We start from the raw sequence: 144,179 nt of genomic DNA on the forward strand, positions 1-144,179 counted from the left end.
ACAGCAGTTCAAATCAAACATTAGATTTGTTATCCTAAGTCAATAGTAGAATAAAATAAATGGGTCAAATGAATTTCATGGTATTCTAAGCCACGCCACCTTTCACCCATATGCTCAACTCTCTCTCTCCCTCTCTCTCTGGGATGCATGTGCGTTGATGCACATGCTTCTTTGGTGCTGATTTACTTGGTAGCATTTCACCCATATGCTCAAACAAATCATGTTAAGAAGGCTCCATCTTCTTGGCTGGGGGCAATCATTGTATGTCATCTAACAAGGGACGACCATGGTTTGAAACCCATGGAGGGCCGAAGTTGGGTGCATTTTTTGGTGGACAGGGATGACCATAGTTAACAGAAGCGCCTCCTTAAGAGGGGAAGTGAGTTTCCCTGGAATCGCATTTCAAAAATTGGGAAGCACCACATCTTTCACAAAAGGGTGGAACTCACTTTCCATTTGCGCGAAGCATGCTTCTCACTGGCTTCTCATATCACATCCTTATTGTATCTTTTTTGTTTCTCTCCCTTTCTCATTTTCCCTTGATTTTTCCTTTTTTTTTATGTTTTTTTTTTTTTTTTTGCTTTTCACTCGTTTCTCCTCATTTTCTTCATGTTTTCTGTTTTGCTTATCACATGCTTCTACAATTGCTTTTAAAACGAATCCTGCTTCACGCTTCATACTACTTTTTAACACTTGCTTCCTCACTTTTGTTTCACTCATTGCCTCCTTATCCATTTCGCCTCAGGTAACTATGGTGGGGACTTCAAGGGTTTCTACCAGTCCAAGGTCTATTAATGTGCAATAGGTGATTGGTTGGCCAAAACCAAGAACAATTTTTCTGGGTTTGCTTAATAAGTGCGCGTTTGCTTTTCTGCCTGGACATAGTTGTGATAAAGTATTCCACGACTAGTTGCCATATTTTATGTTGATCTTGAATTTAAGAACCAAACGTAAATGGTTTCATTCATCACAAGGCCAGTGAGTTACTAAACAGACTTCGATCAAACCAAAATCTACTAATTAGCAGAATGTGAGTTCACACAATTAAATTAGTAGATTCCAACTAAGGTTCAAAACTTTTTTGTATACTACCTCAAAATTTTGTTCTTAGTCTGTTTGGATCTGATTTACGGAATAAAATTATAATGCAATTCTTGCAAAACCTCATTAAAGCAGATTCAGGTTGGTCGAGTATTCTGCCCAAACAAGTGTGAGCCATACTCTCAAATATCACGAAGACACTGAATTTTTCATGGGGAATTCAAAGGCTGCGAAAATATACACAAACTTGCCCAGTTGGAACATATTTCATTTTCATAACGTTTTTAATGATATTAATATTTTGATATTGTATATTTCTAACTTATTTTTTAATTATACATATTTTGAGAATTTCTTGATATTTTCCTAGAAGCAAATTACTTGTCTACCTGTCAAAACAAAAGCACTTTTGTCTGTGGCAAGACTTTCTCTTGGTGAAGGGGTGATCATGAGAGTCCTTTACGGTGTGTTTGGATTCAAGGAATTTAGTGGAATTGGAATCCAGTATCTACAAAATCCATTGGCCATTTTTCCATCACGGAGGAACTTTGTGAAATTAGATTCAATTGCACCAAATTCCCTGAATCCATACACACCTTTAGGAGGTGTTTGACAGCATTGAGAAATAGTTAACAGAAGACTTATCGAGGCGAATAGTCAGACCCCTTGGGTTGAAGATTCCACAGTAAGAAAATTAAGGAGTAGGGTAATCCATTATCGGCCCATTTGGCTTGTCATTAGGATTTATCGGCCTAGTTGTCTTAGTCCTAAGAAATCAGGTAGCCCTTTGGCATAGCCAATGAGAACAGTGGAGTCCCCCGCCAGTGAATGGCTCATTAGAGTTTCTAAAAGCAATACGTGATCTTTATCCCAATTGGATATTCAATGAGTGGTGGAGCCTGCCACTGCTAGTGTTGTCGACCCATTTGAAGTATAGAGGAGATTTTATCAGCCCAAATAAAATTGAGACTTATGGGCCCTTCGGATCTTCGGTGGGAATGTGAATCAGACATATTTTACCCATAAATTATTTAATATTTTTTAACCTATATCCCTAAAATATGGATTTAAATTAATATCTAGATCTATTAAAAATATCTACTTGGATAATGTTCATATATGCTTAAAGGATCCAATCACTATTTGAGCATGACTCTAGATCAATATCCAAAACCAACAAAAGATTTAGATCGAGCTTTTGAACCTCGAATTTTATACCGATTTGACTCAAATTCAATGGGGTTCAAGCTTACTTCAAAAATCACACATCGGAATAAAAGAATTTATTAAACCTTTAAAGATTTCAAGTATTATAAAAGGGTTTGGCATAGTGAGCAGACAGTTTAGGTTCAAATCCCATGCGCGGCATCCCTTGCTCAAGCTGAAGTGTGGCGACGACTTGGGGGCAAGAGGTAAGCACTGCCAGGACACTGACCGTAAGTACGACAGGGCGGAGCGAACACGGCTAGGCCTCTGATCTTGAGAGTGATTTTTTTTTTTAAATATAAAAAAATGTATTCAAATGGATTTCAAGGGTTTTACCAACCAAGGCTTGACAATGTGCAATTTGAAAATTATTTTCTAGCTGATATTTACGTTTTTATCAACTGGGTAATATCTTATTTTTTTCACAATTTTCTTGAAAAAAAGGACGATATTTGTCACACTGCACTATACTAATACAATGCGTCGGAGTCAGATCCAAGCCCGAACCCGATCCCTTTTTCATCTTTTTTTTTTCCGTCGGGACTCTAGACTGGTTCAGTTCCGATTCCACCCGATCCGAATAAACTAAAAAAAACCCTCATATTTCCCACCGTTGGGACGCGATTCAAAATCTTGAAAAGGGAAGAGTAAGAAGAAAGAAGAAGAAATCCGAAGCCCCACGATTTCGTCCTCTCTATCGCTCCATGCAGCGAAGGAATGCTCCGTCAGAAACGAGAATGGTGGAGGACGACTCAAACCCTAACCCTAACTGCGTATTTGACCCGTTCGCTTCCCTTCCGCTTCTCTACTTCCTACCACTATCCGTCAAAACCCTACCGGCAGCGGCGTCTGGGTCGAACGGCGACGATCTCGAAGCGATTCACGAATTCTTGAAATCTAGGGTAACGATCTCTCTCTCTCTGTATAATTTTTCTTTAGATCGGCAGTTTTTTGCAGTGTGTGTATGAGCTTATGAATGCTGATGGTTTTGATGCCAAACTTGGGAAGAAATGGAAGAGTTTTGAGGTTTTTTAGGGTGAACATCTGAAATTTGTTTCGGATCTTTTGATCTTTTTTCTGATCAGTTTTCTCCTTTTCTTCTGATGAATCTATTCTCCGTGATTTCATAGAAAAAGGCTATTTTTGGTGATCGGGAACTAGAAAAAGTGAGTTTATTAGCATTGTTATCTCTCTCCCGATTCTTGTTCTCTCAGTGCTTTTTTCTTTGTTTATTATCTGCTTTTCTTGCCTTCATCCGTCTCTAAATATATATATCCCTTGATTGATTTTTGATTGGTTTTGGTAATGTTCTAAATATCCTTTGTGAATTTCCTGTCAATAAACCGCTTGCTCTGTCGTGGGGAAATTGTCAAATCAGGGATCAGAGCCCATACTCAAGCATTTTTGTTTACGGTGTTTTATTGCCAATTGTCATTTCAGGAATTTCACGGATGAGGGATCTTATGACCTCTAGGTCGAATGATAGATGTTTGTTCATACTCCTGCATGTGCTTCTTTGAGTAAATTTTAAATTTTCTTCGAGATTTTTAGTGGTTAGCTTGTAATAAGGTAGGATTGTTAGTCACAATTTGCTGTCCAAAAGAGGTTCATAAGCGCTATAAAATACTCTCTAAGAAAAAAAACGCTATAAAATGATCAGTGATGACAGCTTGGACAATGATTATTTCATCAGGAAGGGAGAGAAAACGGGAGAGAACTTAGACCTACACGTTTAGTTGCAAAAAAGAAGAAAAAGTTAAAAGGGAGGACAGATTAAGAAGCCCCCATTTCTACAAAGGAGGAACCTGTTGCCGCTTCTTCGAATTGCAGCAACAAGTTGCCCCCACCAAGCTCCCCGAAGGGCCCAACGAGAGCCCCTTGCACCAAGCGTTCGTGCACAGGAGTGCACAGGGACATGTTTGAGCGCCACACTGTGAGGTCAGCCAATGCCCACACACACAAAAGCAAGTGCTGGCAGTGAGACGCGGGCCACTCCGCTGCTGGTGTTGCTGTGGTTCTAAAAGTCAGAATTATATCGGACCTGATTCATGCATAACTATAACCATTATCAACCTCTTGCACACAGGCAACCTATTTTTAGCATGTTTTGATTTTCTTTATTCATCATTGTCTTTCTTTCTGATGTTGTCATTGTCCTGCACTGCGCTAAAACTGTGGAATCATTCAGAAAATGTATTCCAGGTCTCTGCCTCTCGTTTGATGCATATGAAAGTTGAGGCTTCAGAATCTGCCGCACTAAGGATCATTTTTATTTAGACTTATTACACAAAATTACCATGGGATCCATTATTTTGTAGTCACCTATAGTACCTGAAGCAGATTTGTTTGCCTTTTTTCTTGATGACTTTGATATGGAGTTTCATGACACCATGGCTTTAATTATGTGGGGTGAGCATCAGGTTTAGATACATTGAGGCCACTTTTGTTGTATGAGGTTATGTTTGTAACCCTGGTCAACAAATCTAGTGGCATGTGGAAGACCCATGAAGTGTTGAATATCAATAACTTCTTCATGCAAAGTTGTGCAAGAAACCAAAGCGGTATCGCTAGAGGCTCCCAACAAGCACGTGGTTAGGCCTCTGATACTTTTGGTGAACTTCGGCTTCCATCCGTTCTGCATTTTAGGGCCAATCAGCCTCCATTCTACTTGTACTATATGATTGAAGGCTATGTCACACGGACTCTTCTAACAGGGCACCACACCCGCGTCGCACTCGCACCCAGGCGGGTGCGACCCTTGGACACAACTTCCTTTGTGTTAGGTAAAGTCGATCACATTGAGGTCCATTTCTATCCAAAAGTAGATTCAGTTAACCCTAATTAAGTCCATTTTTATCTATATATTATATCTATCTATATATATATTATCTCTCTCTCTCTCTATATATATATACAGTGTTAACTTAAAACTGTTATATATATATATATATATACACACACACACACACTCCCTGCACCCAAGTTTTTTTAAAGTGCCGCATCCGCATCTGCACCCGCACCTATGTGACATTGATTGAAGGTCATTGGGTAATTATTGAAAGATCTTGATTCTAGGATGTTGAGGACATTTTTGGCTTGTCTCTTGTGAGTTTGAAGCTCTACTCGTTATTGTTCCTTAGAGTCCAATTCTTAAGGATAGGAGGGCATTATTCAACTGCCAGTGTGTAGCTGCTAGGGAAGGTATTCATATGTTACTCTATTTACCACTACCAGTTTTAGTGGTCTCATTCTAGTCATTTCTGGGATTTGAATATTTCCTATAAAACTTCTATGAACTTATGATCCTTTTATTGTTTTTATGGAAGCCTACTAGAGCATATATGTGTAATTCTTTATAACCAAAGTTTATTGGCATCATTTGTTGTAATCAAGAAAAGGGCTCCTGTTTCTGGTCAGCTAGTGCTAAAGTCAGCTTAATAGGCAGTTTTTTTTTGAACTAGGAGTTTGGCTGTTGTTTTACATTTTGGTCTTGTAGATTACTGTTGTTTGTTGAGATAATGGATTGACTGCCAAAGGTTTAGGATCTTTAGTACTTGCTTGTCACAACTGGTTGACTTGCACTCTCTTTTTCTTGTTTAGTTGGTAGATATTGTAAAGAAGCGGCTTTGAATATATTGGGTTCAATAATGAACCAATACACATGCACATGAAGTGCGAATATACCCACTAAAAGGAAAACACAAGCACATAATGTGCTAACACATAAACCCACAAAGGGGCAAAAATGCCTATAAGGCATAAGTTAATATCATTGAAGAAAATAAAGGTGTAACACCCATTACATGGAGCAAAAGCTCCTTATTGGAGTGAAGAATACAAAGGGGAAAGCCCCTATTTATAAGCACAAAAAGGGACCACCTTGGGGGCTCCCAAAGGAGACGTTGGAGAGCCCCCAACAGTCACATTTGTGACCGTTGGGGGCTTCCAAAGTCTCTATTGGGAGGCCCCCAATATGGTACGAATACGAAAAACAAAAATAAAAAAAACAGAAAATAAAAGAAATATTACAATGCATATTCCAATTGGAATATGCGTAAAATGACAAATTACAAGAATACCCTTGAGGGTATTTTAGGAATAGAAAAAAAATATATATATATATATATATATATATATATATATATATATATAAATAGAGATATGTATACATATGTATACGTATCTTTATATATATATATAAATATATATATATATGTACATTTAAGGATTATATTTCAACATACATATATGTGTACGAGTACACATATTTTAACACCCCCTGTCAATCTTTGCGGGGAAACGAAAAGATTGAAAAAAGGGCAAGACTCCAAGAGGCTTTGGTAAGGATGCTATTGAAACTTGAAAATGCCTTCCTCCAATTATCTTCTAATGGTGAACACATTTCCCGATCCATCCAGGGTACTTCTTTTTATCATATCTCCAAGATCCTGTGGAATAACAACAAAGAACAAGTAAAAAATATCTCTGCACTTTATTAAATGGAACATTCCTAACAAGGTGCAAAATTATAACTTATGCATAGAAATTTGAAGCACAAGATAGGATAATTACTTTAGCATGAAAAGAAAATTTAGAAAACCAAGGTTTCAAAATCATATATCATGTTAAATAGTGGGCGGAAACAAATTGCAAAAATGCATAACGCATTCATAAGGTCCAACATTGGACAAACACAACCCCATAATGGGGAATAACACAATGGTCCACTAAGGGACACCACAAGAAGCCTACGAAGAGGCATACGTTATATAAACTTCATTGAATGAGGGCCTAAAAAGCCAAAATGAGCATATGCATATACTATCATGAAATTAAACAACACTTAAAAGAAACATTAATGAACATGCTCCAAAGTTCCAAACATATAGAAAGATAAGGGTTATTGATTTTAGCAATTCCTTTGAAAGCGATTTCAAGAGGGAAATGCTTCAAGAGCATAAAAAGAGTGTATGAAGCACAAGATTTCAAAAAGATTTTAAATCCATTTAAGAGGCAAAATAATGAGTGTTATTTGAGTAGAGAACCTCACACTTTTAGGAAAATCTCACTCAAATGACAAAAAAACTCATTTTGCATATCAAAAAGTGGCCAAAAAACCATAAGCACTTAATATATAGATTAAATGCCAAAATATTGATTTGATTTTAAAATATGCATATCAAAGATATGATTCACTTGTAAAAAGAAAGCAAAAAATGAATGTAATTTCATAACTTTCAACAATAGTTCATCCACTACAAGCAACTACCTCATTAGTCCTCCAAACCCCATAAATCAAGTGTATAAGCTACTAGATCAAGAATATAAATATAATGCCATTAAAGGCCAAATGCCACACACAAAGGTGTGCAAAAGAACCTCTTGTCTACATGTAATAATACTTGAAATGAGTGCATCAACGATAAGAACAAGAGAATACACACCAACATGGACCAAAAGCATCTCTTGTCTACGTAAAAATACACTCAAGACCAAGTATGTTCAGCTACTAGAACAAGAGTATCAAGCCAACCATGGGCTAAAAACACAATACATCTCTTGTCTACATAAAATGACACTTGAATTGAGTGAAAGAAGCCAACCATGGGTATACATCTCAACGACTAGAACAAGGACACAAATGCCAACATAGACTAAAATCACACACCATGGTGTGAATCAACGTGCCTTGTCTACATATAATAACACTCAAGACAAGTGTGTTCAACTACTAGACCAAGAGAACAAAAGCCAACAAAGGGCTACCAACACAAAAAGGTGTAATAAAATTCTTGTCTATATATGATGACACTTAGATATGAGTTATAAAAGGAGAAGACTTTTGAGGCAATAAAACTTGTAATGACAAACATATAAATAAAACCTTGAATCAATAGAACAATATTTTTCAAAAAAGAATACCCATATTTTGGAATAAACTATGTAAAAGTATCTTCAACAAGATACTACAACCGATAGAACAATATTCTTGAGAATAAATGTGTGAACATACGCACACCAAGAACACTTGTGCACAAAAGCACGAAATCACAAATGTGCAAATGCACTCATAAGTTTCATAAACAATAAAAGGTTGGGCAATAATCCCTAAAACCTTGATTTTAATATACCTTAAAACATTTAAGGTTTCAAAACATCATATTTCCATCACATATATAAATAAGAGCATCCATAATATCAATGGCCAAAATCAAACGAGTGACACACTCATAATTAGAGATCATATACCAAATCATTCTAGAGTCCTAAGGTGCCCATAACTCACCTCAACCACCATCTATAATATGGCAAGTGGATAATCTAAAATGACATAACACAAGGTGCCCATAACTCACCTTAACAATTATCTCTAATATAACAATAGGGCCATAAAAAAGGATTGATGCATCATATACCTTGTGATGGATAGAAGATAAATGCCATAAAAGGGCAATAAACTCTTAGGAAAAACATTTTCCAAATATGTGATTTTACAAAGAGGGCCGACTCAAAGGTCCAACATAATTAATCACGACAATATGCCATATACCAATAATGTTGCATATATACGAAATTATGTTCAATCATGATCATTATAAAAAGACTTAGTAAACACAACATGAAATATTTAAGCTATGTCATGTGTGAGAAAGGAATTGGAATAATCCAAGAAACAAATCAAGCCTTTATAATTTGCAATTATATGTATACCAAGATGTAAAATGACAATAATCTTAAATGTGCAAATTTAGGACATGTACCAAGATATTGCAGAAGCATTTATAATGATAAAAGAAACAATCTTACAAGTCCATTAAGGGATAAAAACAAACACAAGCCCTAAAGAAGGCAATAAAAACATCTCTTTATTGAAAAGAGAGTACCATGTGTAAATGTCTATGAATAGACAATACGCATATAAGCATAAATATTTTATAAAAGAAGTGTACGAAGACACTCTCGCAATCACTTGAACAAAATACGCAAAAAGCATAATAAAGGCAAACATGCAATAATGCATGTATTTCATAAAAAGGAACAAATGCTTGAGTCTCTCAAGCTTTAATTATGCAATTATATGCTTGATAAATGCAATTTAAGACAAAGAAGACCATATTATGGCCAATGTAGGCATCCTTAGAGATACAATCAAGAGGTTTTGAAACCTTATGTGAAAAATACAAACAAACATGTTTATAAAGTTCCATCATTAGAAGAAAAATAAAAAATTAATGAAATCTTTTATACCAAAGGATGCAATAGATACACTATGCATTTTATATAGTGTGAGAAGATTTTTAAAAGATCTTTCCTAATGAACACAATGGTTCATACAACATATTTATCACAAAGAATTTTTCAAAATTCTTTAAATAAACCAAAACCATTGAGAGACTTTTAGGAGTTCATAAATATTTATCATTAACAAGAACTACTTAGGGTTCATAAAAAAGTAAACTACAAAGATTTAGATGTGAGAAATTCTCATACAAGAATTATATAAAAAATTTAGCAAAGATCATTAACTTATACAAGAATTATATAAGTTATCACAAAAAAATGCACTAAAAACCATACACAAGAGTTTTTAAGCAAAGATCATTAATTTAGCAAGAAATTATATAAAAAGTTAACTTATAGGTTAATCACGAAATTTTTATGAAAAAATCATAAATCTCACATAATTGAAAAACAATTTTGCAAAACATAAATTACTATTATATGTGATGAGGAATCGATAAATATATAACCAAGAATTATAATAAACAAATTTACCAAATTTAAAAAGAGATATTTTAAAATATACGAACACGCGAAATGTGAAAGGAAATGATTCAACTATCAAAAACACTAAATGTGCAAGAAAAATAGTTTCATAATGCATAATATGTTAAGAAAAGAGATACATACCGAAAACTTCTAAAAAGGAGAGGAATAATGAATACTTCACCATTTCTTGAGCACCACGCTTTCCGTTGCACCAAGAGACAACCCCATCGTAACCTTGCTCTGATACCATGTAAAGAAGCAACTTTGAATATATTGGGTTTAATAATGAACCAATACACATGCACATGAAGTGCGAATATACCCACTAAAGGGAAAACACAAGCACATAATGTGCTAACACATAAACCCACAAAGGGGCAAAAATGCCTATAAGGCATAAGTTAATATCATTGAAGAAAATAAGGGTGTAACACCCATTACATGGAGCAAAAGCTCCTTATTGGAGTGAAGAATACAAAGGGGAAAGCCCCTATTTATAAGCACAAAAAGGGACCACCTTGGGGGCTCCCAAAGGAGACATTGGAGAGCCCCCAACGTCTCTATTGGGAGGCCCCCAATATGGTACGAATACGAAAAACAAAAATAAAAAAAACAGAAAATAAAAGAAATATTACAATACATATTCCAATTGGAATATGCGTAAAATGACAAATTACAAGAATACCCTTGAGGGTATTTTAGGAAGGGAAAATATATATTTATATATATATATATATATATATATATATAAAGATACGTATACATATATATATATATGTATACGTATCTTTATATATATATAAATATATATATGTACATTTAAGGATTATATTTCAACATACATATATGTGTACGAGTACACATATTTTAACAGATATGTCATTGAGATTCCTTTTTCTCATCCAGTTGGTAGCTATGCTATTCACTAGCCATTCCTGTGAATTGTGAAATACTATAGTTTAATTTCCCCTTGTTCTTTTTTTGCATGGTAGTTTGGTAGTCCAGTCATCAGTTCACTTGGTTATGTGCTTTTACCTATTATTGGCTGAAATTGGGAATATTTGAGTTTTTATTTTCTCTCCAAAGGTTTGCTTTAACATAAATACTTTGATGTGTGCTTGCTACTTGTTTTCACTGAAAGGGAGATGGAACTAATAACTGGTTATAGATTGTCTCAATAATTTTGAAAATATCATGATATTATCATCATATTTTCATGAAAAATCAAAGGTTACAAAATGTCTGCACTTTTCAGTATGCCATGATTTTTTCTTGAAGATCTTTTCGGTGTAAATGAATTTTTTGGTCAATTTCTTATGTTTTTCTGAATCTAGAATATATTTTGAGTTTTTTATATTATTAAATAAACATCATGTCTTATCTTTCTCTCTATCTGAGTTTTCTTTCAAAGTTGTCAAGATCTTTAGTGTGCCAAAATCCTTTCAAATTTTGTCTCTTGAGAAATTGACACTATAAGTATTGGTGACTGATTAAATTGCATTTGGAGTTTTTCATTTACTTTGGGATTTTAAAATCTTAATAAAATCAGGGGATATGATGGTCATAATTACAATGAGAAATATGTGATCAATTTTGTCTATTGATTTAGTTGATGCAATGCATGTTGGTATTTTGAAGAATTTATGATGACTTAGAAACTTTCCAGTTTCCAGGTTGTTATTAAATTTCATGAGAATTATGAATTTTGATCATTCAGGTATCAAATATCTCAAATCAAGTATCAGTGCATGTGCAAGGGATTGTTAACAGCACAAAAGAATTGGTAAAGGATGTAAGTACACGCCAACCTTTGATAGAAATGGACATGAATAGATTAAAAACAAAGGAGTGTAGCAAGCATGCCATGGCTGAAAGGAAGGAAAATGATTTGCAAAAGCGGCGACCTGGTTTGGGACGGAAAAGGGCTCGGTTTAGCTTGAAACCAATAAGGTAAATTTATGGTCCTATTGATGATTTTATTTGAGATGCAAGATAACGACTCTGACATATAACTTTGTTGTGACAGTCAGGAAATTTTGGATACCAGCAGAAAACCTAATCTTGATCAATTGGAAGATCCAGAAGAGTTTTTTTCAGCATACGAACGACAAGAAAGTAATCATTCATGTGCTATTGTTCATGCCTTCATAAATGTTCCTCATTGAAGTAGTCATTTAGTTACACAACGTCCAAAACCTTTGTTTTATTCATGATCTGAGTTTCCCATTACAACTTGATGATTTTACATGAATGAAAAGCTAGGTCTTATTCATCATCTCAATATTGTTCATGTAGTTTACTGTTCACCTCATAAGTAAGATTCATTTTTTATTTTCCTCTTCTGATTTCCTTATTTGGAGCTAGATGACTTTGTTGCCCTCAGTTGATCGTAGGCTATGTCACACGGACTCGGCTCCAAGATCGACGCACCCACGTCGACACGCACCGACACGGGTGCGGCTCGGACTCGGTCAACCTGACCTTGGGTGCGGTCAATGCACCCAGGGTCATTTTGGTCCATTTTTTGGATTTTTTTTTAAATTTTCTGGGCTACAGAATTTAAAAAAAATTCCTGGGGGGGGGTGGCGCTGCACAGTGGACTGTGCTGTGCACAGTCACAGACTGTGACTTTGCGGTGTCTTTGCACTTTATATATATATATATATATATATATATATATATATATATATATATATATATATATATATATATATATATATATATATATATATATATATATAGCCGAGTCCCCGTGTCCAAAAATTTTAAAATCGCCCCGCACCCGTGTCGCACCCGCACACATGTGACATAGATCGTAGGCCTTTCCTGCTTTCTGTTTAAGTTTCCTTGATATTATTCATACCTGCTACTGTAGTAATGCTATCTTAGCGGAGAGGATTTTACGTTGAATCCCATTTGAGGCTAGTCCCAGCATGATTGTCAAAAAGAAGTTTATTCTCTCTCTCTCTCTCAAACTTTTGGTGTGGTATTCTATTTGGTCACTTGCTTTTATGTGTATCTTCTTGTTGATTCCTAGATGCTGAAAAGGAGCTGAAGAGATTGAGGGGGGAAACTTTGATAGATCAAATGTCGGATGATCATTTGTCGAGGGCAAGAATGCGTCGTCAGGGAATTCTTGGGTATTAATATGATTAGCCTATATGCTGCTATAATTTTGTGAATTGGGATTTTAGTACAGGATAAAAGTGTTTGATGTGCATCTTATTTAGGAGTTCCTTAAGTTGCATTCTTCTCTGATATCTTATTGTTTTTGGCCTTAATCTCAGGAAGACAGCAACTTACAGGCATTCTTATGCTGCAATTGCTGATAATGCATTCAAATGTGTATCATCTTTGGTGAAGCCTGAAGCTGAAAACAACTGTGTGCCTTCTCCCAGGAACAACTGTAGTGTTTCAAGAAATACATCTCCATTGGTCCATGGAAATGGTATGAACCATGGAATGGTCAAAGACATCATTGATATGGAGGAAATGGAAATGGGTATGCATGAGTTTTTGTGACAGTAGGGAAGAGGAAACTATTTTTGAGCTAGTTGTTTAGTTAGGAGCTTTTTATACTATTTGTGCTTCTTTCTTCCTTTCTTTTCGATCCTATGTATATCACTCCCTCTTATTGATAGAGACCCTGAGGCAGCTCATGTGTTTTCACAGTTTCAGGAACAGCTATAGATCCCTTGTGGGAAAACAACTATGTTGGACTTTTGGGCTCCTTGCTGGATGCTTTTCATGATCCTGATGAAGGGAAAACATTTAACTTACTACAGAAAAGCCTGAACGTGGAACAGATTGATATGCATAAATTCAACCTCCCCAAGCTCAATAGATTCAGTGTACATGATCTTTTGGCTTCTCAAGTATCAGTTTCAAGGACGGACAACACATTGGAATCCAACATTTTGACTGCCTTGGATGAAAAGTGGAGTTCGCCAACCAATGACCAAACACCGAAGGGTTCTCGAGCAGATTCAGAGAATATAAACAGTCCAATGTCTTCACCTACTCCACCTAAAAACCCATTTTCTGCCATTTCTAGTTTTTGTAAGCGTAAATCACAGATAATGACCAAGGGAGATCCATTTGTCTTGCCAGTTATGGCTAGTACTCCTGGCAAAGAATCTTCCTTTGCTACTCAGTTTGAGTTAGAAGTGCCTTCTTCCCCTGGTGGTGTTTGTCAACGAGACACAAGTACATTGACACTTGTTGGTGATCCTGCTTCCAAGGATACCAATGAAAATGTGCTTGTGTTGGGTGATAGTTTGCATCCCGAAGGGCTTAAAGAAGACACTATGAAAGCTAGTTGGAATTCACTGAACACACCAGCAGATGGTTTGGCTGGTCCAACAGATGAAGCGCATGAGAAGAATCTGACTGCGGAGAGTTCAAACAGAACACAATCTACTAGAGATTTGCAGTCACCAAGGCTAGAAGAAGACAATATCAATAGGCAATCATCAGACATTCAGCCAGATGGCTTTGTTTGTCCATCTGATCAGGTAGCAGATGAAATTGCAAATCTAGGGAATTCAATCAGAAAACAGTCAACTTCTGATGGTTATGTTCAGTTTCCAACACTAGAATGTAATGCTATGAAAAATAATTCTCCGGAGATGCCAATAGATGGTGCAACTTGTTTGGCTGGTGAGGTTTCAGTCAGAAACTCAAACAGATCTTCCAACGATGTGGATTTGCAGACTGGTGTGCCCAGTGGCTGCATAACAGACAATGTAAACAAAACTATTTTCTTCACTATTGCAACTGTTATGTGGTCTTTCTTTGCTGTTAGTGCTCAATTTCTGCTGTGAACTTCCAGGTTGAAGAAACGGCCAATCCAGCTGGAGTAGCTCAGCAAGTTCTGGTTGGTGATAATGGTAATGATATCATTCCTCATAGCAGTAGTGCACAGGCATTTAGTATGCTCGTTCATGTAGACATGTTACTTTGTATTTATTATTCAGTATTTTTTTAATCTACATGGATTTGTGTGTGTTTTTTCTGTTAAATTTGGTAGTCATAAATGCAAGATGCATGTCTAAAGACAAAAAAAAATCCCCTTAAATGACAAATATAAGGCATTTGGGAAAAGACTAGAATGTGTACCAGATGACACTTGGACATCAAGTTGTAGCAAAGATGTGGTGAAGCCCTAATTGCATATAATATCTCTGATTCTCCAACCATCTTGTTTAATATGTACATCAATTGGTTGTGGAAGTTTCCACAAGGAGTGTCATATACCTTTTACCTTTCTCTTTCGTGGTAACAATCTAGCTTAATGGTTTTTGAATCTGCCAATCAAAATCTGTATATATGGCACTAGATCATGACCATAAATAGCACAGCTTTCATGGGCATCCTCTAAAATAGTGTAGGTTTACATAAGCATCTTAAAGAGGAGATTAAATTGGCTTACGTCATCTACATTGTAAGACATTTTTAGTCAGGTATTGGATTAATTAATACGTGCTTCCTAATAACTCTCTTTTGTCAAGGGGTAACTAGTTTAATAAGTTGAGGGGCAATTCATTTTTTTCAAGTTATAATTGTGGCATTCTTTAATATTACTAACAACTAGAACATGTGGGATTCTCAATGGGTATTCTTGAAATGTAACACAGTGTATGTATTGCCTATAATATACCCTAATGACTACAACAACAACAACAACAACTACGCCTTCATCCCAAAACCTATGGGGTCAGCGATATGAACCAAAAAAGAAATTCATTTTGGGTCTTCCACATGAATCATTTTCCTCCAATCATTTCTATCCAACGCCATGTCCTCGGTGAGGTTCAAAGCATTCATATCCTTTCCTATCATCTCCATCCAAGTCTTCCTAGGCCTACCCCGACCTCTTTTAACTAATATATTTTCCCATTTCTCCAACCTTCTAACTGGAGCATCATTAGGCCTTCGCCGAATATGTCCAAACCACCGTAAACGATTCTCTCGCATCTTATTTTCAATGGGTGCAACACCTACCTTCTTACGTATCTCTTCGTTCCGAATCTTATCTTTTATTGTATTTCCACACATCCATCTAAGCATCCGCATCTCAGCTACACTCATTTTTTGAATATGATGTCTCTTGGCAGCCCAACATTCCGTACCATATAGTAAAGCGGGTCTAATAGTCGTCCTATAAAACTTTCCCTTCAACCGCAATGGCATTCTACGATCGCACAGCACTCCAGTAGCACTTTTCCATTTCATCCACCCAACCTTTATCCTATGATTTACATCTCCATCAATTTCTCCATACTTTTGAATGATGGATCCCAAATATTTGAAATAATCATTTACCGGTATATCTTGCTCACCAAGCTTCACTACACTCCCATCCCTACTTCGTTGCTTACTAAACCGACATTCCATATATTCAGTCTTACTCTTACTCAACTTAAAACCTCTAGCTTCCAATGTCTGTCTCCATAATTCTAACTTAGCATTAACCCCAGCTCTAGACTCATCAATCAAAACAATATCATCAACAAACAACATACACCACGGTACATTTTCTTGAATTGATCTCGTAAGCTCATCCATCACTATCGCAAATAGGAAAGGGCTTAAAGCAGATCCTTGATGTAACCCAACCGTTATCGGAAAATTGGTTGTCACCCCTCCACAAGTGCGGACATTGGTTACTACTCCTTCATACATATCTTTAATTATACTAATGTACTTGAGAGAAACACCTTTCTTCATCATTGTCCACCAGAGAACGTCCCTAGGTACTCTATCGTATGCCTTCTCTAAATCAATAAAAACCATATGCAAATCTTTGTTCCTCTCTCTATATCTTTCAATAAGTTGTCTAAGAAGATGTATAGCTTCCATAGTTGATCTTCCAGGCATAAAACCAAATTGATTCTCCGATATCATGACAACCTTCCTCAACCTAGACTCAATCACCCTCTCCCAAAGTTTCATAGTATGACTCATGAGTTTTATACCACGATAGTTTGTGCAATCTTGTATATCACCCTTATTCTTATATAAAGGCACCAAAGTACTTTTCCTCCACTCATTAGGCATCTTATTTGTTCGCTAAATCAAGTTAAAAAGATTTGTCAACCATTCTAAACCTTTCTCTCCCAAGCATTTCCAAGCCTCGATAGGTATACCATCTGGGCCAACTGCCCTTCTTGATTTCATTTTCTTCAAAGCCTCTGCAATTTCTTTCTTTTGAATCTTGCGCATGAAGTCACGATTTATCTCATGAAAAGGAATGGAGAAGTCTCCAAGATCTTGAGCATGACTATCATTAAATAGCTTATCAAAATAATCTTTCCATCTCTCCTTAATCTCCTCATCTTTGACTAAAACCCTTTGCGTTTCATCTTTGATACATCTAACCATACCCAAATCCTTCGATTTCCTATCTCTCATCTTTGCAAGCCTATAAATATCCTTCTCGCCTTCTTTGGTATCCAACTTGTCATAAACCTCCTTATATACCTTAGCCCTCGCGTTTCGAACAACTTTTTTAGCTTCCTTCTTTGCTATCATATACTTCTCCAAATTCTCATTATCACGACTCTTACTTAGATTTCTATAACACTCTCTTTTAACCTTAATAGCTAATTTGACATCCTCGTTCCACCATGATGTATCCTTACCTAGTGGTGCACCGCCTTTAGACTCACCCAATACCTCCTTAGCTACTTTTCTCATACCACCCGCTATCTTATTCCACATTGATTCTGAATCCTCCTCGAGACACCAATCAACTTCCTTAACTACCTGCTCTACAAACATTCCTTGTTTAGCTCCTTTCAGTGCCCACCACTTAATTCTAGGATCTATCCTATGTCTATCCCTTTTGCGGCATTGTCTAATTCTAAGATCTAAAATTAAGACTCTATGTTGTGTAGCTACACTTTCTCCTGGTATAACCTTACAATCGATGCAACAACCCCTATCTCTCTTTCTAAGTAGGAAAAAATCTATCTGACTCGTATTAACCCCACTTTTAAATGTTACTAGGTGAGACTCCCTCTTCCTAAACCAAGTGTTTGCTAAGATCATATCATAGGACAAACAAAAATCTAAAATCCTTTCTCCACTTTCATTTCTTTCTCCTATACCCTAATGACTAAATGAGAATTACTATAAATACATCTTATTAGAGGTGCTCTCCCTTTGAGAGAGAGAGAGAGGTCACCGCTGCAAAATCTTCTTTTCTTCTTCTCCTTCCTTATTTATTACATTATAAACTTTGACTAAAGTGCCAAAAGGTCTTTAATCGGGTTGATTTTCAGCCCATAAAATCTGATTTTAATTAATTATAAAGTGGATCTGTTATAGAGTTGAAAATCCTTTAACTATATTTGCAAATCTATGCAGTAGACCTGTTTTAATGCTAAGAAGCCTGTACATCAGTTTCTAATTAAATGGGAAATGTAAATATTTGAGGATTATAGGTCTATTAAAGTGTCAAAAGTAACTAGAGCTTTAAATACTTTCAAGTGTACATACTTGTCTCTGACTGAAGACTTTTTAAAAAAAATCTTATTAAGATCTACTTCCCATAATTGTTTTTGGAAACATAAGCATCTTTCATGGTATTGGAGTACATTCATTAGAAAAAATGCAAAATTCTTTAGTCAATACAAAAAAAATCTCCATGATTACTCGGTAATTTAAGCCTTTAGAAATTTGTAGTACCTCTACCACATAACAGTTGGACCAAATGATTCGTTATATACAACTAAGGATGTAGGCTCCATTTGGATGATGGGCGAACCCTAGGTTTTGAAAAACCCAGCTCAAAATCCAGTTTTTGCCTAAATCTAGTTTTTTATTATTTTGGTGAACCCGGTTTGACAAAAACTTGAGTTTTGGATGTTTGCCTGAGCTAAAACTTGATTTGCTCGTTTTCCAAGTTTTGGTTAGAAAAAAAAAGAAAAATGGAGGACAACCATTTTTCAGCCATCCATCTGCCAGAAATGGTTAGGATGCTACTGTCCATGCCAGATGGTAGTAGTTCAACCATTTTCTGGTCATTGGCCATAAAATAGCCAAATAAAATAATTAAATAAAAAAGAAAAGAATGTAGCAAAGCTAGGGATGCCAGCGCGGCGCGGCGGGGGACAAGGTCTCCAGCCCCGCCCCGCCTCAAGATTTTATCCTCCACCCCCGCCTCCATCCCCGATGGGGAATGGATTTTATCCTCCATCCCCGCCTTCATGTCCTCCATCCCCGGTTCAAACGGGGATGAGGCAGGGCGGGGCGGGGCGGGGATATTGCGGGGAAAAGTGGTTGGGGCGGGGATGAGGCGGGGATCGTGGCGGGGACGGGGCGGGGACGGGGCGGGGAAAAGTGCACGTCCATCCCCGCCTCCACCCCCGGACGGGGATGGATTTTAACCTTCGTCCCCGCCTCCATCCCCGTTTCATACCCTTCATCCCCGGTCCAAACGGGGCGGGGCGAGGTGGGGCCCCGCTTTCCCCCGGTCCACTGCCATTCCTAAGCAAAGCTATCTTCTGTCCACCAACTGACTGGAAAATGGCCAAGCATCAACATATAGAGAAAAAAAAAGAAAACACACTTGACCATTTTATGTCCATCTACCCGGCCAGTGACAGCACAACCATTTTCCAGCCAGAAAAATAGCCACTCATGGCTGCAAATTGCGAAGAAAAAAAGAAAGGTATTTTGGGCCCACATGAGGACCAAAAAGAGGGTGTTCGGGAGAGGGCAAATTTTTGTTAAGTGAAAAAGGCAAAATTTTCACAAAGCAGGTTTTCAAAGAAAACCTGGTTTGCGAAACCCAAGTTTTGTGGCCTTCAAATGGAGCCAGAAACACAGTTGTTATGCTAACTGGGTTTTGCTACCCAGGCAGATCCGTAGTGACTTTACCACTCTAGAGAAATAAAATCTTTAGCAGAAGTTTTCCAATATGGGAGTCTGTAGTGAATCTGAACAATTATTTCTACTGTTTGTGTTGCACCACAAAGAACCTAGGTTGAACCATAATGGCCAGAGCAAGTGAAAAGAGGAAGCATATGAAAATCAGAAGAGGTGAGGTGATAAATTTTATAGTTAGATGGATTCAGGTGGGAGAAGTGAAAGGGAAGCATCATTTATGGAACCAATGGGAAAAGAAAGTAAGAAAAAACCATTTAAGACATGAATATCATAATTTATAGGCTATTTTAAGACATCCTAGGCACTCTATTTAAAAGAACATGACAATAGGCACATACTCAAAATCAATAATTGTTTAGCAACATTTTAACACATTTAAATAAACTCTACAAGGTATAAACAGTACTTCTATTAAGTGCTTCAAGAATTCCATTTCCTTGATCTTAAGAATCATGATTTTGTAATATGAGGAATCTGGACTCTCTGTAGTAGGAATGAGGATTCCTGACTGCTTCTTAATCATTCTGAAACCAGGCGGCTTCCTTCTTCCAAATCAGGATTCCTACTTCATCTTATTGTTTCTGCTAACTATGGCTTAAACATTATTTAAGTAATCACTGTTCTTATGATTTGTTTGCAGAAGAGATAATGCTCTAATTCCTCTTTGAGTGATTTCATTTTATATGTTGATATAATTTACCTTTATCTTTTATCCATTATGCATTTAAATCATGTGCCAATTTCGATATGTGCAGCTCAGTCATTGCCTTTTGCAAAGTTCACTACTAAATAAATATCTTATCCACTATATTCTTGGAGAATTTAGTGCTAAAAGTATTCATAAGATCTTTTTTCTGCTCAGCAATAAAATATGTGGGAATTATGTCATGCAGATAAATTGATAATCTTTCAGTTGATTTCTGGATTAAACTTTAGTCCTGAGCCTTTTTGGTACTACATGGCTATTTCTTTATGTTGGGTGTTCCTTATTTAATTTTACAGTTCAATCAAATGCTGCTGCGGGTGTATGCAGTCCTCAAGAAGAGCCTTTGAAGGAAACTAATGTTTCATCTGAATCACCAAATGAGGTTTGCTTCAGGCCTTAGTGTGCTTCTAGGAGTTATTTTCCTTGATTTTTTCCTCTTTTGGTTATAACAAAGTAAACATTTGATTTACTCAAAGGTATTAATGTTGATGAGTATGCTATGCAGAAATCACAGGTTCCTTATAAGGCTTTAGTACGTAAAAGGTCCATGAATGTATCACCTAGAAAAAGCCTTGCTGGTATGTTTGTACATTTTTTTTAATTATGCTAAATTTATACTGCACAAGAATTGGTGAAGATATGATTCAGTTTCTTGTTTATATATATATATATATATATATATATATATATATATATATATATATATATATATTCTTTTGTTCATGCTTCTTGAAAATCACATTGGGTGGTTTTCTGTAGGAGCTGGCACAGCATGGAAATCTGGAGTTCGGCGTAGCACCAGAATTAAGTCTAGGCCTTTGGAATATTGGAGGGGTGAGCGCTTCGTGTATGGGCGTGTGACCAGCGGTGAGTATGTCTTTGGTTCTTTTATTTACGTAGTGCTAGTAATGAATTTGAATAACTTTCAAGGTGTTAGCCTCAATCTGACTGCCATATGGGCATGTTGCCATCCATTTTTCTATTCCAAGTTTTTTTAAATCAAAGTTTTCCTATTTTGTCATGAGAATTGCATGCCACTTTGTGGTCCAACTCCAGAGTGGGATAAGTTGGAACCTTTACCAGCCTCATTAGCATGCTAGTTGCATGGTACGATGGGGTTTTAATTGGTTAAGCTGTATGAATTGATCTGTATTACCTTAAGGTGATCATACCTATCTTGTCAAGTAAGTACCATGTGCCCACTGGATTCCAAACAAAAACAGGTTGCGGTGAATGCATTCCGACACACACACACACACACACACACACACACACACATATATATATATATATATATATATATATGCTAAATGGGTTTTTTGGACTTTTTCCATTTTAATTTTAAATTCTGTCCTTGCAGATGTGATCTATGAACTTGATTTTATAGGGATCAGCTTTTGGAGAGTTTGATTCCGATACATGGGTGGGTTTTTATAAGGTTCAAAAAAGTCAACGGTCCAAAATCTTTGTAAAATTTTGAGGCTCCAAATATCAATTTTTTTCATAAAAAACACATGATCCAGATGTGGATTCCTAGTAAATCGACCATGCCCAACACATTTATGGGGTCAGAACTGCGAAAAAAAACAACAGAAAAGCCAATTAAGCCATTTAACATTTTTCATTTAGCACGGATGTATTACCCTATATGTGTGTGTTCATTATGGTTCTTTTTCATGAGGATCGAGAAAATCATGGTTGTCATGTTGCTTAATCTGAACCTGTAAATGTGTTTATCATAGTTTACTCAGAGAGAAACATGTATTAGATTAAGGTATTTTTTGTGCTCAGATGTGTTTCTTATTAGAGAAATAAGGAATCAATGGCTCTTACTGCACTGAAACTTGATGATAAAAGATTGAAGTTTTTTCATTAAATCAACACAACCCAAAGCATGTTTTTTAGTAAATAAGCTCTGATAAACATATCTAGAGATTTTGATTAATCAGGAAAAACCTGCAACTATGATTTTTTGCAGGGTCCTAATGAAAATAGGCCCTGGTGGATGCATTGCTATATATATATATATATATATATATATATATATATATATATATATATATATATATATATATATATAGGGTAATACATCTGTGCTAAATGGGCACGGTGCTAAATGAAGCATGCTATTGGATTTTCATTTTTTTTCGAAATTCTGACCATACAGATGTGTTGCATGATTGATTTACTAGAATTCTACACCTGGATCATGCATTTTGGATGGAAAAATGGTATTTGGAGACTAAAAGATTTATGAAAATTGTAGGCCATTGATTTTTGGAACTTTATAAAAACCTATCCATGCATCGGAATCAAGTGCTCCAAGAACTGATCCCTATAAAAACAAGCATATAGATCACATCTGTACTGTCAGAATTTCGACCCCCCCCCCCCCCCCCCCCAAAATCCAGTAGCATGCTTCATTTAGCACCGTGCCCATTTAGCACGGATGTATTACCCTGTATATATATATATATATATATATATATATATATATATATATATATATATATATATATATGTGTGTGTGTGTGTGTGTGTTTTCTGCAGTGTTCTAATGGAAATGGGTCCTAACTACTGCATTCCTCATGTGTGTGAAACATGCCAACTTGTTGAAGTATGTAGGCTAAATCTGTTATTGAAATTTCTGTATCAGGCTTAGTGACCGTCATTGGACTCAAATATTCTTCTCCAGCACCTAATGGCAAGGATCGACCACCACTTAAAGTGAAATCGTTTGTAGAGGAGAAACATGCCCATCTGCTTGATTTAGCAGCTTCACACTGATGCTTTTAACTTCCTGTATTCTGTGGAACTGAAATCACTCCAATGATGGTTGGAGTCGGGCCAAATTGTATTTGTATGTTTTGGTTTCCTAATGGGTAGAGGCTTCTGTTTGTTTCAACAATGTTCAATTTCTGAGCAACTCTGGTGTTAGTTTCCTGACCAACTGCCCTTCTTCCATTGATTCTATCCCTCTTCATGTGACATTTTTTGCTTTCTTTTCCGGAAAAGAACAAAAATGCTGGATCCAACTTGATAAATAATCCTGTAAGCCTTTGAGGAGGCAGCTCACTTTGATGCTAGACAGCCTTTTTCACTTCAGTTTTGTGTTCGGTGTTAAGGTATATTGATAAATATTTGAAACTAAAGATAGTGGGATACTTTTGCACCCTATGAATGTATTTATCATAGTTTTTTTTCTAATAAAAGTGCTATAGATTTATATATAAAAATACAAAATCTTGGTACACTTTGGGCAGGAAATGGAAACCTATTAAATAAGAAACCTACTGAATGAAACATGCTATTGGATTTCCATGAATTTTTGGTGTTTTTTTAAAATTCTGACCGTACAGATGTATAGATGTGATCTATATGCTTGTTTTTATAGGAATAATTTCTTAGAACATTTGATTCCGATGCATGAATAAGTTTTTAAAGGTTTCAATAACCAATGCCCTACAATTTTCATAATTTTTGAGGTTCCAAATACCATTTTTTCATCTAAAATGCATGATCCAAGTTGTGATTTCTAGTAAATCAATCATGCTGAAGGCTTCTGTGAGGTCAATTAAAAAAAAACTTAAAATCTATGTTTAGTAGGTTTCCATTTCCCCACTTTGGGCTATTGATTTTTGTTTATTTATAAAATGCCTGTTGAAGGAAGAACCATTCATTATTGAAGCTCTTGAAGAACTGCACACAAATCATAATCTCACGATCCAAACTTGTTTACTATGTTAAACAAACCATGTAGATGATACACAACACATGCTCACAAATCATGCCCACACAGACATGATGGTATCTCTAGGGATGCACAACAAGCTGAGCTAGCTCAAGCTTGGCTCGGGCTCAACCCGTTTAAGCTCGGCCTGAACTCGTTTGAAAAAAATAAATGCATCGACCTTGAACAAGCAATCCAACTCGGATAGGCTCGGTAAGGCCAATTAAACTTTACTTACATATTTATATAAAGAAATTAGATTTTATATATGGAAAATGACCGTATTGTATGACTAATTTGATATATTTTCTAAAATGGCTTATAAATTTTGATATTCGTTTCATATCCAAAATCACAAATATTTGAATTTGAAGACTTTTTCACTTTTGTACATGCAAACTTTTTCTCAAATATGTAATTTTTTTTGTAGACCGATCTTTTTGTATCTATATTTCTTTGATCCAATGTCAAAAACTTGTGTTTTTATAGTCGTTGGAAAGTTGAGACACAAGACTATAACTTTCATGTTTTGAGTCAGAACCGGAAACCTTTTTAAGGTTCTCATTTTTTAGTTTCAAAACTGGAATAGAAATATACTCTACAGAGTAATATAATTGAACAATCTATCTTCATAGGATGTTTCGACCAATAAAGTGAAGGATTCCAAAAAAATAAAAAAGGAAAAAAAATTAGAGAGAAATATCTTACCAACGATACCTGATTCATTGAAAAATGATGAACGAGCATTGAGATAAAGCCCCAACAACATTCCTAAAATAAGAGATAAATAAGAGGATATGCACCTTTTTTGTCTTTTTTATGATATTTTCTGGACACCTTTAATGAAAATCTAAAAAAATAGCAAAAAGAAAGAAAGTTTGATATGTTAACTTTCCAACACCACTAAAATTATTTTGCTCTGACGAGTGGTTGAGGAGAAACGTTCTCTAGAAGATAAACTGTTCAATATAGCAAGGATGAGAAAGTTCACATAAAATGAGCAAGTTAGCATAAAAATAATTACGAAGATCCTGTTAAACTCAAACATTGAAACTTTGCAAATATCAGACTAAGTTCGCATATACTTCATAAGTTCGCATAAAAATAGGTGTGAATATCTTGTTAAACTTAGAAAATTATATGTATTTAACAAAAAATCACGTATATAGGAGAAACTCCACATATATTTAGAAGAAAATCACATATATAGGAGAAACTCCATATATATTTAAGAGAAAATCACATATTTATGAGGAAAATCACATATATAGAAGAAAAATCACACATATAAGAGAAAAATCATATATATTTTGAAAAAATATCACACATATAGGAGAAAAATTACATATATATTTTTTATAGAACAGTCTCTCTTCTCAGATCCATATCTCTCTCATCCGATATAAAAAACTTGCATTTTTACAGTCATCAAAAATTTGAGACACATGCTTATAATTTTAATGTTTTGATTTAGAGTCGAAAACTCCTTTAAGGTTCCCATTTTTTAGTTTCAAAATTGTAATAGAAGCATGCTTTATAGACTAGAATAGCCAAACAATATATTTTTTAGAGAAAGTTTATCCTTAACCATTCATCAGATTAAGGTGATCTTAGTAGAATTAAAAAGCTAACATCTTAGTCTATCTCTTTAGTTTTTTTTTTTGTTTTTGTCAATTTTCAGTGGATATAGCAGGAAAATAGTATAGAACATACAGAAAATGTAAAACTATCTCTTTCATTTTTTCCATTTTTCTTGATTTTGAACAGAAATAGCAAAAAAATAGCATAGAATAGATAGAAAAGGTGCAGTCGTTTCCAGTCTACAGAGCATGCTTCTATTTTGATTTTGAAACTTAGAAATGAAAACCTTAAAAAGGGTTTTTGATTATGACTCAGAAAAGAAAAGTTATAGGCACGTGTCTCAGCTTTCCAACTACTATAAAAGCACAAGTTTTTGATGTTGGATCATAGAAATACAAATATGAAAACAAAGACTTTTTGGCATAAAACAATCATATATTTGAGAGAAAATTTATATATATTTAGAAAGTCCATATGTGCGAAGGGTAAAAATAATTTTTTAAAATAAGATATTTATAATTTTGGACATGGGGAGAATAGCGAAAATTGTGGGGCATTTCAGAAAAAGTGTCAAATTAGTCATACAATACAATATTCTTTTTCTTTACATTATCACCAAGCAAGGTCTTACCTTAACCAGTAAGTTGGATTTCTTTAGAAATGACTTAGGTTCAAATCTCACCACTTTCCTTTATTTCAAAATGACTTCTAACACACATTTCAAAATACCTTGAAAACCTTTTTATAAAGTTTATCAGCTCCGGTCGATCCCGAGCAATGGTTGTTAAAGCTCATCTCAAGCTCAAGCTGAGCTTGAACAACCAGATCTTCTTGAACAAAGTCGAGCCAGCCCAAGCTCGGCTGGAACCGGGCTCATGTGCATCCCTAAATATGACCTAACCTTCATATCTGATATAGACACATGAGAGGATTTTTCTCATTTCCATATAAAAGAAAGATTTTACATGGGAATGAGCATGAATTTCTAAAAAATCCTTCTAGTTTACCCTTTTCATGCGAAAGCTTTCATAAGGGAAGGTAAGAAAAAATTTACATATAAAAAGTGGTAGGTGGTGGAAAAATTAGGATTCCTTTGTGCAGCATGATACTTTCTCACAATGATAATTTAATGTTTGTTTCATTTATGGTGATGATTAAGTGTAAAAATTTTACAAGTACGACCATTTATGCAAGTTGAGCACTTTCCCATGAAAGTTGCATGAAACAAACCATGCCTAAGATTTATGATTTTTTTTTATAGGCCAGCTGACGAATAACCCCCATGGATTCCACCCTAAGATCCTTTGGTGATGATAGTAAGACCTAACCATCCAACTAGCTCATTGGATCCCAAATGTTTTTTTTAATGAGATAATTACAGGAAACTACCTCAATGTTATAAAAAAACAAATCAAATTGGCTGATTCAAACCGGCCCCTTTCCTATTCGATGCAAGGACTGATTCAGCCCCCCTATAAAATGGGCCCGGTTCAGGCCCTGTTTTAGTATGAATCGACTGACATGTAGAATTTTTTGAAGTTTCATGTTTTTTAATAGACTGATTCAATTTCAAACCATTCCTTTTGTGGAAAATCATTTCAGATTTAAAAACCGATCTGACAACATTGAGTTCCCAACTTTTCTGTTATTTTATAGAATGCTTGCTTTTTATTAATGATTTTCTTGAACAAAACTTGTTTTTGAAATACACGAAACAGAACCTTATCTTTTTTGTAATAATCCGAGAGTTGGACACATTTTTGAAAATAGCTGATAAATTGGGTGCATGCATTTTCTTGATTCTAGCATGTCTTGTTTGAAATGAAGAAAAAACAATCTAATCCAAAAGTTGAACTGCTTTTTGCAATAGCTGACAACTTGTGTGGCTTTTTATAATTTGCTCTTTTTTTTTCATATGAACGTGTTTGCCAAGTTTGAAGCTTAGTGAAGCCAACCCATATCTGCAGAATTTCCAAATAGTTCAAGTTAGGAGAAAGAAAACATACAACAGGGATACAAATATAGAAAAATAAATAGGTTGTAAAAAAAAAAAATCAGAGATACAGGTTCTTTAAGTGAATCAATTTATTATCATTTTATAAGCAATCAAAGAATAAGAAAACAAAAATGGTAGCATGACTGCTAAGACATGTTAAAAAGAAAAGGCCTCTAAATTTCTGCTGCCACGTGTAAATGTCACAGCTTTTGTACCATAATTCTCCACTGATAATCCAAACATGGCTGAATTGAGCTCTTGCCTTCAGTTTAAGACTCTCAGGCTCACCTTGTTCACTGCTCTAAATTGAGAGAGAGAAAGGATCAGGATTAGGATCTGAATATAGATCTGGATCTGGATCTTGGATCTCCAACCAACCAGGTTAATCAGCTTCCCAGTATTCTCTTCAGGCCAACCCGCTGCTCGGCTGTCAACCTTGTTGGGAACTTGACATCAAACCTGATCCTGAGATTTCCCTTCCTGCGGGGCTCTTTGGCTATGGGCATCCCCTCGTCGGCGATGACCCATTCGTAGCCGGGGCTGATCACGTCGGTCACCGGGATTACCAGATCCCGGCCGTCCAGTGTGGTCAGCTCCACTACTGTAGTACCTGTTAGTGCCTCAACAAGTGAAACACTGCTATTTACAACAAGATCATTGCTGTCCCTCTGGAAGACCTGGTGTGGTTTCTCGTCGATGATGAAGACCAGGTCCGCGGCTGCCTGGTTCGGCTGCTCATTCCCCTTGTCCGGGAACGTGATCTTGGTCCCCTTCTTCCAGCCAGGCTTCACATCAATAGTTAATATCTCTTGTTCTGGGATCATCTTCCTGAGGCCAATGCAGAAGTTAGTGGATCAGACCCGACCCACATTCTAACTATTATTCATGACAAAAATTCAATGTAGCGTATGATGGGCGATTAAAAATGTTTATTCGTTAAAAAAAACATTAAGAAAAGGCATAAAAAATTAATTGTGAAAAAGTTGACAATTAAATATGGGTAAATATTGGTTAAACTAATGAGTAGAAATCACTTTTTCTTTCATTTTTTTACATCAAATGTTAGAGATGTGACCACCGAGGTCATATCCCATGTGGTAAGTGGGGACCTGTGTCAAGCTGAAGGCCCAGGATCGAATCCCTTTGCCACATGGGGCGGCTGATGTTCTGGTAGGGGTCTGCCTAACCCCAGCTTACCTTAAAAAAAAATGTTAGGGATGTGATGTACATGATTTGTTTTAGTAAAAACTTGTTTTGAATCATGTGGTTATGACAAGTAATCAAGTTTTTAAAGATGTCCAAAATTCAATGGCCCACAATGTGCCAAAATTTCATAACTCAAAAGATTACATTTTTACATAGAAAAGCATGATCCAAGGCTTCATCCTTAGCAAACAATCCATGTTGAACACATCTATATGGTTAGATTGAGCAGATACAACTTGCACCTATGATTTCTAGCTCATTAGTTTCATACCTTCATTAGTAGCCAATATTTAACCATTAAATATTTACCACGCTATATTTTCTGCAGCCAATTGTACTGTACTATCTAGGTATAAATTATGGGTGCAGGTTGTATCAACCCATTCTGTTCTTGTAGTATGTATTCAGCCATGGTTTGTTTTTGAGGATCACACCATGGATCACATTTTTCAGCATAAATCTATGATATTTTGAATCACAAAATTTAGTACATTGTGGGCCATTGATATTTGAAGCTCTTAGATAAACCTGGACCAAACCCAGATTTGGATCGAGCCAATATCCAAACAAATGGAATCAGATCTAACAAGATGTTAGACCCACCTGGATCCTGCTTTTGTAGTTTCCATGTAGCAAAAAATTGCCTTTATTACTATATAAGTCATCCTTGGTTGGATCCGCTGCTGCATCCAACTTACAGTTACAGGATCTTGATGAGATTCATTTTGACTGGCCCATAACTTCAGAAATGGGACTAGGGATGCAATGGATCAGGTACATGTTGATCAATGGTTGATCAGAAGATTCTGAACATGAATCCAAAATTCTACGAAATAAATCCAAATCAGGTCTGATGAAGTAGAATTGATTTTGCTTTCAAATTTTATGGTAATACTGGATCCCTGGAAAAGGCTGTAAAGAAGCATTATTCTTCACATGCGAAAAGTTGAAAATGGATCAGTTTTGATCAGGATCCGAGTTCAACAGAAAGTTGCAATTGGAAGCCAAATCCAAATCCAAAATATCTGATTTGATTCTAATCTGTTGTGATTTCTTATTCATGTCTTGTTTTAAGATCTGTACCCAAGAATAAGGTGCCTGATTCGGATCATAGGTCCAACTGAAACCAATCCATTTGCACCCTTATCCAGGCCAGACTGACATGGATATTTTCACACTCTAATAATGCGACTTAAGGATGTAAAGGGGTTGGACTTGGTTCAGATCTAGGTGTAACTGAATCTGTCCTTAACGGATCATGTGTGATTGGATTTGGAGACAGATGGGGAAAGGTAACTGCGAATCTGGATCAGATTAGATAATCAGATATGTTGTATATGTAATCATGTTGGATTACCCGTTTGGTTCGGATTTTGATGGAAAATTGCATACAGAATCCAAATCCCATTATTAATTGGATGATACCTATTTTACTGAATTTGACTAAAATTAGATTTGGATATCTGACCCAAACCCGAACCATTGAGGTCTCTACTAGGAATTACCCTGAGGTATGATCAAACACGTTCCTGGATATCTTCATCTTCCTGGTGGACCCTGTGTAGAGCTCTTCCAAGGAGCAAGGCAGCTTGCTTTCGACCGGCGGCAGCTTCCTCGGTGGTGTGCTGTTGGCTGAGCTGCCCTCTGAAAACGATCTGAACATGCCTTCGGGTTTTCTGAATGCACCAAACAAGCCAGAGTCTTGGCCATAACGGGCTGACCTGAATCCATGACCAATGGACCTGAACTCGAAAGGGCTGCTGCCGAAGAACTCGGCGAATATGTCCTCTGCATTTCTTGGGTTAAAGGAGAAAATGTTCGGGTCACCAGAGTTCCCATAGCCACCGCCGCTCGCAGCCGGAACCTGTCCCTTGAGCCCTTCCTCCCCATACTGGTCATACACTGACCTCTTCTGTGGATCACTCAGCACCTAGAGAGGGAGAAGATGGGTCATGGTAATTCATACAAGACAAGCACTATGCATGCAGTCAGAGGTTAGGAGCTGTATGTATGCATGCAGCAGTAGTATAATCAGCAGTCTATCCCAAGATGAACGGACATTGGTAGTTCTGGTTACAGATGACTCTCTCTCCAAATTTAATAATTTGAAGTAAAGAAAGGGCTAAAACTGTCACTCTCAATAGCGAACTAGAGTTATGTAGACAAAAACTGACCCATTGGCCATCCCATCAATTTCTGAAAAAAAGTAAGCGTTTCATTTAAATATTTGAAACCAGAGGCTGCCAAAGATAACCTCATCATAACTTAGGTGTTTATACGTAAACTACCCTAATGATATTTTTCTTTGACGCAGCGTTGCCTCAAGGTGGGTGAGAGATGGAGGGGTTCATCACAGTGCTGCTGCATACACTAGCCTTACATAAAAGAATAAACTATTTAAAAGGAAGCAGACTAAGAATCAATTAATGCTAGCATAGTGCTCAATCATGTAGTAATCATGTATCTTGGATAAGTCTGTTATATGGATCGTCAGATCTAAAAAGATATGATGATCTAAACCTTTCATAGCCCATACTGCACGTATAGCATGTTTGGTTGGTCCATGGAAACAAAAATTTTGCTGTGTGAATTGCATGAAGTATATGGAAGCCATCCTCAAGAAGAAAATGAAATTCAATATTAGACAAGGATGTCCTTGCCCTTTCCCACTGGTTGTGGAATGTCATAGTGGTTTATTGAGTCAACCAAAAACAGATACAATGTAGGTCTCAGACCAAACAAACTTTGGAAAAAGTTTCTTTCATATATGGCCAGCATTTGAATTTCCTTATTAAAATGGAGTCTAAATGAACACCTTTACCACCAAATCAACAAGATGCATCATTAACTTTAATGTGCGGTTAACCATAGTGGCTAGTGTGTCCCTTTGTAAGCAAAAAAAAGTCGTGAATTCGATCCCCACTGGGAGCTGTATAAACAGCTGAAAGAATGTAAGTGACCAAAGTTGTAGCTCTGGATAAAAAAGAATGAAAAAATAGAACTCAAAGCCGATCCCGTGTAGTTGGGATAAAACTTGATGATGATGATGGCTACATGGCCAAGATTCATGTTTCATTCATGCAGTGGTAAATAAGCAATGATAAATACATTTACAGGTGTAAATTAAGCAAAAAAACACATTTTTCAGAAATGTTTGGGATGTTTAGGAGAGAGAGAGAGAGAGAGAGAGAGAGAGAGAGAGAGAGAGAGAGAGAGGCACTGACTTCATATGCCTCAGAGATCTGCTTGAACTTGGCCTCTGCCTCGTTCTTGTTGTTGGGGTTCTTGTCGGGGTGCCATTTCATGGCCAACCTCCTGTACGCCTTCTTCAAATCATCTTCGTTTGCGTCCTTGCTTACCTTCAGGACGCTGTAATAATCCACACCCATCCTTTCCTTTGAATTGTTGAAACACAAGAAAAAAAATGAAAGGAAAAGAAAATACCCTAATCTGTCACAATCAATTAACCAATAAAAAACCCAAGACCAAATTTAGAGCAACCAATCATAAATTGCCATCTTGCTACCAATTTTCATTTTTAAGTTTTTTCCACCTTCCCAAAATTCTGGTTCTTTCCTTTGCCCCCGCTTTCCTTTGAAACCGTTTCCTCAAAAGCCAAGAAACCTCTCTCTCTCTCATCCACATGCATGTTAACCGCTTCCTTAAAATTGTTGCCCACAACTCTCTCTCTCTCTCACACACACACACAAAACAGGGGCGTAGCTAGGATTCATGTGAGGGGGGGGGGGGGGGGGTGGAGAAAAAATTGGTGTGATAGTCTGGGGTTCGGGGGCTAGAACCGGGCTACAAAAATGGATAAAAATCTATTTCATACGGAATCAGGGCTGGGCTAGGACTGGGCTTTTAATTTTAATTTTTTTTTTTAACTGGGCGGGAGGCAGGACTGGGCTACAGCCCAGTTCTGCGCCACCCCCCCCTACTCCTGGGTAGGCAGGGGGACCTCGAAGGTTTTGAGGTCTGCCAACGTGCAGTTGGTGATGGAAGAGTTTTTCCTCAAAAAAAAAAAGTGATGGTCATATTGCATATAAAAAAACATTTTACTGTATTTTTCAAGATGGGCAATATTTTGAAAATATCACAATAAAATCACAATGTTTCAAAATACATCAGTATGGTCCTGCACTCCTGCCATTCCCAAGATAAACACCCAACTTTGAGAACATTAGTAGCAGGTGACAATTAATGCTAATTTACCATATCTGATGTTTTACTGAACAAAGGTACCCCTCCCACCCTACCTCTCCTGGTTGATCATTTTCGTGCTGTATTGGCCACTTTGTAAAGCAAAATTTGGACATCTCAACCTGGACAAAATTTTCCTCAAATGAAGGTGGCACAAGCCGAAGCTGGGGGTTCCACTTGCCAGCAAGGTGTCACCTGGGGTTTTACTCCTTGGTAAATGACAGTTCCTACCGGCGACTAGAAAATTGGTGGTTTAATTCCTGCAATAGGTGGAACCATATTCTTCATTAAAATGGAAATGGATACAGTTGCACAATATGGATGTTTGATAGAGTGATGCACAAAAAGCTATGTCACATGGGTGCGGGTACAGATGCGACACGGGTGCAGAGCAATTTTAAAAATTTTAGATACGAGGACAGTTATATATATAACAATAATAAAACTCCATCAAAGTTGTGCCTATTAGTGAACATGACTATATATATATACACTACAAGAAAAATGCCAAATAGTGCCGGACTTTTGCAACGGATTTTTTTCATCGCAAATTTGCGACGGATTAGCGAAAGAAAACTATTTGTCGCTAAGTTCGTAAATATTTACGAAATTAGTGATGAAAAAATTTTCGTCGCCAACTCCGTCGCTACTTAGCGACGGATTAACGACTAAAATTTTATGTTGCAAAACCCGTCGCACTTAGCGACAGAGATAGCGACGGAATACCTTCGTCCCTAGTTTGCGACAGAAATATTCCATCGCTAAATGCCGCTGTAAAATCTCGCTGATGAGCGACAGACTAATTCCATCGCTAGTTCGTCGCTAACTGTCGATGTAAAACGCCTTAGGGCACGAAATCGATTTTTTTTTACTCACCTGTGCCGCTCTCTCTCTCTCTCTCACCCGCGCCGCTTTCCGTCCTCTCTCCGGCTACCACCCCTCCCTCTCTCTGGCTACCGGCGACCGCCCCCCTCATGCTCTTCGGCTACCGCTCCGTCCCTCTCTCCACCTACCGGCGACTGCCCCCCTCACGCTCTCCGGCTACCGCCCCGTCCCTCTCACCAACTACCGCCCCCTGCCTCTCTCCGGCTACCAGCGACCGCATCGACCACCTGCCGCTCTCTGGCGACCGCCCCCTTTCGGTTTCCGGTGACAACCCCCTCCCTCTTCGGACGCCCGCTATCCGATGACGGCCCCAGTCACCTCCCCCTCTCCCTCTTTCACCTCCCGCTCTTCGACGACCCTCCCTCTTTCACCTCCCGTTCTCCAGCGATGGGCCCCGAGCGCTACGACGTCGGGATTTCAGGTGAACGATCTTCCGATTTCACGATTTCTAGATGTTGATATTGTTCTTGAAAATTTCTGTGTTTCGTTTGTTTGTTTTGATGCAGAGATCGTGCTTTTAGTTTCTCTTGTTTCTCTAGTTGAATCTTTCAGTCGCGTTCTTGTTTTTGTTTTCCCTTCTTTTTTTTTTTTTAGAAAGCTCCGTCGAACGAGTAAGCTTCCGATTCTGGTTCTGAAAGTTTTAGACTACTCGGTTAATTTAATTAGAGAAATCGAGAGTTCTAGTTTTCAATTTTCTAGAATTTTTTGCTAGAGCAATTGTGTTTTTTATTTTCTTTGTGGTTGTACTTCTTACCTTTATTTTTGTCTAAGAAATTGAATAAATCCTTTCAATTTCGTGAACAATATAACAAGGTTGTTTCTTGTTCTTGAGTCCGAAAATTTCTGCGAGGCTGTCGCCCTAAGTTTTCTTCTTCTTGCTTTTGTAGTAGTATCTGAAAATTCATAGCACTAATCGATTTTTTAGAGAATACGAGATTTTTGTTTTCTACCATTATTTATCTCAGATTTATAGATTATTGCTAATTCCATTGCGGATGACATGATTTTGAGATCCTCTTTCTTTTATTCGATATTTTGACATTTCATTATGGATGTAAATGATATATTGGCATTTATGTATAGATATGAACTGTTTTGGTTAAATATGCTTTATTGAAAAATATTCAGAGTATACATTTTGATAATCTTTTTTGTTTTAGGTTTTAGCATTGCTTTAATATTGTTTTCTCCCAGAATTCTTTGATGTTGTTCTTAATACTTTTTTATTGGAGTTAGATGCAATTTTTTGGATGTTCTTGGACGTGGTCGTTTTAGTTATTTTTCTGTTCACCGTCTTATGAGTGAAATACACCACATTTCTTTTTTACTGTATCTGTTTGATGAAATCATTTTCTGTTTGATTATTGGAAATTTGGTGAATGTTGATTTGATTAAGCTACATTTTTTGTTTTAATGAATCTAAATATTAAATGAATTTCATTATGATTTACTGAATTTCAATATTTGAATGAAATTGAATTTCATTGCAATGCGTTTACTGTTTGTTACTGATTTTATTTATGTTTTTTACTGTTTTCTGCTGAATAGTAACTGAAGTTTCATTATATTTTTTTTACTGTGTTAATTAAGTTACATTGCATATTTTTACTATTTGTTTTACTGATTTTTACTTGTGTTTTACTAAGTGTTTTAATGATTTTTTATGTTTGGATTGAATACTAGTGTTAGTGTTAGTTTATTACTTCGTTAGTTGTTTAGTTAAATAAATTAATTAGTTGTTAATATAACAATTAGTTAATTGTTAAGTGAAATAATTAGCATTGCTGTAGAAAAAAAAACATGATTTGTATGTATATTCTTCTTCCTGTTAATTTTTTCACCACATCCTCCCTGTTTTGGTTGCCGATTCCATACAAAAGACTACAGTATAAACAAATCAATGATGAACAATGGCATGTGTGTCAATGGTAGCATCTACGGTGAAAATGAACATGATTACTACAGTGTTATAGAGGAAATAATGGGTTTGACTTAGGCATAAATAATAGGGTAACTTTATTCAAGTGTCATTGGTTTGATCCAACTACAACAAGAGTTGACAAAGCCTCAGGCATTGTGGAGGTGAATCATAAATCAAGGTTTGAACATATAAACCATTCATATTAGCCTCGCAAGCTCAACAAGTTTACTATACTTCATATCCGAGTATAAAGAAGTCAGATATAAATGAATGGTAGACAGTTTGCAAGCTGAAGTCCAAATTATACCCTGAGTATGATCAATTACAGGAAGACAAGTTAACTGAAGAGAGTGATTACTATCAATCAGATGATATTTATGACTTCTCTTATGGTCACTATGTCGCGCATGATGTGCATGTCATATCTCCATTGGTCGATACTCCATTCATGGAAGAATGTGATCCGAATGATATACCAAGTGGATGGGCAAACAATGAAGAAGATGAAGAAGAGGAGGAAGAAGAAGAATATGAAAGTCAAACAAGTGATGAAAAAGAATTCTCGAGCTAGTGAGCAAAATCATGTAATACAAACCTCTATTGAATGTATTCCAATGTTTGAATGTTATACAAATTCATTTTTTATTCTTTGATTATGTATCTTCGATACGTATCGAGTTATGATTTGAATGTATTGTAACGTGTTTGAATGATTTGAATGTATTGCAATACTTGATGTGAATTATTTCAAAATATTTGAATGTATTGAAATGTATTCCAATGATGTGAACGATTAGAAGGTATTCCAATGTTTGAATGTATTGCATTACATTTTTTATTCTTTGATTATGTATCTTCGATACGTATATAGTTATGATTTGAATGTATTGTAACGTGTTTGAATGATTTGAATGTATTGCAATACTTGATGTGAATGATTTCAAATTATTTGAATGTATTATATGACATTTTTGATTTGTTAGAATATGGTTCGTGGAGGTTACAATGGTCGTTCATCCAATGGTAGCCAGTCACAACCTTCATCTTCATGGGCTGTTTTGATAGGTATATCTTTTAACTAATTGTATACTTGATTAGTTTAAATGTGTATTCTGAGAATTTCTAATTATTTTTTTACAGATGATGTTTCACATATACATGACCCACCTACATCAGTTGTTCATACAAGTCACGAGCCAACGCAGAATACAGGGTCTTCTCAGTCTGACACAAGAAGACTCATTCAAATAGTGTATATCGATAATCGACCGTAAGTATTTCATTTTCACTTATTACTTATCTTATAAATATTGTATATTGATAGTTAATGTGTACCATTTCATGTGCAGCATGCGCTTCGAGCCACAACAAGTAATACGAGATATTAGAAATTTACTACTTCAACATCTACCAGGAGTAGTCGCTCAATGAAAAGAGTACCCGAAGGAGGTGTTGGACAGATTGTGGTCCTCATTCACGGTATACAATCGTTTCTTATAGTTAATGTGTTTCATATTTAATTTTTTGTTATAGTCATGTCTACTAACTTTCTGAAAATATTTATAGGCTTCGAATCGCTTCGCGACTACGATGGAGGAACATGATGCAAGAAAAGTGTAGCAGAAGGTGACTGTCAATCGATTTGCAGACATGTTGCACAATATGAAGACTGCAGCAAGAAAAATATCTGGCGAGATAAATGATCCACTGCAATGGAAGGGCCATGGACCTCCTACTATCAGGTCAAATATTTGGGATGCAATGTGCGACAAGTAGGCGGGACATGAATTTCGAAACCGCTCAACGAGGACTGCACAAAACTGAGCAAAAATGCTTGATACCCATCTACACACAGGTGGATCTAGGGCTTTTGGGAGCCACCTGAAGAAAATGGTAACTCATCAATATATATATATATATATATATATATATATATATATATATATATATATATATATATATATATTGTCAATTTTATAAGTATTATTGCAAACCTGTTAAATAATTCTTTTATCATTTAACTCCGCAGGAAGCAGAAAAAGGAAGCATTGTGCCATATAATGATGTATTTGTTGAAACATATAAGCGTAAGACCACGAGAGAGTTCGTATCAGAGAAGGCGAGAACGACAAGAATATGTATTTATTGTATTAATAATCATTGTAATATACAAGTTATCATAAATATTATAATTTTTAATTATTATGTCATACTGTAATCATTACTTTGTAGGAGTCATATGAACAACAAATGGTAAAGCGATATGACGATGACTCCACTCAACATCCACCTTTTGATCATGCAGTATGGGTGACTGCAACAGGTGAACCAAAAAAGGGTCGTGTGTTCGGGTTTGAGAGTAATATAAACACCTCACCAGACGTTGCTTCCTCTAGTCATGACTCACAAAGTTCTCTCGTTAGCATTAGTTTCAAGCATCCGACCCCGCCTAATTCTTGGGATGGTGTACGCCAGCTCGTTAAAGACACAATGCGTGACTACTTACATGAAACAATTTTCAACGTTGTCCGTAATGAGTTGAGCAGTTTTTTTTTCAGAATAGGAGAACTTCGTCTGCAGGTGAATCTCAGGTATGAAAGTTTCATGTTATGTATTGTATGTCATTAGATTTCATGTCACTTTGATTGCCTTAACTTAGGTGCATTGCATATAATTTATTTTAGTATATTTTGTTTATCAATAGTAACCTTTCCTTTCTTGTGTAGGTTGATGACGCTAATCAGCGTAGTGGAGCTGAAGGCACAGATCCAGACAATGAAGAAGAGGACGCATAGAATCTTGGTGATGATTAGATTCATGTGTTGCATTTGGTGTACCTTCTTTTTGTTTAAAAACTTTAAATGTTCACAACAATAACAACAACTACGCCTTCATCCCCAAAAAAATGGGGTTGGCAATATGAACCAAAAAAGAAAATCATTTCGGGTCTTCCACATGAATCCTTCTCCTCCAATCATTTCTATCTAATGCCATGTCTTCGGTGAGGTTCAAAGCATTCATATCCTTTCTTATCATCTCCATCCAAGTCTTCTTAGGGCTACCCCGACCTCTTTTAACTAATATATTATCCCATTTCTCCATCCTTCTATCTGGAGCATCATTAGGCCTTCGCCGAACATGTCCAAACCACCATAAACGATTCTCTCTCATCTTATTTTCAATGGATGCAACGCCTACCTTCTTACGTATCACCCCATTTCGAATCTTATCTTTTATTGTATTTCCACACATCCATCTAAGTATACGCATCTCAGCTACACTCATTTTTTGAATATGATGTCTCTTGGCAGCACAACATTCTGTACCATATAGTAAAGCGAGCCTAATTATTGTCCTATAAAACTTTCCCTTCAACCGCAATGACATTCTACGATCATACAACACTCCAGTTGTACTTTTCCATTTCATCCACCCAACCTTTATCCTATGATTTACATCTCCATCAATTTCTCCATTCTTTTGAATGATAGATCCCAAATATTTGAAACAATCATCCACCGGTATTTCCCGTTCACCAAGCTTCACTACACTCCCATCACTACTTAGTTGCTTACTAAATCGACATTCCATATATTCTGTCTTATTCTTACTCAACTTAAAACCTCTAGCTTCTAATGTCTGTCTCTATAATTCTAACTTAGCATTAACCCCAGCTCTAGTCTCATCAATCAAAACAATATCATCAGCAAACAATATACACCACGACACATTTTCTTGAATTGATCTCGTAAGCTCATCCATCATTATAGCAAATAGGAAAGGGCTTAATGCAGATCCTTGATGTAACCCAACCATTATAGGAAAATTGGTTGTCACCCCTCTACAAGTGCGGACATTGGTTATTACTCCGTCATACATATCTTTAATTATACTAATGTACTTGAGAGAAACACCTTTCTTCATCATTGACCACCAGAGGACATCCCTAGGTACTCTATAGTATGCCTTCTCCAAATCAATAAAAACCATATGCAACTCTTTGTTCCTCTCTCTATATCTCTCAATAAGTTGTCTAAGAAGATGTATAACTTCCATAGTTGATCTTCCAGGCATAAAACCAAATTGATTCTCCGATATCATGACAACCTTCCTCAACCTATACTCAATCACCCTCTCCCAAAGTTTCATAGTATGACTCATGAGTTTTATACCACGATAGTTTGTGCAATCTTGTATATCACCCTTATTCTTATATAGGGGCACCAACGTACTCTTCCTCCACTCATTAAGCATCTTATTTGTCTGCCAAATCTTGTTAAAAAGATTTGTCAACCATTCTAAGCTTTCCTCACCCAAGCATTTCCAAGCCTCGATAGGTATACCATCAGGGCCAACTGTCTTTCTTGGTTTCATTTTCTTCAAAGCCTCTGCAATTTCTTTCTTTTGAATCTTGCGCATGAAGTCACTATTCATCTCATGAAAAGGAATGTAGAAGTCTCCAAGATCCTGAGCATGACTTCCATTAAAAAGCTTATCAAAATAATCTTTCTATCTCTCCTTAATGTCCTCATCTTTGACTAAAACCCTTTGTGTTTCATCTTTGATACATTTAACCATACCCAGATCCCTTGATTTCCTATCTCTCATCTTTGCAAGCCTATAAATATCCTTCTCGCCCTCTTTGGCATCCAACTTGTCATGAATCTCCTTATAGACCTTATCCCTTGTGTTTCACACTACTATTTTAGCTTCATTCTTTGCTAACATATACTTCTCCAAATTCTCATTACCACGACTCTTACTTAGATTCCTATAATACTCTCTTTTAACCTTAATAGCTAATTTGACATCCCCGTTCCACCATGATGTATCCTTACCTAGCGGTGCACCACCTTTATACTCACCCAATACCTCCTTAGCCACCTTTCTCATGCAACCCGCTAGGCATTTTCTAATTCTAAGATCTAAAATTAAGACTCTATGTTGTGTAACTACACTTTCTCCCGGTATAACCTTACAATCAATGCAAAAACCCCTATCTCTCTTTCTAAGTAGAAAAAAATCTATATGACTCGTATTAACCCTACTTTTAAATGTTACTAGGTGAGACTCCCTCTTCCTAAACCAAGTGTTTGCTAAGATCATATCATAGGACAAACCAAAATCTAAAATCCTTTCTCCACTTTCGTTTCTTTCTCCTATACCATTGCCTCCATGAATACTTTCAAATCCATCCCGACTAATGCCTACATATCCATTTAGGTCACCGTCGATAAAAAGCTTTTCTCCATACGATATCCCTTGTACTACTCCATCTAAATCTTCCCAGAATCAACACTTAATGGAATCATCTAAACCTACTTAAGGTGCATAAACACTAATAACATTAATAATATTCGTACTTAATACTAATTTAATAAGTAAAATCCTATCACCCTTCCTACGGACCTCAACTACGTTATCTATAAGCTCACGACTAATAACAATCCCTACTCCATTCCTATTCCTATTTATTCTTGTATACCAAATCTTATATCCCCAAGGTTCTATCACTTTTGCTTTCTCACCTACCCATTTGGTCTCTTGTAGACATAAAATATCAATATTTCTCCTACCCATAACATTTACTAACTCTACCAGCATACCCGTTAAAGACCCTATGTTCCAAGTGGCTAACCTAAGCTTATGTTCTTGAACTATCTTTTTTACCCCCACCCGTCCATCAAATTGAGAGAACCCTTGCCTATTTGACACCACACCTGGGCGTCGGTGTGATGTGTCGCTTCTGGGTGACGACCTAGCAACCCTTGCCCATTTATCACTGCCTCCGAGCCTAACTAGTACAGTGCGTCGCTCAGTAGTGAACGCCCCAACGAAATTCTCATATTGGTTCATATGCATAATCTAGTACAGTGCCTCCAGGCCTATCTAGTACAATGTGTCGCTCAATTGTAAATAATTATAACTTACAAATTTTGTAGTGGATCGATTAATTGTTTTAGTTTCCTTTTATATGTGTTTTGACAGAAAAATATAAATTATACAAAAAATAAAAATTATATTACGAGAAATTTTTTCTCGATATTTATGTTTTAAACATTTTTTTATTTTTTTCCTTTTTTGAGACGAATTAGCGATGAAAATATCTGTCGCTATTTGGTATCAGCATGCAACTTAACGACGAATTAGGGACGAATTTTAATTCGTTGCTATTTACTAGTTGGTCATTGTTTTTGCGACGAATCTTAATTCGTCACTGGGTTCGTCGCTATATTAGTGACAACATTAACGATGGATATTAATCCGTTGCAAAACCAAAATCTTCGTATAGTAACGACGACTTTGCGACGAAACTTGTTGTTCGCTAATTCGTCGCAAATTAGCGCCGAAACTGACGATAGATAGTTTCCATCACTAATTAGCAACTATAATTTTGCGATGAAAGCCATCCGTCGTTACTTCGACGCTAATCCGTCGCAAAACACGTTAGCAACGGATTAGCGACGTAGTAGGGTCGTCGCTAATTCACTGATTTCTTGTAGTGATATATATAAATAACAATAATAAGACTCGACTATATATATATATATTTAAAAAAATTAATTTTTATACATCTTTTGCCCTAAAAAATAAACAAAAATAGACTCGGTCAAAATTGACCAAGTCTAAAATGTGGACGGACTCGGCCCCGGTGCGTTGACCGAGTCCGACACTTGGTTGACCATATCCACCCATTGTCCGAAGCCGCACCCGCATCGGGGCGCGTCGACGCGGGTGCATCGACCTTATTGCCGAGTACGTGTGACTTAGATAAAAAGTATCATAAGAGCAAGTCAAAGAAAAAGCTGCACAATAATTTGCCAAATGCCAACAACCATCTTTAAATGGGAGACTAAAATAGAAATGGTTATGAGAAAGCACACAAAAAACATAATCATTTTTGCATTTTGAGAGTAATGGCACTTAACAACTACTGATATGATCAGATTGATTATACACCTGATTGACCTGATTTTCACATGTTTTTCTAAGAAAAATACAGGTAACACTTTTCCTTCTTATTGACAATTCAATTCCCTTGTGAAACTGGAGTGGACCTGAAGTTGGAAAAGCTACACGTTCATTGCTTGAAGACTTGCTGCCACAGCACCAAGATGCAGCTAATGACCTGAGGAAGTGCCCGGCTCTGTTGAGAAACTGGGTTTCTTGTCATCTGCAGGCAAAGAAGTCGATGTGTCACCGATGCCGAGTGTGTCAGGAAGGCTATCCACAATTCCAAATGTCTGTAAACATAATGCAGATGATCAAATATGTCAACAGATCATTTAATGAATGATAGAAAAGAAAAAGAACCCATAAAACTCAACGAAATCACAGCCAAAGCACAAGCAAAGATGTGCTGATGTGCATGTGAAGCATTCATAGGTCGTTTTATGTCAGCCTATGTGATTATGTGTGCTTGCATAAATGGGCTAAGAGGCATTCCAGTCATTGTGCATCTGTAGCTATTTGTAATGGATTTTTTTTGCTGCAATCAAGTTGTGTGAAAATCAAATGACGGGTCTCGCTCAGTGGAGTTGTTTTGAGCAATCTATCGGTTGTAGGTGTGCCAGCTCCAAATTGCACCCAGCGGTCTCTCTCTCATTGTGTGTGTGTGTGCAAAGAAAATGTTTGCATAAGAGCGTGTCATGTCCATGTCACATTATACTGATACCTGGCACCATCCAGCATGCATGCTAGATGCTGCTGGTGAAAGAAAATTTTGAGTCTAAAATTGACCCAGCTATTAGTACCAAAGGCATCAGTGTGAAAGGGCACACTCCCATTGGTTTCTGGCCATGGAAATGCTGGATATTAGTAGAAGGAATGACGTCCGTCCAGATGGGTCAACATATATAAGCTTTTCTTGCATACCTCCAGATGGGTCAACATATCAATTGTAGACTCCATGTCTCCATCATTTGCAGCATACACGTCAAGTATGGATTCTTCTGAGTAGCCAGGAAACTTAGCAGCTAAAGAGCTCATAACAGAAGGATCATCGAGCCTGATGCTGGGCTGCTGCTCGCTACCCTCAGCTGGAACCGGTTCTTCCATCATATCCAGAAATTCATGAGCCATCTGTGAAAGTTCTTCTGAACCAAATGGTTTAATATCTGATAGTACATTGCCCCCCCAAGGAATATCACTAGTTTGGGCATTAGCATCGCCCTGAGTTTTCCACTCTGCAGGAATACTGTCACAATTTCCACTTTTGCCTTGTGGAAGTTGTTGGGATCGAGGTATGAAAACTCGAGCGTTAGGATTCAGATGAAACTTCTTGGACTCCATTGCATTGGCTTTTTCAACATTCAAAAGGCACTGCTAATCATGTGAGACATCAAATCTACTGGAACTCAAGAATATAAAAAAATCATTTGGTTCCCTATTTAGAATTCCAAATTTTCTGTAAAGTTGAAATAGCATCCTCAAAGGCTCAAATATCCAGTATAACAACATGAACAAAATTTACTACAGAAACTATTGTATTTCTGCTCAAAGGGAAGCTTAAAATAACAGGAAACTAGAGGAAACTGATACAGTAGCGGCTCCCACAGAGTTCACTTCAAAAAAGTTCAAGAAAAGATGTAAGCCTTATCATCGAGTAAAGAAGTAGCCTTCTCACTCCTAGTCAAGTTCCAACCTGTAGATCACCAAAAATCTAAGATGGAATTGGAGGATGACGCAAAGGCTAATACAGTACGATGCAGACTAAGCCATATATTTCTGAAGGGTGCACAGTTATATCCGAGAAATGCAAATTAATAGAGGTCCCAAAAAGATAAACTCAGTGAGATAAAGTCTCTACAACTGGATTAGATAGGAATAGCTGGACTAGCAGGGTCACAATATACTTAACCAAGTGGTTCTGCATTCACAGATGCATTGGCCAGATTGGGTATGCCACATTGCAATCCATCACCACCCAAAAGGAGGAAAAATAAAAAGAATAGAAAAAAGAAAAGGGTTGAGAAAGTTTTGTAGAAAGCATGGACTTTGAACAATTTAATTAATTTCATCTTTTAGAGTAAATCCTAGGCATAGCATTGTTTGAACACCTTCAAGTAAAATAGTTTGTTCACAAAAAACAACTTGAGTGAAATAGTTGCTTGTGAGTTGGTTTTGTAGTAAACTCACCAAGGACAACAAAGAAAACATAGAAAAATATGTTTAGACTTTAGACATAACACATTATCCCTCCTTAGAAGAAGGAATAAAGAAATGAAAAAATGGTAGCAGAGCTAAATAAGCAATCTGTCATTCTTCTGTTAAGAGTTCCAGATTCTTTCAGTTGAGTTGGATGCATCTTTTTAGCAGGTGGCACACATGAGTTCTCAAATGACTCCCATAAAAAATATCAAAGGTTCTCCAAGTGGCCACAGTTGCAATAACGATATAGCCATGACCAAATGATGAACACAAACTAAACTTGCTATAAGCATAACCTGAATCAGATCAGCATGTCCTTTCTCACTGATATAACCAATAAAAGTAAACCTTCAATAATAAATAAATAATGACTGACACCTTCATGCTTGATTCGGTAAAGTTCTAAACTCAGGCATATATACAAGGCCTATTTCAGGCAATATCCATTATTAAGAGATTGCAAACTGCCCACTCCAAGTCAATTTCAGTGGAAGAGAGTAAATTGCTGAATTCGTAGCAACAAAGACTAAATTCTAGAGCAAAGAGAAATAAAATTCTAATTACTTGAAACATCAAGTACTCCAAAACTTTTACCAAATTTCTCCCAAGGAAAGAAAATTAGACAGAAAAAAGAAAAACGAAAAGATCAACAAATGAAATGGGTAAAAAAACCAATATGTTGACTATTGCCACTAAAGACAAAGGATATGCTAAAAAATTAACAAAGATTAATCTTAGGTAATGGAATAATCTAGTGATACTATTTCCAACCATGACACATGCAAACTGGACTCACAATCAATCACCACTCCATGTCAATCTTGCTAACAGATACCAATGTCAATATAAGGAAACAAACACAAGCGTTCTGTTATTTGAGTGCAAAACACTGCAAAGATGTCCAGATTTTTCTCCTTTGATCAAGAAAATTGATCACTGAAAAGGAAAAATTAAAAAAAAACAAATCAAAATATGAAATTGGTATAACCATGTTAATCAACCAAAACACGAGATTGAAGCTCTGAATAATTATGTATCCCAAGTAACAAACTACGATAACCAACATGTTCGCTATTGCTAACAAAGAATCAGACCACAGAAAAATGATAAGAAATCATTATAATTATAATAAATAACATTGCAATATTCCATGTTGGGTTATTAAATTCAGCTAAAATTATAACCTCCAACCATTACATATATCACGTATGCATCGTAATAAAAATGTCCTTCTTCAAGCAAATATTGCTAAGAGATACTAAACTTGGCAAAAACTAGAAATACTGCAAAAAATTAACTATTGGAGATAATTTTCTCCAATCATCGAGGGATTTGAATGTAGAACATGTATAAGATGAAACCATGGACGTGACACAACCAAATTAATACAAAAAAGTGCAAGATTAAAGATATCCACCTAATCAATCCACTCTAAAGCACCAAAAGTAAGATGATCAACATGATCACATTGCTGTATAAGAATAGAAACATGATAAGCAAAATTACAGTTTCCCACTATGATTATAATGAAAATTATTATTTTAGATATTTCAAAACAAATTGATTCTACAAACTTGATGCCATTCTTGTTGACAGAGATCAAAGTAAAAAAAAAGGGGAAATGAAAAAAAGAAAAGAAAAGCGACTGCCGAAACTCTCACATGGTCAAGCAATTGGATGTTACACCATAAAATGATGTGCAGAGGAGATCAAAGTCCAAACTTGGTAGTCAAAAGAGAGACTTGATAGTGATCTTTTCACCTTCAATTTCTCGAAATGAATCGGAAGGGAGAGAGATTAAAGAAAAGCCAGCGTGGTGAGAACAAGGGGAAGCCTGAGCTTCTTTCCCACCTTCAATTTCTCGAAATGAATCGGAAGGGAGAGAGATTCAAGAAAAGCCAGTGTGGTGAGAACAAGGGGAAGCCTGAGCTTCTTTCCTGAAGAAAGCGAATTTCAATTGGGTGGCAATCGAGAGAGAAGAGAAAGAGAGAGGTTTGACAGTGATGATGAATGATGGGGGGTGGGGCCTGCCTCTCTTTTCGAAGAAGGTTTATATGTATGTCCGTATCCCCCATCCCCGGGGGCCTGCATCTCATGTTCGGCGGTCCCCAAAGAGACCACTTAAAGTAAGCATGGTCTTAAAAAAAATGATGATTCTTAAAAAGAAGTGGTTGTAAAGACTTAAATACTTCGAAGATGATTATTTAAGACTCAATCTCTGTAGGATTATTGAAGAAAAATTTTTTTTAGAGAAGGTCATGAACATCAACCCTCTCACTCTCTCTTCCTTTTTTTTTTTTTTTTGCTTTTGTGCACATCCAGCAGACGATCCTACATTGCTCTATTAAATACCGACTGACCTGCATACTGACTGTAGCATCGTTCAACTTGATGAGTTGTAGAGCCTAATTCAGAGTTTTTGCCCTTATAGGAGGGGGTCTGGGAGTTTCCCTCGGCGTGGGTAACATCATTCAACTTGATGAGTTGTGGAGCCTGATTCAAAGTTTTTGCCCTTACAGAAGGAGGGTCTGAGGGCTCCCTCGACGCGGGTTTCCCGAACCAAATTTTTTGGGAACCTTGTATAAATTTTTTATTTTCTTTCCCTCTTGTAACTATCGAAAAAAAGTAATAAAGTATTTTATTTAATCGTGGTGCTCATGTTTCCTTCAGTTGTTTCTTACTAGAGGTTTTCGTAACACCTTTTTCCACGAATTTTCTGTTTTTTTTTTCACTTTGTGATTTTCATAAATCGCTACTCGATTTGTCATTTTTTTCGATATGCAATTTTCATAAATCGCTACTCGATTTAGCGATTTGTCATTTTTTTTGCTACGTGATTTTTGTAAATCGCTACTCGATATAGCAATTTACAAAAATCACATAGTGATTTGCTATTTTTTTTGCTACGTAATTTTCGTAAATCGCTACTCGATATAGCAATTTACAAAAATCATGCAGTGATTTTTCATTTATGTATTTATTTTTTTGCTACACGATTTTCATAAATCGCTACTCGATTTTGCGATTTGTCATTTTTTTTGCGCTACGCGATTTTCATAAATCGCGATGCCGAACACCACCCCCTTGAGCACAAACTTTGTCGTGATTAGGATGTAGTCGCCAGCCATCCCGATGGCAGTCTTGAGGTTCATGATGGGGAAGCCGAAGGCTGTACTCCGTTGTAGGTGTACTAGAGGAAGATTTCGTTGTAGGTATCCCTCGAAGGCGGAGGAGGAGCTGCCACAGTCGGTTGTCCGTTGGACGAGAGCATCATTCCAGTCACTGCTAGTAGAAAGAGGATGACGATCACCATCGGATTGCCGACTCTTTGCCTTTCTTGATTTCTTCTCTAGAGAGAGAGAGAGAGAGGGTTTTATAATGTTTTACGGAGAAGGAAAAAGAAAAAGATGACAACGAAAAGTTTAAAAAGACATTTTTGATGGCTCAGGTTCGTTTCGTCGGATCACCATCGGATCGCCGGCTCACCATCGTTTCGTCGGCTCACCATCGGATCGTCGGCTCACCATTGTTTCGCTGAATCACCATCGGGTCGCCGACTAAGGTTCGTTTCACTGTGTAGACTTTGAAGAGTCAACATCATCCTCGACTTTCTGGATGGAGGACATGTTTGTCCTTTTTTTGAACAGTTTGTTTTCCTTTTTTTGAATGAAGGACATTTTTGTTATTTTCTCAAACCGTCATTTTATGGAAAGAATAGCAAGAAAGGGTACTTAAGTCTTTGCAACCGCACCAGACTTCGATGCTAAGTGATGTCAACATACACGGGAATAGGAGCCCCATGTGCTTACATACGTGGCGCTTATTCGGACCCCCGAACACATACGCGGGATTCAGTGAATCATCAGGGGAGAACATACACCATCCTCCCCTCTCTTTTATTGGTGGAGCGATGGGATGTGTGATATTTCTGACCGCTTTCAAAATGACATCCATGTCCTTTCAATACTTGACAATTAACTTAAGAAAGAATTTTTGGTTGCCTTTAGAAAGGTAATCTGAAAGTGTTTTTGGTCCTTTTTTTCAAAGATTAATAAAATTTAGCTAAAAATAAGATCACATAGTTGCAAATTGTTTTGAGTCGATTCGATCTTTGGATCACATTTTTAGGATGAAAATGATGTTTTTTATGTCATTGGATTTTGATGCATTTATGATTGTCCATTTTGAATTGTTGGAAAAGATGTGAGAATTCGGTAATCCAATAGCTGATCCCTATTAAATGGACCATTTAGATAATGCCTGTATGGTGAGATTTACTTAAAAAACACAAAAAAAACGAGTCTTAATTCAAATACATATGTGATTATCTCAACTATATATATATATATATATATATATATTGATTGGTTTCTCAACTCCTGTGGACGATCACAGTTCAAATTTTATATATTTTTTAGAATCTGGCCTTACAAATGTGATCTATATGATCGGTTTAGTAGAAATTGGCTTTTGAATCATCTGATTATATGTGAGCAGATTTTATAAAGATTCGAAAGTCAACATTCAGAATTTTAATAAATTTTAAAGCTTACAAAATCTTTTTTTATTGAAAAAACATAATCCGACAGTTGATTCCTGGCAAATGGATCATGTTGAACACATCTGTGGGTCTAATTTATCTAACTTAACTTTAGGAGAAACCAATTACTCTCTCTCTCTCTCTCTCTATATATATATATATACATATATATATATATATATATAGAGAGAGAGAGAGAGAGAGAGAGAGAGAGAGGAAAACCCTCCAAGCAAAGGAAACTCCAAAATCTACAACCAATAATGATTGGATGACGCTTTTTCTCTAGTGATCGAGTTTTTCATTGATCAAAACCTATATAATAAAGTTTTATTATTTATTTAATTAGAAATATGTTTTAGAGTATGAATTTATGATATTTCAATATATTCTTTTAAGTGCTGAAAATTGATGGCTCACAATACTTTGTATTGTATTTTAAATGCATTGTGAGCTATCAAATTTTCATGTTTTGAAAGAACATCTCTAGATATTGTAATTTTAGTGTAAAGTATATTTCTTACTAAATAAATTATAAAGAATAAATATATAAGGTCTAATCGATGAAATGGCCAAACATCAAAGAAGGAAAGTTGTTTGTTCATCATTGAATATAGATTTTGGACATTCATTTGGTTTGATGATCTTCCATTATATATATATATATCATCTGGTCCTACCCTCAAGATTACTTTTTATTTGGGGTATGTTTGGATGTCTCTTATTAGGTTCTTATGGATCTGACCATCCAAGTAAAAGTATAGGGTATTACGAGATACTGAGAAGGATATAATTGTAAAGAGGCAAAAAAAAGTTCTTTTACTTCTCAATGCTCTATACAGGCCTATTGTTCATTACATGTCTTTATGCCTCCTGTGGGTAAGCTCATCATTTGTTTAGGGAGACAATCTCTCCTAAAATTAATTCCCAAGGTGAAAACAGTGAGGTGAATGAGCTCTATAAAAACTTGTATATAACTAAGTGTAAGCATTGTATTTTCATTTCAAATTCAATTGAGTCTTTCTCAATCTAAGCCTACTTTTTTTTTAGTAGGAATTGATTCTTCCTTTGAAAGAGATTTACTCTTTTAAAATATTTTCAAAGGAGACTCCTTCGTTTCCCTCACTTTTCAAAAACTTGGATCCCCTTTCCTAAACTCATCTCTCCCTCCCTTTTTCTTTCTCATTCATGCCTACCATACCCCTCCCCCGCTCTCTCTCTTTCATGCTCCCACAAGCCCTCTCTCTCATGTCTTCTGCAACCTTGGAATTGCTACCATTTGGTATCATAGCAGGCCATCTTCGGTTTCTCGAGTGAAGATCGAAGCATGATCCAACATTTCTACCATTAGATATGGCGATTAACCGTTGAATCTACTTAAAACAAAGATCTATGTTGTTTGGGAGCATAACACCATTCAATCTGTCATTTGACATTCTTCAAGGTCAAACCCCTTTCTTATGGCCATCTCGGAGTAGACGAATCACTAATCTATGCACGATGTAAGGTTGTGATTATTTAGACACAAGCTCGGCGTCCAAAGCTATTGTAGCGATTAGATCCAGTCTTGTTTGAACACCTGAACGTGTTCGGTCAACCCCGATCTACAACAGACGAAACCAAATTTAAAAATTTGGGTAAATATTGTTCACACCCAAAGCTCCCAAATCAAATATTGTTTTGCCTCGATTAAAGTAGTATATGCGTTGATCTGCCTGTCCCAAGACAGTCATACATTTTGCCTATTTTTTGTATATCTGGAGAGAAATAATTATGATTCCCATATTTATTTTTTTTGGACAAATCAGAGGCCTAAAAATCATTAAAAAATCATCGTGACTCATCAATCTTTGTAGAATTGTAGGTAAAAATTTTAAACTCAGATCTGATACCCATTGAGCTCGGGTCCCTCCACATTATAGATGGGTCATAACTGTTCACAGACCTATTACAGAGCCTAATGTTGAACCTAGAGATGACTTTCGATCGCTTCCATCTGACGACCCTACAGTAAAAAATATGAAATTTCAGGAAAAATCAAATCTCAGTCCTGAGTTATAACCGAAATACCAGACATACTCGACTACGACTGATGAATCTTGAATATGTCATAGAACCACCAGGCATAGTATAGTTATTTTTCATCATTTAAAATCATTCTGACCCCCCCCCCCAAAAAAAAAAAAACAAATACCTTCACCTTACTTTAGACATCAAACATCAAGACCAACCCTTTTACCCGACTCATATCCTCACCTAGACCCTCGAACCGACAACATAACCTTGATGGCAACACCCTGTTCTGCAAATCGACCAGCCTGTCTTAAAACTATGGTGACCCGTGGAGCTTAGAAACTTGTGAAATCCTTGAGAATGAAAACCTAACACCAAATGAATGAATTGAATGACAAAATCAATGATCTAGCTACCATGGTGCGTGAGTTCATAAACAATCAAGCCTATGAAAATTCTAGAGGGTCTAACCAACATAGACTGGATAACCATAACAACCATTCAAAAAACTCGATGGAAGCGCAACCATATGCAGTGCCCCCATTTATTTTTTTTTTCATTCGATGACAAGTATCCAATCAGCTGGATTTTCAAGGTGGAACAAGACTTTTAGGTAATGCAAACCTCAAAAAGGAAGAAGGTTTCAATTGCCTACATCCATTTGGAAGATGATGCAGTGCATTGGTACCATTGGTTCAAAATGAACCTAGGAGTGCCCAGTTGGGATGCATTTTCATGTGCCCTAGTATTGTGTTTTGGGCCTATTGCTTATGTCAATCACAATGTATCCCTCTCAAAAAATCCATCAAATGGGCATCGTGATGAAGTACCAATATGAGTTTGAACGACTCAACAACTTGGTACAAGATTGGTCTCAAGAGGCCTTGATAGAGACCTTCATAGTTGGCCTTTGTTATGAGCTTTAAATTGAACTATTGGCCAATTATCCTACCAACAACATGAAGTACTACCAGCAAGCAAGATTGCATGAAGAAAAGTTGCAAAAATAGTAAAAAAAGGCGGTCTTATCGGATCTAGTTCAAAATCCATTCATTCCAAATTTTATTCTTCCTTAAAAAGTGGATCATGCATGTCCAATGCAGCCACCAAAGGAAACAATTCCAAAGCTGATTGGAAATCTTTTGATAGATTAAAAAATTCTATGTAAAAAGTTGTTCAATGATACAATGGTCGAAAGGCAAAAAAATGGGCTATGTTATCATTCTGATGATTTCCTTTTTTGTCTTGGACGACAAAATCTTTGTCATTTGAGTCCCTAATGACAAAATGGTTTTGTCGTTTGGGACCCTAACAACAAAGGATTTTTGACATTCGAGTCCCTAACGACAAAGTAATTGTTATCTAAGCTCCTGGAGGCAAAAGTTTTGTCAATTTAGACCATGATGGTAGATTTTTTTTGTGGTTTCAATCTCAGAGAACAAACTTTGTTTGTTGTTTGGTATAAAACCTCTTGAATCTTAAAATAAAGCTATTATATCTACAATTTTGGATCTCATAGAACCTCAAATCTCCTAAATAATGAATTTTTAAACTATGAAAGATAAAAAAATACAGTGTCCAACCATGATCATAAAAATTTGTTAATAAAAACTTTATGACAAAAGAAAATGTACTCATCTCATTTTCACAAAACCCTTTTCAAATTCATTTAAAAGATATTGGACACTCATTTCAAGCTTTAGCCATCTTCTATGAGAAGGTAAAGCATAAGCAAGTTTGATGTTCATAGCTGAAAGTTCACTATCGATAAAATCCATGTGAAGGATCTAAACTACTCATAAAATGGTATATGCAATTTCGATCAAGATGATGTATAATTAATCATGCAAGAAATAAAAAAAATGAATATAAAATTGAAATGAATGAATGAACAAACAAATGAATATGAAAATTACCTTTTTCAAACTTTTGACATGTTTATCTTTTGAGCTTTAACCGGTAAACTTTTCCTAGCCAAGCCCCCCTTGGGGTGTTTATGATGATTCAAGAATGACCTCTCCTTGGTCCAATAGTACCTCCTTGTAGGTATCACAATTTAGGAATCAAGATGAGAGAGAGACAAAGTGAGGGCAAGGCTAAGATATGCATTTTCTCTAAAGAAACACTCAGACAAGGAATTTTCAGATGATCAAGTTCTTAGGGTCAACCCTTATTTATAGGAATTAAGGACATGATTCAGGTAAAAAAAAAATTAGATTATGATCCAACCTAAATGGATTTGTGCTTATCTCAAAGAAGGGATAAAACACATCCATAAAGAGTTATGCTTGAAAAATGCACCTTGGATGATTAGGATAGGGATAAGCCTTGCAACTTATTCCCATATTTGTGGTACCAAAGGACAAAGAGGTTTTGTCATCTCGACACCGAACGACAAAGAATCTTTGCCATCCCACACAGTCTGGACACTCGCCCGGACAACGGATGACAAAGTGACTTTGCCATCCCACACCGGATGGTAAAGTGTCTTTGTCGTCCTACACTGGATAGCAAAGCGACTTTTTTATCTCGATACCAAATGGTAAAGAGTCTTTGTCATCCCACCATCGGATGATAAAGAGTCTTTACCGTCCAAAAGAAATGAGAGAATTTTGGGGTTTTCCTAGAATTCTAAGGTTTTTTTAAGCTAAGAGGTGTTGAATGACCTAAGGCTTTAGATATCTTCACCTTAAAACCTCAAAAAATATTCAAAAAATGTTAGCCCTTAAGCATCGTAAAAAATTAAGTGTCTGCAATGACACATGCTCCTAATGACACATGTTGCTAACTATACTCCAAAAGTACTAATAACACATCATTTATTGTTAGCAATTTTTTAACGACAATCCAATTGTATTTAGCAAAATTGCCTAAAATAGGCAAATAAGTTAACTTGTTTTGGTCATAACTTTCTTTTTGAATGTCCTTTTGAGGTGAATTTTGATGTGTTGAAAGGCTAACATCCTCTAATTTAATTTATCTTTTAAGTAAAAAACTAAATTCTATCGTTTTGATTATAAAAAAATATTAAAAGTGAGTTGTACTTAAAACATAAGTTTTTTATTGAATAAGTCACTTTGTTTTGGTTATAACTTTTGACTCGAATATCAAATTGACCTAATTTTTCACTTTTTTGAAACATAAAATTATTTAATTTAATTAATATTTTGGACAAAAGTCTTAAAAAAATTATTTTTGAAGGTAAAAAATTAAGTTAAAGTTAGCATAACTTTGAAATAAGTAAAAAAATATTGGATTTTGACATATGACTCCTGGCATGTTATGACAATCAAAATTAGGGTGACTACAAGACTACACTAGTTGGGAACCCGAAACTCTTTTTAAGAACCCTAATTTTATGAAAACATGGTTCTCATATGAGAAACAAAGCTTTGATACATACTAAGTGTCACAGTTTATGCTCATACAAAGGTTCACAAATGTTACACGTGGGACGAGGAGATTCGTAGAGTGTCATGAGAATATTTGTGAATTTCATGTTGAATATGTAAATATTCAAAATGTCTGCAACTGAAGTTAAAAGTTCTGCATATATAGAAGATGTTCACGAGTCTTCTCGCGAATGTCAGGAGGACATTTACATCTTTATTATATTTGTTTTGCATAAACATGAGTCCCACATATAATGCTTGCAAATGTGAGATTTTTTGTGAATGTCTTACTTTTGTGAATGTACGTCCAGACATTATGCAATTTTAAAGGATGCTCACACGTTATGTACACAAAGATTGAGACATCTACAAATGTGTGACTCAAACTTATAATAAAAAAACATGCAAAAGTAAGGACGTTCACAACACATGTTTGTGAAAGTCAGGACACACATCACACATTGGTGAACGTACATCAGACTTTATATTAGTTTTACAAAGGTTTTGACATTCGCAAATGTGTGATGCGAACCTACAGAGCTCGAATAAAAAAATATGTGAAGTTTAGAGACATTCACAATTCAGATTTGTGAAGGTCGAACATATATTTGCGGACGTACATCTTGACTTTAAGCGGGTTTTTAGTTAAAGAAAGTGGGCATGGCGTCTATGCGAATATCATATATACAAATTTGATATGCCGAACTAAAACTTTTCAATTATAGAAGGTTCACATAGGGGCTTGCGAACCTCAGAAGATGCATACATTTGATATACAAATCTCCTTTGTCGAGATTCAACTTAGCCAAGTTTACAATTTCTTTTAAGCAAATTTCATCAGGTCCACGAAATATACATGAGAATCGCTTTTTTATTGAGATGGTGAGACCTTCAGACAACATGCATTTGGCCTAATGTGAAGGGTAAAAATGTCTTTAAAAAGTTAAAAATAAAAAAATTAGGTATAAGAAGGTTTTCAGTAAATTGTGAGGACAATATGATTATTAAAAAAAGCTACTTCATTGTAACCTATTTTTGAAAAAAAATAAAAAAACTCGTCTCATACGGCAGGTCGTACGAGTATCTTTGTGACAAAGATTGAAATTCAGTCACCAAACCTGAGACTGCAAAAGATCCATAAAATTCACAGATTTCTTATTCTTCTGTCACAAATAAACTTTTGAAATGCCTTCAAGGTATTCAGCTTTCTAGGTGAAAGTGGGTTGGTGTGTGGATCCGGATCCCAACCATGCCACATTACATATTGACATGGGTCCAAAATAGTGTTTGTTTTCTTATGTTTGTTAGATTCTAATTGGACCCACTGGACACTACTGGAATTGGAGTGGCATATATGAGTCACGTTTGGTATGATGTAGCCTGCTTTCACGGTGGTGGTGATGAAGCAACTTAGATCCAGTTCCATATTTGTATGCATGAATTGGACGTGGATGCAAACGTGCAACAACTTTATCAACATTCACTTTTTGCTGTAGTGTAGGAATCATTCAGCTCAAACTCAAGCAGTTTCTTTTTCCAACTGAAACAACCACATCTAGGTCTCTGAAAATCTTGATATATATTGTGCAACAAAACACAACTTCATAAAAAGATTCCACAGATGTTGGAATCATAGACCTTATTTCCAAATCCTGAATGCAAATGAACCTTTTCAAGTTCCAAGGGGAGTTGGCATATTGGGGTGGGGCCTTGGCTGCTAGAAGGACAGTCAAGGTTTAATTCCCATAGGCCCCGGGGGCAGGGGTCCTAGCCTCCGAGTTTTACGCTGCCGGCAGGACGACCATAGGTATGGCAGGCTGAGCCAGCACGACCAGGTCTTCGTGCCGGTAGGGTTATAAATCTAAGAAAATGAACCTTTTCAAAATCCTGATTCTATAGGACATTAGTTTTTGTTGAACTCATTTATGAAATAATTACAAAACCACTCATAGTGATATATAAGCAAATTACCAAATTTCAGTAGAGCTTAAGAAGGTAGATTTCATTCAACTTCATCTTGTTCCGTGCCCAAATACATCACTAGACACTGTTTGAACTTAGAAACTGACCATTTAGGCAAGCATATATGCAAACCATGATTGAGCCAGGGCTTGAAGATACACCCTCTGGCACTGACAAGAACAAGCATACTTGTGGTGTTGGCAACAGGTCAATAGGGCCATCATACCTTGGCTTGCCCCACCCAAAGTCCGCTGTTTTATAACAGCGAAAACCTTGTCCATGTTGTGATGGTCAACTTCCCGGTGAATTCGAGCTTGGGTCGAGCTAGCTCAATGTAATCGATCATCGAACGTATGTATCCCTCATCAACTGCAAGTCTAGCTTCCCTCACCAGCCTAGCCACATCCTCCAGAGGCTGATCAACTAGCTCTGCTACTGTGCATGTGGTACAAGCCACCCCAATCACATTGCGATAGTAGCCCCTTGTTAGTGGTGGATCTCTAAGTTTATCCCTAGCGTTGACCAAAACGGTCAACCACATGAGTTGGGACCTAGGAAACACATTTAGGGCTTTGACCCAGCACTGCCATAAGTGTGTCGCCATTGCATCAAAGGTTGTAAATTGAGCTCCGCCGGAGGTTTGGACATGTTGCTTGAGCTGAGCCTGGAAGTGGGCATCAATGAGGAAGCACTTTTGGGCTAGGTCAGCTGGGCTCAGTATGGAGAACAAGTTAGAGGTATCATCAATTTGGGCAAACTCAGTGTGGGGATATTGAACCCTAGGCGGTACTTTTGGCTTCAAGCACTCTCTACCCCAACTAGGGGACATGATGCTGCTGGTAGGGTCCCTTGCTGCCTGAGCCCATGCACTCACAAACTGCATGGCACCAATTCCATCACATAGACAATGACATAGGCGCAAGCCCATGCTAAACCCACCGCACTAAAACAAGGTCACTTGAGCTATGACCAGAGGCATGCCTATGACCTCATACGGTCCTTTCGATGGAAACCAGTAGATGAGCGGGTCCCATGCCGGGTTCGTACCATGTAGCCTGCCCAAGTCATCAATTGTGATTTGGTACAAATTGTTATATGCAGTTAATAATGTCAGTAAGTTTCTTCAGTCTGAAAGTATGGATATTGACATTGCAGTCAACCTCTTACAAGGACTTATTGTATTTCTTGATGAGTATAGAGAATGTGGATTTTTCAGTGCCATGGATGAAGCTAAGAAACTAGCAAGTGGCATGAGGTTTGAACCTAAATTTTGAGAAAAATGCATAACCCGAAGAAAGAAACAATTTGATGAAAGTGGTAGTGACGATGTAACACTATCAAGTGAAGAATATTTTAGAGTAGAATATTTTTTGTTTATAATTGATCAAGCTCGATCTTCCCTTCAACTCAGGTTTGAACAATTTAAACAATATAAAGAGACTTTTGGATTTTTGTTAAACTTAGAGAAGTTAAAGACTGAAGCTGATCCCTTAAATAGCTTAAAGAAGTATTGTGAGAAGCTTTAGAAATTTTTAAGTCATGATGGACGTTCAGATATTGATGGTTATGATTTATCTACAAAGATGATGACCTTGAGGTGTTATTTAACCACTGAAAGAACGGCAATTGATATATTATGTTATTTGGTGAAACTGAATGGTTTATTCCCAAATGCTTATATTGCTTATAATATTTTGCTAACAATACCGGTTACCGTTGCATCAACAGAAAGAAGTTTCTCAAAATTAAAGTTAATCAAGAATGATCTTAGATCAACTATGTCTCATGACAGATTGAATCGATTGACTATGTTGTCAATTGAGAAAGAAATGGTTGAACAACTTGATTATACTGATTTGATAAATATTTTTGCATCTAAAACAGCTAGACGAGTAGTGTTTAAGTAGTTTATATAAATATTTTATACATTGTTATTTGATATAATATAAATATTTAGAATATCATATTTGTTTAGTAAAAATATAAATTATATCGTTATTTGAATGATGATACTATCAGGTTGTGTCTTATTCTCTTGACTTTCTTGTTTCACTGTAATTTATGATTTCTAATTTTTGTTAGCAGTTAATTTTTGTTAGTTAATTACTATTAATTATTGTTAGTTAATTTTTGTTAATTGATGTTATTGCTAGTTAAATCTAAAAATAATATAAATATTTGTATTAGTTAATCTCTGTTAATTAATGTTGAACAACTTGATTAAAGTGATTTAATAACTATTTTTGCCTCTAAAACAATCAGGATGCAAATTTTATTGTTATTTTGATTCTTAAAAAAAATTGAGAGGGGCTGCCCCCAAACTCCTGCTATTAATAGGGGGGCATTTTTCCCCTCCTCCTCGGGCCCCATAAAACACAGGTACGGCTCTGTCCACCTCCATCCCCACACGGGTTTTAATTTTAACCTTTCATCCCCGCTTCATGTCCTCCATCTCCAGTCCAAACGAAGCGGGGCGGAGCCCCGTTTTCTCCAATCCCCGTCCCTAGACCCAGACTCCCAACCAGGCATCCAAAGTATTAGAACAAATTATTAAGGGTATATTTGTACTTTCACTCAATCTATACTTAAAAAAAAATGCGCTACATTTCCGCTATAATCGCTATCAGATAAAAGCGAGAGAAGAGGAGGAAAAAAGCGAAGCGCTAAAATTGGAGGCCTCCTCTTGAAAAAATGGCGGCATCTCTTCACATCCTCTCCCCTTCTTCTCTCTTCCCCAAAAATATCCCACCGTCTCCCTCTTCTTCAAGGTAATTTCACCATCCCCCTCTTCCCTTCAAAGCACGGAATTCAATTCCATCGAAACCTTCTTCTTCTTCTTCTCAGAATCATGTTCTTTGACGCAGAAATTGCGTTCTCGGATCGAGAAACCACAACGAGTTCGCTCGGAGAACGGAATCACGGAGCGGATTCTGGAGGAAGGATGCCGGTCTTCGGATTCGAGCTTCGGCGTCGAGGAATTCGAGAAGGGATTTCGTGGTTGTGGGGTTAGGGTTCTTCGGAGCGGCTTCGTCTCTCGTTTTCTCTCCGGGAACCTCTTTCGCTTCAGGTAGATTCTTTGTATCTATTTTCTCATTATACTTTTGATGGAGCAGTTCTGGTTCTGGAGTTTCCTATTTTCTTTTCTTTTTTCTTTTTTGTTTCTCATTCCTTTATCTATTTTTGTGGAATTTTACCTTGCATTGGGAATATCCGAGCTGAAACGGATGCAGAAATTTTAGGTCTTTATTTCCGAACCCGATTAACGTCTGGGTTCGCGTTTGGTAATTTTTTTCCCGTATCTGAGTTATACTCCAAATTCGATTAGTTTTAATCTGATCCATTTTGACTCTATTCCTACATATAGGGATGTAAAGCGGTTCGGATTCGGACCGGATGTGGCCAATTACCATATTCGACTAATCGGATGGTTAAATGGATTCGAATTCGGATTCTGATGGTAAAAAGCTCATACCAGATCCGTTTTTTTACATGTAAATGCATTCGGATATCTTTCCAATTCGGATATTTTTTGGATTCGGTGGCAAAATATCAAAACCATATCCGCATCGGATTATAATCGGACATGGTTTTGGCTTACCAAAATGCATCTAAACATAATCGAATTTGGTCGGATATCCAATAAAATCCAATTCATTGACATCCCTAGTCCCTACCTACATACATAACCCTTATATTATTCTCCCCCTTAATTCGTTTTAAATGCATTGTTTTGGGTCCGGATCTTGTTATAGTCAAATCCAATTTACTTGAACATAGCATTATTGGACCCCGAATGCAGGCTATGGTTGGAACTTGGAAGACTCACAACCAAATCTGAATCCTATTAGGACCCTGTTCTTATTGGACACTGTAGCTCAGATTTGGTATGTGCCCCATGCTTAATCAGAATCAGACTTGGATCTTGTAGTGGAGCATAGTTTGAGCCCTTTTGCTATTGGATTTACTGAAAATGGGTAAACTTTATTGATTTTAATGTAAAAAGATTGGAATGGAACAGGTTGAACCATCACCATTTCCAAAACCAAAACCCTTCCGTTACTACATGATGTAGCGATTCAGGAAGGTCATTCCTGAAATCTACAGATTTGATACCTGAACACGGAAGCTACAACTAATTATCTAAAAATACCTAAAATATCTGGAAAAGCAGGAAATTGAAATGAAAACAAGAAATGAACTGGAAATCCAATAAAAACTGGAAATTAAATGACAATTAAACTAAAATTCAACTCCCCCTAACTCTTAGGTCCTCCATCATTTTATGGATGAAAGCTTCTAATCCTAACAAATTACAGCTTCCTAATTGGATAAGCACTGCCTAATCTTGATAAATCTTCTAAATCTTATCTTATCATAATGTGAATCTAACATGATGATCCAAAACTTAAATACAAATAAACCTAGATAAAAAAATAGAAAATGTGACCCATCTAGATTATGTGGATCCGGATCTATCCTGCTCCGCTCCTGCACCACTACTCTACCTCATCATGTAACATCCATTAACATCACATTTGTATTCATTGCCACCATGTTCTTGCTGTTACTGTACCCACTAGAACCACCATTACCATGACCCACATTACAACCGTTACTACATTCACTCACTATGTCCACCTCTGCTGCTATCCCATCAGCCACCATCTAGAGGACTCACTCAGCTCTTAAATCACCCTGTGTGGCATGTTACAAGTTGAGGTGCAAAAAAGTCCAAGATAACTTACACAGATGAAGTTGACAAAATCAGATAACATGGGAGATTTGATTTGGTACTTTTATCTGAACAAGGTCAAGTTTTGGCCTAATCAGAGCAGGAACCACCTTTCTCTGCTTTCCTCATCTGACTGCTGCAATTTGCATTTCCAGATTTAGTGCAAACAAGTCTGGGACTGTGGGTTGTATCTTGTCTGGGTCAACTAAAACCTTACGGTCCTATTCATGACCACTAAATACTACCGTCACTGCCAACTCTGTCTATGGCACCAATAATGCCTTGACTATTAATCCGTCACTGTCATCTCTTCTCCCATTACCATATCCTCTATCTCCATCCATCACGGTCACCATTATCTGACTTACTACTTTTCTACCATTAGCAAATGAGCACTAAATACTACCATCACTGCCACTGCCACTAATAATGCCTTGACCATTAATCCATCACTGCCATTACCATATCCTCTATCTCCCATCCATCACGGTCACCATTATCTGACTTACTACCTTGCTACCATTAGCAATTGATAAAGGATACTTAAGGATAAAGAGAAAACTTTGTGGTTGATCCTCTCTAATCAGATAGAAGCTGATTCTTTATCAGGCTATAATAATTTATTGAACTAGCCTTCATATAACTACGTATATAGTGATGGGATCGAACACAATAGCTGGATGGTCAGGTTGCACACTATCATAACCAAGGGGTCTCAGGTTTGATTACCAGAGGGTTATCTACCAGCTTGCATATAAAAAAAAAATAATACATATGTAGTTGGGTAATACACCAATATTCAGTGGCTTGCGTGGAATATAATTACAGTAATGACAATGACATACTCTAACAATGCTACAGCTAGTAGTATAATACAGCTGCAGTAAAGCCATGGATGTCAATCACTATGTAACGTCCTATAAGTTTCACATAGGCAATTCTAAGTGAGGATACTGAAGTAAATTCATGCACTGCCATCCAAATAACAAAGATATATGCATAATATGAAGATATTGTTTCCCAACAAATGTACATCCCCTCCTAAGAATCAAGTTCTTTAACTAGATGACATGGAGAGGCATTTACTTTGATAAAGTGCTTTGATGTTACTGAACATTGGATCTTTGCTACTGACATTCATGTGGCAGTCTGGCTTCTGGCTTCCTTAGCCCATAGGTACTATTTTTGTTCTGAAGGTTTGCTTATTAGGCATGACCCCTTAAAGTACCAGTCAAGATTTGACACTACTGTTTTAATCACTCCTAGAGATTCTTCATGCCTTCCCATTTCTTATTCTTTGCTTTGCATGTACTTGGCTTCACATAATAGTATTTCGATTGACGTTGGCTAGAGCATGCATCTAGGAGAGTTACAGCAAGTTTTGATTTCCATAGTATCAGTAGTCAACTTTTTACCGCTCTTAACACTGTTTTCTTTTCTTGAATCTCAAAAGGATACAGAAGAAAAGTGATGAGCACTGATCCCAAAAGAAAAGGAACAGTCACTCTAGTTCTTTTTCCTGCCTTTAAATAATCCAGTTGTCTTTCTACCATCTTCTGCAGGTGTACTTGAACAAGAAGAAGATGTAGTTACAGCTTTACTACTAGATGAGATAAATGCTTGCTCTTTCTTGTATCCTTTGGAGCTACCTGGTAAAAAGTTCACCTTCAAATGGTATGTGACTTCATTTTCCTCTCTTTCTTCTAACAGTACATAGTTCAATGCGTTTTTTCTTGGTAGTTGCTGTTTCTTTCTGATCAACCGCTATTCATTTTATTAGGGCATACACGAATATTTTGAGATATCATCATCATTGTTATTATATTTCTAATATAATTGAAAGAAGATGAACTCCACAACCGAAACTTCAAATGAACATCACAAATGATCTTTCTCAATGAACAAAACACACTCAACAACCAAAATGCTCAAAGGAGTGCACACAAAAAGAGGCAAAAATAATATTTCATTCAAGTGGGATGAAACCCACACAAAAAAGTAATTTTACAAGGAGGTTTTACCCCATATATATAATGCTCACAAGAGGGAGCCAGGAGGGAGTTGTTGGACTCCCAACTGCTCTTAATAGAGCCGTTGGGGGTCCAACAGCTCTCAAGTACAGTAAAAAAGCACATGTTACTAAAGAGGTCTAAAAAATAGAAATAAAACCTAACCTAACCTAATTACAATCTAACTATCTAACTAGAATATAACTAACTGTTTTACAATACATTTTAACAAAAAAAGCACATGTTACTAAAGAGGTCTAAAAAAGTCTAAAAAATAGAAATAAAACCTAACCTAACCTAATTACAATCTAACTATCTAACTAGAATATAACTAACTGTATTACATTACATTTTAACACTCTCCCTCAAACTTATGGTTGAATAACCGAAAGTTTGTCCAAGAGAAAGTGAAATCGAGGATCATCGAGAGGTTTGGTAAAAAAATATGCCAGTTGATATTCTAAGAAAACATATGGTAGATCGATGGTGTCATGTAGGAACTTCTCTCGTACGTAGTGACAATTCATTTCAATAGGCTTGGTGCGTTCATGGAATGTCCGGTTGTTGGCAATGTAAATAGAACTTTTGTTGTCGCAGCATAGTCTTGATGCTCCTATACTTTCAACACCCATGTCATGAAGCAAACGCCTTAGCCTGACTACTTTCATAGTGGTTGTAGCCATCGCTCTATATTCAGTTTCAGTTGACGAGAGAGAAACTTTTTATTGCTTCTTACACCTCCACGAAATCAATGATTCACCTAAAAACATACAAAAACCAATAGTTGAGTGTCGATCATTGTGATCACCTCTTCAATCTGCATTAGTATAAACAGTTAAATCAAAGGAGAAAGAAACAGACAAAAAAAGTCCTCAAAAAATTAAAGTTTTGATATATCGAATAATGTGTAAAATAGATCCCATATAAACAGTGGTGGGAGCATGCTGAAATTGACTCGCTGTATGAATGGCATGTGCAATATTAGGTCTGGTAATAGCGAGGTAAGACAGTGTTCCAACAAGTTGTTTATAGGGAGTTGGATTTTCAAGTAATTCTCCATCATCAATCTTCATTTTGATGTTGACAACTTCAAGAGTGTCAACCTGTTTTTCGTCCGTGATACCAGACCTGTTAACAATATCCAATGCAAATTTAGACTGAGTTAGTAAATAGCCTCTAGAAGAATAAACAACTTCTATACCAAGATTTTTTTTTAAGAAATCCAAATCACTCATTTCGAAATGTGTTTTGAGAAATTTTTTAATGTTATCAACTCCCTGTTTGTCACTTCTAGTGATGATCATGTCGTCTACATAGAGAAGAAGAATGATGATACCTGCATTAGATTTCTTAACAAACAATGTTGTGTCAGTAAGACAAAATTGAAAACCAAAATCAATCATAACTTCGCTAAAACCCATCAAGCTCAATGATTCTAACTACGTCACATGGGCTTCGATTATGAAGCACCTTATATGGGGAAAGGGGTTGTGGGGATTAGTGGATGGAACCGACTTGGAACCTAAACTAATGAAAAGACGCTGTCATTCACGACTGGGTCTGGATCTTAGGATCCAGACCAAATTCGTTTTATCTAACTCTTGTTTTATTTAAACACGTGCTCATTAATGGCATGTTGTAAATTTAACATATCATGTAATGGGTATTTTCGTACCCTAAATATTGTTCCTGTGTATACTTAATGAGAAAAGCAAGCAACCGAATACCCAATTGGGTTTTCTGCGGCCACTGACGCCTCTCTCCCTCTCTACTCTTCTTCCTCTTGCGATTGACGGTGGAATACCATTTTCTAACATGGTATCAGAGCTTCAGATCCTTCATTGAAGATCGTGACCTCCTAGAACATTCCGTCCAGCCCCTTTGTTCTCTTATAAGGTATTTTTCCTTTTCTTCTTTTCCCTTCTTTCACTGTTTCTTCTTATAAAGCATTCAATCCAATTCGATTTCTTCTTCTCCCGTTTGTTTCTTCTTTCACTGTTTTCTTCTCTTTTATCCTGCTGCATCTTGATTTCACCCCTTCAAAATCCTTATCTAACTAACCACACAATATCAAAATCCGTGTTTGCGTGATTTCAAAAATTGAAATCACGTCAAACTCGCCCTTTCCTCTCTCCCATATGGACGTCAGTACAGAATCTGACTTGCTGTTCTGCCTAGATTGATTAACACCACTCTATCTATGTTCCACTTTGACTTTTTCCCTTTTAGAAAGAAGACACGTTAAAGAAAACACATTATTTTTATATTAATGTGTTTTTTTACTGATTGAATATTTGTTTTTTTTTCTCTCAGAGCAGTTTTTTCTTTACTGCATATTCCGCCTCGTGCCTGCAGGTAAAAAAAAGTGACTTATCTTTCCGGTCTCTTAATCTTCCTTGTTTTTTGCTCCCCATTGACTATGGATTCATTCTCTTCTTTGCAATCTAGCCTTTCTTCCAACTTTCTCAGTCAGCTTGTGTTTGAGAAGTTAAACAATTCTAATTTTCTAACCTGGAAAAGACAAATCATCTCATTCATAAGGAGTCAGGATCTTTCTGGACATCTGGATGGCTCTGTTCATGTTCTTCCAGAGTTCATATCACAAGAAGGCAAGAATGAGGAGGGTGACACTTCAATTACCTTTGTTAGAAATCCAGAGTATGTATCTTGGATGAAGCGAGATCAGGCTTTGGTTGGGTACATCATTTCCACTTTGTCAAAGGAGGTGCTTGTGATAATCCCAGATGACTGCTCAGCTATGCAGTTGTGGTATCGTCTTGTTCAGACATATTCTCAAGTTTTTCAAGCTAGAATTGTATTTTTAAAGAAAGAGTTTCAAATGCTGAGGAAGGACTTCATGGCTGTCATGGAGTACTTAAACAGAATGGAGATTATCACAGATCAGTTAGCCATCGTGGGTTGCGCGGTCAGTGACAAAGATATGGTGCAACAGACCTTGAGCAGGTTGGGACTCGATTATCATATGATAATTACTTCTTTGCTGTGTTTGCCAGAATTACCTATATTTGAAGACCTTCGTGCTAAACTCTTACAGTATGAGATGACCTTGAAGGGATTCTCCGAAGGCATTCACAACCCCATTGGAGCACACAATGTTCTTGCCACAGGAGTTACCTATGGTCGAGGACGTGGCAGGTATGAATCTCGGGAAAGGGAAGGTCAAGAGAAGAATGGACAAGGAGCCCGTGGAATATTACCTACTCCCAGTATGCCTCCTAATCTGCAAAGGCAAAGGACAATACCTTCCTGCTTTCTCTACAATAAAAGGGGGCACATCAAGGCAAATTGCTGGTATAACTCGCAAAATAGAGAAAAACAATTGGAGACAAGAAAGGGTACAGATACATTGAAGAATACTGGAGAAGTCAAAGAGTTGTTATTATCTACCTTGGCTGAATTGAATATCAAACAGAATGATCAAGGTACTTGGTATGTTGATTCTGGTGCAACCACTCATGTCACTGGTGATGTTGGTAAGCTCTTAAATCTTGTTCCTTATGTTGGTAGAAATAATATTGTCACTGGAGATGAGTCTCATCACCATATTTCGCACATTAGAAATTCTGTAATTCTTATGTCCAACTCTTCCCTTGCCCTTTCAAATGTCATTCATGCTCCTAATATCAAGAAAAATATTGTTTCAGTCTCTAAGCTTGTCGATGACATTAATGCTTTAGTTGAATTTACTCATTTTTCTGTTCATGTTAAGGACTTTCACACGAGGGAAACGTTCGCTGAAGGAAAACGACAAGGGAATATGTATGTGTTCCAAGAGAATCCTTCATCTCGTGTTTAATCTGTTGATTCCATCTTGAAGCTCAAATCATCATCATCATCTTCAGTTCTTCCTGAGAGTGTTCTTAATATTTATGAATGTATTGAGCCACATCTTTGGCATGGTCGTCTGGGTCATTGTAGTAGTCGTTTTATTGATAAGCTTGTTTCAAGCAGTCTTATTCCCAAGTCAAGTTTGAATTTAAGTGTCGATAATAAAAAATGTTCTAGTTGTCTTCAGTGTAAGAGTCATGTTCTTCCATTTTATTCAATTAATAAAAGAGCTTCAAGACCATTTGAAATTATATGTTCTGATGTTTGGGGTCCGACTCCAGTTCCTTCCATGTCTGACACTAAATATTATCTCATTTTTGTTGATAGCTATTCTCGATATACATGGATCTTCTTTATGAAAAGTAAATCTGAAACCTTCAAATTGTTTCAGAATTTTCATTCATTTGTTCAAAATAAATTCTGTGAGAATATTACTTGTTTCTAATGTGATGGAGGGGGTGAGTTCTCTTCAAATGACTTTATTAATTTCCTCCAGACAAATGGAATCAGTAGGCAGGTGTCTTGCCATCATACCCCTCAACAGAATGGGATCGCTGAACGGAAGCATCGTCATATTGTCGAAAGTGCAATGAGCATGATGCATGATAGTAATCTTCCAATTAACTTCTGAGCAGAGTTTTTTCATACAACAGTCCATGTCATAAATCGCTTGCCCATGAATATCTTGGAAAACAAATCACCCTATTTCTCTTTGCATGGTACGCATCCAAATTATCATGATTTGCATGTATTTGGGTGTGTATGTTATGTCCATGTTGACGGTTCAACGCAACACATGTTTCAAGATAAGGCCTTGAAGTGCAGATTTGTAGGGTATGCTGATAATTACAAAGACTACATATGTTATGATCCCGTGAGCAAGCGCATCAAAATATCTAGAAATATTGTGTTTGACGAATCAAATTTTGGTCATAATGCTAACACTTCTCCTGAAATTGAAGTTTATCACCCTTGGTTGAACTCAGATCTCTTTTCTAGTATTGATGGTGTTTCTTCTTCTAAATGTAATCAAAGAGATGAAGAAAACATATCTATCGTTGTACCAAGGACTCAGGAAAGTGTGATTTCAGGACCACTATTGGCCCCGGAAAGGTATAAAGGCATTGTTTACTCTCGACGTGAGAAGGAGATACCTCCCGGCTCTAATCAGGAGCAAAATTCTCCTTCTGTTTTCTTTCAATCACCTGCTCACAGAAGGTCTACCCGACCTCGACATCCTATTGATAGGTGGGTTAGTTATGAGAACTTTACAATAGATTTTCAACTCTTCTTAACTTCTTTGGGCAAGGAAGATCAACCCACAACATTTTATCAAGCAATAAATTCTAAGAGATGGATTGAAGCTATGAACGAAGAAATGGAGGCTCTTCACGAGTGTGACACTTTCCCAGACCACATAATTGAAATGTGGTTGAGTCAAAGTGGGTGTATAAGATAAAGTATAAGCTAGATGGTATTATCGAGCGATACAAGGCTAGGCTGGTTGCCATAGGATTCACATAGGAGAAAGGACAAGACTACGATGAGACCTTCAGTCCGTTCGTGAAAATGGGCACTATCTGCATCGTACTATCATTGGTTGTTGAGCACTAGTGGACTCTCAGCCAACTGGATGTGAAAAATGCATTTCTACATGAAACTCTGAAAGAAGAAGTATACATGGAGCAACCCACTGGGTATGCAGAAGGAAATTCTAAGAATACATGTGCAAGTTAAAAAGAGCTATATATGGTCTGAAGCAGGCATCTCGATCTTGGTTTGACATTTTTTCTCTTAAGTAGAAAAATATGGCTTTAGTCGGTCTCTCCTTGACCATTCCCTTTTCATATTCAAATGCAAAGATATAGTTACCCTGTTGTTGATACATGTTGATGACATCATCATTACAGGTAATTCTAATGAATATATTGAACATGTTAAAGAATTTTTGAACCATAGATTCAAGATGAAGGATCTTGGCAAACTGCGATACTTTCTTAGAGTAGAAGTTGACAGGACTCCTGAAGGCATGACACTTACTCAACATAAGTATACCGCTAATGTTCTTAGCAAGGCAGGTATGAGAGATTGCAAGCCTCTAAGCACACCCAGTGTACATCAAAAACTCAGTTCCCAAGATAGAGATTTGTATGAAAATCCTACAGGATATCGCAGGATAGTAGGAATGATTCAGTATCTTACCTTCACTCGGCTTGACATTGTCTATTTTGTCAATCAGGTATCTTAGTTCATGCATGAACCACACATTGGGCATATGGAAACTGTTAAACACATTCTTCGATATTTGAAGGGAACTATTGGAGATGGTCTTCTGTACAGAAAAAGTATGCATGGTCATCACATGCATGAACTTCTTACTTACATAGATGCAGATTGGGCAGGAGACCCAGATGAGCGTAGGTCAGCCTCAGGATACTGTATTTTTATTGGCCTAAATCTTGTCTCCTGGAACAGTAAAAAACAAAAGGCCATAGCTAGGTCGAGCACAGAAGCTGAATATAGATCAATGGCAGTTGCTACAGCCGAAGTAACATGGATCAGACACCTGTTGACAGAAGTAGGATAATTGATTTCTAAAAGCATTCTCTTGTGTGACAATCAAAGTGCTATCAACATGTCATTCAATCCTATCTACCACAGTCGTGTCAAACATATTGAAATTGATCAACATTTTGTAAGACAAAAGGTCGAAGAGAAGGAAATTGAAGCAGAATACGTACAGACTGTTGATCAAGTTGCTGACTTGTTTACCAAAGGATTTATCAAGGATAAATTTTGGATGTTAAAAGACAAGTTATTCATGGTTCAAAACCATGTACAACTTGAGGGAGGGTGAAAAGACGTTGTCATTCATGACTGGGGGATCTAGACCAAATTTGTTTTATCTAACTCTTGTTTTATTTAAACACATGCTCATTAATGGCATGTTATAATTTTAACATATCATGTAATGGGTATTTTCGTACCCTAAATATTGTTCCTGTGTATACTTAATGAGAAAAGCAAGCAACCGAATACCCAATTGGGTTTTCTGCAGTCACTGACGCCTCTCTCCTTCTCTACTCTTCTTCCTCTTGCGATTGACGGTGGAATACCATTTTCTAACAATCCTCACAAAGATCGAAGGAGAAAAAGAAATACCTCTTACGGATGTAGAAAAAACTAAAGCCATTACCGATTATGAGAAAAAGTGGAAAGAATGGAAAATGGGTCACGCCAAGATTATGTCTTGACTTATAAGCAGCGTGGATATAAAAAAATGTTCAAGTCTTGCAAAGTTTGAACATGCAAATGACGCTTGAGACTATCTTAAGAGAATGTATTCTCTTAAAGACATTGCACATGTGTGCAATCTATAACATTAAGTTCGGAATATGGTTCAAGGAGACAAAAGCATTAGAGAATACTACAATAGCTTGTCCGAATTATGAGAAGAGTTGGTTCTTCTCGAACCAAAGTGACATTGCCCACAAGACATCGAATTCTGCCAAAATCAAATGAATGCAGAGCACTTTTTTCAATTTGTTAATGGACTAAGATCGGATTTTGAAGCTACCAAGTTCATTCTTCTTCATCGAGGAAAGGTTCCTTCAATTGAAGATACTATAGAAGAATTGAGCATGGAGGGTTTAATGGTGATGTTATCATTGTCATCCATTTTACAAGGCTTAATGGGGAGAGAAAAAAAAAAGAAAAAGAAAAAGAAAAAGAAAAGAGCAATAAGAGTAGAGAAAAGGGATATACTCTACCACAAATGATAGATACAAGTACACCCTTATATATATTTGAAGAAGAACGTCTCTTCTTCTCCAAAGCTTGAGTGGCACGCTTCCCAATGCAACAAGACAAAAAACTTGATCGCAACCTTTGCTCTGATACCATGAAAGAAGATGAAGTCCACAACCGAAACTTCAAATGAATATCACAAAGGATCTTTCTCAATGAACAAAACACACCCAACAACCAAAATGCTCAAAGGAGTGCACACAAAAAGGGGCAAAAATAATATTTCATTCAAGTGGGATGAAACCCACACAAAAAAAGTAATTTTACAAGGGGTTTTTATCCCATATATATAATGCTCACAAGAGGGAGCTAAGAGGGAGTTGTTGGACTTTCAACGGCTCTTAATAGATCCGTTGGGGGTCCAACAGCTCTCAATTACAGGTGCTTTTTTACTTTGGTCAAAAAGCATATGTTACTAAAGAGGTCTAAAAGAGTCTAAAAAACAGAAATAAAACCTAACCTAACGTAATTACAATCTAACTAGAATACAACTAACTGTATTACATTACATTTTAACAATAATAATTTAATTATAATAATAGTATTATTATTTTACTTTTAAGACAACCCTATTCTAATGTATGTTGCAATGCTAAACTTTGACAGAAGCATGGAAATATATGCCCCAAAATTCACTGCTTTAACTTTTTATGGTTGAATACATACCGTTGACATTACAGACTATGGTTGCACGTGTAAACAATGAGTAGCTTTTTCATTCCTGTGACAAACTGGATAATCTGTCTAGCTCCTTGGCCATCCTATTCTTTACAGAAACAGGCTCCTGTTGGTTATTTTGAATTTTTCAAATGCATTGAGAAAGGGTTGCTCCTTTGCCATTGCATTTTTTAGATCAAAACGTAGTTATCACCAATATTGGTCTCAGGCTCTCAGCAATATCCTAGTGAGGTATTTTTAGTCTAGTCTCTTATCCTAGGGAAATCTTGGTAGTTTTTGGGGAAAAAATAATACACTAGAAAAAGGATTTAAATGATATTTTCTTCACACAAAAAAGAACATTATGCATATTTAGTAAAAAAAGACATGTTTAAATTGCAAATACCAATGAACATAAAAATAACATGAAAATCTAACAGCAATATCATGATGTTATAGATCTTTTCAACAGTAGATAATTTGACAATGTCCCAGCATTTTATTTTTGGTTATTATTTTCATAATGTGACATTAATATCATGATATTTTCGATATTTATCTGTCTATAGACTCTATATGTGTGCGTGTGTGTGTGTGAGAGAGAGAGGGTCCGGGCTGATGAGAAGAGCTCTCCAACATTCTACCTGTATAAGCTATCAGTTTTGTGGTTTCCTGTTCAAAAGATTAAAGGCATGCTTTCAATTGAACCTGATGCAATAGTTTCAATGTATCTCTCACTGTTTACATACTATTTGAAGGGTGGAATCAAGAAAGCCAGAGCGTTATTCATCTGCTGCACCATTATCTGGTATGTCATTTTCAATCTTTTTCTGACTCTATTTTGTACTTATTTAGCCTCATTTTTTTGAGACAGTCCAACTGATTGAATGATGGTTATACTTTATTCAGCTGATGCCCGCCAGCGTATTGTGTCTGAACGTGTTGACATGATTAACAATCTAATCATTTCAGTCTCGGTAATTTAATTTACTTTTTCTTCCTCAGATCACCTGAATAACCTTTTATAGCTTTAGCATCTTTTTAGATGAAGTTGAAATATAGTTAATTTTTCTTTATTGCAGATAGGCCCTCCAAATTCTCTTTTCTTAAAGTCCAATGATAAAAGAACGTGGAATGCAAAAGATATTGCCAACTCGGTTTTATCAGACAGATCATCTCTGGTATATGATTCCTCTTCTATCTACCATTGGTGAAATTTTAGATACAGAATAAGCCATCTGTAGATATGTATTGACCTACAGTATGACATTTGATACATGAAGCAACATAAACACTTTTTTTTAGGAATAGAAAATCACAAAAAGCAGCCCAACTTACCAGCTACTCACAGAAAACTGCCTATTATTTGGGTCATTACATTTAACCACCTACTTTCTTCATGTTTGCTTCAAAGGCACTTGGTCTTAAAATCACTTGGTTGCCTATTGTTTAGTCAGACAATCACTAAAACCCTTTCTATCTTGAGTTTTTTCTATAAAAAAAGAATAAAAAAATAAGATTTTACCTTAAGCAGTTGTTTGATATGAGTTGTCAAAAAGCAGACAGCTGAATTTGATACCAAAAAAGCTGGGCTGCTCTTTGTAACTAACTGATAACTTAAGTGGTTTACTGTAATTTACAAGAATATGGTAGATGATGAAGCAATGCATATGGGAGCATACTTTCTCATACTTGTTTCCTGTATTAGCAGATGCTCACATTAAGAAAATCACATGCTTTAAAAGTTAAATGTGATGGATGAACTTTGTTACAATTGACCTTTTTTTTTGTTTGCAGCGCATAAACACTGCTCAACGTATGACTGAAAGTTCTGTTCTAGATGCACATTCTACTGATGTAAACTACAATACTTCCTTTTTGGCTCTTCTTATTTATCCAAAATGTTTTAATATTCAGAGATACTGGTTACACAAAAGTGTGTTTCCTATTCTTTATACTGGGGCCAATGTGATGATGTCTTGCACTATATTTTGTAGGTGGATGGTGAGCCTTACTGGTATTATGAATATCTTGTTCGAAAAGCTCCTACAAGACCTGTGAGTGAGCCTGTCCTTTTCTCTTTTACAGCTATCAGATGCTAGTTTTTTTACTAGCAAAAGCAACTGCAGGAATGAATGTGTGTGTGTGGGTGGGTGCACGCGTGTGTGTTGTATGTGAAGGACTGAGACAGAATGTTGGATTTTTCAAGTCCTGAAATAAGTTGCATGACACAAGCAGGCTGACACAGTAAAATTTTCCTTTGTTACCACTTTGTGCAGCATTATGATCAGTCAAAATATGTATGCATCAATTCTTTTTCCTTTGGAAAGGGAGAATTGCCTTGGGAAACCCAATGTTTGAAAGGCCCTACTGGGCATTTTTCATAACTTAACACAAAAAAAGGACTTTTGAGAAAAACTTTTGCCTCTAAATAAAGATTATAATGCTGTCATTTTTACCAAAACCACCAAAGGCAGTGGTTGGATGGGAAGAGGATAGGAGGATATTCACATTCTTTTTGCTCCCTTAGCAGTAGTTGATATTGTTGGAGGTGGACATGAATGCCCATGTCCTTTCAGAAAGTACCAAGCATAGTGCTTATAGAAACCAAAAAAGCTTGGGGATTTTTTTTTCCTTAAGTCAAGTGGAGTCTGGTAAGTACATCCATTCTTGTCATACATATTCTCCAACTGTAGAATGTTGGATACCTTGCCGCTTTTTCATTAGTAAAAACTAAAAAGTTAACAGCAATGTCTACCGTATACAGTTGCAACAAAAAGGGAAAAGGAAAAACTAAGATAAAAGCAATTCTTTGAATATAATAACAATGACCTTTGCCTGCCATGCTATAAGCGTGTATGCTATCTGCATACATGTAAAAGACATGCTCTATATATAATTGCATAAACACGTACAAAAGGATGGGAAAATGTAGAAACAAGAATTAAATGTATAGAAGAGTCACAAAGCCAAAGGAGTTTGGGAACTTACAAACAAACTCCATTGTCTGTGGTTTTGTATGGATAAGAACATTATATGTCCAATGGTTAAAATGCTTTGGTAGGATTTATTAAGGCAAAAGAGAACTTATGAACATGCTTGTAGACATCCAATTATATGAATTTTCAACACCTCATTTAATGTTCTTCCAATGCTCTCTCTCTCTCTCTCTCTCTCTCTCTCTCTCTTATACAGTTGTTATTTGTGCCATGAGCATGCAGATCCCAGAAACCAACCTTTACAGGCATTATTTGACAACAACTGCTGAACGCGATGGTATGACTTGAATTTTTTTACCACAATGTATACTTTATATGGCCTTTGGTTTATGTTATCTCTTCATTCTGTTGAAAAGTTTGACACTAAGCTCAATTAACTTGGGCATTATGTCCAGACTTCAGACATATGTTGAAGCTAGGGCTAAATTGGCACATCTATTTTTGATATAGTTTTGCTAGATGCTATGCCCTTTCATGCCTTTTCTGTGAGGAGAAATACAGTCAAGAACTTGAGAGGGGGGTGCTGATAACGAACTTCATGCTTGTTCTCTATGAAATTATTGTCTACTTGCTTAATTAAAATGTTGTTTCTTTGTTGGACTCTTTGTGCATAATGTGCTTATCATTTCACATGTTAGGATTCATGTAGTATGAGTTGCCTGCTGAGGCATTAATCATAAGACCCTGATATCATACAATAAACTGCTGTACACACACACACGTCTTTGGGATAGTGTACTCAAGGATAAAATCTACTTAATGATAGTTTTGAGATATATTCTACCTTCAAGTATGGAAATTGCCGTGGCACTTGTACAGACTTTCCTTGGTTTATGTGGCCCCTGGACTTATGTCTTAGTTCAATGGATTAGTTTTGCATAGATAGGTGTATTGGCTAAATGGCATGGGTTTTGTAGGGATGGTTTCTATGCAGGCATGGGTTCAAGCCTGGTTACTAATTTACATTCTCCTTATCTAATATTAAGTTGGCTTTTATGTGAAAAGGTTTGAGATTAGCAGTCCACTAAATTGGTGCAAAATTGTTTTGGTTGCAGGGTACCTTTACTCATTGACTGCTTCGACTCTTAGCAAGCAATGGGATCTTGTAAGTTTGTTCTGTTAGAAGTAAACAATTTTACTTTAGTGCATGAGTGGGTAACCACATATGCACAGATGTATGTCTCTCTCTCTCTCAACCCACAAGTTCTTATTGCTTGACAGTAGAAGTAATTTGAATTGTCACAGATGGGACCTTATCTGAAGAGAACCGTAGACTCATTTAGACTCCTTCCTCCCACAGAAAATTATGTCCCTCCATATAAAGATCCTTGGAGATTTTGGTGACAAATTCTGGCTTCCCAGTGGTTGTGGCATGTAAAGTTTTGGAAACAATTTTGATTGGCTAGTGAAATAATGAGGCCATGGCTCTTTGGTGATAAGAATTTCATTTTTTCTGCAATGTATGCCTGAGCAGGAATGGCAGTTTTTCGTGTTTGACCTGTATAGGGAACAAAACCTACTGGGTTGCTTAATGATATGTAGATTTTTCATCAATGTTTTCAATGAGCGAATACTTGTCAAACTGGTAAAAAAGTTAGGTTGGTGCATTTTATGCTTCACCTGAGCAGGGATGGCAATTTTTTGTGTTTGACCTGTATAGGGAACAAAACCTACTGGGTTGCTTAATGATATGTAGATTTTTCATTAATGTTTTCAATGAGCTCATTGAGCGAATACTTGTCAAACTGGTAAAAAAGTTAGGTTGGTGCATTTTATGCTTCACGGCAGATCATTTATGTGCAAATGCAACAAATTCCAATATTCCCTACCTGATATTATTAGTACGCTTTCACCTTGATGCTCACAATTGCCTTGGAGGAGTTTGCAAGTGTTCAGAAAAAGTGAGAGAAGGGCTTCTACACATGAAAGACAACCATCTTTGGTAAAATAATAATTTGATATCGAGCAGCTTCCAATTAGCCGTATAGTAATCTTGTACATAAGCATCATGTTTGCTGGTGGATCGATTGTACCATTACTAACATTACAGACATGGATCTTATGTGTTCAGTGTGCACTTTATCAATCTATAGAAATGAGAGTATGATAACCATAGATATGGAGAAATTGGGCCTTTGTATCTGTTATGCACAACTAGCTATATTTTGCTCCATTGAGACTTGTGGAATAGGTTGATTCTCTAGCCGTGATCAATCCAAACCATGTGTAATCTGATTGCACCAACACATCCAGTCCTCATTCATAAGACTTCATGGGATCTCTTGGTGGTAATCTTGAACTAAAAATTAGTCTAATCTCTGGCAATTGTTATATTGAAAAGCATTGGAATTTTAGTCTTGATCTTAAACAGCACTGGATGATTGTGTTCCAAGGGCCATTTACCAGTCACTGATAAGAGCAAAAAATCCCTAACATTAGGTTCCAAGTAACACTATTTTCCTGTTTACACAAGTCACTTTTCTAAGTCTCGTAATTTTCATTATGGCACCTCCAAGGCTTTCAGTTTTGATGTTTCCAATCATTAAAGAACGTCATTTTAGATAATTAGATGTTCTATTAGGAGAATAAAACTCCTGACCATGCTTATTTTGTACTGCCAAAGGTCAGTATTATTATATCTGTAGCCTCTGAACATGGGCTTTCATTAGGCTTTTAGCAACATTACTGACAGTGTGATGCTTTGGCCAATCAGTTAAGGCATGTGCCTGCTGAATAATGGGGTTTCCTCACGAGCCTTCGAACTTATCATGCGTGTTTTGAGAAAAAAAAAAACACAAAAATCACTCTCCTACTAACATGCACATTTGGGCGCTCCCCATCTAAAGATGCTGTCCACATGCAACTGATACATATGAATCTTGATCGTTATTCTTCTGTAGTTTCTCATCAAGAAAAAACAGAGTATCCTTGTGGCAGCTTTGACCAATTAGTAATACAGTGCATGGTTATCAGTGAGGTTAAATTGAAAAAGAAAGAAGGGATCTCCGCATGTCTATAATGATAAACATTGTTCAATACACACATTGATAAATTTTTTAAAGGGTAATTCTTAGGTATTTTTGTTAATTATATACTAGTTTCTAATGCATTGTTACTTTGATATTCTAAAGGTTTGCTAGTTAATGCATTAGAAAGACTGAAATTGTTGTTAATGAAGTTGGTGATGGAGTATGAAATACCAAATTAATACTGGTTTTAGACACTGCTTCAGATAACTCTTTAAGTTAAACCGACATAAGTTACATGTGACAATCAGTATAAACAGAAACTGCTCGATTGTCTTGTTTCTTTACTTGTTTGGATGTCAACATTTGGACTTTGGGTTGGATAGCCTAGTGAATCCAGATCTTTAAAGTTGCATTTGGTAAAAGGTATTATCAAATTTGGGTTTGGTTTGGAATTGTACATCCGAATCCGAGTCTGGGCAAATCCGAATAAAAGAACATCCTAACCTCGATTATATCCTATTAGCATTTTATACTACCCATAATTCTCTTTTGTGACATACTAAGTGCAAACATATTGGATATAAGCTGGATCATGCTCTATCAAAATCCAATTCCAAAATTTAAGGGATAGATTTGAGTTCAGATCTGAATCTTAATAAAACCTATAAAATCATAATTGAATCCAGAGAATGATAACGCTTGACGCGGAAAAAAGGCTGAGATTTTTCTTTACGTGCAAGAAGTACAAACAGATAGCGTTTCAAAAAGTACAAACAGATCGTATTTGATTTGAATGCAAACGTGCAACTACTTAAAAAAAATTGTGACCCAGTTTCAATGCGAAAAAAAGAATTTGATCAGATGAACCCAAATTCAATCAAATTACACATTTAAATCTCATTTTAAGACATACATCCAACGGTGACATCGTCAGGTTCGGACCAAAGGTCCAATCGTTCAAAACCAATTTGCACCCCCACCGTCCATGACAGATAGCACAACACGCTACACTTTAACAACCTCACGCAAAGTGCCTCAAAGGCAAGGAGATTATTTTGCCCCATCTTCAGCCTTGGAAAATGAAAAAAGCCCACTAAATGAAACTTGATAGATGTGTTCAGCACGATTGATTTACTAAAAATGGACACTTGGATCATGAATTTTAGATGAAAAAAATGATATTTGAAACCTTGAAAATTTATGAAAATTGTAGACTGTTGATTTTTGAAACCTTATAAAAACCTATTCATGCATCAGAATCAAATGTTCCAAAAAACAACACTAGAAATTCATGAACATCCACTATCATGTTTTATTTAGTAGGTTTTCCTTTCCCCTCCAGCCTTTAATACGTGCATCCAAAACACAGCTGGAACCAAAAAATTGGAGTCTACCGTTCAGCAGATAGCAGCAGCCCAAAGTCTCATGGACAATCGGTCCCAGAATTTTTTATTTTTTATTTTGGGATGAGACAAAGGAAAACCCTCAATCACCAATCGCACATTGACAGGGCTTCAGTTGATAAAACCCTTGATGCACTGGAGAAGACACCCAGCTTCCACCTAGAGACGAGGGATGAAACCTGCTGGGTTTCGAACCATGGTTATCTCATAACCACGATTGTCCCTACTCAAAAAGATGGAGCCCTTGTGGTTAGTCCCACACGCTTATGGTGTGTCCTTTTGATTCTTCCGAATGCCCAACTCCTAAACAGGACCAACCAAGCAGGCCTTCACCCTAGACGCTTATATGGTGTCCCTCTCAAGAGCTCCAGCTACGAACCCCAGACAGAACCAAATCCGGAGAAGATTGGATTGCAAGATTGGTAAGCATAGCTTCACCGAGCAGTCCAATTCCAACTTGGAGCAGTAAGAGAAGACGCCTACTTGTATCATGCTTGTTATATACTCGGCTCCCAATATCTCATCAACAGACATTGAAACCATAGCAAGTATATATACACACAAGAAAAGGTTTTAACTATTCAGAAGAGTCAGAGAGCTAACTAAAGGAATACATGATACCTCGGCTACGGAAGATTGAGAATGCCAAAAGAAAGCTTTTGGAAGAAAGTGACGATAACAAGGTCATCGTTATGAAACCACAGCCTGCTGTTTTATTTCTGATGCAACAAATGAACTAAGGAATCCCATCCTGCATGAGAGAACAAACACGAAAAAAACCTACCGCACAGGTTGTTGATTATAGTGGCTCTTCTCCTTCTTCTTTGCAGCAGCAAGCCTAGCACTCCGAGCAGCAGCCTCGATTGCAGCCGTTTTTGCAGCAGCATCCAAGTCTTTCCCAGATTTCTTCTTCTTCAAAGAAGCCACCTTCTTCAGCCGCTCTTTCAGGTCAATCTGGGAAGTCTCTTCCTCAGCCTGGTCAGCCTCTGCAGCTTCCTCTGGGGCTTGAGTGGTAGCACCATTGGGCTGGTCCTGAGGTTCTTTTCCTTCCTTGGCTGACTTCTCTTTCTTCGCTTTCTTCTTTTTTGCAGTTTTGCTTTCTCCCTCTTTCCTCTCTGTAGTTCCATTCAGCTCCTCGGATGTCTGCTCTTCTCCACCTACCACAGCAGATCATCCCGGGACAAAATAAAAAGAGTTTGAGACGTGGTACTTAAATCCCCAGGGACAAGCAAGTGTGTGCAACTACTAAAATGGGCATACATACCATATGCCAATAAAACTTAGGATAGAGAGAATAGATAACATTAACATTCACAATGTAAAATTGGGTAATTTAATCAGCTTGGGGAATATTTCTGCACATCTAAAGAAAATTCTATATCTTGACGAAGAAAACTTATTACTCAGAAAATCAGTTGATAAATTTTACAAAACAAAAACTGATATCTAGACAGATAAAACTTATTGGTTAGAAAATCAGCCCAGGAAACTTGACAAAATCAAAACACAATAAAACATGCAGGTTATCAGTATTAGGCTGTTTTAAAAGACCAAAAATAACTCAAGCATTGGACAAGTCTACTAGACGTGGACCCCTTGAGAGCTAAACAATTCAAGATAGCACATTCGAGCCATGCAGTTCAGCAGTGCATTCAAGCCTGCCTCAGCCAGAGCGAAGTTGTCACTTGCCCTAACCAACACCAAGTCAGATTAATGACATTTCAAATCTTGTCATTACCTTGTGATTCTTCTTTTTCACTGGGCTTGTTCATGCCCAGCTCAGCCAAAACAGCATCAAGTTCTGCTAGCTCCTTCTTCTTCAGTTCCTTCTTAGAGAGCTGCCTTTCAGTCTCTTTTGGAGTCACAGCAGCTTGAAGTGGTTTCTTTACTACCGGTTCAACAGGTGCAGGCACATCATCCTCATGCTCATCATCATCAACATCATCACCTTCATCCAGCATATCATCGTCAGTTTCACTTTCCTGTGGATTCCCAAGAGAAAAAACATAAAAGAATCAACAGAGGAAGAAAGAAGAAACAAAAAGAAACAAAAAAGAATGAATAGAGGAAGAAAGAAGAAACAAAAAAACTGCCTATCTCTAATAAGAATCAAGCTTCCAGCCAAAAGTTTCTAAAATAGATAAATAATTCCACTCATACAAGGAAGTGAATTCCAGCTAACAGTTTCTAACAGAGAATGAACCTGGATAAATAAAACAACTTGAAACATCCAACATGCAACGGTTGGCAGGCTAGTGTCAAAATCAAACTATAGGTCCTCCTGACACACCCCACCTGAATCTCAATTTTCTCATCTAGCCCAATCAACTTTGACACAGATGCAAATACCTGTGTTTTTTCTGCTTTTTACCAAATTCCAAACTATAAAGCAAAATAGAAATCTCAAAACACCAATGCAGATGGAAAGCCATACTCATCTGCTTCCCAGGAGCGAAACCAAAAATAAAACAAAGAAGCATTGTTTGCCAATAATTTAAAACACCATTTTATCTAAAACACACATTCAGATATATAAGCCTCACATAACCTATTGATCATTCTGTCATGTTACAAAGCATATAGTTCTCTTCAATGAGAATCCAAGCAACATGCATGAAATCTACATCGCTACAGTCATTCTAATTTCCATGGCCATTTGGAGCATGATGGTGTGCCAAAACTTATGAATTTTTTTCCACCGCCAACCTCAGACAATTTTACAGGATGTATTAGTGCTAACACTACCTATTCAACCAGAACACAATCCATTTCGTTCAGAAATCAACACCTTGTAGCTTCCCTACCCTCTTTTCATCAGAATCTGGTTACACTCAAAACAGAGAAAGGACATCTATCATGAAGGATCAAGCCCTGGTTGACCTATATGGGAATGTGGAACTACCAAAAAAACATGCAAAATAGTCATATTTCACCCTTAAAAGCCTGAGGCCAGGACCCAGATTCAATCTGACTGATGTCTACCATCTGACGCATACATTACAGGTGCTGGCTCCCGCCAAACCATCACATCAAAAAACTTGGTGCCTAGGCTGAGACCTGTATGATTATCAATAGGTTGTGACTCGTGATATGCAAGGTCAACAATCCCAGGCCCAAAAGTTGGGCCAAACATGAGCCAAATGAAGACAGCCGCCAAAGCTCATCATCTGTCGAGCCCAGTATCCACAACCTCAGCCCCTATATTTCACATTCCAAAACAAGAAGCTAATTTCTTGACTCTGAAACCTTTACAGAGAAAATTTGTACTCATTTACCTATCATCCCAAACATTATTAAAAACACAAATTTCTGGCAATACCAATCTGGAGCCACCTATCTCAAGAAATAAAAAAAAAAAAATACAAACATATAATGGACCAACAGATTTTTAACTGACCATGAGCCACATTCATATGTAGTCAACCTAACCAACCAAGCAAGGCACGTCTCACTTCAACCAGATAATGGGATGTTTTTCCTTCTTGCAGTGTTTACGTTTCAAAACATCGGGATCAGGGCAAAAAGAAAGCCATACAGAACAGAAGGTGACAAACAGTACAAATGCAAATTATAAGAATGAATGCAAAGTGAGGAAAAGTAGAAACTTGTATGTATCATAGTGTATCGTACGATATGCTACAATACATATCGCTACTTTTTAAAAAAACTATATGATACATATCACAATACGAGTGTGTATCATATCCGTATTGTGCGTATCGTACAATAGGGTGTCAACGCACTTTAAAAAGGCCTGAAAATAATTTAGTGTTTTGGGTTTTTAAACACCTGTTGAGGGCCGACTCCCTCATTTGTGTAGAGGTAATTAGAGAGGTATCCACGTACCCTAGGAGTAGTGAGAGGGATTTGAGAGCCAAACTATGTGCAAGGAAGGAGGCTTTTGCGATTTCATCAAGAGTGCTCATCATTTTTTCACTCAAGAAAGTGAGTTAAGGTAATAAAACCTTATTCTTTGCTTCTTATTGAGTTGTTTTTGGAGAAGATGACATCAAATGATCCCGCATCACAATGGGGCACTTGGGTAATGAGTGAAAACCGATTGAAAACCGAGTGCAACTATTGTCATTCTATTTTTTCGGGTGATATCTCTTAGTTAAAACATTATTTTAGATTGGGACATGTTAGACTGTTGGCTGCATGTCAAGGAATTTGTCGGATGCCGTGAAAATGACAATGCCAACAATTACTAACTGGTCTGAGAAAAAAAAGCTAAGAAAAAGAGATGAATGAAGTAGAAATGAAGTATATGCAGCCTTGGAAGGACGAAGATGAGCTCTCTACTTCTGATCTTATAGCTCCTGCTATAATATCATAATCGACAAGGAAATTGATTAAGGTCCTTGACTTTTGTCCACTTATCTGCCATGATGTAACACCCAGTTTCTCTCCATTATTGTCTCATCTCATCACAATATGTCTTCACTTCGTTCACATTAGTATCTAAAATTTTTATTCTCAAAGCATGATATGAAAACATTTTATATTCAAGTTTGATATTTATTGTGGCATCTGTTATGACTTGAAAATGAAAAGAATTTACCGAATTAAAGGAATGCAGTCATCGTAGAACCATCTCTCAATTGCAACGTTCACCTGCTCGACTAAATGTTGAAGAGTCGTAGCAGTACATATGTCAGGTTGTGCTCAAGAGAATTCTTAGGAGGAAAAAATCTCCTAATAGAGTCTCTAGTTGTACATCATATCGAATAACTCCCTTTTACTCCTTTTTCTCTTTCTCCACTTTTTTTGTTTTCGCGACACTACTATTACTAGCACCAACCACACCTTCACCTTCATTGCATAATTTCCTATTTTCCCAAAAGAACTATGTTTTTAAAGTCAATTGATTTGTCTGATACACCCAAGACAACATATATATTGCTCAGGTTTTTTAATTAAGTCGTGGAAGAGGTTCAACCTCAAAACATTGTTAAATTCATTACTCATAATGCAACAAATTATAAGGCAACAGGTACAAAATTAGCAAAAAATTATGGGTCATTCTTTTAGACCTTGTGCGCTGCCCATTGCATAAACATCATGATTGAAGACATCGACACATACAATTGAATGTTGTCAAGAAATTACTAAATTTATCTATAATCATACATAAGTTTTGAGCCTAATGAGAAAATATACTAATGATGATGAGTTGATTCGTAATGCAATAACTAGATTTGCTACGAATTTTTTGACAGTGCAAAGTCTAGTAAAGAATAGAAGTGCACTAAAAATGTTTTCAGCAGATGAATAGAATGGAGATCCCCATTCACAAAAAAGAAAGCCAAGAGAAATTATAGATATTGTATTTAGAAGTGAATTCTAGGATTCATATGTAAATTTTGTTGAGAGTAACTATACATTTGGTAAAGGTGTTTTGATTGGTTGACAGTAAAGACAAACCAGCTATGGGTTATCTCTATCAGGCCATAGATAAGGCAAAAAAGGTTATTAGAGATAATTTGAATGGAAAGAAAACATTGTACTTGCCTATATGGAACATCATTGATCATAGGTGGACTGGGCAACTTCATCAACCTCTTCATGCTGAAACATATTATTTAAATCTTGCATTTAGATAATCCACTACATTTAAAATGGACAGGAAAGTCAACAAGAGTCTACCGGATTGCATCCAAAGGTTGAACCCTGATTATGGCATTCAAGATAAGATTCATAAGGAAGTGAAACTTTATGACAATGCATTGTATGATATGGGGAGATCTGAAGCAGTGCGGAACTGTACTACTATGCATCCCGGTAATTTATTTTGTCTATTTCAATTTTAATTTCATATTGTTACTTAGTTACGATGTTTTGTATGATTGTATCTGTTATTGTGTTATTGATTTCTCATTTTCATGTTTTTTTTCAGATATGTGGTGGACCATGTTTGGAAATGATATTCCAAACTTGAGAGTTTTTGTCATTCGCATTCTAAGTCAAACATGTAGTGCAAGTGGGTGCGAAAGAAATTGAAGTGTCTTTGAGTAAATACATACAAAACAAATAAATATATTAGAGCACAAAAGACTCAATGACCTCGTGTATGTTCGCTATAACTTATGGTTAAGGCAAAGATATATAAGTTTATAAAGTTTATTTATCATATTTATGTGTTTATTTAGTGTTTTTTATGCATACAAAACCCAACTAATTTTAATTTTTCATGTTAGCTTTTTAGGCAAATAGAAAATCTATCATTAAGGAGGCATAAAGAACAATTTGATCTTATTAGTTTAGAAAACTTTGATGTATTAGATGCATGAGTTTAAGAAGAAGCAAACCTTTTGAATGAAGAGGACATTCAATGGATAAACGTGAAAGGAGCTCAAGACGTAGATGACGAAGAGTCCATGTACATTGAAGATGATTTGAATGTCGAAGAAGGAGAATAAGAAAAAGAACAACAAGAAGAAGATAATGATGATTGATGATACACTTTTAAAAAACTTGGTTATATAACTGTTAAGTATTCATAAACTTGGCTACTTTATGTAATATAAAAGTATGAATATTGTGGCATGTTCTTAATTGCAAGATATTAATATTTTGCATTGTTCTTGTGAGATACTTGATGATTGATTATGTCTTCTGTAACTCATAGAGACATAAATGCTTCATATGTAATTTTACGACTGCATTTTGTGCATTTCATCATTGTTTCGTATGTTATGACTTTTAAATTTTTTTGCTAATTTTATGATTTTTAAATGTATGATATTTTACGATACAATACGTATCTTATTTTGGGCCCGACCGATACAGGTTACGATACGATCAGTGTTATTAAAAACGCGCCTCAAGGCGCAAAAAGCGCGCCTCACCTCAAGGCGAGAGGCTTTTTGCCTTGAGGCGCATGTGTAAAGCGCAAAACCCTCGAGGCGTGCGCCTCATAGGCCTTGAGGCGCACGCCTAAAGGCGAGGCGCGCCTCAGGCTGAGGCGTACACGCCTCAAAGCCTTTGGTCAAATGAGGGTCAAAACCCTCATTCGACCAAAAATTAGGGATAAACATACTGCCCCTGACCCTTTATGTGTTGATTTTAGTTTTTTCGAACCCCTCTTTCTGTTTTTTTTTTCTCACAACAATCTCTCCCTCTTGACTCTCACAGTTGCAGCATTCTCTCTGTCTCTCTCGTGGTGGACCCGAAACAGGCACGCCTCTCTCGTGGTGGAGCCGAAACAGGTACGTCTCCCTCTAGGCTTTCAGCCGGTTCTCCTGGCAGATGATGGCGTAGCGGGTGAGCCCGTTGGCATTCTCGTGGATGGAGAGCTCAGAGGGCTAGTTGGGTCTGATCTTCAGGACAGCCCTCCACTTGGGAAAGCGAGCGTCGGCGTTGTAGTATTTTGCGCACCGCTTGCCAAGGCCATCGAGCCCCTGAGTGGTGGTCTCGTCGTTGGTGCCCTTGTCGACCTTGATGACCGGGAGGACTCCGCCCTCCTTAAGCACCTCGACGAAGGGCTTCCCGGAGGCGGTCTTCTTATAGAGGGTCTCCTCGAAGAGGATGACTCCGCTCAGGTACTGGAGGGTGTCAGGGGTGCAGAAGAGGAGCTCGTGGAGGGCGTGTATGAATCGCAGGAGCCGCTTGAGAGGGGACTGATGAGGAAAAGCCATGTTCCTCCTCGGTCCACTGCCATCCCTAAAAGTATTTTAATTATTTTACTAATGGAGATTGGGGATGGGGGATCGAGGTGGGGCGGGATGAGGAAAAGCGTAAGTGAAGTCCATTCCCGCACGGGTTTTGATTTTAACCTCCATCCCCCCGGTCCAAAGGGGGCGATGCATAGACCCATTTTTCCCTAGTCCACTGCCATCCCTAATTGGATGGTTCACAATAAAAAAATAATTTTCAGTAGTTTTTTATAACTCCGCCTGTGTATAACTGTTTAGTTATACATTGTCGGTCCCAAGCCCGGATAAAGGAGGGTTGTGGTAGGCCTGTGACAGCCAGCATAAAAACTTAGTCATACCCTATGAATATGAACCAATATGAGAATTTCGTTGGGGCGTTCCCTACTGAGCGACGCGTTGTACTCTATAGGCCCGGAGACAATGATAAATGGGCAAGGGTTGCTAGGTCATCGCCCGGAAGCGACGCGTCACACCGGCGCCCGAGTGTGGTGTCAAATAGGCAAGGGTCCCCTCACTTTGTTGGACGGGTGGGGGTAAAGAAGTTAGTCCAAGACCATAAAATTATGTTAGCCACTTGGAACATAGGATCTTTAACTGGTAAGTTGGTAGAGTTAGTAGATGTTATGTGTAGGAGAAAGATTGATATTTTATGTTTACAAGAGACCAAATGGGTAGGTGAGAAAGCAAAAGTGATAGAACCTTGGAGATATAAGATTTGGTATACAAGAATAAATAGGAATAGGAATGAAGTAGGGATTGTTATGAGTTGTGAGTTTATAGATAACGTAGTTGAGGTCCGTAGGAAGGGTGATAGGATTTTACTTATTAAATTAGTATTAGGTTCGGAGATTATTAATATTATTAGTGTTTATGCACCTCAAATAGGTTTAGATGATTTCATTAAGCATCAATTTTGGGAAGATTTAGATGGAGTAGTACAAGGGATATCTTATGGAGAAAGGCTTTTCATCGGCGGTGACCTTAATGGGCATGTAGGTATTAGTAGGGATGGATTTGAGAGTATCCATGGAGGCTATGGTATAGGAGAAAGAAACAAAAGTGGAGAAAGGATTTTAGATTTTGGTTTGTCATATGATATGATCTTAGCAAACACTTTGTTTAGGAAGATGGAGTCTCACCTAGTAACATTTAAAAGTGGGGTTAATACGAGTCAGATAGATTTTTTCCTACTTAGAAAGAGAGATAGGGGTTGTTGCATCGATTGTAAGGTTATACCGGGAGAAAGTGTAGCTACACAACATAGAGTCTTGATTTTAGATCTTAGAATTAGACAATGTCGCAAAATAGATAGACATAGGATAGATCCTAGAATTAAGTGGTGGGCACTGAAAGGAGCCAAACAAGGAATGTTTGTAGAGCAGGTTGTTAAGGAAGCTGATTGGTGTCTTAAGGAGGATTCAGAATCAATGTAGAATAAGATAGCGGGTGGCATGAGAAAGGTGGCTAAGGAGGTATTAGGTGAGTCTAAAGGTAGTGCACCGCTAGGTAAGGATACATTGTGGTGGAACAAGGATGTCAAATTAGCTATTAAGGTTAAAAGAGAGTGTTATAGAAATCTAAGTAAGAGTCGTGATAATGAGAATTTGGAGAAGTATATGATAGCAAAGAAGGAAGCTAAAAATGTAGTTCGGAACGCGAGGGATAAGGTATATAAGGAGGTTTATGACAAGTTGGATACCAAAGAGGGCGAGAAGGATATTTATAGGCTTGCAAAGATGAGAGATAGGAAATTGAGGGATCTGTGTATGGTTAGATGTATCAAAGATGAAACGCAAAGAGTTTTAGTCAAAGATGAGGAGATTAAGGAGAGATGGAAAGATTATTTTGATAAGCTTTTTAATGAAAGTCATGCTCAGGATCTTGGAGACTTCTCTGTTCCTTTTCATGAGATGAATCGTGACTTCATGCACAAGATTCAAAAGAAAGAAATTGCAGAGGCTTTGAAAAAATGAAATCAAGAAGGACAGTTGGCCCAGATGGTATACCTATCGAGGCTTGACAATGCTTGGGAGAGAAAGGTTTAGAATGGTTGAAAAATCTTTTTAACAAGATTTGGCGAACAAATAAGATGCCTAATGAGTGGAGGAAGAGTACTTTGGTGCCTCTATATAAGAATAAGGGTGATATACAAGATTGCACAAACTATCATGGTATAAAACTTATGAGTCATACTATGAAACTTTGGGAGAGGGTGATCGAGTTTAGGTTGAGGAAGGTTGTCATGATATTAGAGAATCAATTTGGTTTTATGCCTGGAAGATCAACTATGGAAGTTATACATCTTCTTAGACAACTTATTGAGAGAAATAGAGAGAGGAACATAGATTTGCATATGGTTTTTATTGATTTAGAGAAGGCATACGATAGAGTACCTAGGGACGTTCTCTGGTGGACAATTATGAAGAAAGGTGTTTCTCTCAAGTACATTAGTATAATTAAAAATATGTATGAAGGAGTAGTAACCAATGTCCGCACTTGTGGAGGGTGACAACCAATTTTCCTATAACGGTTGGGTTACATCAAGGATCTGCTTTAAGCCCTTTCCTATTTGCTATAGTGATGGATGAGCTTACGAGATCAATTCAAGAAAATGTGTTGTGGTGTATGTTGTTTGCTGATTATATTGTTTTGATTGATGAGTCTAGAGCTGGGGTTAATGCTAAGTTAAAATTATGGAGACAGACATTGGAAGCACGAGATTTTAAGTTGAGTAAGAGTAAGACAGAATACATGAAATGTCGGTTTAGTAAGCAACGAAGTAGTGATGAGAGTGTAGTGAAGCTTGGTGAGCAAGAAATACCGGTGGATGATTGTTTCAAATATTTGGGATCTATCATTCAAAAGTATGGAGAAATTGATGGAGATGTAAATCATAGGATAAAGGTTGGGTGGATGAAATGGAAAAGTGCAAATGGAGTATTGTGCGATCATAGAATGCCATTGCGGTTGATAGGAAAGTTTTATAGGACGACTATTAGGCCCGCTTTACTATATGGTACAAAATGTTGGGCTGCCAAGAGACATCATATTCAAAAAATGAGTGTAGCTGAGATGCGTGTGCTGAGATGGATGTGTGGAAATACAATAAAAGATAAGATTCGGAATGAGGAGATACGTAAGAAGGTAGGCGTTGCACCCATTGAAAATAAGATCAGAGAGAATCGTTTACGGTGGTTTGGATATATTCGGCGAAGGCCTAATGATGCTCCAGTTAGAAGGATGGAGAAATGGGAAAATATATTAGTTAAAAGAGGTCAGGGTAGGCCTAGGAAGACATGGATGGAGGTGATAGGAAAGGATATGAATGCTTTGAACCTCACCGAGGACATGGCATTGGATAGAAATGATTGGAGGAGAAGGATTCATGTGGAAGACCCAGAATGATTTTCTTTTTTGGTTCATATCGCCGACCCCAATTGTTTTGGGATGAAGGCGTAGTTGTTGTTGTAGTAGTTTTTGATATTGTGAACTAGATAGAATCAATGCACATTGATTACAAACTTAACTAATTATATATATATATATATATATTAAATTGATTTCTTAGTAGTCAAGGAATGGAAACATCGAACTTGTGTGTCCAACTTTTCAAAATAAAAAGCATTCGAGTAGTTTGAGTCTCTAAAAGTCAAGTGCAATTTCCTTTTATCTTAGGGAGACCTCTTTCTTTGACCAGCAGGGCACTTGAGAGGAAAAAAACTAAAAAATAAAAAATCAAGGGAAAAAAAGGAAGAAAAGACAAAACATGAGCAATGTATTTTCATGCAAATCGGTTCTTCTCATCCCTTTCGTCATCCTTGTCATCAAAGTGGAAATAACAACGAATGAGCACAATTGATCATTAGGATCGCTTGCGCACGATAGATCGAATTACAGTGCCAATATACCGGCTTGTAGTCCTCGGTTTGGCTATCATCTAATGGAAAAACTCAAATCTATCAGAGCGAAGAGATAATTTGATCGATTACTCGATAGATAAAAAAAACAAACACAAATAACAAAAGAGAAAATCGACAAATAATAAGCAGATACTGTCATGGTTTGATGTTAGGTGTATGATATACTCTCATGGTTTGATGTTAGGTTTTATATGTTAATCTCATATTTTTTAGAATAATCTCATATATTTTAATTTTTGTTAGTTAATCTCATATATTTTCCAGTTATGTAATCAATTTTTTAGTTACTTTTATATGTTAATCTCATATATTTTAACTTTTATAGATTAATCTCATATATTTTAACTTTTGTAGGCTAATCTCATATATTTTTTAGTTATGTAATCAGTTTTTTAGTTACTTTTATATGTTAATCTTGTTATTTCATCAATAAAGCATTTCTTTATTTATTTGTATTTTTAGATATTTTTTTTATAATTTTTTAAAAGTTTTCAAAAAAAAATTTGAGGCTTACGCTTTACGCCTCGCCTCGGTTTTTGGTGGAGCGCCTCGCTACGCCTCAACGCTTTTCACAACACTGGATACGATACTTACAACCTTGCCCAAAATGCCATTTGTGACCAATACAATTATATATTTTGCCACTTAGCGAGAGAAAGGAGCAAATTTTAGTCCATCATGGAGGACTCTCACTATGTTGTTCCCACCCGAGCTAGGAAAAACAATAGCAGAATATATGAAATTCATAAAATAATCCATACAATCTGCCGTGGAGCTTTACTGGTTTTGTTGGTGTGGGGCACATAAACTAGAACAAATAACACCTGCATTCAATGTCCATTGGACAAAATTTTCACTTTTAACATTTGTAACCAAGCAAACCCAACAAAGCAACAGTCAAATTTAAGACCGAAACATCATTGAACAACAGCTAAGATTTGGGATTCATGACTACGTCAAACACATCACTTAGTATGTGCCTCACGTCAATACCATAACATGACACTGACAACGACATTGGACACAATATGAATGCAGTCAACCCTGTGCCAGACATTATCAGCACCATGTCCCAAACTTTTGCAAATTTCCTTTTTTTTCCTCATCTTATCTGCTTTACTGGTTTTGTTGGTGTGGGACGCACATAAACTAGAACAAATAACACCTGCATTCAATGTCCATTGCACAAAAAGTTTAAGTTTTAACATTCTTAACCAAGCAAACCCAACAAAGCAACAGTCAAATTTAAGACCCAAACATTGAACAACAGCTAAGATTTGGGATTCATGACAATGACAAACACGTCACTTAGTATGTGCCTCGCGTCAATACCAACATGACAGTGACAAAGACATTGGACAAAATATGAATGCAATAAACCCTGTACCAGACATTATCAGCACCATGTCCCAAACTTCTGCAAATTTCCTTTTTTTTCACATCTTGATCCTTTTTTTTGTAGTTATTTTCATTTCCTTTTTCGAAATTGCCATTGATTATCTGATCTCAATTTACAACTAGATTTATAATTTATTGTTTATTAATTGTAAGGGCTTAAATCTGTTTTCAAGATGACAATCATGTTTGCTGTTATGGATTTTGAATATGCATGTGTGTGTACAGCCTTGATCCATGTCCTAGTTTTACAGAAGCCCATGTTGTAGCAGTCAGGTATGGCACTTCATCCCAAGTGTCTCTAGTGCTCCTCCAATAAAGCAGTTTTTGGTTAACTAACCTTATTCTTGATTTTCTTTGCGAATTTTAGCAACAAGCAACAAAACTTTAATAGGCACAAGGGAGTAGCATTTTCCGAGAAAAAAGCTTCCCCTAGAAACCAACTTTCTTAGGAAGGTTTTAAGACAATAAAGCACATCTACCACACCAGAAATGTGTAACTAATAAAGTCCTTTCAAAGAGCGAAAATATACTCAACAATCTTATAATTTTCTTTTCTTTTTCTGAAATAAAAAAGGACTTTATCAAAAAATAGAAAAAAATTGCCTCCTTCCATCAAACTGGGTGACATCAAGTATTTAAACACAGACAAGTATTTCCCAAGGAATGAAACACTTATGACAACAATAACCATAAAGATGCATGCCAGTTTATTCATTGTAAATACAATTGTCAAGTGGAAATAACACACAAGCCATATCTATAATGTACATATCAATTTCAAAATATGCAGTGCCCTTCCTGCAGTTTGACTTGCACAAATCATGCTCAGCCATGGGCCAGTTATTTCAGTGTTAATATAGATGACTGAAGGGCAAAACCAGGGGTTAGAGAACACCCTCTAGATAATTTAAATCGAGAGATCGTTTCATAAATGACAAATTAGTTGAACCATAGAGCGTGTATATGATTCAAGTTGATATGGAGAGCAAGATAAAACTGTTTGGTTAAAACTTAAGACAAAAATTACAAAGTAGAGCAAAAATGGTCACAAAAATCAGTGGATGTGAATTTAGAACAAATTTCTTCCCTTCATATCCCCACATAATCACCTAGAAAAATCTTAGAACGAAAAGGCATGCAAAATAAAATTGTTATCTCCTCTGCAAACAATGAGCGCACAAAGGAAACTTTGATAAGAAAAGAGACGATTATTCAACTATTTAAAATGAAGTCCGGAAGAAACATCTAAAAGCGAAGAATATTCATCGAATATAATTACGGTTAACATAAATAAGCATGATACAGAATAAAAATGAAATGGAACAGCCACAAGCCCACACCACAAAAAATACAAATAAGAATTTGTTTTCCGCATCCACAATATTCATCGCCAACACCACACACTAACAACAATCTATTAAAATCCCCATTTGAAGGGCAGGGAGAATCAACAAATCATAACCACGAGTCCAAAAAGTGAACGTTCTTACCTCAACGACGCTCGAGGAATCCTTGGTCTGCTGCTGCTCCGACGAACCCCAAACCGACTGAGGCGGAGCAGTTGTGAAATAGTAATCATCGTCATCGTCGACATCAGCCCACGATTTAACGGTGAGCGGTGCGGGAGCCCAAAAAACCTGAGTCTCGGGTTCCTTTGCCTGAGTCTTCGAACCCTTGTTCTTCGATGATTCCTTGTCAGATTTCTTCTTTCGGCGGAGGCTCTCGAGTGCTGCGAATCCGTTCGATCTGTTTATCCCCAAGGGCCCATCGTCCCTCCTGCTTGACCCTCCAACCATTTCTAGCGAAAGCTACACCAGACCTCACGCTCCCGAAGGAAAGCCACGCCTAGACCGTCCAAGCAACTAGGGTCTCCGAAACGAACCTTGATTTTACAAGGGCTACAGATTCAAGGAAAAGAGGCGTTGCAAACTGGATTCCCTTGTACCAGGAAGAAATATGGCTCAATCTCCCCTCCGATCTTCAAGTGAGATACGAATTCGAATAAAACAGTGCTTGCTCGAGCCTTTAGGAATCCCCTTCTGCTCAGTGGCACCGAGAGCTTCCAAAATCTTCAGAAAGCCACCGATCGGATCGAAGATACGGTTGCAAACCTCTTAAAATCCCAGAAGCTGAGAGAAATTTCGCCGCCCCGATCTTTCAAAACACAGAAGTTAGGGTTTCAACCTCTCACAAAACTAAGTGTTGGGCCTTCGATTATTGCTTGATCAAGATAGGATTTCTATCCTTCGTAAAACGTAAGAAAAAACCTGAACGTCAACGCAAACGAAAAACTTCACCCGGATAGGCGATAAAAACACGAAAAAACTAGCGTTAAGGATCGCAAGGACTCTCGCAAAACGCTCAAAAATAGGGTTTCCGCGGGTTCGAAAGTAGAAGAAACTCTAGGGTTTCAGGTGACGAAAAACAGCGGTATCAAAGGAGGAAAAGAGAGGGTGGGTGGGGGGGAAGAAAAAAAAATGTGGCTTCTCCGAATTCCGGAATTAGGGTTTCCGGAGAGATTGGGGGTTTGTGGCGACGGCGAGTCGGCGAATTTTCCCTCGGAAACGGGAGAAGGGAACGGAGGAGGAGAGGGAGGTGAGATTAGGGTTTCCCGCGATGAGATGGAAGATGTTGAAGAAGAAGCAGAAAACAAGAGAGAAAGAAGAATGGAGGAAACCAAAAGCCGAAGAAAACGCAAACCCTAGGGAATTCGTCGTGGCGATAAAACGCTCTCGCCTTCTCTCTCTGTCTAACGAAACAGAAACGAGGACGCCGGGTCGAGAAGGGGGAAGGGATAAATGGGTTTTTAGTTTTTACCCTTTTTACGTAACGTGGTGTTTTATTAGAGTTGGTATTGTTGTGAGACGCCCATATGAAGAAATCGATTTAGTCCGGATTCGAATCTATAAGGCTTTTTTCATAAAAAATTATGAATTTAAAATTATGTTAATTAAAAAAGAATTAATCAGTTTTTTTTTTAGTAAAGGTCGGGTTCGGTTCTTAGAAAATATATATTTTTTATTTAAGTACCTAAGATTTTATGTGTATAACATAAACAAAATTGGTACGTTTTTTTTTTTCATCATACTTTTAAATTTTGATATACATGATTTTATAACGAGTGTTGTATGATGAGTTTTTATATGGTTCAAAAAATCAACAGTCTAAAATCTTTATAAATTTTAAAAAAATTTAAAATATCATTTTTTTCATCAAAAACACATGGGCCAACATCGATTCCTAGTAAATTTACTATTTAACATGTTTTATTTAGTGCATTTCATTTAGCATGTTTCTTTCACACTTCTCTCTCTCTCTCTCTCTCAATTGAGAGAGAGAGAGAGAGTGTAGCCTAGTAAAGTCTACCAGATCTATTAAGACGTAGCTTACGCAGAAACAAAATCTGGGTCTGGGCTTGGATAGCAAAATACAGGCCTGATTACAAACCGCTAATTTACAAATATGTTACATATACAATTATAAAAGTATTGAATCATAATCATCTCTGAGGTCCCTCTTCCCCCCCCCCAAAAAAAAAAAAGCATCTCTGTGGTCAGATTCGGGTCTGATTGTAGGCCCGACCCAGTTTACGTTTTATTAGTCCATAATGACAACATTTTAACGTGAAAATTATCTTCAAGAGCTTCAATTTTCTCGGGTCTTTATGGAGATATCAGCAAAAAATGAACAAACACAAAAGATTTAAAAATATGAACAAGCTAAAAAAATATGTGAAAATAAATTAAATATTTTCTGAGATTTTGCTAATAAAAACGTAAACATCATGAATAATTGTGATATGCTCATTTAAGTGATAGTATTGCAATATTTTCACAGTATCGTGATATATTAAAAAATTTAAAAGTAGGTGGTAAAAGCTTCACCCGTTATTCTATTTTGGGGCGGGGCCCACCTGGACCATACCCATATCCGATATCCCTGATGTGGGATCCGGATCTGTTGAAATGCTCAAACCTTTGGATCTATACATAAATTATCAAGTCATACCCATAAAGGGGCCCACATTTATGGGTGAAACTTGGGAAATGGTAGGATGTGTCTCGGGTAGCCGATCCGACCTGAGCCTGGATACCCAGGTATGGGCATTCAAAAATGCCAACCTGAGTGTTATTTGGGTCGATCCAACCCGACTAGACACAAATAACGTGCAGGTCAGGTTTGGACTATGATTTTTGCGGGATATCCGACCTGACCCAGCTGACATTAGTGTTTTCTTATGTATTTTTATTTTATGCTAATGTGTGGTGGGTTTGGGATTTCATTTTGACCCACCGAGCCTGAACTTGAACCTGATTATTTGGGTGGGTTTGGTTGCACCCCGATGGGTTGGATACACCCTGCACCCATTGACAGCTATAGAAAAGGGGACAGCTTTGATTATTTGAACTATTGAGTTCTCAAATTCCTAAGGTTCAAATTGATTGGACTTGGTTGGATCATATCTGTATTCAGATTTGGATCAAATCCAATCAGTTTGTATTTTGTTATCTGTAAATTCGGTCGTTCCAACCCCTTTTTTACTAGATCCAATAATAACATACAAAAATCTGATCCAGATTCAAATGTACTTCAATTGATCTATTTTGGATTTGGACTTACTGCTTAAAATTTAGACTCAGGTTAAGGTGGACCATGAAGGTTAAGGTTTTCAGATCTATGGTAAGTTTGGGCCTTGATTGGAACCTGACCAAGTTCATCAACCCAGCAGTTCTAGTAATGTTGAAACATTGCAGTTCATGAAGTTCTTGGCCAAATTTGATCCGATGCTTAACTTTAATAAAACAGGAATCATGCTTTTCTTGAGACTTAAGGGAGTGATTTGACAAAAATCACATACTATTATTGTATTAGCCTTTTGTCCAACAAAACCAGACCAAAAGCCCAATGTAATTTAGGGATGAGAACGGATCAGATATGGGTCATGTTAGGCTTGGCCCGATACTAATATTTGTCTTTGGCAGGGCTAGATCAATATCCGGATCAGATATCCAAAAAACCTTCAATGTTTGGTTAGGATATAAGATTCTGTATCCACCAAAAATAGGTAAAACCTATTATTTTTTAAAGAAAAATGACAGCATTGTAAGGCTAATATGACACGTTTTTTCGAAATACCCCAGAATTTTTGTTATTCTCGCCATATCCAAAATCACAAATATCCCGTTTTAAAAAATCCTTTTTACTCATATCCAAAATCGCACATGCAGACTTTTTAAATATATGCAAATTTTCTCTCAAATATGTGATTGTTTTCTATAGAAATTGTCTATGTTCTCAGATCTATATCTATCCAATATGAAACTTACATTTTTATAGTGGCTGAAAAGCTGACACAGGCCTGTAACTTTTCTGTTTTGAGTCAGAATAAAAAATTTCTCTAAGATTCTCATTTTTGAGTTTCAAAACTGAAATGAAAGCATATTTTGTAAACTGAAACAGACACAACTAGTCTTTTTTTTGTGTATTTTATGCTATTTTTTGGCCACCTACGCTAAAAGTTAAGAAAAACAAAAAAAAGCCAGATCAAGGCGTTGGCTTTTCAATTCCACTAAGACAATCTTGATCTGATAAAGGATTGGGAAGAAACATTTTCTAAAATATATATTGTTTGGTTGTTCTAGTCTATTTCAGTTTTGAAAGTAAAAAATGGGAACCTTATAAGGGTTGTTGGCTCTTATTCAAAGCAGTAAAATTATAGGCTCGTGTCTCAGCTTTTCAACAACTATAAAATACAGGGTTTTGATATCGGATTAGAGATATAGATATGAGAACAGAGACTTTTCTGCAGAAAATATATATGTGATTTTTCTCATATATATATATATATATATATATATATGTGTGTGTGTGTGTGTGTGTGTGTGTTTTCTCCTAAACATATGATTTTCTCTTAAATACATGTAATTTTCTAAGTTAAATAGGATGTTCACACTTATTTTTATGTGAACTTATGAGGTATATGCAAACTTAGTCATATATTTGCGAACTTTCGAGGTTTGAGTTTAACAGGATGTTCATACTTATTTTTATGGGAGACTTTCTCATTTTATACAAACTTTCTCATTTTATTTGTATATTTTGTGCAAGCCTTCACATTTTATGCGGACTTTCTCATCCTTACATATATTTTATGTATACTTCCTCATCCTCGTGTATATTTTATGGACTTTCTCATCCTCACATATATTTTATGTGAACTTTCTCATCTTTGTCTATATTGAACATTCTATTTTTCAGATGATGTTTCTCTCGAACCACTCATCAGATCAAGGTGATCTTGGTAGCGTTAAAAAGCTAATGTTCTGAATTGCCTTTTTAATTTTTTTTATTTTTTTTTTAGATTTTATCTCAGTGCTCGTTTATCATTTTTCAGTGAATCAAGTATTATTGAAAATTATTTGTATTTAGTTTATTGTTTATTTTTTATATTTTTTTGAAATTATTTATTTTATGGGACAAATTATTTTCTAAAGATAGATTATTTGGTTGTTTCAGTATGCAAAGTATGTTTTTATTTTGATTTTAGAACTTAGATGAAATTTATAGTTATATGTCTTAGCTTTCCAACGACTATAAAAATACAAAATTTAAATTTTGGATCAGAGAGATACAAGCCTTAGAAAAAAGACTATTATGTGAAAAATAGTCACATATATTTTGGAGGAAGCAAGTTCACACGTGTAAAGAATAAAAAAGCCTTTTTAAATGCAGATATTTACGATTTTGAACCGGTAAGGAATATAAAAAATTGGAGAGCATTTCGAGAAATATATCAAATTAGCCATGCGGTACGGTCATTTTCTGTATTTTTTTATGTGTAAAGGTAAAACAAGTTGGCTTATGCTCTATTCTAACCCGAATCCAATTATATTTGCTTACCCAATTCTGAATTGGTTTGGGATGGACCTGACCTTATATATTTGTTGTGGATCCAACCTAGATTAGGTTACCTACCATCTGCATCTGACATATGGGTCAGGTCCAGTCATACTTAGAACACAGCTCTGCAATCCGTTTGCATCTTTTTTTTATGCGGGGATAACATGGAAAATCACCACACTTACGAGTTAAAAATCCCTTGTCCCTTTTACCCACTGGGAATTTGATTCAGGAGCTAAGCAGGGTCCAGGTTACATTTTTATATTTGGATTTTACTTAGTTTGTATTTGGATATTGGATCCAAATAATTGATCCATATTCAATAGAAAGCTAAATAGATTTAGGAAAGTTTGGGTTTATCAAGATTAGAAATTTCTCATCTAAGATGTGAAATCTAATAGTCTAATTTGAGTTGAGTTGAAACTCATGATTATTAAATTTTAAGTTTATTTCAGTTATTTCCGGTTTTTATTTAATTTCTTACAATTTTTATTTTTATATTTCCTGCTTTACTTAGATAAATTCTTAGTTGGATAGATTTTTTTTTATAATAAATGGCTAGAAATTTTTTGTAAACCTGTTCTCGGATTTACAAAGAAGTATGGGTCACCACATGAGCAGGGCCCTCATGAGCGACTTCTCTTATGGTGGGTCTCATTAGACCCGGGTCTGGACCTGATACCATACCCAAAGATGAGATCCAGACCTGGCTCCACCTGAGTCCGAACCAAACCCCACCCGTTGACACCCCTAATCTGCATCCTTAAGATAAGTTGTGTTCCCAACCTCCAAAGCCATGCCATGCCAAGGTTTTGACAAACTTACCCAAATATTAGTTGTGAAACTGGGTTTGGACATGGGTTAGGTCCTGTTTGACCTAACATTCTACATCTGACATTTGCATAGTGGGTCCACTTCTGGATCTGAGTTTTACTTGAATATTGCAGTGGAGTGTCGATAATTGTTATGATCTGAGTCCATATGGCTATGAATCGGCTGAAGATAAACGAAATCCATTGATTTTCATGTGGTGTGGAAAAGATAATATGGTTCGGGTTAGTCATGATTCTGATTTGGATCCAACCATATTTGTTTTTAATTCGACTGTATCCTACTACACTTTGTCATATTTGTTTTAGATCTGACCTGGATTCAAATATTATTTAAATCTGATAACCAGAACTTTGTCCAATTTGCATCCCCACCAAAATTTGGTGTGGATTGAGATTGGATTTGGATGAGATTGCTTATTTTTTACAGTTAGGTCGCACTATTATAACTGAAATATAAGGGGGGTATGTATTTTTGTGCTCATATTGAAATATAATTTTAAGCATGAGTAGGGTTGTCAACGGGTCGGATCAGCTTCGGACCCAGGTAAGTCCAAACTCAGATCTGTTTTGAGGTGCAGGTACCAGGTCCGGACCTGGACCCTATTGGGTCCGATATAAGGAAAACCATACCCGAATCCTACAAGGATTACTTGAACTACACCGTGTCCATAACCAGTAAAATAATATTTTTTTTCTTTTTGTACTGAAAATTCACGGGTCTTAATCAAAACACGGGTCAGACCTGGGTCTGGCATACAAACCATATCTGCATCCATATATTAATCGGACCCTTTGGGTCCAACCCATTTTCTAATCGAACCTCCTTTTTTATCACCAGACCCTGATCCTATAAGGTATGGTATAGGTCAGGTCTGGGTCAAACCTGACCTGTTGACACCCATATAGTAGACTAGTGGCAACAACTTATGATAGTCACCAAGTGGAACCTCAAGATTTTGACCAATGGGCCCACAAGGGCCCCACTCATTTGGTAGGGGCGACTTGTGAATGCCACCAAGTTGACGGGACGTCACAAGTTAGAAACTCATGGATGGAGTCCTTTGCCGCAAGGTTGAAGCTGGGTGTACTCCCTTGTAGGCAGGGAGACCTTAAGGGTTTTACTTTTACGGACCGGAGGCCAACCAAGGTGCTGTCCGTAAATGGGGGGAGGGGGGGGGGGGGGGGGTTGACTAACGGGAAACCTGCCAAATATGTGGGTCCATGATGGAGCGTTTATCCTTGACCAACAGGAGACCTGCCAAATATGTGGGCCCATGATGAACCTCAAGGGTTTGACCAAGGGGGAGACCTCAGGGTACATTTGATGCGCTGTTTTCAGCGTGATTGGAACGAAAATTATGCTAAGAACAGCGATTTTCGACAAACGTTGGATGCGGCGAACGATGTTCCACACGTCCATCGCGTTCTTATAAGTATGTTGTTTTCGTTCCACCCTCCCCCATGTTACAAAAATAACAGGAACGAAAGGAACAAAAATTTCTCGACGAACGCGCCTGCGAGCTCTTGGTTCCTATCGGATCCCGAGTTCTCCTTCGCCATCTACGCCTCCTCTTCCATCGCCCGATGGCGGGCCGAGCCTGGCGGAGTCAAACCCGACGGCATACGCTGGCGTCCCGTCGGACTTGAAGAGCCCGTAGTTCTTCTCCAACGTCGGTCTGGGCTTCAGGTTTTCGTTGAACAGGGCGAACACGTACATCTCCAGCCCCACGTCCGACCGCTTCGGCGTCCCCCTTTGCTCCGCCATGATCCTCATTAGGTTCCCATTGTACGTCCGGGCGTTCTCCAGCGAAGCGCCGGTCTCCTGCGGGTCCCCCTTCGACGGTCACCCCGTCTCTGACACCTTTACCCTTAGATTCCCCTTCCCCTCTGCCTCTAGTGCGGCGTACACGACATCGATTTGGGCGAACATGTTATCGTAGTGAAGCCCGGTGCCGGGGTCCAAGATTTTGGCATTCTCTCGAAAAAGGACATAGTCGAGGGAGATGTGCTTCGGGTCCGACATGTAGGCGAAGAACGGGTAGGCGTTGATCAGGAACAACGATCTGGTTCGCCCGTGGAACCCTAGCAGAGACCGAACCGGTCCGGCGAGATCTCGCTGGAATCGGCCGCTTGACGGCGGGTAGGACGATTCCAGGATGGCGAGCGAGTGCGTCGTTGTCACCTCTACCTTATCCCCCAACCCTAGGGTTTGTAGAGCAGCTTAAACGTTCTGCATCGCCGAAATGAACCACCCGGCCAACAACGAGTCGTTTCCTGTGAGCACCTCATTCCCGATGGTTATGTAACCGATCCGGCTCGCCGAAACGTACTGCTGGATGTTCTCCTTGACCCAGGCGAGGGCCGTCGTCGGATCCACCAACTTTCCGATGCACTCGTTAGGGATTGCGAGGACGAACTCGACGCCAGTGCCGTAGAAGGCAAGGAGGACTCTTGGGTCGGAGTTGTAGAGCTTCACCATAGTAATGTTGATGGATTGGAGCAGCCCCGACACTCGGTCCGGCGACGGGAGGTTGTTTGCCACCTGCCCGTAGTTGATGCCCACCGCCAGTGATGCGCTCGCCAAAAAAATGACACCTGCACGCAGAGAACCAAACCGAGCAATCCGACCTGGGGGCACATCGTCATCAAACAATGGACAATTGAAATATAGCATTTGAATACGGTTCAAACAAACGTTGGACTTAAAACAATTGTTACAGAACGAACAAACCAATGCATATAAAACGTTGGACTCAAATTTGGATTCGTATAATTTCAGAAGTTTATTTTTACTAAAAATACATATAAAACACTTGGTTCAAGTCGGGTGCCTGGCAAAAACTGGGGTCGGATAGGGTACTCGGTAAAAATCATAACCCAAACCTGGCCTCTATATTGCTCAGGTCGGGTTCGGGTCAATAGGTTTTATGCTTGTACCTGAAAATTCAGGCTCGGGTTGGGTTGAATACACGATACAAACCCGATCCATAAGAAATGGCCAAGGTTTGGTGATAAAGGAGGTCCAATTAGAATCCGTGTCGGACTCAAAGGGTCTGATTAATATATGGAGCCATGTATTGTTTGTAATTTTTAATACCAGACGCAAGCCCGACCCGAGTTCCAATCAAGATAAAAACAAATCATTTTATTGGGTATGGTCCAGGTCTGATTCGTATAATCCGTATATAACCTGCGTATGGTCATTCTTGTTGGACGTTCTCTCCAGATTGCTGGTGAAGTTGCTGCTCGCGCTCAGATCCGTCTCCAAGCTCTACCAGGACCTATAAGAGAAACCATACCCAGATCCTATAGGGATTACATGAAACCATACCCTGTAAATTTTATTTATTTATTTATTTACATTGAAAAACTGTAGATCTTAGTCGGAACTTGGGTCAAGCCCGACCTGGTATGAAATTTCACAAACCATACTCGGCTCCATATATTAATCGAACGGTTCTGACCCAGATTCTAATCGAACCTTCTTATTTTATAGAGTTCACTCTTGTATCCGAATACCATACTCTATTCAAGTATCATTACCTAACACAGGCTTTACAAGTAAAAATTTTCTGTATAAATTATTGCTTGTGAATCATAAAAAAAACCCTAGAAGATAATGCATGTCATGTGTCACCAAGATGTCCAACTATAAGAAAAACAAAGAAAAGAAAATGGTTTTTGGCAAATTGGCCCCTGCCTTATGGCTGATTTGCAAAATGGTCCCTGCCTTATACCATTTTGCAAATGAGCCCTAGCCTTTCTCACTGTTATTACAAACTCGTCCTTCTGCCAGCAGCTGTTAGTTTGACCATGGTTAACTGGTTACCAAAATGTCCTTCATCAAATAGTTATCAGTGTATTACCTTTTTTGCAAATTAGTTCTTACCTTATTCACATTTTGTAAATTGTTCCTCTTGTAAGGGCAGAACTGTCAATTTATCTACCCTTTAACAATTACCTTCAGGAAAGCTAACAGCTGTTAATCTCAACGACAGATTTCGCAAGGGTTAATGAAAAACACCGACTCGTACCAATTTGTTAAAAACCCAAAAGAAAATATGAAAGGAAAAGAAAAGATCAACCAAAATTCAAACTATATTCCTCTCATTTAAATAGCCTTTTATTCTAAACTTTCATTGCTCAAATAGAGTTTCAGTATATAAAGTTCTAAAAAATATTTCACCAAAGATCCGACTTCTTTGTAACACTGAATATTGTTGAATATATATATATATATATAGTAATGGGTACATGCTAAATGGTTTTTTCTGCTTTTTTGGTATTTTTTTTGCAGTTCCTTACTTATAAATGTGTTGGGCAAGGTTGATTTACGAGGAATCCATACCTAGATCATGATGAAAAAAATGATATTTGGAACCTCAAAATTTTACAAAGATTTTGGACCGTTACTTTTCAAACTTTATAAAAATCCATCCATGTACTACTAGAACCGAACACTTAAGAGCTGATCCCTATAAAATCAAGTACATAGATCACATTTGTGCCGTCAGACTTTAAAAATAAAATAAAAAACCCCTGAAAAACTCACTTAGCACCTTTCATTTAACATTACCCATTATATATATATATATATATATATATATATATATATATATATATATATATATATATGTGTGTGTGTGTGGTGTTGTATCACCGTAACTTGGTGGTACACACTTGATTTACATAGATTTAAGCTCCAAATCTAACCTTTGGATCATGTTTAACCTATTCTATTTAGTACTTCCAAGTTGATTGAAATATGATGTTTTACGCCAGTGATTTTCAATGTCTCAAAAATAGTATCCCATGAGGTATTAGACATGATAAAACCTTGTAGCATGTTAAATAAATCATACTAAACACATATCTAAGGTTAGATCTACCATTTGGTGGTTAGATCCATACAAAACAAGAGTGTGTACCATCATAAAGTATCATAATACAGAACCACCCTATCAGCACTATATTGGTTACAAACTTTTTTTTTTTTTTTGTTTCTTTTTTGAGAGAGATGTAAGTTGCAAATTTCATAAGCAACTGCCCAACTTGTAAAACCAAAACCAACATCATGAAGCAAATACAACAGCATTTTCTCTTGTAAAACCAAAACCAACATCATAAAGCAAATACAGCAGCATTTTCTCTTGTAAAACCAAAAACCAACATCCTGAAGCAAACAGAGCAACATTAACTGCCACGATCATAGGCCCCTTGTATTCATGCACGATGGGGTACTCTGGTGATCAACTCTCTGATCATGTGCTTCCTTTGGTGACAGATTCTTTTCCTTGTTAATTTACTACCATGTCATTGTCTTTCACAATGCCTTCTGTTGCCCGTTGGCTTTACACCATCTCAGACATCAATCACCCTCTCGCCGATATTGAACTCAACGGTAAAGGGGTTTAGCCATCCCTTCTCACCGCATTTCGCTCCACTCTCGGTACAGCAGAAAAAATGTATCCAATTCATGGTAGAAGTATCCTTCCAAACTGATCTTTTCGATATCGATGCCTCTTCCGATTTCCTCAACTCCCCAAAGAGCCAGATCCGGTGGACAATCCAACCATTGTCTTCCTCTTTTCCGGTGCATACAATCAACAGAATCTCTTTTCCAACAAATCTGATTGCCGGAATTACCATTCCGGACTGGTAATCAAAAAATGGAAATTCTTAGCATTTGTTCACGCTATTGAGATGGGAGCTCTCCAGCAGGGCGAGCAGGAAATGGAAGAACCAGCCTACTTCTTGGATCGGTCCTGCTAGAACTTTGAGATAAATCTGCCGCATCTGTAATTAGGCCTTGAGGGGTTCTTATTTCCTGCTTGTTATTCGCCTATTTTGTTTTCTCCTGGGTTGTGATATCTCATCACACCTGATTCTCTGTTCTGTGCTTCACTGATAAATCAATAGATTCCTTCTCTCTCAAAAAAGAAAAATTTCTGGCAATATTGGTGACCCAACAATGCTGGGAGTCTTTGGGTGTAATTGACATCATGAACATTTAGTAATAAAAATTCATTGATGTGAAGTCTGTCGAGTTTTGAGCAAGTTTGACATTTTCTCCATACCCATCATCCGTGACTCCATCAACTGTATCCACAACAGATATGTCCCCATCATTGTCGTCGCCATCTTCGTACTTTGCTTCAACCATTGAACAGACGTTAAATTTGGTAGGATGAACCTGCATGAAATTAGGGAAACAAGGATCAGACCTCCCAACCACTATTATAACGAACAGCGACTGCATGCTAGGAAAATTCACCAGGCAATTAAAGCAGTTTTAAGAGACCAAACACCCTCAAATTCCCCTAACCTAAACACATGCTAGGAAAATTCACCAGGCTCTATGACAAGTAGCACATACAACAAAATGTCAGACATGAATGACAAACAACTCTGTTATTCATAATAAACCAAAACAAAATGACAACTTCATGTCCTAAAGCATGCCTAATCAAAGGGAGTCTCAGCTGCAATGAAAATGGCTAACACGAAAAGTGTGTTGCAAGAGAAGGCGGCGACGAGATTAATAGAAACGATGCTGGCAAATGGTTCTTTTTTTGCTCATCTTTTTCTTTTGTATCTCAAAGCTTGGATTTTGTTTGCATAAATCTGTCTGCGTGTGTGTGGCTCATGTCAATTTTTGCCTTTTTTTAATACATCTTCAGACTTTGCAAGCCTTGTGTTTTTAATCTTGAAATGCAGGATTTCATTAGTTATATACATCTATATCTTCCAATGGTTGTAATGTTTATAACATTTTAAGCATTAGAACAATCTTAATTTCATATGACATTGTGACGTGTGTTCCTGTTGGTTTCCTTGACTCAAGGTTGGGATCACTAGGTGGGCCCAAACTTTTTTGTGCAGTTTTTACCTTGTACCAAGTCTACCAAAAGCCTTGCGTGGCTTACACGGGCCTTTTGACCTTGTAATATTTGTACAACTTTACATACTTGCAATTTGCATTTTCCTTAATGAGATTGTGGTGCACAATACTATTGCATATTTCCCTGCATTCAATGAATTAATTGTTATTGAACGTTCCTCTCTCCCTTTCTTATTTTCTCACCTCTCTACTTTCTGTGATTGTTGTCTCCTTGTAATTATACATTTGCATGCAATACTGTCTGTACACTTATTGCTTCGAAAGATCCGTTGCGTTTACTTTTGAAACTCGTTAAAAAGCTTATTGGGTCAAGGTTCCCTCAACGCCGTACAGGCATCTGAAATTTAGCCCATGACAAGTGGTACCAAAGCTGACTTCACCCTAGGTAAGGTAAAGTTTATCGAGTCTCGCTCGACCAAGCGATAATCGTTGATCATGGCTTCTGAAAATTCTGGTGCGGTTATACTGCTGAAGCCAAAGATCAAGAAAGGAAAGAGGATGGAGATGTGTTATCCATGCAAAATTTTTCCTTGAGCAGGATCCTTTCGCATTTCAAACATTTTTTAGTAAAAAAATCTTTTTAGAAAATAACTCGCCTCCGTTTTTGAAAAAGATGAGAAATAGGGACTCGCTCGTCGGTACGAGGTTCGACCGTTCCTGGTGCCTTTACCAGGGGTAATCGAACCAAAGATGGAATCAATGCCTTTTGCTTTGACTAATTTTTTTTTTTTAAATTCTAAATGCATATTGAATCATGCTTGTGCTATGAACTTTGAAAAATGGAGGTTTAAAGTATGATGCATGCTTTAAAATCATTTTGATTTAAAAATATTTAGAAAATATTTCAAAATTATATTTTCAAGTGAATTTCGAAATTGAGTTTGAAAATACACTTTGAAAAATATTTATAAATGTTTTATAATGACTTTAGAAAACCATTTAAAATAAAATTCGAAATAGAAATTGAGATTTGAAATTGAAAATAAAAATGAAAATTGTGATAAAAAATGAATTCGAATTTGAGATTAGAATTGATATTGAAATTGAGATTTGAAATTGAATTTAAAGTCTGAAAATTTGAAATTTGAGTTTAGATTTTGAAATTGAAATTTAACTTTGAAATTGGAAATGAATTTGGAAATTGAAATTTGAAGTTAGAATTTGAAATTGGATTTTAAAATTGGAATTTAGAAATTGAAAATTGGAATTTGAAAGTAAACTTTGAAATTGGATTTTCGAAACTGAAATTTAAAAATTGAAAATAAATTTAAGTTTATTTTGAAAATAAATTTTTGAAAATAAGTTTTGAAAATCACTTGAAATTATTTGAAATTTGAGATAATTTGAAAATGAGAATAAGGAACTGATGTAATTTTATGATGAATGCATTTAATAAAAGAAATTCAAAAGATTTTATTTTAAAATATGATTTTGTATTTTTACAGAATTTAAAACAAAATTAATCTTTAATACATTCATGACTATGGCCACAAATGTATCTCAAATTAATTTATTTTAAGTTCTGATAAAAGATGAAAAGGAAACTAATTTTTGAAAATATGATATTTTTAAAAAAGGACCCAAAGTGTAGGTCAAATTTTATTCCATAAAAGATAAAAATCCTAAGTATTGTTCGCATTCTAACTATGGCCGAAAATGCGAATCGTCTACTTAGGGTTATTTACCTCTTATTAGAATGGTACACGTGCCATTCGTGTTTTACCATAGTACCCTTTTAAAATGCCACAATCAATTATGAAGATTCAAAATGTAACTATATGCTCATCCATTCTAATCTAAACAGAAAATATAAATTCTCATTAAATGAAATTATTACAATCTTCAAATTTAAACTGAATATTGAAATTCTCTAATCCAAAAGCAAAACCAAGATCTTTCGCGCTTTCCTGCAAAACATGAAGTAATATAAAGTAGCAACAGTGCTAAAAACAATAATATAAAGTAAAAGATGCGAAAAAAAAGAAAGCAAATGTAGAATTTAGGTAGGTATGAATCAAAGTGCATTTAAATGAAAAAGAATGATGTTATGAAATTGGAAGTACAACGATAGCAATGCATAGATGATGCAAGAAGAATAAGAAACTAAATGCTAATTTACAAAGAAAAATCACTAAACCTAAATTGCATGAAATATAAAGAAAATGCAAAACTAAAATATTCATATTGAAATGACAAGATATTATGAAATTGAAACAATGAATTATAATGAAATGAAAGTAATGAAAGAAATATAGAATGGATGATATGTAAAATGCAGAAGATGAAGTATGGTATGAGCATGAAACTAAAAATAAATGGAATACTGATATTCGAAAAGCACAACTTACACTTGAAATGCTATGCTTATGCTATGTTGTAATTTGATATATACAGCGACACACGGATGCAATGAGGTGCAATATATGAATGAGATGCTAAATTGAACATGAGACGTATAAGATGATGTTGAAACAAGAGAATGCTATGACACTAAAGATGCAAATATATGCAGGTGAACAGAGGATGATCAGATACACGGATGAACCCTGTGTATCATATGCAAGAACATGTCAAATGTAGTGTACTGACGGTGGAACAGAAGTGTGATGTTGTGATATGTGCATGATGCAGAAAAGTGAATGCATTGCATAGTATTTTGATGCACTGCAAATGCAAATGAGATTGCAATGAATCAGGCTCTGATGCTCAGATAACTTCTATAAAAAACAGATCGAGAACAAAGTGGCATATGCAGACATGATGAGAATGCTGATATGCAAGTATGCTAGTCATACAATGCAAATGGAAAAATTGAAATGCGCAGATGCAATCTGAGATGCAGATATGAACCTAAGTCACTGCAATGTAAAATAGTGAAACGCATATTGGATGAAACAAATATGTCAGTGGGATGATGATATGCTGAACTAACGCTGATTCCAATCAATTGCAGCGCATGGGAATGAACGGATGCAAATGAGTATGCGTTCCAAACGTGGAATCAAACACCATGAAGATATAGAATGCAGAAAATATACCGATAACCAGATGCAATCAATCAACAATCACACTAAACAATATATGCAGATGATGAATCAAATACTGACGAACTGAGGAGATGAATCAGAATTAAAATTTGTAGATTTGTTGCGACGATTAGGGAATAAAGAAATGCAATGCACAGGAGAATGCTTCTGCAACAGAATGCCATAAAGAATGATACAACAATGCTGAAAAGTAAAATGCAATGCTGATGCAGACATATTGCTGAATCAGAAAAGGTAAAACTCAATAGATGCTCATATGCTACTAGATCAGATGATGCCGATGCTATGAATGCAACTGATGATGACGTGATAGTCAGGAAGCAGAAGAGATGATGCAAAGAAGGAGAAAGTGTAATAGATGGATGCAAATGAGTCTAAGACCAGATCGATGCGGATTAATATCTGATGCCGCTGAGAATGGACGAAGTGCGATGATGATGATGCCACAAGATCAATGCAAATGAAGCTACGATGATGCTTATTCAGGATTCAGATGTTATAATGAAGCTGATGTTGTGCAAATGATGCAAAAACCGGAAAGCATGATGATGCACAAGAAAGATGCAATTAACTACTAGCAGATTTAGATCAACTAACGCACACAAAAGTGATGAAATGCATTTCAGACGCAACACGACGAAGATGATGTCATGATGCGATGCAGAATGGTGGACGAAGAAAGAGGGGAAATACAATGTCGTGAAGTGCAGATAAAGCAAATGAACAGGAAATAAAATCAACTCAAAACAAAACATACATATGCATGAATTGAGCAGGAAAATGCGGTACTAAGTGAGCAGATCACAATGTCTGACATTGATGCTGTAGATCGATTCATTTGAAACGATCAGATACAGATGCTAGATCGAATTCGTGAGATTTCAGAATGAAATTTCAATATCAAATCAACTCTGATTGAATCTGATATTTGTAATGTTGAATCCACCCAATCAAAAAATGCGGTAAATGGACAGAGAAAATTGTAATGAAATAGATGAAGAATGTGTGTACTACTGCTACATGATGAAAGGAAATTTCCAAAAAAAAAAAATACGAGATGAGAAGAAGAGAGAAGTGTTTACCATGAATTTGAGAAGATAGGAGATGGAGCCTCCCTCTTTGCATCACTGCCAGGCCAACCTCCTTCACCGGTGAAGAAGAGAGAATCAGAGAAAAAAAAGGGAAAACTCGAAAGGAAGAGGGAGAAGAAGGGAGGAAGAGAGGAACTCCATTTTCTTCCTCTTTTTTAAAAAGAACGACCTCCTTCCCTCTCCTTTACATGAGTTTATAAAGGAGAGAGTGGTTACGAGAATTTTAAAAATGCCCTTGCTTATTTTAACAAAATTCTAAAAAGAGATCGGCTATGAGAATTTTCTGAAAAGCTGCTCTTTTGTTTGACATAAAACTACTTTTATAAAACTTTCTAAAATTTTGCCTTTTTATTTTTTGAAAGAAAATCTAAAATATTATAAAAATGCAAATGCCTCAGGAGACGAGATCCAGATGGAATTTTGAAAATTTTTACAAAAATATTGAATTTGGAGTTTGAGGATTTTGCAAAGGAGAGCTTTTGAAATAGAAGAATTAACTTTAAATTTGAATTTTAAAAATGGATCTAGATTCAAGATTTTGAGTAAAAATCGAGTTTAGATCTCAGACTGAGGAAAAATGAGAGGAATGGATCCAAATAGAGATTAAATGAGAATACTTGAGCCATATGGAAAATTGATTTTGGATTTTTAGATTTGGATTGAAAATAGAAGAATCGGGCTCAGAATTGGATTTGGATGTCTAATCTAGATCCGAGGTTGGGTCTAGTATAGAGAATAAAATTAGATTTTGGATCTTCAATAAGAAAGTGAATCTGAGAAATGATTAGAAATTGACCCAATTGCCCTTCTGAATGACTCAGAAGGTGGGACCCAAGGTCACAAAAGATAATTTTTGGAACTTGGAAAATTTAGGGTGTTTACAAGATGTCTACCGCCAAAGAAGCTTGAGAAACTCCTTCGACAAACTTCACCAACTTGAAAAAGATGGTGGAAAGGCTCCTGCGGGAAATGCAAGAGATAAAGGTTACAATGTGTAAAGTTTCTCTCAGCTATCAAAAGGTTAATGATGAGCTCCTCTAAGGAAGTATCATGTTACTCGAAGATAAAATAAACTCGATCATTGTCGAGTTGAACACTGTGAAAGATCGAGGGTTAAGAATGGAACAGAAGAACTAGGCTTTAGAACTCAAAATCCTAGCTCTGGAACATCGGCCAACGACTGACAGTTATGGTGTAGTCGAGACATCGACTACTCGTCTGAAGGTTTCCGAGCCCAAGAAGTTCACTGATGCTCACGATGCCAAAGAAGTAAAGAATTTTCTGTGACAGATGGAGGAATTCCTCGAAGTAAGCTTTATCGAGGATGAAGCAGTTAATGTTTGAGCCGCCACAACGCGATTGGTTCATGACGCCATTGTTTGGTGGCGAAGAAGATGCGGTGACATGGAGAAGGGTCTCTGCACAATTGATACATGGGATGACATCAAAAGAGAGTTGCTAAGTCACTTCCTTTCGATGGATGCCAATTGTGTGGAGTACAAGAAGAAGATGAGCCTAAAACAGACTCGATCAATCCATGACTATGTCAAGACCTATTCAGCCCTCATGCTAGAGATTACATATATGGGCATAGAAGGAGTTGCAAAAGCAGAAACCTCGAGATCTTGCTAGCGCCTTAGCAACAATAGAAGTACTATCAGAATTTCAGCGAAAACCTGAGTTTCAAGACAACTGAAAAAAATAACTTCTAGGGACAAAAAGTAGAATGATAATAAAAAAGCCAGTCAGAATGCCCAAGGGCAGAATCGTCAAGACAATCGAAACTGAAATTATTGAGAACGGTATGATGGAAACAAGAACTACTATGGTAATCACAAAAATGATGATAGAGTTGTGAACACAACATAGATAGAAGACCCACCAGAGGACCAACCAAGGATGGGCGTGCTACAAAAATTATCAGCTCTCAAGAAAGTAAGTGTTCACGTGCCTTCATCCAGTAAGACACTCATGTGCGTGGATGTCATCATGAACGGAGTAGTCACTCAGGCCATGGTTGATTCAGGTGCCACCCACAATTTCATCTCTTAGAAAGAGGCAAAGCGAGTGGGCTTGAAGTTCACAAAGAACGTGAGTCGCATGAAAGCGGTAAACTCGAAAGCGAAGTCAATCCTCAGTGAAGCAAAAAATGTGATTGTCAAGATGGGAGATTGGTTGGACACAACCAGTTTCTTGGTAGCCTCATTCAATGACTTTAAGGTGATCAGCAACATGGAGTTCTTACAGACGAACAAAGCCTCTGTCATGCCCCACTTGAATGTGGTGTATATTATGGATGAGCAATGCTCATGCATGATCGCTGCTTGTCCTATTGATACTTCGCAGATGTGGATGATCTACGCGATTCAGTTAAAGAAGGGCATCAAATAGGAAGATGAGACCTTCCTAGTGGCTCTCCGTAAAGTCGAGCCTATGAAGTAAACAAACAACCCAATGGGTATGATCCTGTGTTGGAGAAGTTTAAGGAGGTGATGTCTCCCAAGCTCATGAAGAGATTATCTCATCGAAGGGAGGTAGATCATGAGATTGAACTTCTATCGGGTGCAAAGCCCCCTATTATGGCTCCATAGCGCATGGCTCCACTAGAGTTAAAGGAGCTACAGAGGCATCTAGATGATATGCTGGCCTCTAGCATTATTTGTTGCTCAAAAACACCCTTTGGCGCACCCATGTTTTTTTAGAAGAAACATGACAGGTCCCAATGGTTGTACATGAACTATCGGGTGCTGAACAAGATGACGATTAAGAACAAGTATCCTTTGACATTGATCCCTGACCTGTTCGATCAACTAACTTAACACCTGAGTGTTTTCAAAGCTAGACCTACGATCGGGTTATTGGCAGGACAGGATCGTAGAAGGAGACGAGCCCAAGACTACGTCCGTGATGAGATATGGTGCATACAAGTTATTGGTTATGTCATTCGGTCTGGCGAATACCCCTGCAACCTTTTCGGCCCTTATGAACAAAATCTTATACCGTACCTAGACCAGTTTATAGTCATCTACTTGGATGATATCGTTGTCTACAACAAGAATTTGGAGGAGCATGAGCGTCACTTGCGCATTGTGTTTCAGCTATTAAAGAGCAATGATCTATATGTGAAACGGGGGAAGTGCTTATTCTGGCAAGCGAAAGTAGTGTTCTTGGGCCATGTTATTGGATATGGCATGTTGCAGATGGACCAACAGAAAGTTCAAGCTATTGTGGAGTGGAAGCTTCACTCCTCTATGTCGGAGCTACGGTCATTTCTAGAACTCGCGAATTACTACCACCGGTTCATTGAGGGGTATTCTCTGGCCTGCGACCCTCTTACAAATTTGCTTTAGAAGGATCGAAGTTGGGATAGGTTAGATGCATGCCAAGCAACTTTTAAAGAGCTGAAGAGGACTGTTACCAGTGATCTAGTATTGAGGTTGTCTGACCACATTAAGACGTTTGAAGTCCACACAGACGCTTCAAATTTTGCTATCGGTGGAGTGCTCATGTAAAAAGGGCATCCCATCACTTTTGAGAGCTACAAATTGAAGAATGTCAAGTGACGCTATTGCGTGCACGAGAAAGAAATGACTGAGTCATGCATTGCTTGCGGGTTTAGCTTCACTACCTTTTGGGATCTTAGTTTGTCGTTAAGACGAATAACATAGACACTAGCTACTTTCAGACACAGAAGAAACTTTGCCTTAAGCAGGCTAGATGGCAACAGTTTCTGGTTGAGTTTGACATGGTCTTGGAGTATAAGCCCGAAAAGACCAATGTCATAGTTGATGCACTAAGCAGAAATGCCAAGTTGGTGGCTTGCAAGAGGAGAAAATTTTGCCTACTCAGTCTCATAGCGACCTCCTCTATTGCATTCAGAAAGGCATCCAGTCTGATCCATAAGCTCAACACCTAGTGACCCTAGTTCAGCAAGGGAAAACCAAAAGATTATGGATGCAAGACGACCTCCTTGTGAGTAAGGGCGACCACATTTTTGTACCACGATGGGGATCATTGCGGAGATTGGTGATCAAGGAGTGTCATGATACCCAGTACTCAGGGCACCCGGGGCAACATCAAATGCTTGCTTTAGTAGAGCAGGCCTACTACTGCCTTTTATGCGGGATGATATTGAAGGTTACGTTTGCACCTACCTGATATGCTAGCAGGATCAGTTGAGTAATCAAAAGCCCACAGGACTACTCGAGCCTCTTCATATTTCAAGTCGTCTATGGGAGAGCATATTCGTAGACTTCATTTTGGGACTACCGAAGGCAAATAACTGCAGTTTGATCTTTGTGGTGGTGGATCAGTTATCGAAGTATGCTATCTTCATGTCGATGCTGCCCACCGGTACAACCGAGTGAGTGGCAAGTTTGTTCATGAAGCATGTTGTGACCAACTGGGGGATCAGAGAAAATATTGTTAGCGATCGCGATCCGTGCTTTATAGAGAAGTTCTTGCAGGAAGTGTTTCAATTGTTGGGGACGGAGTTGCACTTTTCAACATGCTTTCACCCCCATACAGATGGCCAAACAAAGAGAACCAACACTTTTCATGAAGAATATTTGTGGCGCTTTGTAAGTTCAAATTAGAAATACTGGGTAGACCTTCTGGGCGTTGCTCAGTTCTCCTACAACCTACAGAAGTGTGAATCAACTGGCCATAGTCTCTTTGAGTTGGCAACGGGGAGACAACCCCAGACGCCACACACCATCACCACAAATTATAAGGGCAAGGCATCACTTGCCCAACGTTTTGCTCAAGACTGACATGATCAAACAGAGCTGGCTCACGTGTTTGTACACAAAGTTGTCAAGAGGATGAAGAAGTGGGTGGATCAGAAGTGCCGCCCTGTAGAGTTCGAAGTCAGAGACCTAGTATTAGTCAAGCTATACATGGACAGAACCAGGATCTTTCGAGGTCTCTATCAAGGCCTCGCCCGCAAATACAAAGGCCCTTTTCCTATCATCAAGCATATAGGCAACCTCGCCTACAAGCTTGAAGTTCCTTCACATTTTTAAACACGTTCAGTCTTTCACATCAGTAACTTAAAGTCATTTTATGTCGATGAAGAAGACAACAATCGCAACCAGCCAATGTGAGCGCCAGCACCACTTCGCATAACTGACGCTAAAGAAGTAGAGTACATCATGGATCATCTGTGCAATCATCAAGGACATATCAAAGAGTATCTTCTCAAGTGGAAAGGATTGCTAGAAGAAAAAGTCAGTTGAGAGAAAATGAAGAACGCCCACCAATTTTCATCAACAGTGGACAAGTATGAAGCATGGGCCCTATCGTCAAGGACGTCGACAACTTAGGTGGGAGAGAATGTTAGGCTCAAACTTTTTTGCGTAGTTTTTGTTTTGTACTAAACCTACCAAAAGCCCTGCGTGACTCACACGAGCCTTTCGGCCTTGTAATGTTTGTACAACTTTATATACCTGCAATTTACATTAAGCCCTGTGTGGCTCACACTGGCCTTTCGGCCTTGTAATGTTTGTACAACAATAGATACCTATAATTTGCATTTTCCTTAATAAGATTGTGGTGCACAACACTATTGTATATTTTCCTCCATTCAATGAATTTATTGTTATTGAACGTTTCTCGTTTTCCTCCTATTCTCTCTCTCGCTCTACTTCTCTGTGTGATTGTTGTCTTCTTATAATTGTGCATTTACATGCAATAATACCTGCACACTTGTTTCAAAAGATCCATTGAATTCGCTTTTGAAACTCGCTAAAAGGCTTGTTGAGTCAAGGTTCTCTCAACACCACGGGCATATGAAATTTAGCCTGTGACAACACAGTGCATAACAAAAACTAAAAATGTAATTTAATATATGTTTAGACTTTTATGTTTTACAATATTTAAACATTATCCTTTAGTTGGATTTCGATGTGATCGGATGGCCTGCACATAGACACCACCCAGAACTTTATACTAACCGCCCACAACTTACAAATTTTAAATTAGAAAAAAGGATCTGAATTGCAAAGCATAAACTATATAACCTTGAAAAAGGGTCTTCAAAGCTTTTGCAAATAAAAAAATAATGACCATAAGGTTTAAAGACAGCTTTGCAGTTTCGTAGAAGAAAAAATCTTAGATCCTTCTTGAGCCATCAATGCCTATGGACAATTTGGACATACAATAAATAAAAGATGAAAATGCCAACAGGACACAATATGCAAATTTAAGGATCTAAAGGCTTATCAAACCCGTCAGATTTCTTCAGTATGAATCGAAATGAAAGAACATATCCAGCTTGGTCCAATAACCATTTTCAGACCGCAAAGAGCCTTCCAACTCTTCGCCACCAGCCAAGGAAATGGAAGATGCTGAAAAAGGATGGATACAACCCAAACCTATCTGAGCAAGTCTCAAACCCTAGAATCACCCACAAGCCAACATTTTACTCTAGAAGACTCACAAATCTAAATTACTAAAGTGAAGAAAATCCAATAGTAGTATCGATGAACTTCTCTTGGGGTCTGTTTATACATCATATGCTCAAATACAGGAGGGAGGGTATTCTTCTAAACTAACCAAAACACCGAAGAGAATTCCCTCCCTTTGATGAAAGAAGAGGAATGAACAACAAATTGTGGAAGCACAGTCCTTGAATTTCGTTATTCATTGCTTCAAGCAACAAAAAACAGGAAAATCATCAAAAATACAATCAATACAAAGAATATCTTGATCATCAACCAACGGTTGGAGGATATCCCATTGAGGTACTTAAGCAATGCCCCCTGTGCTCCCTCCACATTCACCAGCGTATCATCCATGTTCTCGTCGATCCTGCCACATGTATAATGAAAGCATTCAGACTATCTAATACATAGAAACACTGGATCCCACAACGATAAAACTTGGTATCATCTTCATCTTGTTGTGCATCAATCTTCTTAATGTTTCGGTGTTGATTCCATGTACAAAAACATGGTCAGCTATAAGCTGCACAGTCATTTTTCTCTCATCCATGGTCCTCATGGTTGGTTACCAAAGGCATTTTACTGAGAGCAGAATGGCTCATGTGCCGACTCAAGGGACAGGCCTCTCTCTCTCTCTCTCTCTCTCTCTCTCACACGCACACACACACACACACACACACACACACACACCTGATGGCAAGCTCCCCTTGTTGAGAGACCATGGTAGCTAGCTGAGTGAAGATGTTACTGAGCTCTAGAATGGTTGATTCCACGTTCTGGAGAGCTTCTGCCCTACTCTGCATGTAAGTATCTTGCATTGCAACCAGCTGTTGTTGCTGTTGAGAAGATGGACCCGTAGGAGTTGATGGCTCTCCATTAATCTGCTTCCTACATATACCAGATGGACAATTAACCTTCTTGTTTTTATTCTCTTGAATGATTAAAACCACCTTTAGGCCATAATTGACAATGGGAAAAAGATTGGATAATTCAGCATGAAATATGAAAAATAGAATGTGTCATTCCCGACATGTGAAAAAATTTCATATGAAAAAAAAATCACATTTTTCTATATTAATTTCCCATTGGTGCTATATGAAAAGTTTCCCCACTACAAAGGTGGAGAAATGGTGGTGAAATTTTTCTTAGTGTACATCTCATGCTTTTCATATAATATAAATATTCATTTTTTGTGAATTTACATGGGTTTAAGATAACATATATTAGAAAAGGAAAAAAAGAACTGAATAATCAAGGACAGTAAAAAGCACATAATAAATAAACACTAGGGAAGCACGATACTGAGAAGTTAAAGCAACAAAATTCCAGAAAATTGCATCATGAATTTCCAAAACTCATAAAGGGCCTCATTTTGCACAACAAGCAACTTCTGACTGCAATCACGGCAACCGCAGCACATTCAAAGTTCTGAGTTCTTTCTAATATTCAATACACATTTCTTGTGGGAAGTTTCCCAAAGATATTTGAAAAGAAAGGAATACAAGGAACTACTAGGAATTCATGTCCTCCAGATTTTTTTTACATGAATGTTCAAAGTTTATTTTCAAATAAACATATATTTCCTGGCTAACACCTGAATCAATAGCATAAACATACACTGACTCCACAAAAGAAAAGGGAGAAACAAACCAAGGCGAAGATATCAATCATAACAGTTTAGAAGGAATATATGAAGTTAGTGTCCGAAACTTGTTTGCAGTAAGCAAGATTTCAGCCTGTGTTTAAAAGTATGCTGGATAATTTTACCTTGGGAATAACTGCGATGAGGACGATGAACCATTCTCCCATGGAAGAGGATCTGTTGTTGCACTGGCCGCCTTGACAGCTAGAGGACGCTGCCGAACAAAAGGGTTACTAGTGTCGTTCGAAGGAATAGATGTATACAGCTGCCGTCTGTTTTCATGAACCTTCAAGTTCTGAATGTGGCATCAAACACATGAATCATTAATCTCGGCTCCATAAAGAGGAACAAATTTCTGCAACAAAATGTTTAATCTGCCAACTGAACTGAGGACTTGGGGAAATCAATCATTTCCAATGAATTTTAGTCTCAGACTGTCAGGAAACCAGGGCTCAGCCAAACAAGACCTAGCAAACCCCTCTTTCATGTGCCAAATGAAAAGAACATAGAAGAAATTAACCTACCTCTGTACGCATTGTAAGAACATCCTTGAACTCTTTTGTGGTGCTCATCAAACGATTTTTTAGATTATCTACTACTGTAGTTGCATGGTTGGTGGTGTCCTTTGAGATGTTCCCACTTTCATTTTGTGAATTACATACGATCTGAAGATCTCCAACAGCATTGTTCAAGGCATTAATGTCTTGCTTGATAACAGATGTTAGCTCTTGTATTTCCAGAGTTGGGTCATCATAATAGGATGTCCTCTTTGCCACTGCAAATAAAATTTATTTAGCGCTTGTGCACCAGAGATGTGTTACACATGGATCAACAAACAAATTGAGCAAATCACAAGTAGAAAGAAACTGAGATTGTGAATTGAGACATACAAGCAACTTAGTAATTGCTCATTGGTTGTCAACATTCAGCATTACCAGATCCATGCCAACAACATTACACATAAACACTACAACTGTTGACCCAGAGGCTAGCATCAGCATGAAGCAGCTGGCCATCTGATCAAACCACGGTAGCCAGCAAACAGAAACCCACAGAATTTCACAAAGGCAGGAGAAGAAAAAACAAAAAAAGTACTTACCGAGTACCAATGCACACATCATGTAGAACTTGCTATGGTCCATAACCCTCATAATTATATAACAAGAAAAAGTAATTAATTAACATCAGTAGCAATTTGGTGAGAAGGCATAACCAAACAACTTATCCTTAGGTCTTCTAATGCTTGGGAATGGGTTAGGACGGAGGAGGGACCCTACTTCCCAAACAATCCTACTGAATTACGCCACACGGATAGTCCATTTACTTCATATGATGTAGCATTATATCATATTAACTCCAAAAAGAGACATATCTCCATATCATATAACAATATCCACATGATGTAGACCAAAGCCATCACTTCATCAATCATGCACTTAACAGCAGAGATCCTGAGCCAACAACGACAATGAGCTAATGTGAATGGAGAACTTTGACTCTGCAAACCCAGATCCAACCTATAAATTCAGATAATGGAGCCACTTCTGTATCTAGGTCAGATCTGGTAATTGCATGGCCTGGAGTCAAAGCTTGTCAGATCTGGGTTCATTGAGTAAACATAAGATCCATGCTATCTATTTTCCAGTGTGTCACATAGGTATGGGTGTGGTACGCGTATGATGAGGATATAAACTGTAATGAAAAGAGGCGGAAGCACCAATAGAGCAAAGGCACTCTTTAAGAGTGACCACAAGAGCCAAGAACACAAACACTAAAGGTGTACACACAAAACTCACAAAAGTAGAAAATGACTTAAAGTCATAAGTTGAATATTATTGAAGAAAGGAAAAGAAGGGTGAAAACCCCATGCTTTTACAAGGAGAGAGCCTCCTCTATTTATAGAGGAGGGGAACTAAAAAGGAGACCATAAAGGGGGCTCCCTTCTAGTCGTTGGGAGCCCCAACGGTCATAAATATGATCGTTGGGGCCCCAACGACTAGATGGGTGGGGCCCCTTATGGTCCTCCAAAGTGAAAAATAAAAAGTAAAAAAGGAAAAAGAAAAAAGGAAAAAGAAAAAAGGGAAAAGAAAGAAAAAAGGAAAAATAAAAAAGGGAAAAAATTACATGGTAATTACCAAAACACCCCTATCGGGTTTTTGGTTGTACAGAAAAAGAAAATAAGAAAATAAATTATGTATATATACATATATGTATATATATACTTATATATATACGAATGTATATATATATAAGTATATGTATATATATATTAATATATACATAATTTAACAATAAACGTACAGCACAAAAGTTTCAAAAAGGATGGGCATGTGAGTAACTGTACAGCTACACGTAAAAATGCACAATTATGCTATATTTTACAAAGTGCTCCAAATATGAAGTTATAGACTGTCAATGACAACCAAGTGTATAGTTAGCAGCAGTGTTGTTAAAAGCGCGCTTTGAAGCATAAAAAGCGCGCTTCGAAGCAAGGCACAGCATATTTTGCTTCAATGCACACTTACAAAGCGCATGATGGTATGATGCATAATTATTTTTGTTTTTTTATTTAATTGATTTTTTAATATTTTTTGTGAAGCTTAAGGTTTACGCCTCGCTTCATGAGCGGGTCTTATGCCTCGCTACGCCTCAATGCTATTCACAACACTGGTCAAAATGGATACAGCTGCAGATCAAGCATGATTCAACCCATACCAGAGCTGCTTTCACCCTTTCCTCGAACATGAATCTCCAGATTTGTTCATGACAAATACATCCTTAAAGCATCCAATCTTTCACAAGTGTTGATCAACCTGTCATTGGCCCTGGTTATAACACTCTACTATACCATGTTTACAACCACATCCCCCCATCCATCCTGCTCCCAGAGATGCCCCTCAAACAACTATTTATTGTATACAGCCTTACCAGGTAAGTAGGACATTTAATACTACATTGCATAAAGTACATCTGACCCTACCACCAATGAACAGCATCCCCTTGCTATGTAGCCAGTTTTGCAAGAAAGCAGTCATATATAGGTTCCAATCAGAAATGCATAAACCACATATGTTTGATAAAAGATAACCCGGCTCAAGGGATACCTAGTTGTAACTATCTTGAATTACCAAATTCCATACTACACAGCTATTCCCAACACTATCCACTACTCAAGCTATTACAAGTGGAATAAAGGGGTTTCCAACTCAACCATCCTTTTCCCAGACTTCCAGTTTCCACTGAACTGGATCTAACCACTCCACCCATTTGTACGGAGCTATAACAACCATATGTTGCAACATCCAGTTTTCTAAGATTAGTGTGCAACCTACTAAAATATGAAGTCATTTAGAGAGGAATATCAATCTCCATAGATTTGATGCTCTTGACAATTGCCAAACAGAAGAGTGCCATTGAGATACCAGAGAATCTGAAGGTCAATAACTCCATGAAAACCAAGTGAGTGGAAAAATAACCTAGAAGCTTATTGAAAAATGATGCTAAATGCATATTCCCTACTAATCAGAAGAAAAAGAAAGAACGGCGGTGGTTCCCTTCTTTTCCTTCTTAGGTCTTCAAGATTTAGTTATCATGCCACAAAAATTATTGCATTTAACATTCAGAAAATATAGCCGAGATTGTCTCCTTTGTTTCACCAAAATTTGATCCCACAAGACCAGCTTTTAAGATACAGAGGGTGTGGCTGATCTTTAACAAGCTATCCAAAGCTTCTAGCACCAGAATCACCCCACCCATCAACCATCTTAGCTTCACAATGTAATTGAGTATGAGTTTGGATTCTGTGAATACAAGTCAATTATCAACAATAGCACTATGACTCAGAAATGATTGGTTGGAACTGGGTCCACTCTGATATCCAATTGAAGGATGTGGTGGGTCCCACGCGCCACGAAGATCCAACAGAGCTTCCACACTCTCGCTTATAGGAGTTGGGTTTGATGAATACCCAATACCCATAACATATATAACTAGTAAAATATATTAAAATATTTAAGCATAAAACACCTACCGAAAATGGGAAGCACAACCACGAACTCGCAAAATGATTCAATTCACTCTAATATGGAACAAGTTACATACGGTGGAGGTACCCCTATCTATAGGCACCCATAACCGGATGAATGACGTGGTTTAACCAACCACATTTTAACACACTAACAAGACAACACAAAAATGACATGGCATCATGCACCTCATAACCATATAAAGTTTATACAAGGTGACATGGCTTACCACACTATGTTGTGACTTGTGACACACAAGGTAAAAGACAAAACACTGACTCAAGTTCTTATGTGGTCAGCTGCTGACCACACATGATACAGTCGGTCAAATATTGACTTCAACTGAACCAACACAAAATTCGATATTGGCACCAACATTAGAGAAAGTGGTGCTTCCGGATTTGAAGGTCCTTGAGGATGACCTTCAACAAAGATTAGAGACTGCAGAGCCCAAAGAAAAGGAAGATAACCAAGACCAAAATGAAGGCAAGACTAGTCAGGAGTCTCAACTTCAGCAGAGTTCACCTTGTTCATCGGGAAGGTCTAGTCCTTGGAAAGAGGGTGTTCACCAAGGAGTAACACCTGAAGAAGCCAGACCAAGTAAGCTAGAGATAGATGAATAACCACAACAATTGTGGAGAACAATGAGAATGAGGAAACCAAATCTTAACTCTAGCTAAAGAAGAAGAGAAGTCGAAAACCTTGAAGATTACGATCCCACCTCAGAAAAAGAATCAAAAGAACGTAGCTCCAATGTTCAAGAAGAAGAATGCCTCATACAAGCAAGTGCAAGAGACAGAGCATGCACACTCGAGATGCAGAAAAATGCTACAAAGGCACAATGTGATCAATGCTTGGGATTTGGGAATATCAGAAAGATCCATCTCCTCTATAAAGAGCCTCCAAGTTGCCAACTTCACAAGGTTTAAAAGATTACCCTCAAAGAAGATGAACCACTGTCAAGAGGTCGATAATAAGAGAATTCAGCATTGAGGAAGAGAATGTTGATGTCAATACCGACTTTTGTGTCGGTTCGGTTGCAGTTGATATTTGATGGATTGTATCATGTGTGGTCAGCAGTTGACCACGTAAGAGCTTGAGTTAATCTTTTGTCTTTTTACCTTGTGTTGTGTGGAAAGCCATGTCGTCTTGTATAAACCAACAATGGTTATGAGGTGTATGATGCCATGTTATTTTTGTATTCTCTTGTTAGTGTGTCAAAATGTGGTTGGTTAAACAACATCATTGGTTTTATAAACCGTCATTGTAAGACAGTTATGGGTGCCTATAAATAAGGGTACCCCCATCATATGTAACTTGTTTGATATTAGGATGAATCGAGTCATTTTGTGAGTTTGTGGTCGTGCTTCCCATTCTAGGTATGTGTTTTATGCCTAAATACTTTAATATATTTTATTAGTTACATATGCTATGAGTATTAGGTATATATCAAACCAAAACCGTATAAGCGAGAGCACGGAAGCTCTACCGGATCTTCATGGAGCGTGGGACCCACCACATCCTTCAAGTGGATATCGAGCAGACCAAGTTCCAACATCGATAACTTCAAGTGGTGAGCTCTTATCAGATCATTCACTCTATGATTCTATCACTTTAGTTTGTGTGGAAAAAAACCAATTACTTTTAGAAATTATGAATGGAGACTCTCTACAGTATCCAGCCATACACAACCATAATGTTGAGAATCTTAAACAGTATAAAATAAAATTACAGAATAATGCAAGTGCACATTGTTGCATCAGATTAACCATAACCAAGGTTGTAAAAAAGGACAAAACTGTTAACATATGCTGAAGGGCTCCACATTCTGACTTATTCTACAATATCGTAGGTTATATAAAAAAGAAACATAAAAACATTTAAATTTTAAAGGTTCTGCTTGACCACAAAGAAAAATAAAAAGTGAACACATTAAAAAAAAGTGAAACCAATAACATGTAAATTAAATATTAAAAGATATGCAACAAACCACATATAAGGTATGGTGTCAACAATAAAGAGAACAACAGTTCATAAACACAATGGAATAAGAACTATTTACTCGCATATTCATCAAGACAAAGAGACAAACGACACATATAAACATGCAAATAAAGCAACAAAAATCAAGTATAATAAGTTGTAATGAGCATTAAATACATCCACTTCTGCTGCAAGCACTTGGTGCTGATTGATCCACATTTCATGCTACGTCTGCCTACCACCCCTCTCAGCATTGCATCAATGTTTACAAAGAAAGACTGGAAATGATTCAGTTGCAGGTGCTAGCTCTTCTAATAGTCATCTCCCCTGGAATTCCTTACCTCCTTTTACCAGATATGGAAGAATTGGGTTTCTCTTAGAAGGATGCAATTGATTATTTGTTTGCCTAGCCTTAACTTAAAAACAGGAGATTCAAGGTACTAGCTAGCCTTCAAACCAACTACAGAGGAAACTGTCTTCCTCGACATGAAATATGATAAATCTTCCACAACGATATCAACCTCACAACAAGATAGGAATCTCCTTAACGTTGTTCACTTGGCTTGCTGCGGACTTGTTCTAGTGGAAATTGATCCTTGATAAAAAAACAATGCTCATCACTGAAGAATGGTGACTTGACTTTTTGGAATGAGATCAGAAAAAATTGCATGGGCAGTAGGGGGTGTCAACAAGTCAGGTATGACTTTGGATTCGCTAGGATCAAGGTCTGGTAACAAAGGAATGGGTCTGATAACTATTTGGATCAAAACCCATGAGATCTGGAAAGCATACAGACATGGGTATGGTTTATGAAATTTATACCAAACTCTGGTCTGACCCAAGATCTGATTAAAAACTGCAAATTTTCAATGTAATAAGTATAAAAAAATATTATTTTACCATGTACCCATTGGGTCTGGTCTAAATAATCCTTATTCGGACCTGGGTATGGTTTTTCTTATGAATGATCCTATCGGACCCCAGTTCAGGTCCAGTACCAGCACTCTTAATCGGATCCAGATCCGAACCCACCCATTTCTGGTGGATTGACCAATTGAGAACCCTACTGGGGCATACAAGCCAGACCCCCTCATGAATTATTTACTTCCTCCCCTTTTCTCCTCTATGTTCAGTGTGAGATTTAATATAATAAAGAAAAGGTTCATTTGCTTTTAGTTTTCTATGTCAAGAAGATCTTAACAAAATCTAGCTTGTGGAAAAAAAATTAATAAAAGGAAAATGTAAAAGAGCTATCAGCTTCCAAACTAAAACAAAGTTCTATATTCAAAATATGATGCAGACAAACACAACATGATACACATCATCTTTTTCTGAAAACAAAAGAACACAATACACCCCATGATTTAATACAAATGATATACCATGTATGGAGTTTCCCTGGTTCCACTTCCTTTGCATTCGAATGAGACTCACCGTGTGCCACACAAGGGTGAAATAGTACAATTGTTCACATCTTATTGTATGATACGATAACGATGATCACAACAATTTATGCTTTTCAAAAAACAATCACCTATCGATAAACGCACACTAGGCAACTGATGCCTAATGCCTCAGATTAGTGCGAAAGATAAGCTCTTGCTCATAGTGAACCAAGAGAGAAGGCATCAGCCAAGAACTAGAACCCAAAAAATGCTAAAACAGATCAATATTTGCAATATGTGTAAGGGAATGGGTAATTCTGAATGCCCCAATCATTCATAAGACTCATTTTTTTGGAACTATTTGCTCCTCCAAAAGCAGGAAAAAAGGCCCAATAAAAGTTATGGAGCTATGAAAAGACAATCTGATATGTTATTCGTTTGAGAACTTCTAAGATGCTACTTTCTGATGCCAGGTGATATTCTAACTGAGAGCAGCCTGATCTTTCATGAGCTGATAAAACACATACTAACCACATTAGTCCTTATTACCAGTTTTAAAATCAGCCTGGCTTGATGATTCAACCAATTCAACTGTATACTGACCTATTATCCACATCAAATTCAGATGAAGGCCATCTTTTATCGAAGACCAGACCAGAGTGAATCAGCTGACAAACCTGGTAATCAGTAAAATGTTGAAGCATTGTAACTGTCCAACCATCACACCTCTCCCTAGTGAAAGCATGAACTCCCTTATCATGAACTTTCAAAACCCAATAACTATTTGAATTTAGATCACACAGACAGGCTGATACCTTTATAGAAAGCTTAGGAATTGGGATCCCCAATGATAAGGATGGAATTCAGATTGCAAACTAATGATCTAGCTGGTAAAACCCTATTGTTTAGAGGATCTGCCACCAGCTAATTAAGTTTGTTAACTGATAGCATGTGCGTGTATGTGTGCACACACACGTATATACACAACAGAACCGAAATTAATGTTTTCCTGTCTAAAATGGCAAAACTAAACCCATCATCTCCAGATATTGCAGTGCATCACAACTTTGGGCAACACTCATTCACAGCCTTCAAAGTAAAGCAAAATATCCGATGGCACCTTATGGTTTTAACCATGGTTGTACGTATCATTACTTTTGTGTTTTGTGATACGATACACACTCGTATCGCGAGACGAGTGTGCATCGTATCCGTATCAGATGTATCATATGATACACCCATGTATCGTATTGTATCGTACGATACAAATACAGTGTTGACGCACTTAAAAAAGACCAAAAGTTGTATTTTTTCATTTTGGGTTTAAAAAGCCTTTTGAGGGCCGAGTTCTCCATATGTCTAGAGTCCGTTAGAAGGGAACCCACCCACCCTAAGTTTTGTGAGATCGATTTGGGGGCCGATTCATGCACAAAAGAGAGGGGTTTTGCGATTTTATCAAGAGTGCATTTCCACCATTTTTTCACTCAAGGAAGTGTGTTAAGGTACAAAATCTCTATTCTTTGCTTCTTATTGAGTATTTTGGGGGAAATGTGTATTTGGGGCTTCTTATTTTTTTGCTTATTGAGTTTTTAATTGATTTTGTTTTATTTTAGATCCTTCGCTATCGTCTTCATGTTCATGTCATATTAGAGATGATCCTGCATGGCAATACTGCAGAAGCATTGATGATGTACCACGACTAAGGTTACCATTGAATTTGAAATGTTTGTTTTGTGGTGCTATTATTAAAGGTGGGTTGCATAGATTTAAGCAATATATTATAGGTCAAGATCAAAATGTACGTCCATGTAATTCTTCATCTATTCCTGCAACTTTTTGTGTTGATGTTATTGTTGAAATAGAAAAAATTCGAAGAAGAATTTTGCAAAAAATGCACAGATGAAGGACTTCCAACCATTGTTCCAAATTTTGAAGATGATGATGATGATGACCCGCTTTACTATATGGTATGGAATGTTGGGCTGCCAAGAGACATCATATTCAAAAAATGAGTGTAGCTGAGATGCGTATGCTTAGATGGATGTGTGGAAATACAATAAAAGATAAGATTCGGAACGAGGAGATACGTAAGAAGGTATGTGTTGCATCCATTGAAAATAAGATGAGAGAGAATCGTTTACGGTGGTTTGGGCATATTCGGTGAAGGCCTAATGATGCTCCAGTTAGAAGGATGGAGAAATGGGAAAACATATTAGTTAAAAGAGGTTGGGATAGGCCTAAGAAGACTTGGATGGAGATGATAGGAAAGGATATGAATGCTTTGAACCTCACCGAGGACATGGCATTGGATAGAAATGATTGGAGGAGAAGGATTCATGTGGAAGACCCAGAATGATTTTCTTTTTTGGTTCATATCGCCGACCCCAATTGTTTTGGGATGAAGGCGCAGTTGTTGTTGTTGTTGATGATGATGATGACCCACTTGCCAAAAGAAAATGGCCCAACATAAAAAGATCATCGAGCGACAGTTGGATGCAGAACTAATGAAATATTATCCTGATGTTTGACAAATAGGCTCTAGAAGATAGTTTAGAAATGTAAGGCTTTAATTGTATTTAAATTTTAAATTATGTAGTTATCTTTTATTTAAATTGTCAGATATCAGTTGCATGGTTTGTTATTAATTTAAATTATGTAGTTGCCTTCATATGTGAATTTATGGTTGTATTTTGTGCAATTCATCATTGTTTTATGTGATATAATTTTTTTTATAATTTATGGTAAAATTTTCTGATTTTTCTAGATTTTTTGAATTTTTTTTATTAAAATTTTACGATACGATACAATGCTACTGTGGGCCCGACCAATACGGGCAACGATACAATACTTACAATCTCGGTTTCAACTTTCAATATATCTCAAGATTCAATCTGCACCAGTTTGAACCATCAAATGTCACTCCTTTAAATCATAACATTTAATGGTTCATTGGGGTAGTCAAATTATTGAACAATTGTTTGTAGCCCCTATAAAAATGTGTTTTTTTATTTTATATCTGAACAAGTTCAATCAACACATCTTGCTAATAGCTTATCGCACAAACAATGGCTACTGCCTACGTAATCTGGTTTATGAAATGCAAGTTGATCACAAGCTTGACAATCTCACATTGTCTTTGTCAAAGCATGGGCTAGTCACCCATCATCAAGCTTTTCATGGTGACAAATTCTAAATGAGTCTCAGTAATTACATATGGTTCTTTTCTCTCATATGAACCACATGTAAACGGTGACCAGAAATGTTCAGTATTTGCACACTCCAGTGCTGCAAATTATAAAACTCATACCAGATATTATGTGGAATGTTCTGAACAAAAAATGTCAGCTTTCCATTGTCTGTTATGTGTTTATCTCTGCCAACAAAAAAAAAGTATATACCATCGTTATTACACAGATAGCACTCCATGAACACTAGACTTTCACATAATTTTTGATGTAGATGTTTTCACTTAATTTACATGAACCAGATGTTTGCAACAACAGTCCACAATCTTTTACAATTTTATATTTTTGGATAATCCAAGGGAACCCTCCCCCACCCCCCTCCCCCCCATCGCCAACCACACATTGGCTGGCCTGTTGGTAAAACCCTTGAGGTCCCCCTTGCCCACTGGGGAGTACACCCAGCTTCGACCTTGTGGCAAGGGATGCGACCCGTTGGCTTTACAATTTTATAATTATCCATTGAATGGTTAACATGGATTTTCAAATTTAGCTTACTTGCAAAATATACTGGTCACTCAAAAGGGGAAAAGAACAAAAAGATAGAGAAGACAAGAAACTGCTCGCTTGAACTTGATGATTAAGTAATATGCCATGGAGTCAACTTAGTTACTCAAACATACTTGTAGTAAGTAAGGGTAAGTAGCAAACTAGTTCTCCATCTTTTATTAGATGATGAGAAAGCAAAAGGCCTAAAGTCTAGAGAATTACATGGACAAATCTTTAGCAGCTCAAAGTCTCATTGACAATGAACTAGCAAAGTGAACTTAAAAGCTCAAAGTCTCATTGACAATGCACTAGCAAAGTGAACTTAAACCCAAATTCCAAATAATTTTGTTACACCTTGTTTCCTATTTTTAGTTGTTTTAATAACAGAAAAACAGTTTTATTTTTTGCCACGGATCTCACTACAACAACTTAACCCCCCTTCTCCCGTACAATATATTCCAAGCATGTTTGAAGCTATGTTAGACTACAGTTATATACAGGCATATGTACGACAGAATACCCAACTACTAACATATATTGAAGAAATCCATATATTTTTTCGTCAACTTTAGCTATAAAACTCAAAAAATTGCAAATACGGATATATTGAAGAATTCAAGCTTTTATCTGGTCCATCATGTCACTGATATTCTCTATATTCAAGATTTTAAGCAGCATTGCAACATAACTAAAAGGTCTATGAAAAGAACTGGTTCTTGACGGAGATCAAGTGTCTTCATTAGGTCAAATTATAAAACTTTAGGAACCAATATAATATAGCAAAAAATTATCATAGTTCTGCATGTAACTCTTACAATACTGTTCAGTAAAAGCATCATAATATTGAGCATTCACATGCAGTATTACATTACATTGCGGCCAACTGTGTAGTAGTGCTCCCCTTGTCCAGTAGCTAAGAAGACTCAACCTTCCACCTTTTATTCCATCCTCTATTTCCACTAGATAAGAAGACTCAACCTTCCACCTCTTATTCCATCCTCTATTTCCACTAGAATATAGCTCATAAAATATCCAAGCTAAAAAAGTTTCTATAGAAAGTCTAGCAAAAAAGAGCATATTCCATCCTATCTGGCACATATTAAATGATTTCTAAAAACATGATAACAAGGAAAATGAGAATAAGTATCATTCGCCAGCAACTCATACAAGGCCTAGTTACATTCTTATGATACCATGCGACAATTCTAAGAACAAGATTAAAGGAAAAAATTGTATGCCAAAAAACATTTCAGAACAAAATAGAATCACTTACACTGTGCGAGCTTTGCGAGCTTTTGCGATGTCTGATGAATTCCAAATCCGATTTTGGAAGCTCTCTTGTTAAACTCTTTTTGAACAGAAATAGTAGATTGTGGCCGCTCTGGCTTTGAACTTCCACTGATGGGGCCATTAGAAGTAGAGGAAATCGATTTCTTAAGCTTATCCGCTACATTCAAGAATTCATTTGTACGATCTCTATAAGAAGACTGAGCAACTTTCATGTGCATATCTGATTAATCACCTTATCAAGTTGGCAAAACCTAAGCTGTAGACCCTCTACCAAACCAACATCAATACCCAATTCCTAGTTTCCACTTATGCATCACCTGAAAACAAGAGAAGTTCGGACTCTCTGTAAGTTATACATCTACAAATAAAACATGGGAAAGAAATGAATACACAAACAATTACTTACAAGAATCCGACAATTAGAAAACACAAAAAAAACATATATCCCAGCTTTCCAACAAAACACAAAACCAAAAAAGGCATAGTTAAAGTCACTCACACTTGTACACTCGAAAACATACCAAGAAATATTGAAAAATTGGTCTCCCCAAAAAAATCAAACGCCTAACTGATAGAAACGCAAACGAAAACTTGATGCATCTGCGGCGACTACATTTTTCTTTCAGTTCTCTTTCTTCACAAATTTAAAAGTAAAGAATTAACACATAATTTGCTACGAAAAGACATCTTTTGATCAAGAAAGATCCCCTAATGAGCACAGTTTGCTATCGTAAGTCTAATTCTCCCGATCAGATTCGGCAACGAGACAGATCTCAGTAAAAAGCGACCATTTCCCCAATTCGAATAACACTAATACCCTCACAAACCATGGTGCATCACAATTTCAACAGGAAAAAACACTCAATTACGGATACAAACCACGAAAACCACAGATCGCCCACAATTCTCTTCGTGCGCGAAATCGAGGGGTTTTCTCTACTGAACGCAATCGCCCGCAAAGAGAAAACAAGAAAAGGGCTTCCATCCACGCAATCGGAACCAACTGCGGACCAAATCAACGATTCACGAAAAAAAAACGAAACGCGTGTTCTTCGAAACCCTGGAACCAACCCAAAATCGAAAACGTGTATCCCAAGATTTGGAGACCAAAACCAAAACCAAAGCAAATGGAACAACGACGTGATAAAAAATGGGGAAAAGTAACGAAAAGAAATCGAATAAAAACTAAAATCAAATAAGAAAGAAAACGAGATCGAATTGCTGGTGACGTACCTCGATCTGGGAAGACTGGGGGAGGGAAGAGAGAGATCGATGCTTCACCCAAATGAGAGAGAGAGAGAGAGATCGATGCTTCACCCAAATGAGAGAGAGAGAGAGAGAGATCAATGCATCAGATTTGGGAAGGGAAGAAGCAGGAGAGAGAGGTATCAATGCATCAGATTTAGGAAGGGAAGCAGCAGGAAAACACGCCGGAGAGGTATTGTCGTAATTAATTCAAGCACGAAGGGTTTCTTGTTAGTTTTTGTGATGCTAAGCTAGCATTTATAGTAGGCCCAAGCAGGTCCGGATCCGAAGCAGATAGACTCCAAGGTTTAGGTTTAAGTTTGGGTTCGGATTCGGATCTGATGTGGCCAATACCATATTTGACTAATCTGCATCTAAATGGATTTGAACTCGAATTTGGCTTCGTAAAAATCTCATACCAGTCCATCAACTTCGGATAGCAAAAATTCAAAACTATATCTGCATGATATAATCGGATATGGTTTTGACTTACCAAACACGACTAAATGGAATCTAATTCAGTTGGATATCTGATAAAATCCAATTCATAGACATCCCTATCCAAGGACCAATACTTCAAGGAGCCCACAGTGGACAACAAGTCCAAGTTCAGATTCAGAAACAGATCCAATGCAATGGAGTTGATCCCGGATCCAAATTTTACATGATAAAACTTTATGCAATAAAAAAAAGTTGAAAACAGAGGTTTTACATGTAAAAATCAATAACAGATGGGATTTTATTAAGATCCCAACAAAAATATGAAAGAAATTAGAAATCCAACAAAAAAGGTTGAAAAAAAAGGTTTTACATGTAAATTTATGAAGGGATTGGGTTTGATCCAGCTTCTAATAAAGGTCCAAAAGCAAAAACAAATTCCAAAACTCAATCCAAATGCAAATAGTTCAGTTCATGATATTCCAATTCCAAACCAAAATTGTAGACCTTGTTTTGAGATCCACATCTGAGAATAATATGTCATCACTGTAGGGCTGGTAAACGGCCCAAAAGAGCTAAACTTGAAGGATAAGTTTTGTTCGATCACATGAGATTCACTTCCTCATACACTTTTGAAAGTCAATCTCATTTGTTTTTTTTTTTTTTTTGCAAAAGCAGGTAAAAAGTACCTGAGAAAGTGAATCTCATTTGCCTTCGCAAACGAGTTCTTTTAGAAAGTGAATCTCATTTGTATGAACTCGAATCTCATGAGACATCACAAGAAGTCGTCATGAGATTTAGAAAGTAAATCTCATTTGCACAGCACCCCACATGCAACCATACGTACCCCCAAATATTCTAGTGTGGTTCATTCTTGTGGCGAGCCAAGCCGAGTTTGAGCTAGATTGTTTGCAGAAAATATACATTGTTTTATAGTTTGAAGAAATAGGATTGCAAAAAAATGCATTGTTTTATAGCTAAAAGTAATAAAGTTTTATCATTAAACCTATTTTCTACAAAAAAAAATAGTTTCAACTTATGCTCTACATATACTATATGATATAAAAATATGTCTAAAATATATTTTTTATTACTTGACGAGCTCATACGAGTTGAGCCCAGCTGAGTACCTATTGATCATGTTGGGGCCTATTTTACGAGTTTGAATGAGCTCTTTACCAGCCGAGTATAAGCCAAACCATGAGGGCTCAACATGTTTCTCAGCCCTAAGTTAGAAGTTTAAAACAGGAAAATAACGGTAGCTAAAATCATGTGAGAAATTGAAATGCTTTGATTTTTTGCATCTTTATGGACAAAATATCAACCAAAAAAGTAATTAAAAAATAAAAGCAAAAATATGCAAAAGAGCAACAAAAAAATTTAAACATAAAAAATGGAACGATTGTTTTTTTTTTCGGAAAATAGTCCTTAAGAACATAAATACCACGATAAAATCAACAATTTTCATTAAAATGACATTATATAAAGGCCATTTAAAATGGCAGCCAAAATATCACTTTTTTATTTCACAATATTTTCAAAACATCGCCCACATTTGTCACTAAGGCTATCAATTACTCGGTTTTGGTGGACCCAACCCAATACAGATGGAACTCGGATCCATATATCCAAAAAGAAACGGAATCGAGAATACAAGGTTTGATTTGCTAGAAAATGCAAGTAGAGCAGACAAAATCACACTTTAACCATTTCCGCAGATCCGAATGGTTAACATTAACGTGCAAGAAGTAGATATGTAAGTGGAGTTGGGTAAACTCCAACTGAAATTTATAGATCCGTGGTTCAAAATGTGGATCCATTTAAAAAAACAAGTCGGTTCTTAGACGGGTATGCAATTTTATGACCAAATGGATTTGTACCCACACAATCTTTGTTCACAATATGTACCTGGAGTGGCCCGCACTCGAACAGAGTTTCCAATCCCACTTGTACCCAATGTGATTCATATCCATACACATAAAAATCTTAATGGACTTATATCCAACTGTATTCAGACAAAAATTAAGAACAAATTCCAAATGGAACCCAACCCGATTTGCAGCGGACCCGATTCATAACCAACCAAACTTTTTATGGACCAGAAACACAACCATACCGGAACCAGATTCAACTCATGGGCCATGGTGCTCTAGACTCGACCTTAACGTACATTCAATTCCGAACTGTCAAAGCCCAGACCTGACGAACTCAGACCTGAATCTGAACCTTTATGAACAAACATGGGTCCAGATTTCGGAATGGATTGACAGGCTGATACCCGAACCCACTTTCACCACCAAATAGAAATTTGTTTGGATAACTGGGAAAACCACATCATTCACTCACAAGTAGAGGTGGGGAACGGGCCGGCGATGGGCCAAGCCGACCAGGCCCACCATGGGCCGGGTTTGGGTCGACCTGAACCCAACCTACCAATATGCAGGTTAGGTTTGGATTATGATTTTTGTTAGATATCCATTCTCATCTGGCTTGACCCAAGTTTTTTATATGTATTTTTAATAAAAATAAATTCCTCAAATTATATGAACACATCTTTGGATTATCAATTTCTTGACCTGACAAAACCCAAACCCTATCGTGAATCTGACAGCAAAGGATGGGAAATGGGTCGGTCACGCTAGCGGGCCAAGCCGACCTAGCCCAATACGTGCCAAATCTCTCTCTCTCTCTCTCTCTCTCTCTCTCTCTCTCTCTCTCTCTCTCTCTCCCCCCGTGGCCTCCTCTGCCTTTGCGGCTCTGTTCCAGCACTCGACCCCACAGGCCACAATGGCCGACAAGTTGGTCTCTCTCTCTCTCCGCCTCCGCCCTCCATGCGACCCCACTTATAGCCAGTGCACCTCTATCCCGCCCTCTGCAACTTCGCCCTTGCTGGCGATCCAATAGGCCACAATAGCATGCCAGCCCCCCACTCTGTCTTTCTTTCCCTCTCGGCCTCCCTTGGCCCCACCTCTCTTTCTATTTCTCTCTCTCAACTTTCAGTTTGGACCCCTCCACCCGACAACTTGACTCCACAACGACACAAGCCCATTGTCATTGGCCAAGGGGCAGAGCAAAAAATTTAAGCTAAGGTAGGCACAAATGCACAATAAAAAGAAAAATAATTTCTATGACACTAAACTATACTAGAACTACATAATGTCATATTCATAATTAAGAACTTTGCTTGAAACCATGGCTCGACTCAGAAATTGGCTCATCCACTAGTGACTCATGACTCAAGTGGGTCAATTCGGTGACTTGTTCAAATTTTGTTAATTTTTTATTTTGAATAAAAATAATATACTATTAATCAACTAAATACAAAAAAGGTACAAAATATCATGATTTATTCTAAGATCACTAAATAAATCAAATAATATCATGTTAAGTTACAACTAAGCTACATCTAGTCATTTACTAACAAGAGATCGAAGTATCGAACAATTAACTAGTATTTCCAACTATAGATTATATAACATAGTGCATGTAAGCAAACTAACAATGTCCATAGAACTCATTCTAACTTGGGGTATTACTTCTAACATTCATAAATTCATTAAAACATATTTTAACTTACCCATCAAACAATTAACTTCGTAACCTGCCCATGAATTCCTTCAAAAATATAAATTTATTCTCTTCTCATAAATTTCTTCAAACACTCAAACACAAACATATATAATTCAAATATAAACATAAATTTCTTCTAACATTTAAACACAAATGTGAATTCATCAAACATATTCTAATATGCTCATTAAACATTCAAACACAAACATATATCTTTTATATACACACAAGAAAAATGTGTATCCATAAAACTTATTCTAACCTGGGGTCTTGCTTCTAGTATTCACAAATTCATTCAAACATATTTGAACCTGCCCATCAAACATTTAAACATGTAACTTCATAACATGACCATGAATTTATACAAAAATCTAAAATTTTCAAAAATATAATTTTTTCAATGTTGGTAAATTTTTTCAAACATTCAAATACATAAAATTGGTTTTTACTCATAAATTCATTCAAATACATAATCAAATATATAAAATGAGAAAAACAAAATGCATTTTTAAATCAAAAGTAGTGTAACTTTATAACCTGCCCATAAATTCATTCAAAAATATAAATTTAAGAACCTACTACATAGTATCATAATAACATGCCTTTATATTTCAATATTTAGTTGTGTTTGAAATAAAGACCAAAGAAAACTATCTTTCATGAATAATGCAGCGTGACTGAGTTCAAGTTTAGATCTTGAAATGTATTCAACAAAACTTGTCAAAAGAACACAAACATCCTACAAATAAATAGTTAATTAATTAGTATTAAAAAAGAAAAATACATAACAACCTAAAAGCATAATCCAAAATTCATGTCATTTAAACAAATACAAAACTAAAACACTAATTCTTATATCATCAATTATGCATTTATGCTATTCAAGCATGTAAAATCATGTTTAATGTTAATTAAAAATATAAAATACCTAAATTAAATATTCATCGTATTTAAAAACAAAGATAAAAATCTAAATTTTATTAAAATACACAAAAAACTCTAAAACTTAATTAAATATTCATGCGATATAAAAAAACTAAATAAACCCTTATTCTTAGCCAACATCATTTATAGTTATCATACATAAACTAATTGAAACAAAAAATAACAAAACCCCCAAATTTCTAACTCAAATCAAGCATGTGGACCATGTATAATGTTATTAAAAAATAAAAAAATACCTAATTAATATCCATTTCATTAAAAACCTAAATAATAATTGAAAAGAAAAACATCAAAAACCCTAAACCTAAATGTTAATCAAAACCTTAATTCTTATATAATCAATTATGCACTTATATGCTATTCAAACATATAGAATAATGTTTAATGTTAATTAAAAAGCAAAAAAAATACTTAAATTAAATATTTATTTTATTTAAAAATTAAAAAAATTCTAAATATTTTTGAAAAATACAAAAATCTCTAAAACCTAATTAAATATTTATGCTATTAAAAAAAACTAAATAAAAACCTCAATCCTAACAAACATCATTCATAGTTTTCATACATAAACTTATTGAAACAAAAAATAATAAAACCCCAAAATTTCTAACGAAAATCAAGCATGTAGAACATGTATAATATTGATTAAAAATATAAAAATATTAACATCCATCTTATAAAAAACCTAAATGTTAATTGGAGAAAAAAACAAAAAAATCCCTAAACCTACATGCTAATTGAAACGTTAATTCTTATACAATCAATTATGCACTTATGTGCTATTCAAGCATGCAAAATCATGTTTGATGTTAATTAAAAACACACAACTATCTAAATTAAATATTCATCTTATTTAAAAATAAAATTAAAAACTAAATGCTATAAAAAACACAAAAACTCTAAAACCTAATTAAATATTCATGCTATTTAAAAAAAAGTAAATAAAAACCTCAAATCCTAGCAAATATCATTCATAGTTTTTATAGATAAACTAATTAAAACAAAAAATAAAAAACAACCTAAATGCTAATTAAAAAAAACATAAAAAGTCCTAAAACTAAATGTTAATTGGGAAAAAATACAAAAAACCCTAAACCTAAATTCTAATTAAAAAAACTCTTAACACAAAAAACATAAACACAAGAGAAAGAGAGAGTGAACTTCATCATGTGTGCACTGCGGCAACGGTGTGTCGAGTGCCTCGAATGACTAGAGGATGCCTCAGTGCCTTCAGACAGTGGTCGATGGCGATGGGCTTGTGCCGATGTGGGGTTGAGCCATTAGGGGGAGGGGACCAAACAGAAAGTCAAGAGAGAGAAAGAGATGGGGTTAAGGGAACCTAGGAGAGAATCAAGAGAGAAAAAAAGATAATGGGAGCCCGACTTTCCGTTGTCTAAAGGCATTGAGGCAGCCTTCGACCGTCCAACATAACATGCATGCCACTACCTCAGTGTGCACAGGGCGAAGTCCACTCTCTCTTTTATGTTCATATTTTTTGTGTTTTTTTTTTCAACTAGCATTTAGGTTTAGGATTTTTGTGCTTTTTTCGATTAGCATTTAGGTTTAAGGCTTTTTATATTTTTTCTCAATTTACAGTTAGGTTAATAAGATGAATATGAATTAGTTATTTTTTTATTTTTTAATTAATATTATATGTAATACCTATGAATTGTTTGGATTAACATGACATATTTTCATTATAATCTATGTGAATAAGAAGGTCTTTGTTTCACTTATTAACACTCACCCTAGGCATGTCGGATACAATCTCCACAAACAATCATGACCTATCAAAGGTATATTATTCTCATGAGTTGTGTTTTACCCAAGTGCTTGACTGAAGCATACCAAAGCGAGCAGTTAGTGACCAAGAGATAAACTCTGCTAAGGTGTACATTAAAATATATGATGCATCTTGGACTAGCTGCACTAGTTGGGGATCTATCACCTAGAACACATTTGATTACCCCGGTCTCTTAATTGAAGACTATTGGGATGCCTTGCTCCTATAAAAATTACAACAGGTCACTCGAGGTTGTACCCTTACCTTCTCCAAGGTAAAATACTGAATGAGTTATTGTGTTTTGTTAAATTATGACTTTTTTATTAACATATTGATACCTGCTATACCTAGGCATTCCAGGGCTCATTAGCCCAAGTACCTCTTTAGGGTATGAACTAGTCTCAAGCCTTTATAACTCATTTAGTATGCTCAAGTAAAAACCAAATGAGCATCTCGCCTATGAAGGTGACAACATTATTAATTATGTATGCATGTTTTGGTTTAGAAATTGATGTAGCTTATGCACTCAACTAGGTTCTCAGCAACCTCTTGCTCTTTAAGAGTGATCTCTCGTACATGCATGACAATGCATACCTTACAATATCATAACATACACCACAATCAAGAATTTATGATTGGTTCCTTGAACTATAGGCTCCAACATGAGTCATAGACAATTCTTGCATAACGTCTATTTTTTAAAAAATAGTGTTATACATCATTTTATGCATATAAAATTCATAAGTAAACACACATTTACAATAATGTTTGTACATTTTTCAAGTAAAGTTTCTTGAACTATCATGCATGCAAACCATCTCACATAAAACCTTATTGAAAGATGTGCATGTGAGCTATTATATGTAAAATATCATTGACAAGTATGCATGCAGACTATCATACATAAAAGTAATAAAAATATACATACATGTGAACTATTTTACGTGGAATTATTATAGACAAGCAAGCATGCAAACTAGTTTACGTAAAAAAGTCATTGACAAGTATGCATGTGAACTACCATACATAAAAATATCAAGGACAAGCATGTATATAAACTATTTTATGTAGAACTATCATTAATAAGTATGCATGCAAACTATCATACATAAAAATATCAAAAATAAGCATACATGTGAACTGTCATACATAAAATATCATTCAAAGCATGCATGCAGACTATTATATGTAGACTTTTATCAAAAAATATGTATATAAACTCTTATACGTAAAATTTTATTGTAAAGCATGCATGCTTACTATTATACGTAAACTTTTATTGAAAAACATGCATGTGGACTATTATACATAAAATTTTATCAAAAGATCTATATGTGAACTATTATATGTAAAAATATCAAAGAAAAGTGTGCATGCAAATTATCATATATAAAATAACATTGAAAAGTGTGCATAAAAACTTTATCAATATTTTAACAAGTCTATGTATCTTTACACATAATTCAATGCATTTTCAATAATATATATATATATATAATATATATATATATATTAATATTATATAACTGCTCAGTAAAATGGCATAAAAATCTCTACCTCAAAATTCATGAAACGAGATACAAAAAATTCCAAAAACACCAAGAGGGATTTTCCTTCAAGGATACACGATATGGATATCGCTTGCATGAGGTTCGGTTGTGCCTCAATATTCATGTTATAAGTAAGGGAATGTGTGTTGTATTGCACCAATGAGTGGATATGTCGACGAAGGTGGTGGTGGAAATTGCAATGAAGTACCACACCTCATGCAAGTATAGCCACGAATGCAAGTGAGTCAACAACACACCAAAGGCTCGGTTGGCCAAAAGGAAGCAACTATGGAGCAACACTTGGCCGAGCTAGGGGATGAGGTCAGGTGGCCTATTCGGTGGCGCGGTTGGTGGTTTGGCCACTCAGTTGCGCCCAGGTGCTTTAGGTGAGGTCAATTTGCTGGCATTAGAAAATGTAGAGAGGAGCAAGGACACCAAGGTGGTGACATTGTTAAAGGAGTCGCTAGTGGGTGGCTAAGGTTGCTGGCGTCTGCAACAAAAGAGAAAGAAGGGTGGGTGTAGGGGATCGAAGAAGTTGTTTGCAAAAAAATAGTAGGGAAAGAAAATGGTGTGAGTGGCACAAGTGTAGCTGAGGCATTTGGGTCTCAAATGGATCCAAAATCTCATTTTCTTAGTGAGATTCATTTGGGTCTTTAAATGGATCCAAAATCTCATTTTACTTGGTGTGATTCATTTGGGTTTTCAAATATATCTAAAATACTTTTTACTTAGTAGGATACATTTGGGCCTCCAAATAGATCCAGAATACTTTTTACTTAAGGGGGGTCAATTTGGGTCTCAAATAAATCTAAATCCCTTATATTTCCAGTTTAAACCTCAGTATGGGTCTAAACCCAACCCAAACTCATTTGAGTTGATCTGAATCATTCAGAGATCCAAATCTAAATAACTTGATATCTAGTGGATCCTATGTGCTTGTGCGAACAGTTTGAACTTGCGTTTGTGTGGGTGGATCATTTTAGATCGCTATTGAGGTCCAGATCCAAATACCTCATACAAAACCTCATAAATCCCAATTAAATTTGCTAATTAATAATAGTTTATCGTAAATACTAATAACTCATTAAATATTTGAAATTTACCTATGTAGACCATAATTCAAATAGGTAAAATTCTCAATATTTCATTAAAATATTTGATAAAATGTACATATATTATACTTATGGTAGTGGATCTTATTTCGATGTTTGGTTTTTTATTTTTTTGGCTTTTCAAGGTAGGCACACTTAGCCTTGTGTACATAGTAATAAGTTTCTTGTGCAGGATATGGTATGGTCCATAGATGCTCATCAATATATGAATACCAGTCAAACATAATGGGGGGGTTGATATTGTAACACCCATAATTTTTTGATGATTATTTAAATAAAATATAGATGCTTTTTATGACCTAATTGAGAGTTATTTTATTTAAATATTAAGTTCAAATTTAGGTTTAACTGTGTAGATTATTCAAAACTAAAATTCTAAATAAATCAAAATTATAAAAGAGTCAAAAGCAAAGTTCGAATTTAACTCAGGGTTAAATTCGAGCAAAAATAGAATTTTAATGAAATGTAGATGAATTTAATGTGGATTTGAATTTCACATTTGGACTTAATTTGGAATTTTAAAACTCCATAGGGATGATTTAGGGTTTTTTGAAATTAATTATTAATTAATTATTTAATTAGGAAGTAGGGATGGGGCATCCCCTAGGTGGCCCACACCCATGTTGGACTTGCTTTCTAAAAAGTAAAGTCCAACCAATGTAAGGAAAAAAGCTTAAAAAAAAAGACTTTGAAAATTTTGGCAAAGTCAAAACTCACCAAAAAAAATTGGTAAGCCTTGACTTGGCTTGAGCCATGAGTTAAAGGACTCAATAGCCAAGCTAGGGCTGGGAAGGGACCACATGATCCATCCCTACCCCTTGCTCAATCTAAGGAGGAAATAAGAATAAGGAAAGTAAGAGAAAGAAAAAAAAACAATAATAAGCAAGGAAAAATTAAAGTAATAAGGCAAGAATTATTTACCTTGGTTATTGATTAGAATTAGGAAAGAAGGATTGGATGTAATACCCATGATTTTTTGAAGAATTTTTGTAATTCTCTTTTTGTGTGATAAATCAAAATTGATAATTCAAGTTAAACTTGATACTATAGGGTTTGTAGGACTTAGAAAAATTTTCTAAGTGTAAGAAACACGCCTCAAGGGTTTCATCGATCCTATTGAATTTTTTTTCTTCAAAAATTATTTATGAAGAATTCAAATTATTCTCAGAAAGTATATATAATAACTACCCGAATATTCAAATTTTAATAGATGACATGTATTTGCATTTGAACCCAATTTAATTTCATTCAAAGTTATTTCATTAGTTTCATATTTTAATTGAATTTGAATTTCAAGTGAATTAAATTGGAATTTATTTAGTGGAATGAAACTTGTAAATTAATTAAATTTAATAAAAGGGTAGGAGTCCATAGGTGGGCCATCCCATCCTATGTGTCACTCCAATTTAAAGCTTTAAAATAATAAAACTAAAAGAAAACTTTAAAAGCAAGTTTTAAAAATAAAACTTGCCAAATTCCAAGGCAAGACCCTAAAATCAAAACTTGCCTTTTTGCAAGTTTTGCTCTCTTTGGAGAGGGGCATCCCCTCCTAGAGAATTCTAGGAGGGGGGTGGCTGGACAAAAAAAAGAAAAAGGAAGAAAGAAACATGAGAAAAGGAAATAAAGAAAGGAAAGAAAAAATAAATAAATAAATAATAAGACTAGTCAACTTGC

General features: G+C 36.7%; 7 protein-coding genes and 2 pseudogenes across 9 annotated transcripts; 3 read left to right on the forward strand and 6 right to left on the reverse strand.

Annotated features, from left to right (window-relative positions):
- The first annotated feature begins 2,888 nt into the window (after positions 1–2,888).
- On the forward strand, positions 2,889–15,044 carry LOC149815210 (uncharacterized). The gene is made up of 7 exons (XM_089988725.1): positions 2,889–3,149; positions 11,735–11,967; positions 12,044–12,132; positions 13,055–13,157; positions 13,305–13,519; positions 13,690–14,762; positions 14,849–15,044. Exons 1-7 carry the CDS (start codon positions 2,952–2,954, stop codon positions 15,002–15,004), a joined length of 2,067 nt encoding a protein of 688 aa, XP_089844851.1. The 5' UTR covers positions 2,889–2,951; the 3' UTR covers positions 15,005–15,044.
- A 3,906-nt stretch (positions 15,045–18,950) lies between these two features.
- On the forward strand, positions 18,951–23,769 carry LOC149815211 (centromere protein C-like). Its single transcript, XM_089990498.1, has 5 exons — positions 18,951–19,020; positions 20,914–20,999; positions 21,123–21,195; positions 21,377–21,484; positions 23,274–23,769. Exons 1-5 carry the CDS (start codon positions 18,951–18,953, stop codon positions 23,402–23,404), a joined length of 468 nt encoding a protein of 155 aa, XP_089846624.1. The 3' UTR covers positions 23,405–23,769.
- Positions 23,770–28,310: 4,541 nt separating this feature from the next.
- Positions 28,311–32,519, reverse strand: LOC149815212 (uncharacterized). The gene is made up of 3 exons (XM_089989421.1): positions 32,355–32,519; positions 30,636–31,060; positions 28,311–28,752 (listed from the first exon to the last, which is right to left on the reverse strand). Exons 1-3 carry the CDS (start codon positions 32,517–32,519, stop codon positions 28,311–28,313), a joined length of 1,032 nt encoding a protein of 343 aa, XP_089845547.1.
- A 10,464-nt stretch (positions 32,520–42,983) lies between these two features.
- On the reverse strand, positions 42,984–47,260 carry LOC149815213 (uncharacterized). Of its 2 annotated transcripts, none has more exons than XM_089989542.1 (3): positions 47,051–47,260; positions 44,015–44,461; positions 42,984–43,383 (listed from the first exon to the last, which is right to left on the reverse strand). In XM_089989542.1, exons 2-3 carry the CDS (start codon positions 44,429–44,431, stop codon positions 43,261–43,263), a joined length of 540 nt encoding a protein of 179 aa, XP_089845668.1. In that variant the 5' UTR covers positions 44,432–44,461; positions 47,051–47,260; the 3' UTR covers positions 42,984–43,260. The 2 variants fall into 2 exon arrangements, with proteins under 2 accessions (XP_089845668.1, XP_089845667.1); XM_089989541.1 differs by having other exon boundaries at positions 46,951–47,260.
- Positions 47,261–57,271: 10,011 nt separating this feature from the next.
- On the reverse strand, positions 57,272–58,415 carry LOC149815214 (omega-hydroxypalmitate O-feruloyl transferase-like; annotated as a pseudogene).
- Positions 58,416–59,795: 1,380 nt separating this feature from the next.
- PPD5 (PsbP domain protein (Mog1/PsbP/DUF1795-like photosystem II reaction center PsbP family protein)) lies at positions 59,796–76,954 on the forward strand. Of its 2 annotated transcripts, XM_089990325.1 has the most exons (11): positions 59,816–59,961; positions 60,058–60,260; positions 63,488–63,599; positions 73,006–73,055; positions 73,157–73,224; positions 73,330–73,428; positions 74,045–74,104; positions 74,245–74,304; positions 75,469–75,523; positions 76,302–76,351; positions 76,492–76,954. In XM_089990325.1, exons 1-11 carry the CDS (start codon positions 59,885–59,887, stop codon positions 76,588–76,590), a joined length of 933 nt encoding a protein of 310 aa, XP_089846451.1. In that variant the 5' UTR covers positions 59,816–59,884; the 3' UTR covers positions 76,591–76,954. The 2 variants fall into 2 exon arrangements, with proteins under 2 accessions (XP_089846452.1, XP_089846451.1); XM_089990326.1 differs by lacking the exon at positions 75,469–75,523 and having other exon boundaries at positions 59,796–59,961; positions 76,492–76,800.
- Positions 76,955–80,173: 3,219 nt separating this feature from the next.
- LOC149815216 (uncharacterized) lies at positions 80,174–95,362 on the reverse strand. Its single transcript, XM_089988696.1, has 3 exons — positions 94,082–95,362; positions 81,357–81,600; positions 80,174–80,775 (listed from the first exon to the last, which is right to left on the reverse strand). Exons 1-3 carry the CDS (start codon positions 94,385–94,387, stop codon positions 80,399–80,401), a joined length of 927 nt encoding a protein of 308 aa, XP_089844822.1. The 5' UTR covers positions 94,388–95,362; the 3' UTR covers positions 80,174–80,398.
- Positions 95,363–101,855: 6,493 nt separating this feature from the next.
- Positions 101,856–102,998, reverse strand: LOC149815217 (glucan endo-1,3-beta-glucosidase 11 pseudogene; annotated as a pseudogene).
- Positions 102,999–117,807: 14,809 nt separating this feature from the next.
- Positions 117,808–133,227, reverse strand: LOC149815218 (syntaxin-32-like). Its single transcript, XM_089990327.1, has 6 exons — positions 133,096–133,227; positions 131,846–132,179; positions 119,973–120,223; positions 119,574–119,743; positions 118,497–118,694; positions 117,808–118,173 (listed from the first exon to the last, which is right to left on the reverse strand). Exons 2-6 carry the CDS (start codon positions 132,078–132,080, stop codon positions 118,014–118,016), a joined length of 1,014 nt encoding a protein of 337 aa, XP_089846453.1. The 5' UTR covers positions 132,081–132,179; positions 133,096–133,227; the 3' UTR covers positions 117,808–118,013.
- Between the last annotated feature and the right edge of the window lie 10,952 nt (positions 133,228–144,179).

Source organism: Nuphar pumila, chromosome 15, assembly GCF_984573655.1.
Source record: "Nuphar pumila chromosome 15, dmNupPumi1.hap1.1, whole genome shotgun sequence".
Lineage (NCBI taxonomy): Eukaryota > Viridiplantae > Streptophyta > Magnoliopsida > Nymphaeales > Nymphaeaceae > Nuphar > Nuphar pumila.

What these genes read in the sequence shown, in the direction of transcription:
- PPD5 (XM_089990325.1), top strand. Translation starts at nt 59,885, where the DNA reads ATGGCGGCATCTCTTCACATCCTCTCCCCTTCTTCTCTCTTCCCCAAA. An exon ending in GAAAAGCTCCTACAAGACCT is followed by an intron (nt 74,305 to 75,468) that starts GTGAGTGAGCCT and finishes ATGAGCATGCAG; the next exon opens with ATCCCAGAAACCAACCTTTA. An exon ending in TTAGCAAGCAATGGGATCTT is followed by an intron (nt 76,352 to 76,491) that starts GTAAGTTTGTTC and finishes GAATTGTCACAG; the next exon opens with ATGGGACCTTATCTGAAGAG.
- LOC149815218 (XM_089990327.1), bottom strand. Translation starts at nt 132,080, where the DNA reads ATGCACATGAAAGTTGCTCAGTCTTCTTATAGAGATCGTACAAATGAA. An exon ending in TCATCGCAGTTATTCCCAAG is followed by an intron (nt 118,695 to 119,573) that starts GTAAAATTATCC and finishes TGGTATATGTAG; the next exon opens with GAAGCAGATTAATGGAGAGC. An exon ending in CAAGGGGAGCTTGCCATCAG is followed by an intron (nt 118,174 to 118,496) that starts GTGTGTGTGTGT and finishes TACATGTGGCAG; the next exon opens with GATCGACGAGAACATGGATG.
- LOC149815212 (XM_089989421.1), bottom strand. Translation starts at nt 32,519, where the DNA reads ATGGGTGTGGATTATTACAGCGTCCTGAAGGTAAGCAAGGACGCAAAC. An exon ending in AGATCTCTGAGGCATATGAA is followed by an intron (nt 31,061 to 32,354) that starts GTCAGTGCCTCT and finishes CTCCCTCTCTAG; the next exon opens with GTGCTGAGTGATCCACAGAA. An exon ending in GTGTTTGATCATACCTCAGG is followed by an intron (nt 28,753 to 30,635) that starts GTAATTCCTAGT and finishes CATTGGCCTCAG; the next exon opens with GAAGATGATCCCAGAACAAG.
- LOC149815216 (XM_089988696.1), bottom strand. Translation starts at nt 94,387, where the DNA reads ATGGTTGGAGGGTCAAGCAGGAGGGACGATGGGCCCTTGGGGATAAAC. An exon ending in ATTCCTCGAGCGTCGTTGAG is followed by an intron (nt 81,601 to 94,081) that starts GTAAGAACGTTC and finishes GGGAATCCACAG; the next exon opens with GAAAGTGAAACTGACGATGA. An exon ending in TGAAAAAGAAGAATCACAAG is followed by an intron (nt 80,776 to 81,356) that starts GTAATGACAAGA and finishes CTGCTGTGGTAG; the next exon opens with GTGGAGAAGAGCAGACATCC.
- LOC149815213 (XM_089989542.1), bottom strand. Translation starts at nt 44,431, where the DNA reads ATGGAGTCCAAGAAGTTTCATCTGAATCCTAACGCTCGAGTTTTCATA. An exon ending in ATATGTTGACCCATCTGGAG is followed by an intron (nt 43,384 to 44,014) that starts GTATGCAAGAAA and finishes TTATGTTTACAG; the next exon opens with ACATTTGGAATTGTGGATAG.
- LOC149815211 (XM_089990498.1), top strand. Translation starts at nt 18,951, where the DNA reads ATGGAGGACAACCATTTTTCAGCCATCCATCTGCCAGAAATGGTTAGG. An exon ending in GCTACTGTCCATGCCAGATG is followed by an intron (nt 19,021 to 20,913) that starts GTAGTAGTTCAA and finishes TTAATTTTACAG; the next exon opens with TTCAATCAAATGCTGCTGCG. An exon ending in CATCTGAATCACCAAATGAG is followed by an intron (nt 21,000 to 21,122) that starts GTTTGCTTCAGG and finishes TATGCTATGCAG; the next exon opens with AAATCACAGGTTCCTTATAA.
- LOC149815210 (XM_089988725.1), top strand. Translation starts at nt 2,952, where the DNA reads ATGCAGCGAAGGAATGCTCCGTCAGAAACGAGAATGGTGGAGGACGAC. An exon ending in TTTAGCTTGAAACCAATAAG is followed by an intron (nt 11,968 to 12,043) that starts GTAAATTTATGG and finishes TTGTTGTGACAG; the next exon opens with TCAGGAAATTTTGGATACCA. An exon ending in CGTCGTCAGGGAATTCTTGG is followed by an intron (nt 13,158 to 13,304) that starts GTATTAATATGA and finishes CCTTAATCTCAG; the next exon opens with GAAGACAGCAACTTACAGGC.